Source organism: Periplaneta americana, chromosome 15 (genome assembly GCF_040183065.1).
Source record: "Periplaneta americana isolate PAMFEO1 chromosome 15, P.americana_PAMFEO1_priV1, whole genome shotgun sequence".
NCBI lineage: Eukaryota > Metazoa > Arthropoda > Insecta > Blattodea > Blattidae > Periplaneta > Periplaneta americana.
Window position 1 is genome coordinate 25,846,510 of NC_091131.1, and position 144,179 is coordinate 25,990,688.

Consider the following 144,179-nt stretch of genomic DNA (forward strand, 5'->3'; position numbering starts at 1 on the left):
TACTGAGACTTATTTTTTATTTTAAGACTGGTTTATTTATTCGTTTATTGACTGATTTTATTTTTATTTACTACACTACTCACTTATTACTAAATTACTTTTTTACTCTATTGCCTACTAATTTATTAGTCTAGTATTCATTGACTTACTTTCCAACACTAGTGTAATACAATTAATGAGTCTATTTAGTTTAATTCGACATGGTCTCAAACTGTCCAAACTTTATTTGAAAGATACAATCAATGCAATACTCGTAAATTTGATCATATAACACCTTCCCTCCAGTTACTTTCATGGGCGCGTCTGAAGGAACGAAGAACAATACATTCACTGTCTCCTCTGTTTAGAATCATGCATACTTCTACTCCGAATTATCTGTTATCGCGCTTTGAATTACTTACAACTCTTCGAAACCGACATCAAGCAATTCTTTCTATCCCTCATCATAGAACGTCTTCATACTCATTTTCCTATATACTGAAGAAATACCTCGCCTCTGGAATTCGTTACCTAATGATGTCAGGGACTGCCGGACTTTACCACAATTCAAAATTAAATTGGAAAATTTTGTCTTAGTTAATGTTTTTTAGGTATTGCTAGAAGTATTTATTTGTGTTTTTTTTTCGTTTTATTTTTTAATCTAGATTAAAATTGCAATTTTCTTGTTTATGTTAGTTAATTAGTTAGGATAGAATTAATTATGATACTTAATCACTCATTTAAAGTTTGTGTGACTGCAACCTGTGTATATTTTTGTGTGGCTTTACTTTGTTTATAGTGTTTCTCTCTCTCTCTCTCTCTCTCTCTCTCTCTCTCTCTCTATTTCTTGTGTAGCTTTACTTTGTATATAGTGTATTTTTTCTGTTTATTTCTATTATTGCATTTGTATACATACAAATATAAATAAATAAATAAATAAATAAATAAACAAACAAATAAATGCTGTTACCGTTAATACTGCAGAAATGTCAAATGTAGATTTTTATGTATTATAATTAAATTGTCTGCTACTATTCAATTCTGTGGTTTGAGTTGACAAAAGCTTTCTCAAAATCGTTTAAGATTTACCAGCTACTTCTAGAAACATAATTGTCGACTTTCTTAGAACAGGAAAGTCACTATTTTTTTGTACATGAAACATTAAACTATTTCATTTCTAGCCAAACTTCTAGACAAGCAGGGTAAAAGAAACTCCTATTTCTCTCGAAGAGCAGGGAATTCTTTCCCCTGGCAGTAATATCAAGGGACGGTGACGACTACTATTTCATGCTAAAAATTATGTATACAGGCTATGTATCTAAGTTTTTGATTTAGCAATAAAGTCACTATCCCTCGTGCTTCCCAATATTTTGATACAACATCATGGTGTGTTTGAAGAGCTTCACAGGTCTCTATGTGGCTCATAACCATCTCTACATCTTGGTAATATATAAAACAATTCGGTGTGGTAGAGATTATAAAAATTATAAAAATATTAAACTTTGCTTTATCAGCCCACATGTATTAGACACGAGGCATATTAATCACCAAATCTTTTAGATAATTACACCACGCGAAAAAAACACACTTAACATTTTCAATATCTCAGCTAGATAAGCCATCGGATCACGTTCTGTTCTCCGAAATGGTTCTATCGTTCAAATTTCCTGGTGCCCGCGGGTGCGATCCCAGTGCATGACTCTCGATTGTAGTAATGCATAGCAAAGAGTCAACTGTATGTATATATAATCTCTGTAATGTCACAGTAAGGTAATGAGTGCATAGACAGAGGTGGGGACAAAAACAAGGGAAATTCTCGAGTGGACGATATGACCTTTCGCAACTCTGCTATAATGCAGTTCTCGAATCCCCACAAGCGATTCAGCAACTTTGCCATTTTTAAGGTGACTGTGCATAATGATAACCTGATTATACTATCCTCTGAAGAACATACACGGAAAAATGAGATCGTAATAATAATAATAATAATAATAATAATAATAATAATAATAATAAAACTTACTAGCTTTTAAGGAACCCGGAGGTTCATTGCCGCCCTCACATAAGCCCGCCATTGGTCCCTATCCTGAGCAAGATTAATCCAGTCTCTACCATCATATCCCACCTCCCTCAAATCCATTTTAATATTATCTTCCCATCTACGTCTCGGACTCCCCAAAGGTCTTTTCCACTCTGGCCTCCCAACTAACACTCTATATGAATTTCTGAATTCGCCCATACGTGCTACATGTCCTGCCCATCTCAAACGTCTGGATTTTATGTTCCTAATTATGTCAGGTGAAGTATACAATGCGTGCAGCCCTGCGTTGTGTAACTTTCTCCATTCTCCTGTAACTTCATCCCTCTTAGCCTCAAATATTTTCCTAAGAACCTTATTCTCAAACACCCTTAACCTATGTTCCTCTCTCAAAGTGAGAGTCCAAGTTTCACAACCATAAAGAACAACCGGTAATATAACTGTTTTATAAATTCTAACTTTCAGATTTTTTGACAGCAGACTGGATGATAAAAGCTTTTCAACCGAATAATAACAGGCATTTCCCATATTTATTCTGTGTTTAATTTCCTCCCGAGTATCATTTATATTTGTTACTGTTGCTCCAAGATATTTGAACTTCTCCACCTCTTCAAAAGATAAATTTCCAATTTTTATATTTCCATTTCGTACAATATTCTGGTCACGAGACAATCATATATTTTGTCTTTTCGGGATTTACTTCCAACTCTATCGCTTTACCTGCTTCAACTAGAATTTCCGCGTTTTCTCTAATTGTTTGTGGATTTTCTCCTAACATATTCATGTCATCCGCATAGACGAGAAGCTGATGTAACCCGTTCAATTCCAAACCCTCTGTGTTATCCTGAACTTTCCTAATGGCATATTCTAGAGCGAAGTTAAAAAGTAAAGGTGATAGTGCATCGCCCTGAATAATAATAATAATAATAATAATAATAATAATAATAATAATAATAACATCAATAACAATAATAATAATAATAATAATAATTTTTATTTATCTTATTTGATATCCATTTGCATAGGCACAAAGTATCTAAGACAACGAATTTAATACAACAACATGGGGATGACCGAAGTGCTCTTAAAAACCGCCCAACTGTGTTTTCTCGTAACGTAATATATGACTATTTTGATCACGTGTACCAACTTGTCAATAGAGTGTAAGAATGAGCTATATTTCATATATTCAAAATCATCTATCACACTATTTTAGATTACTAGGGCTGAAAAAAGTATTGGTTATAGACCAAGCTGCATCATACGTAGAACTCTGTGTTTACAAATGCTTGCGTGCACGATCGACTAGTTACGGTAGCGGCTGTTTGTACAGTCCGCTCCGTATGAATGAACTCATAATAGAATTTAGTGTGCACTCGATGTTGGTTGCTTGACGGTTGTCAGCTCACTTTGAGGTCTATGGATATAGAGGGAAAAATTGGATCGGTGTCGGGTAGAGTTCCCGGGTAGCTCAGTCAGTTGGTAGAGTGTTGGTACGTTTAACCAAAGGTCCCGAATTAGATGCCCGGCCCAGGAACAATTTTTCCCTTGAAATTATTCAAATCAACTTTACAGGGAGTTATACCTGAAAGCTTGATTTGCAGGTGCCAAGTCCATTTAGCTACTTTTGAGATAATCGCAAAAAACTGTTTGTTCTGACATATCGAGAGGCTAATTTTAAGCTGAAATGGATATGCAATGAATAAGAATTATATAATTTTTCATGAAAACAATGTTATTTTCCCTGTGATTAGTTTCCTAGACTGAACATCTTTTCCCAATCAACTGTTTTTTTTTTTTTTTTTTAACTTTCTAACGATTGAGTATATTCCATATTAAATAACAATATTTAATCAGTTTTTTGGCATAATTCAATGTTTTACATTACTGTATGTAAGATTTAATTCACGCAATAAAGGATGCTAGGTCCGGTGCTCAGTGAAGGAACCTTTTTGTCTTGAATTCCACCAGACGTGACACAAATCTCTGCACGGAGCTTGACACTGTCCATCACTCTCTGCAGGATGTGCCGTGGGATTTCTTGAATTTCAGTTAGAATTTTGTCCATCAGATCTTGGTTCGTGTGAGGCCCTTCTTATACAATTTTTCTCTCGAGTTAACCCCACAGAAAAAAATCAGCTGCTGATAGATCAGGCGACCGTTCAGGAGAATATATGTCGCCAAAACGAGAATTTCTGAATACTTCATCCATGCATGATAACCATGAGAATTTAATTTTTGCACAATTTTCAACTTAAATGGCTGCAACTGTAAATCATAATTTAAGATGCACCTTAACACTTCTGTCCGAAATACCCAAGGCTTGTGAATGCTGAGGAGCAGACCGGCGAGGACTCTGGTGGAACGCCGTTTTCTCTCTCTCTCTCTCTCTCTCTCTCTCTCTCTCTCTCTCTCTCCACATTTTCCGGACTATGTACGGTTCCAAGGCGACAGGGAGGTTCTTGTCGGTGCATAAACCCAATTCAGGATGGTCTAACGAGTTGGAACGTTCCCATTCCTACCGATATGAAAGTGACGCCTAAAAAGACGCGTTTCTACAGGCGAGTCATTGGCCTTAAAAACGTGCTTCTACCGCAAAAGCCCTATGTTCATTCAACCAACGATCTATCATTACTAAATGATACTAATTACTAGACAAATTGTTGTGTACAACAATATTCTTATTACTAGTATATTCCACCGCTGTGGGGGTAATAGTTAGCATGCCTGACAGTGTAACGAGCGGGCACGGGTTCAAATTTTGGTTGGGACAAGTTACCTGGCTGAGCTTTTTCCGAGGTTTTTCCTTAAACCATTAAGAGCAAATGCTGCGTAACCTTCTGCGCTGGACCCTGCCCTCACTTCGGTGGCATTATCACCTTCATCTCATTCAGATAACAATAAAGCGTCGTAAAATAACTAATTAAAAATTACGACTACGTAGCACAAAGAAATGCTACCAATTTTAAATCGTCATTGTTTCTGTCATACCTTATATAATCATGTATCCGAAAAGTCTAGGCTACTTCCTTACAAATATGAAGGATTTGTATTCTGGCAAGGTTCAGGGTTCGTCTATGAGGGCGACTATCGCAACAAAAAAGAGTTTTTACCGATTCTAAGATTACCGTACGTCCCTTGACCGTTCTTCCCTCAATGAAGGTGAATTTTTAGAGCATGGTAGACGCCTCCGTGGTGCCTGCGGCGTACCTAATCCTTCCGATATTTGCGCAGTCATAACCATGTATGGACATATCGTAACGTGTAATCAATTCCCCGGCTGCCATTAATTCGGTCTGGGTCGTTAAGCTCAATGCGAGGCTTTCACGGCCCGAAGCAAGTGTCTTCAGGACAAGCATTCATGGCATGGTGCATGCGGGGGCACCCGGAAGAAGTTCCCGATACACGATTGTGTATTCAAGATGTGCCACAATGACATCATTATTTGTGGTTCAGTATATTCAGACATTGAACTCAACTTCGATCATTTACAGCAATAATAATAATAATAATAATAATAATAATAATAATAATCATCATCATCATCATCATGCTTCTCTCTCTGTAATGCATTTTCCTATATAATTTGAATAGTCTACATGAGAAGTTTCGGAGTAGTGAAATAAACACAACTGATTTCTGAAAATTTATGGCTGGTTCAGAGTTTCAACGCTTTATGAAGTGCAGAAACATGTCACAATTTAATATTTCATACCATTTCAATATATTCACACTTCATATAAGAAAATCACCCAGCAAAAACATTAAAAACCTAGAACGATGCCTGATGCCTATATTAAAAACGTCGATTCATGTGCTGCTCTGTCCGCTCTATGTCTAATAAATGAAACTCACGGTCCCGTGATGAATTTAGAAGGACTCTCCAAATTAAAATCTCTGAACTAAGTAAGTCCACAATCATACTTCTTTTCAAAGGAGAATTATAGAATATAATAGCCCTATATTGAAATATGTACAGTAGTAATAAAAAAAACCGGACCGACCGTTGTAGCTGATTTCAGAGCCTTGTTCACTCCAGAGCACGATAGACTGGTAACTAAGACTTTAGTGGTTTGAATCCTGCCTGGGAAGGAAACTTTTTTTTTTTGTTCCTTATTCAAATTTATTTCCAATACTTTTCGATTGTAGCGATATTTTACTACTTAATTAACTTATTATTCCCAGAACATGAATTTCAACTGCAATCGAAAGGTATTGGGAATAAATTTGAATAAGGAACAAAAAAAAAATTCCTTCCCAGGTAGGATTCGAACCACTAAAGTCTTAGTTACCAGTCTATCGTGCTCTGGAGTGAACAAGGCTCTGAAATCAGCTACAAGGGTCGGTCCGGTTTTTTTTTTTTTTGCCACTACTGTACATAGAATGAGATGATGGGCTTGCTATTTTTGTCTCTACTCTTTTCGGCAAAAAGTATAACTAAATTCCTTGTAGGTATTGAAATCTCCGCTAGGGGGTAGCTATGTTCCGACTCCGAAACTATGGAGCTAAATTAATTAATTAATGATTGGATTGTAATTGTAACCGGTAAGGCTTCATTCCCAGTAGATGTCCCTGAGAATTCTGTCGATTACATTCTGGGTCTTCACTGTCGGATGCTTATTCTTCTTTGCATTATAACGGATCCCATAGTATTCCTCAATTCCTTATACAGATCTTAATTGTATTGGCTGTGGGACCTACAAACATGTCTTCGGTCTCCAGTGTTGCCAGATTTTTCTAGACGGAAATCCCTACAGATGTTAAAAAAAATCCCCACAATCAGTAAAAAAATCCTTTGGCCAAATCAAAGTTCAACGCTTTCATTTGGTATCCACGTATTAAATAGGTCTATACATTATAATCATAAATTAGAAAGAAAGTTTGTACTTACAGTTATAACTGAAATTGGGGTTTCTCGTTATTTCCCACCTATTTCTCTTTTTTTACCTACTGTAAGTTCATAATTTCGTCCATGTTTTTGTCCTGTTTGCACATGCTTTCAAACATTTCTTGTGTTATAGGATAGACCTATAGCATACATTTTTCATGTTGCAGGTGTCTAGTTTTATACGCATAAGTGATTAAAGAGTGTCTATCAATAATTAATTTATGTATTTATTGTTTTAATACCAGGCACTATAGAAAATACGAATTCCACAGAAGCATTACAGTCCGGCAGAGGAGGATAAATTTTGGCAATTTCCGCTTTACTTTCAAACACGAATTGGAAGTTAAAATTTTTTCATTCTTCAATATGTTTTCAAAATTCCAGAATTGGCTTCTTTATGCCGATTTTTTTCCGACGGAGAAAAAATTAGGCCACAGCGTAATAAGACTCATCAAATATCAAGCATTTCACTTGAGCCCTAATTAACAAGAATTCTGAAATGGTACAAAATGACTGTAGTCTGTAACCGACTCTGTAAATAGAGAAGCAGAGAGGCTCTTGTGTGATTGTATAGATGTGTTATCATTAAGAGCGGCGGAGAGTGATATATAAGGTTGGTGAATCCACGAATGCATAATTTCATCACTCTTGAACGTAAAAATGAAGGCGATTGTGATCACAGAATAATAGAACCTTAGCTATTTCGGATCATGGGGCTTGAAGTGTCTCAGTATGTTAGGCTCCTTGCTACATTTTAAGAGTAAATAATTTTCCATGAGTAATAAGCAAGCAAAAAAATAAACACACACATACTGCATATCTCTACATACTAAGGTTGGATAAAAAGTAATGGCAACAGTCGATATTTCTGACATGGCTTTATTCACAGGGGTAGAACATTTTCGTACCTTCCATATAGTCTCCCCCCTTATTTATTACCTTTTGCCTAATGTTTGGAAGGCGTCGTACACCATCAGCGCGTTCATCTTTGTTGATGTTCCGTATTGACCGCCCAATAGCAGGGATAAGTTCATCTCTGGTATTGTACCGGGTCCCTCACAGTGGTTCTTTCACTTTGATGAAAAGATCGTAAACGCATGGACTCATATCGGGTGAGTACGGTGGATGTTCCAGAATCTCCCATTGCCAGCGGCGCAAGAGGTCCTTGACAGCAGCAGCTGTGTGACTCATTGCATTCTCTTGAAGAATGATGGGATTCTGTACCACAAAGTGTCGTCGTTTTCTCCTGAGGGCTGGACGAAGGTGGTGCTGCAGAAACCTGGGGTAGTGCCGTCTGCCTTAGAGGTACAGCGTGGTGCAGTATTACCCCATCAATATCATACACCACAATGAACATCACCTTCACAGCACTTTGTGTAGGGCGCACTTTCTTCGAACGAGAAGAACCTGGATGCTTCCATTCATTTGATTGACGTTTCACATTTGGTTGGTTCGTATGAGCGAGCCCAGGTTACGTCCATAGCGACGATTCGTCCAAGAAAGTCGTCATCTTTCCTTTGGTACCGGTCTAACAAGGCCTGTGCGACCGCATGGCGGTGCCATTGTTAAACCTCGGAAATTTTATGGGGATATCCAACGCCCTGTAATTTTGCGGTAACCCAGAATGTCGTGCAGAATGTGGAGCACAGTTTTGTGACATACTCCGACTTCCGCTGCTAACTCACGCGCAGTCCATCGGCGATCAGCATCCAACAGGGAAGCAAGGAGTTGAACTATGTTGTCCTCCCCGCGAGGTTGTCCTGAACGGCATCCCTGCCTTCCCGGAACGCTTTAATCCATCGTTCCACTGTGCGATTTGGCAACGCTGCATGCTTCACGCAATCTCTGAAAACATTCTTGTGCACTACGACCTCGTGTCACTTCAGTTTTGATCCAGGGATGTTGCTCTAGTTTTGTAAACGTGGTCTTAGAGCGCTCGCACTATCCCTATGAAAGTCAACGTTCTACACACTGCAGTAGATTGACAGAGTACTGTCGCCGCTGGTTGCACTAACTCATCTAACAGTCCTTGTTCATATTCACACAGCTGGCAGCTCTTGAACGTACCATCGTCACGTGACAGTAGTGTTGCCATAACTTTTTATCCAGCCTATGTATTTGCAATTATTTTTAAAAAATCCCTACAACCCTTTTTTGTTGTGAAAAATTCCTATGCCGAGGGATAAATGCCTACATATGGCAACACTGTTAGTCTCCTTCATAGAAAAATTCCACAATAGCCAACAATGCATTGTTTACCTGAAAGCTGCACCATATTTTCCATTAAGCAATAATACTTCAACGACTAATTATTTACTCGATATAGAATATTATAGAAACGGAAACCTTCACTAGAGCGCGATGGAGTAACGTTGAGAGTGTAACCAACATCTCATTGTAATTAAATCTTATCCATGAAGTTCTGGCAGTGTTGCCAACATGTCATTATGTTAGAACCTGTCTACGAAGCACATATATTACCATGTATGAACAGTGCCAGTTTTAAATGGGACACGGGTGGCAAGAGAGGAAATAATGAGAAAACTGTTTGAATTAAAGAAGTCTGTGAATGTATTTACAAATTCGTAGTTTTCAACTGATTGACATAATTGATTTTTTCTCCAGTTTCTTAGAATATTGTTTATTGTCGAGAAAAGATGTAATTATAAAAATGACGGGTAATGGGTATTTTTAGCATTTTAAAGATAGAAATGGATACTTTCATATTTTAACTATAAGAACATATGAAGAGTCCACTACAAGAATGATGGATGTCACTTTCTTGTCGAAAATGAACCAAGACTGTCAATGCATACCATAAGACATATAGGTTGTACATGAGTTATATGGCATTAACACTGATAGTCACTGTCCAGTAATGATCGGAAAATCACAGTTAAGCTTTGAGCGCTAAGCATTTCAAACTTTCAATTGCTTCTCCTGCAAAATGTATTCCAAATGACATCCATCATTCTTGCAGTGGACTCTTCTTATCCTATTATCGCCTTTCCTTTTTATGTCTGACAAATTTGCAATAATTATACTAATCATATGATACATGAAATGATTGTAGGTATTATTTTACTCGACAAAATCGATTCTTCTTGTCTGTACCATAAGCCAACAGGAAGACATAATTTAGAACGTCTTGAGAATAAGATTGGATTTTTTTACCCGTTTTTCTTCAGTCATTCGTTGTAAACGAAACGACTTTTTTTTTTAGTTTTATTTAAACACGTTTCAACATCTCGTGATAATATCGCGTGTTAGAATCTATGGGTATACCACTATCTTGTAACTAATTCTGTTTTAATTAAAAGATTCGCTACATTTGATTCCGAGCTATTTTAATTTCTGTACACGCTCTTTTATTTTTCGAAGATTATAAAAATAAACAAAAAAATAAAGATGGATGTTAAATAAAGATAGACATTCTTTGTTATATTCAGACGAACAAAGTAACAATCGCTAACTACACATTTCGTAAAAAATACTAAATGTATTGTTAATCATATTAGGCCTACCTCAGTTCGCTCAAATTTTGAAACTAGCTCGATAAATGTCTAGACTGCAGCCGCAAAATTTGCATGTCTGTTACGCTCTGAACATACTACAGAATTTCATTTCGTGAATTACAACTAGTCTTCATAAAACTGAACTGCATGTTTATTGATGTAATAAAATGCATTAGGGAAATAAAATACTCATTCAGTCATTAAAGAGAGACAGTGCTAAGCACCTGTTTTACATTAAGGACTAACTCCCCAGTCGGCATCATACTCTTAGTTCTCAATATGTATCAAGCATATCAATCTCTGATACACATGCAGTGACTTGCAGTTAATTCTCTGCGTGTTTAACCCTAGGATGCATGGCGGGGGTCTTTGAGGCCTTTCATCAATTTCATTACTCTCTTAAAAGTGTTAAAATATTATGAAATTGCACCAAACTTCATGTAATCTTCCAAAATATATCTAAGAACATGTTGTATGATCATTTAAGGAGATACATTAAAATAAACTGTTTAAAATTAATGCTTGTTAATTCTACACGTGTAATGCACAGCGGGGGCCTCTCAGGCCTGACCCGCTTTATTCATTATACAGCCATACAATTTTATGTTTTACTGCTAATATGTGAATGTTGCACTTCTGACATTTGTATCCTAGTGGCATTGTTGCAACATTTTAATTTTATAACCAATTTTGGATTTAACATTGGCAGAGTAAGCTGCTGTTCTCAGTGCTGTGAAATGCCAGTATTTTTATTATTCTAATTGTGTTTTTTGTGTCTTACTAATAGAAATAATATCCACCGCTGTAGTCTCGTGGTAATGTGTTTGCTCCCGAACCCATCGGGCCGGGGTTCGATTCCCCCCCTTGAGACGAGTTGCCTGTGTGAGGTTTTTCGGGGGTTTTCCCTCACTCCTATGGATGAATATCAGGTAACTTTATCAGGTGTATGGAACTCCACTCATTCTCGCCACTTTCTTTCCCCCTCCTCATCATCCTTTCCTTATCATTCCGGTTGTCTTTCTTGGCCTTCAGATCATGCCTGCGGCGGCCCTTCGATACTCCTGACACTCCCGGCCGGCCTCCATGGATATCTCAAAGGGCGGTATTTGGTGACCCAGCAAAGGAACCCACTCCCCTCCCGACGGGACGGGTGGCATACACTTCAGACCGTTTGAAGGGGGGAATGTGGTGGAGGCTGTTGTGGTGAAATGGTACACGGACTTCGAGGGATGACGAGACTGGTCGTTAGGGTGTTAGGGCTTAGGTCGGTTCGGCGTGGGTGTGGTCGTTGGGCTGCAACTCATTCCAGGGGCGCACCTTCTAACCGGGTGCTACTCATAATATTACAAACATTTCTCCAGGTGTCGTAAGAGGAATATTCGTCAATACCGAAGCATAGATGGAGTTACTTCATCACAACTAATATTGGAGCCTATTGTATTGTTGTATTGTTAAGATTATTTTTCGAAAGAGAAACAGAAGCTAATTCTATCAAGTACGTTGGCCAGTTCTATAGTGAGGATCACATAAGAACAGTTCCTGAACAGCAAATATTGCTGTCTTGTCAGTGTTGCCAACTGTTACCAGATATCACAAGATCCTACGTAATAATTGACTTATTTACTCACTGTACTTTATGTTGCAAGGTTATTCTAAATAATTCAATAAAATTTGTAACATATTTTCGTACGCAACCTTTACGGAAAAGGGATCAACATGTCAAGTATCTTGTCTGGCAATACGAAATTCATTGGTTTGACTAAACAATTGACTCACGAGACCTAACCTAAAAATGTATTTTGTTTGACCACGTGAAATTATTAGTACTAACTCCGAAAACTTACCTGACTATAGTCTTGAATTATAACCACAACGCAACACATAAAATAACTAATATGTAGTAATATTAATACTGATATTAATTAATTACCTACTAGTACGTTCAAATTTCACTAGTTTCCAGTAACCGGCTCAGAAATCTAGTACAATTTTAATTTCATGAAACTCCAGTGCCGACAAATATTGTCGATATTTGTCTCAGCTGCCAACGTACCAGTTACAAAATCACTACCATTTGTAGTATTTGTCAGCATCGAAATTCGAAACGAAGTTGGCAAAAGAAAATTCAATCTGCAAACTAGAAAATCACCACAATCCACTAGCATATGTAGTAATAGGGGAAAAATGGTTAGGTTTCACCCTTAGGGTATGAAGTAAGCTGACACTGACTATAGTTGCCTAAACCAATTCTAGGGGTTTTCACCAGGTACTTCACTGTATTTATGTCATTTTCTCGTATGAACTCCCAGAATATATTTCTTCTGCTACACAGATAATCTGAGTGAGGCTCTGGCCGATATGAACATCTATTAGCCTACCAGACAGTACTTCTCACTTGACGATATATGACAGAGGAGGAACAATTGAAGGACTCTCTGCAAAAAGGAAGTGGCTCCACTTTTTGGTCATGCTTGTTTCATACGTTGAAAAATATGCGTGATTTTTTATTGCAAGAACGGTGTGATTCCAAGCATTAGGAAATCATAATATGTTCTATGGATTTGAATAACCCACAACACAAAATGAGGCTAGGTTTTCATCACATATGTTGACATAACATTCTAACATCTGAAGATGATGCAATAAGAGTATCGAAAACGTTCATGTAAACTAATAACATTAAGATAGGCAAAGGTGGAAAATAAAATTGCTATAGTTAAATTTGGTAGTAAGTTACAGTGGAACTGAAGCTGAGTTACCAATCGCTTCGTTGCAAAAAAGGAGACAGTTATTGGAGTTATATACAGAATTCACCGAAAGTAATATCATTAATTTCAGGGAGTTATTCTTTGAGATATTTCAAACACAAAAATTGTAATACAATTTTGGTCGTTTGTGCTTCCTTTTCGAGATAAAAATCGTTTTATATGAAACATTTAGGAAATGATGATAAAGAATATGCTACTGGAGCTAAATGACAGCTGTGAAGTATGGGATGAAGATAAATGCAAACACGACGAAGAGCATAGTCATAGGAAGAAAAATAAAGAAGATAAACTTGCGAATTATAAATCAGGCAATAGAGCAAGTGGACAGCTTCAAATACTTGGGGTATACTATACCTTCAGGAAGTCATAAGGAGGATAGCAATGGCCAAGGAGCATCTTCTGCGGACCTCTGGAAAAAGAACTAAGGAAGAGACTAGTGAAGTGCATTGTGTGGAGTGTGGCATTGTATGGGACAAACATGGACATTACGACGAAGTGAAGAGAAGCGAATAGAAGCATTTGAAATGTGGATATGGAGAAGAATGGAACGTGTGAAGTGGACAGACAATAAGAAATGAAGCTACGCCGGAAAGAGTGGGTGAAGAAAGAATGATGCTGAAACTGATCAGAAAGAAAAAAAGGAAATGTTTGGATCACTGGCTGAGAAGAAACTGCCTACTGAAGGATGCACTGGAAGGAATGGTGAGCGGGAGAAGAGTTTGGGGCAGAAGAAGATACGAGATGATAGACGACATTAAGATATATGGATCATATGAGGAAACAAAGAGGAAGACAGAAAATAGGAAAGATTGGAGAAAGCCGAGTTTGTAGTGAAAGACCTGCCTTGGGCAGAACACTAAATGAATTGTAATCAGTGGCGTAGCGCCAATGTAAGCTAAAAAGTTTAGCTTCCCCAGTTAATAATAATTTCATAATAAACCTGCAGTTTAGGGAGAAAATTATTTATTAATTTTAATAGAATTTATATTTACGCGTTAAATATTGTGATACAGCAGCTCAGGATGATTTGTGATGCAGCAGTAAACAAGAAGCCTGCACACACCAGCTTCCAAGCAGACTGGTTTCTTCTGTGTAATCCACCCCGCAGATTTTCCATCCCTTCTAACTAAGCTACCCTAGTCGCAAGGCTCGCAAGAAGCTAGCTTTAACATTTAAAATAAGTAGTTTCCGAGTCATCCCTATTCGTCAGTTGTGTTCAGTTGAAGTGTTAGTGTGCATTGTGGCTGATATAATAAATAATGAGTGAAATAACAGTTCCTGACACTAATTTACTTGAATTTTTTTTAGGACAATTGTATTATCAAGACTGACTTACGAACAAAAGCGTGATTTAAAAAACAAATGACCGACTTCCTTGTTGTCAATGAAGGACACAACCAAAAGACAGACGCATACTTACGTAATGATACTAATATTGTGATTTCTCTAAGTATGACAGGGAGTGAGCTAATGTTATACGTAGACTATACGTGTCTATTTGTTAAGAGATATGTGTAAACCGTGAAATCATATTTTACTACGTATCATTTGAGGTCATGCCTTATTGGTGTTACGATGTTCCAACCAATCTTCGACTGCTGACATGAAATTGACTACTATTTATTTTAAGACTGTATTTTTGTAATATGTTTTCTCATATTGCATGAAAGACAACTTGAGTTAGTTTCCCCTGCTCAAAATTTCATGCTACGCCACTGATTGTAATTATTATTATTATTATTATTATTATTATTATTATTATTATTATTTATAGCACATCCCAATGGAGATGCACAAAGGCGGGAGTGCCGCAGGGCTCCGTATTAGGACCACTACTTTTCTCTATCTACATTAATGACGTATCAAAGAACTTACAGTATTGCCGATATCACCTCTATGCCGACGACCTACAACTTTACATACATTCCAGACCCAATACGATCAATGAATCGATTGACAAGTTAAATTGTGACCTAGCCACTGTCTCCACTTGGGCGGCCAATTTCGGACTCGCACTTAATCCAAGTAAGACTCAAGCCATAATTATTGGACATAAGCGTTTAGTTAACTCCCTTAATAACAGTAATCTTTCAGTTGTTACCCTTAACAACACGCTAATCCCTTATTCATCTGTCGTAAAAAATCTTGGCTTCTTTTTTGATAATAATCTAAGTTGGAATTTTCAAGTTAAAGAAACGATAAAAAAATCTGTTCCTCCATTCACTGTTTGAGTCGCTTGAGAAACTTCTTGCCCCAGCAACTAAAACTTACCCTAGTGCAAACCCTAGTAACGACGCACTTCGATTATTGTGACGTTTTGTTAAGTGACCTAAGTTGTGAATTGTCAGTCAAGTTACAGCGAGCTCAGAATATGTGCGTCAAATACGTGTGCAACATCCGACGGTATGATCACATATCACCGTCCTTCGCAAGTCTCTCGTGGCTCCGACTTAAAGAACGTAGAACTTTACACTCTTTGTCTTTACTCTTTCGAATTCTGCACACTTCAACACCAAATTACCTTTCGTCTCGTTTCTCTTATCTATACTCTAACCACGACGTAAATACCAGATCACTTATCTGTGGCACGCTAAGTATACCTCTTCATAGAACATCTTGTTATTCATCATCTTTTACAATATCCACCTCGCGTCAATGGAATTCCTTGTCACAAAGTATTAGGGGCTGCAAGACAATAAACACCTTTAAGAACAGCTTAAAAGATAACCTTATTAGCATTTCACTCCAATCATACTGATTTAAACTATCACTGACTACATTGTTACTTTTTTCTTTAGACATCATCCTGATTGTGCTGTATTTTAATTGTCTCGTAATAATCTCTTTCTATTATCTAATATTATTTGAAATATATTAACATTCTATGTATTTTCGTTTAATTCTGCTACACAGTTTATTTCAGTGTTTAATTAATAGTTCATAGTATTTTGTTGTTTAATTTGTAAATAACTTTTGTATACATGTAACTCTCATCTAAATCAAATTGTTGGATTCTTTGTAAGTTCATGCATATGTATATACATTTTTGCTGGTTGAGTGGAAGAGAAGGCCTTACGGCCTTAACTCTGCCAGCTAAAATAAATCATTATTATTATTATTATTATTATTATTATTAAAGGTAATACTCTCTACAACAATTCATTGATGAATATAGTGCTTATCTATCTGGAGACTTTCCTTTTCAGATCTACATCAATGTATCACTGAAGGATGTGATCCAGAGCTTACAAAATGAACAGCCATGCACTTAGTGTGAAAGAAACTATACGAATTCATAGGATCACTGAGAAAATTTCAGTGTGCCTCAGCTGTCTTGTTTTACTTTTATTACGGAATTCCAAAAGTAGGTCACACGAAAAGAAGATGTGGTCATTGAAAGACCAGTGCTGCGACCTACAACAAAATGTAGGAACCACTCCTGCTCCACATCGTTGAGGACAGTGCCGTGTTATGACTTACTATGGGAACTTCTGTTGTATTTATAAATCTCAAACTCTTCACCAAGCTACCGTTATATAACACGAAAACAAACGTTTGCGAAATGGGCAGTGGAGGAGAAGAACATGTGGGATAGTGGAAAACGCTGTTAGAACCCACCAAGATACGGAAGCAACAATTTGTTTCATGCTTGTGTGTACTTGGCATATCAGACAATAAAAATTATAACATAGGAAGTTGTATTGCAACGAGAGTTGTTTTGGTTTCCTTTCATTCCACGCATTAACAGATTACTGGCATCAAGACAATCCCAACATCAGTTGCACGTGTATTTTCTCTTCTCCTCATATCATTCACTTTACAGTACTTCCATCGGCTCACTTAGATTATGTTTATGATATAATAGCGTACAATTGCCTACAGGAAGTGCGGAAGAATGTTTGCCGTACTGAATGAAAGAGAGGAAACTTCCTTCAAAATTTTATCTCGAACGCAATAGTTCATTCCGTTTGCACATAGACCTACACCTCAAGTTCCGCAACAAAAATGTTGAATTGCTTATCTTGAGTCTATTAACGATTTTTTTTAGCTTATAACACTTGGACTGGTTATGTGGTCGTTCTTTTTAATTAATTACAATGGGAAAACAAGAAGAAAAATAACACTGGGAAATCATGGAGAAAAATTGGCAGGGGGGAAAACAAGAAAAAGAAATCGACAATGGGAAAATAAGAAGAAATAAACTGAAAATGGGAAAATAAGAAGAATAATTTACAGTGTGAAACAAGAAGAAAAATTGGCAGTTGAAAAACAAGAAAGGAAATTGACAGTGGGAAAACAAGAAGAAAAATTTACAGTGGGGAAAACAAGGAGGAAAACTGTCTCAAAGTTGATAAACCAATAATAATTTTTTTAAATCATATTCAAATATACCTAATTAATTTTATATCTTAGTAGGAGAGGACCAGATATTTAAAATAATCTTCGTTTTATGATTATTATTAATTGGTTAACATGGTAGATAACTGCAGTGGATTTAAGTCCCATATATAAAGTATATTATTAAGTTTTATTAAAAAAATAAATAATTACACTATGAGCTGTGCGAAAACAAAAAGAAAGATTGACAATAGAAAAACAAGAAGAAGAAGAAAATTGACAATGTGAAAAGGAGACGAAAATTGACAATAGAAAAATAAAAATAAAAATTGACAATGGAAAAACAAAAAGAAAAATTGACAATGAGGAAACAGGAAGAAGAAGTGATAATTCTATTCGGATAAACGGGAAAAGAGCGGAGAAAACTAGAGAAAAAAGGACAGTGAAAACAAGAAAATGGGAAAACATAAGGAGAGGAAAGGACAATGAAAAAACAAGCAGAGAAAAAGGAATAACGGAAAAACAATCAGGAAAGGACAACGAAAAAACAAGAATAAAAAGGACGAAGATGAAAAGGAGAGAGAAAATAACAATTAAGAAATGAGAAGAAAAAGAACAATGAGAAAATAAGCAGAAAAGGATAACAAGAAAACAAAGAGAGAAAAAGGTGCAATTATATGACAAAACAGTACTGATGTCCTGGTTCAACTGGCCCAATGGATAGCGCCTATGTTATCCTGTTGCAGATTTTGTTAAAAAGGTAGAAGGATTATGTGTGATGTAGGGAAAGATCTTTTTAAAGCAGAAAAATTATTATAGAAATGTCCTAAATGTCAGGTTTACCAGTCACAGGAGGTAAGAAATTTTGTTTCACGAGTAACTACTAAAATAATGAAATAAACAGATTGTTAGTCTGAAATAAAAATTAGAATTATTTAAAACTACTGAAATTGCTGTGAAAATTTTAATATACTAAGCTCTGTTATCACAAGGAATAGATTTGCACAAGCATAGGGAGAGGATGAAATTACACAGTGTTGAGATGAGTGTGTGACAAACTTTAAGGTGTGATAGTTGATGTCAAATGGAACAACTTTTATTTATAAACCCATATCCTGCGACGCTTCAGTACAAAGCTATATAACCTTGAAAACAGTTTCACCCATGACTATTATTCAATTAGTTTTCTCCCGTTTCCAGAATGGGATACGTGGAACGAGGAAATGAATACCGTTTTGTTAGGGCGACTCTTTTCATTTCTCCTTTATTTAGAACTTAAGTACAAATTTTCACATAACAAATTACAAATAATTACATGTCAGTAATGTACGTACATATATGGTTTGTGGTTTAAAGGCGGTTTTCAACATGGCGCCCACTGATTGATCAGTCAGACAAGATAGCTGTTTGTAACGATCCCCAACAGTAGGCTTTCACCCGAAGACGAAGAGAGATCCACTCTTCGAAACGTTGTGTTATAAAAAGGAAAAAGTCCAAACAGCTCAATCATAATTGACTGTCGAACACGTTCAAGAACCCCTTAGTATTCCGCAACCGAAGATTGAGATATGTTCAATAGGTTGCTGTAATTCCAAGCATTTAATACAGAAAAGGGATGAGTCACAACTGTCATTGGAGAAACTCACTGCTTTCAACGTTTTGTAGCTTCGTACTGGATCGTCGCCGGATATGGGTCCATTTGACACCACCTATCACATCTCAAAGTTTGTCACGCACTCACCCGAACACCCTGTACAATTACCCCTTGAGATGCAAGATTACCGGTTAAATTACGACAACACAAGGAGTATTGTATAAAACGAATTCTACAGTTAAAATTAAAACATTTTTTGTGATCGAAAGTATGAACTGACTAACTTACATCTCTTCTGAAAGCAGATTTCTCGTTCTACAATTTCATAGAGAAACAAAAAGTATTAACTGGATGCATTCTGCTCCCCTCATGTCTCGCATTTCTGGTGCCGGAGCGTATCGATTCCTGGCGCCTCCAAATACGACTGTGAAAACTTTCCTTTCATAGTTGCAGAACATAAATGGATTTCAGTGTCTCCGCCATTATTGCAGTATAAATGAAGTACAAGATTTGTAAGAAAGCAATGTAATGGAGAAAAATAATAATGACTCATAATAAAATAATAGGATAATAAAGATGTAGTCAAAGAAAGTGAAAAGGTAAGGAATGCAGACAAAGAGGAGATAATAGAAAAGAGAGTGAGATAAATAAAGAAGGAGAGAAAACGAGACGTAGAACAAAAGAAAATATAAAAAGGTAGAAATGGGAAGTATGATTATAGAAAGAACAAAAAGAAGCCCAAGAAGAAAAAGACGATGAGAAAAAAGTGAGAAGAAAGCAAAGTAAAAAGAGGGGAAGAAAGCAGAACAAGAAAGGAAAGGAGGTAGAGCAGGGTAAAATAGAAGGAGATGAAGGAAAAGGACAACGAAAGAAGAAAAAGGAAGACAGACATAATGGACATCAAACAGAAAAAGCAGTAAATTTACGAAAGAGAGTAAAGGAAGGACAAAAGCAAAAATAGAAAATAAAACTGAAGAAATTAAGAAACGAAAGAAATTACAAATAAATTTTAGAAAATTTAAAAGGAATGAATGAAAGAAGGAAAGAAATTAGAAAAAATATGTAGGCCTATCAATAGGTATACAAAATCAATTTTTATTATTTACAATAATTCTGATAGTAAAATATTTACTCGAAATGACAATTTTCTCAGTTTGGCTTTTCATTCTTATTCATGTCCTGTATTATTGAGTGATATCAAGCACATGTATTGCAACATTCACAAGGATGGACGTAATTCGGAACAGTTATGGTACAATGGCACTTTCTCTGGCAATAAATAAGGAATAAATTCGTTCATTTATCTCATCAATTACAATCATTGTGCCCCTGTGCTCCGGGGCGTCATTCTGCAGGAGAATTAAATTGATTAGGGGTCGCCGACCTCTCTCAGGTCCCGTCATGATTTATAGCATTGGAATAGACCCAAAGGCAATGCCCATCATTTAATTAATGAGAGAATAAATACATATAATGCAATTCAGGCTTGCAGGGAAGTTGTAGTGTGAGAATCAATGTAGAATCTCAAAATATTAGCGATTGTTTCATCTCCTAGTTTGGATCCTTAACTATCAATTCGTTAATTTTTGGTGGAGGGGGTTAGTTATACCTGAACTAGCAATGATTCGGGGCTATATTTTTTGGGTATAGTTATAGACGCAATATTTTTCACAATTACTTTCATTATTACATTTACCTTTATGAAAACCTAGATATCGCATAAAATACCGTATTTAAGCAAAACGAACTCGCGAAATTTGGATTATTGTGCGAAATATATCAATAGTCAAGCAAAAGCTACGGAATATAGAAAAAATGTATTTAATGTTGTTAAAAATATGTTTGTGACTTTAGAAAAAAAAATAAATTATTATTAATATTAATATTAATATTATTATTATTATTATTATTATTATTATTATTATTATTATTATATTACTATGTTTTAGGGTGTATTTTCATATGAATTACAATATTTTTAAATATTTTAAAGAAACTTAAGTCTATTTGAGAGGGCCCTAAAGTTCGTGGACATATGTTATTTTCCAAATATCTGAAATCTTTACAGTAAAAAATTATAATAGTTCGTCTATAATTTGCATGTAAGCTAATGAGAACAAAAGCTACTGACGTACGAATTTAGTACATGAAGTATTTTGTCCTTTATACTACAAAATGAAAAGAAAAAGTAAACAAAGTTTTAAAGTGGAAACACTGATATCTTATTGAAGCCACACACTACAGCTACTCAGGTGCGCCATCTCTGCTACGGATAGACCAGAAAAATAATATCGTCCTAAATATTTTGATGTCATCGTCTTCAGGGAATACTGTCGTGCTGTCATCACTTAAATTAAGATGGACGTGTCTACTTTGGTACAGAGATGAAAATATATGTAATAAAGTCGTAAACACAATAATCTCATTTTGGCTAAAATGGACTTGTGTTGTTTCTCAAATAACCGATTAATCTATTTATTTTTATCTATAGGTATTGTGTACAGTAACTTCTACAGGGACATCATTTTATTTTTACTAACATTTTTAATATTAACCTGGCTATACGTTTAGAGAACCGGAAACACAGTTTGCTATCTCCTTCCACGACTGGAGTTCGATGATACTAGCGTAAAACACAAACAAATCACTTTACTAGGTATAGGAGGGAAGAAAAGTAGTTCATTCATTTACGTAAACTAGGAAATATCACGATTTTGAGTTTGATAATTTTCATTAGGTTTTTGTTTAATCAAGATACAGTAGTGTATTAACACTTAGTGTTTTTACTCACGAACTGAGTTATCCATGCGAACGTATTCATTATGCAGTGTATATTATACTGTCTAAAGCACATTAGCGTACACTATAGATAATGAAGTTAAATTGAAAAATAATCATAATATGAATATTTAAACACATTTTTGAAAATGGTGGCCATTCATTTCGATACTGGCTTCAGTTCTTTTGTGCATATTATCGCACTATAGACTATTGCATCTAATTCCAATTGCCAGTTTCGTCCTTCGTACTAGTAACTGATGTTGAAATAATTCTGAACTTACTCTATAAAAGAGTATCTTACATACTGTAAATTCAATCTTCACTTCTGCCCGACCCGCACAGATAAAATTACTCAGACATGCTATCTACTGTCCGTCCAAGTGGTTATGCCATAGGATCGTAGAAAGGGGGGAAATCACGTGACAGTTAATTACTTAACGAGCCCTTTTATTTAAGTTATTTTAAACAGTTGTGTAATATTACGTAAACGTCAATTCCTAACAGAAATTAATGTTTTCAGAAAAGAGCTAAGACAACCCAGCTTTTACAGAGGGGCGAACAGAAGCAGGTGGGGGAAATCGGGATGCGACGTAGGCAAACGGACAGTACCTGTGCGAAAATATGATTCACTATTGAAAGCTCTTTCGTCACTGGAAAACGCGAACATATTTCTGGAAAGTAGTATACTCACTAACTCAGTGCTGTTTACTATATGCGGTCTTGGTTCTGTGTGAAGGACAGTTGGAACTTTATTAGTAGAAGGGATGGGAGTGAAGTACATTAAAAAACTCAGGTACAATAAAAATTGAAGTAAAAATAAAATGATGTCCCTGTATTATCTCTATTTTGTTAAGTTTATTTATAAACGCTTTAACATCTGTGGTCATATCGCGTGTTTAGGATCTGTGGGTGTTTCATTTTTTTCATTTCACTTATTGTATTCCATACATTAGCACTGAAGCTTTAAGATGTGGGACAAGTCAAAATTTTACAAGATTAAAATTAAAATTTTTACAATTTCAATTTCAATTTCTTTTTCATTTATTGAATTTCTATTTTTACAATTTTTCTCAATTTTTTTTTTCAATTTTTTATACTAGTATACCAGTAGGCCGCTTTTACTATTGCTGAGTTTCTGTTTCTATTGTGTGTTGTAGATGGCTTATGTTCATGTAACTGATTTTAGATGTTTATGATACTGGTGACAGACTGTGATGAATCGTGGTATGTAAATTCCCAATCCGGCATTTGCCTTTGTGACTGAGGGAAATCATGAAAAACACCAGTCAGATTGGTCGGCAACGGGATTTGACCCGGGACCTCCCGAATACGAGTCTCAAACGCTACCTTCTGTGAACCAACTCGCTCGGTTCTACTATCTTTATGACCACCGAAGAAAGAGCGATTTCTGTAAACAATTGCAGTTTGTTATGCGCCGGTGGTGATGTGAAGAAGTTTAGAAGGGACTAGTAAAGGACCGCAATGAATTTGGTGTGAATTGTTTGCAGGAATTGTGGTTTCTTACATCTTATGTGGATAATGAGAAGAGTTTTTCTGCGTATATCAAAATATTCACCAACTGTCGCACAAGTCTTTGTGCGGATAATGTAGAAACCATGCTTATTTCATATTGATGTGATAGACTATGTAAGCAAACAAAAAAAGTAACAAGTTTTACATTAAGCATAATATTTAATATGTACTAATGGCTTGTGCAGCAAATGCTGCAAACTAAGTTCATTACAAGTTCAAATAATTTTTTTTTTTTTCAGATTTATTTCCAATGAAGAATACCAGACATTTTGAAAGTTATTTGCCTCCATAATAATGAAACATACTACCTCTTAATGGTTTTTATGCCAAATACTTTTTCTTGAACCTATTTATCCTATGTATCTTGAGTTTCAACGCGAAAACGCAAGTAACAATGTCAGGGCGATCAGTGGGTTTTTCATGTGGGAGTAAAGCAATAGCTATTTCAGGTCATTGTGGATTGTAAAAGTCAGGTTTGCTATGCTTTTGAACAATAGACATAGCATCTTGGTACAGTTTCTGTGTGTAGAGCTTGAAATGTAGAGGTAAAATCATTTTATCCTGCTAAGAGATCTTGCTGAAATGATCGAGAGACTACAAAATTTTGTAGGCTTCTTATTTTATCAGCAAGTAATGCCTTTTGGTCTTTCCTTAGGAACTGTATTTTTGCGCTCTCTCGTGCTAGTACCGCAGAGAATGACGCATGTAAGTATCTACACCACACCGCCATTAAGTATATGAAAAAGATCCAATCCCACTTGATTAATAACTATAAAATATTTGATTTTTAATAACAATATTATCTTACGTAAGTTATATATATAAAATAATTATATAAATATAAATATAAATATATATATATATAAAATAGCCGCCACTCAGTAAATTATAGAAATGAAGATCTACTTTAACACATTCTCTATATCTACTTATATAACCCCAAACCGTTTCACTTTCATATCATCGGTATAGCATTAATATGTATAATTAATGAAAAATAGTCACATTATGGCATTAACTGTAATGAAACTTCATTTCTAATGGTAATAATGTCATCAAACCTCCTCAAGTTTTGTAGATTTCAATATCCAATACACAGCTGTACTCAGAAAATTACACACCTCAGAATCAGACCTGTAAATTACTTTTAGTAAGTCTTGAAATTTTTAATGACCAATTGAATTTGAACTCTAAATATGTCAGCAATCCTGCAGGTCATGGCCTTCGTGTAATAGCTATTGTTTATTGTAGTGTGTGTTTTGTTTTATTCTGAAATCACGGCCGTGCTGAAAAGCAATTATTCTCAAAACTGAAGAAAGATTGATTTTGAAAAAATAGGAAAATAATGTAGGAAAATTGATATTTCACTGAAAACTACTGTTTTTCTGAAAAACTTTGGGTTCCAAGCTTCAAAATGAAGGGTCATTTATTAAAATCCGTTCAGCCGTTTTCCCGTAATTTCCATTACCAGTTCAAATTATATAATTGGCAACTTACTTGACGAAATATCCACCGAAATAGTGGCAGGTTCAACACCAAAATTACCCATTCTATTTCACCAAAAAATACAATCCCCAGCAATGATAGGTGTGAGAGCCAATCTTTTCGTGAATTTATATACCACAATTTTGTGCTTTGAAATGGTGTCAATTGGTGCACCACTAGTTGTGCGGCTAGCTCTTAGTTCCTCGCGTCGGAAACACAGCTTTAATTCTCAGTATTAGAAAAAAATATGTGGGCAAATTTTCTCGGGGAACTACCGTTTCACCTTCCAGTAGCTCAATTATTTTCTTCGTAAACGTATTCACTGAATAGTAGCCATAGTTTCCACCAGCCAGAGAAAAAGTAGGGCAACTACAGTAAGTCAGTGGCTAAAGTGAAAAGTACTTATAAAAAATAAATGGCACTAATTGATCCAATGTGTGTTTTAACCGTTGCTTACAGAACTGCCAAAAGCTATAAGATTCCTCAATTAGGAGTAGACTGCAAATTTAAACAAGAAACACGAGATGACATTCAAGGATGATTTACTGCTCAATTGGACGTTGATCACGATCGGATGTCGAGATCCTGTGATCATTCATCACGTCTCTAATATCCCCTTTCGCTAATTAAGGTATAATTAAATTCTTCCACTTTTTTCCTAATAGTATTCATTTCTTTTACGGCACATCCTTCACCTCCACCTTCTAATTTGTTTATTCCACTGCGAGGTTAGTTAATTATCACAGCAGTGAGTTGAGTGTGGAAACATTATACGCCATTTCAAAAGAATGTAGACCCATCTGCGAGCAGAAGAAGACCAGTCTTTCTCAAACACTAAATGACCCCCTTCTATCTGAACCCGCTGACCTCTGAAGCGTCTCATGGTTGGTGAAACATATATAACATTCCGCATACTCAAGTCACTCGTGTTTACCAACTGCTCCACGGAATTACTGGTTGGTTAATTCTACACGTACGAGACATTCACTTTTATTGGAAGCTCCTCTTCATTTGTTTATTTCTCTGACCAAAGTTGTTCTCTTTTAGAATGTGAAAACGGTCGCTAAATTATTTCCATAGAAACTGCAGAGATTGTCTTAATGAAAGTAAAAGCGAATCACTATGTTCCTTTTTAATTTCGATTTGCGGTGTACAGTAGCTTTTGGCTTCTTCAAATATGGGATGAAAAAGAAAGTATATAAACTAATTCTGTGGCCGGGAGGAAAAAGGTTTTAAGTCTTTTTTTTTTTTTAATGAGAATTTTATATATTCTGAAAGCGGAAACAATTCTCTACAATCTGGTAAAACGGTTAAAGTCAAATAAGACTCCTGACTGGATTTATAAAGCGTTACCTAATGTGTAAGTACTTTTTGAATCGAATAAAGGACTTAATAATATTTATTTTAATACTTTATTCCTTTTTATGTTATAAAAATCTCATTTTCACAAAAAAAAAATGACTTAAAACCTTTTTCCTCCCGGCCACAGAATTATACCTGTAAATAACATATAAAGTAAAAAGTATGTTGAATTATAATTTCATTATATGAATTACATATGCATAATTGTAATTAGTTGTCATAATATTATACTTAACGAATAGTAATTTTAAACTTTCATGAAACCTATGGCCAAATGCCTTTTAGAATATGTTTGTTCATGAATACTTACTTACAAATGTCTTTTAAGGAATCCGAAGATCCATTGTCGCCCTCACATAAGCCCGCCATCGATCCCTATCCTGAGCAAGATTAATCCAGTTCCTACCATCATATCCCACCCCCACCCTCAAATCAATTTTTATCTTAACTTCCTATCTACAACTAGGTCTCTCCAAAGGTCTTCTTTCCTCCAGCCTCCCAACTAACACTCTATATGCGTTTCTGGATTCGCCCATACTTTCTACATGCCCGTCCATCTCAAACGTCTGAATTTAATATTCCTTATTATGTCTGATGAAGAATACAATGCATACAGTTCTGCGTTACGTAATTTTCTCCATTCTCCTGTAACTTCATCCCTCTTAGTCTCAAATATTTTCCTAAGCACCTTATTCTCGAACACTCTTAGCCTCTGCTCCTCTCTCAAAGTGAGAGTCCAAGTTTCACAACCATAGTGAACAACCAGTAATATAACTGTTTTATAAATAAAATTCTAACTTTCAGATTTTTTGAGAGCAAACTGGATGACAAAAGCTTCTCAACCTAATAATAACAGACACTTCCGATATTCTTATGTTATGGTTTCGTAACAAGCTGTTGTTTTTACGGTAATGGGTTGTTAGCCCTTCGCCCAACCCCCAAACTGGAGGACCACCTCTTATCGGCTGTCTGCGACTGCTTATTCAACATATTCGCAGATACCGTCCATAACTGGAGGCCGGCTCCTCTATCGGCAACCTGAGGACGCGTCATGCCGTGGTGATAGGGAAATTCGTTATGATAATATGATGTCAAATGATACAATAGGTACAGGCCAGGTGTCATGTCATAAGATTACTATGAAAAAATCCAAGATATGAATTTGTATACAGGGTAGAAGTGAAATAATCCTGCAGATTGAAAGGAACGACAGGTTACACTTAAATGAATATAAAACCTATCATACGTTTTGTGATTAATTGCACGGATAATTAGGAAATTAAGTTGGAAATTCCAACAGTACGGCAACATCGCACGCTAAAACACCCCTTCTCTCATAATGCAAGAGGTCAACGAACTCACGCTGTCTAACTGCCTCCACCTGCCTCTCTGGCAGGCAATCTTGTCGCGTTGTTCAGTGGCTTCAAATGAAGTGATTTATAAATTAAATTTACACGAAAACAGACCACGGTATTGAAACACGCAAAAGGGATGAATGATTCTTTATTAGATTTTCTATCGATAAGAACAAAAATGACGATCCCACTCGCAACAGTTACCGAATAAGAGGGTCTTAATTATTTGGGAAAGAAACATTTTTTTTTCTGAGAAAACTATGAACTCACACCTTAGATACAACATGAGTTATTTGCTCCAAAAATCTGCAGGGTTATTTCACCTCCAATCTGTATATCAGATAATAGTAGCACCGGGTGAGCAAAACTTTTCTATACCATCACGCGGTATAGTTGCTGTCTAGTATCGCGAACGTGAAGATAAACTGTACTACAACCAAAGCACATAGTAGTAGTGCGTATGGAGTGAGGAACGAGCACATGCTGTCTACTATCGTGTTGAATGTCTGTCGAGTTAGCTCTGTGGTAGCGCCGACCCGGGTTCGATTCCCGGCGGAGTCAGAAATTTTCATGTAAAATTTCTACCTCGGGACTAGGAGAAATGGCGGTGCACAACTTCTAATCGCTAGATTGTGCACCAATATGCCTGGGTTAAATTCCAAATCTCCCCGCAGTGCATATGAAGAGAAGGCTTATGTTACTGTTGATAGTGGTTCGTCCGTCGGATGGGGACTTTAAGCATGGCCCGCTTGCTATTCGACGGGAGTAGGCTACGTGTCGACACCGGATTTCACCTTCTCCCTTCCTCACTTCCATCATCATTCTCACCCATTCCATACTCTACACTCACACATACACTCACCCTAGTACACGACATAACTCTTCACAGATACAAATCATGTATAACGTGGCCCGCCGGAGAGATGTGCAACTTGAAAATGGGTCACATCTTGTCATCTGTTCGCAGTATACGGAACCTGAATCACGTAAGTGAAGTGGGTAGGCATTAGACACACACACACACACACACACACACACACACACACACACACACACACACACACACACACACACACACACACTATTGTGTTGATGGTTCCACGAACCAAAGTTCTGTCCATTATGTAAGGATACATATCATACCAGGGAGAGTCAATAAGTTACAAATTTTATTGAAGGTTTTTTTTGAAGTAGGTTATTTTACGATGCTTTATCAACAGCTTAGGTTATTTAGCGTCTGAATGAGGTGAAGGTGATAATGCCGGTGAAATGAATCCGGGGTCCAGCACCGAAAGTTACCCAGCATTTGCTCATATTGGGTTGAGGGAAAACCTCGGAAAAAACCTCAATTAGGTAACCTGCCCCGACCGGGAATCGAACCCGGGCCACCTGGTTTCACGGCCAGACGCGCTAACCGTTACTCCACAGGTGTGGACTTTATTGAAGTAGAGACTCACATTTTAATGAGGCTCATTAAGCTATTGCGGTTGAGAGATCTTTTTACACGCAAGTTGCAAAAGTTTGGAGGTTACTTTGTGTGCGCATTTTGATCGTAGTTTTTGAACTAACTAATATTTTGCTGTTTATTAGACAACAATGTGGATATCGAACGACTTACAGTTAGAGGAGGTTGGAAAGTTTCCAGTATTCTATGCCCAGACCAATGGAAATTACAGCAATGCAGAGTACAAGGCCAGGGTTTTGAGGAAAATTGCGGAGATCTTTGAAGCAAGAGAGAAGCCGGAACACGGCCGGAAGACCGATGGATTCCGGCTTCTTCAAGAAGATAGATTTATCTTTTTCTTAATTTCATTTGCTTAGAAAGTTTTCCTCAGATTTAAAGTTAACTATTAAGTTTCTTAGCTTCCAATTGCTAAATGGAAGACTGATTAATTTTTCGTATTGAATAATAGCATTCTTTTCTAATTATTGAAACTTAAGACTTGTGAACAGCGTTTCTTCTTGTTCATATTGTACGGCAGCCGTGGCGAGAATGCGACTCGCGAGACATTGTGGCTCGCAGTGACAGCTGTGCATTTCTCTTGCTTCTAACTTCCCCCAACCCCCACCCTCTCACTCACTGGAGTCAAACTCCGATCTATTTGTATTTTTCTCTGACCTGCGAGTGGAATATGTCTCTCTCGAAACCATGTACCTCTACAAAAACGAAAGTTTCAAATAGGATGGGAGGACGCATTTTTTGCTGTCAATATGATGACAATATTAAATGTATGATTTGTTCACGAGTATTACGAGGAAAACAGTTGTATAACATAAAACGGCATTATATTACATGTTACTCATGAAACTTTAAAAGTTATGTGTTAATAATAATAATAATAATAATAATAATAATAATAATAATAATAATAATAATAACAACAATAATAATATCATCATCATCATCTCTGTACGTCGAACCTTTTTCAGGAGATGTACGAATAATGCGGTTAGCTCTTCAATTTGAACTCACTGATTTACTATGTGATGTCAAATGAAAGCTAGATATAAGGACTTGACAAATGTTGAACTTTCAAATCTTTGCCAAAAAATAAATATCCGAAGCTTCGTTCTTTCGCTTGCTCTGTTGAAGTCATGTTCGCTACAACTTACGTTTATGAAAAATTATTTTCAACAATTAAAATAGTAAAAAACAAATTTAGATCACGACTGACAGAGAAATACCTTCGTGATCAATTACGACTGGCAGTAAGTGACATAATTCCTGATTTTGAAACTTTGTCGCAGAGACATTCTGGAGACAGTTAATTTTAGGTTGTGATACTGTTCATTTCTTTCTTCGTTACACGTACTAAACATTAGTTTGTAACCTTGTACTGTATAAAATTATATTTAAGTACTTGACGTAAGGAAAATGAAAATCCGTTAATAAGTCAGACAGTTGCTTCACTTCCCCTTCGGATGTCCGCCTCCCTCCATAGGTGCCATGCACGTTGCAGGTTACACAGTGGCTCGGCGCACGATTTCATTTTCGCCACCGCTGTTGTACGGTAACACATTTTTCCGCACTTTCTGCAGGCAATTGTACGGTATTATATCACAAACATCAAATAAGTAACCTGATGGAAGTAAAGGGAATGATATTAGGGAATGAAGAGAAGTGTTGTTTCTAGATGAACGGATTTCATCTCTGGTACGGCCCGGTAATTTGTATCTTGACCTAAAAATCTGTGACATCCGGCTCACACCGCTGTTGCTTCATAATGAAAATTAAAAAATTTCTGTACAACAGACAGCCTGTCTGATGTGGCCTCCCACTAGACATCCATTCCAACAGAAAAAGAATGCGGCCTCCGCCTAGCTGAATTCGCTGCACCTGCAGCGCAAATTACTTTATCACTCTGTCATTGAGCATTTGTTATTCTTGATGTGCACCATAATAACAGGCATGCTCGGAATAAATCCAGGTGTCGCACTTTCTTCCTCGCCCCTGACCGCAGGATCTGCACCAGTTGACGCACGCTTGTGTATTCATAAATTCAATTTCTCATCGTCCTCCATGTTAAGAAATAACAGGCTTCGCTGCCGACAGTGACTCGCGTGAGGTCCGACTAGGGAAGTGCAACCAACGAACAGAGTATTCATATCTGGCAACATAAATATTCCACACCGTCGTGTGTACAAACAATGATGTGAAATAGCCTGGGCCCATTTAATAAGAGTTCTGTGTACACACCTACACCAATTTGAAGCTTTAAGACAAAATGCCTAGTGTAATTGCTATCAACCGTGTCTTTTGATTGAAATTTGTAAATAAAGCAAGAGGATGGTATGTAATGGATGACTGGTAGAGGTTGGAAGAAGCTTATGTGAGGCCATTTACAGATGAGGAAATGCTCGCATCTACAGTGACTCTCAGGCAGCAATCCATGCAGTAGACAATAATAGTAATATGCGTTACAAGAGCGGTATTTTGAAGTTTTCATGTTCGAGGAAAAGTTTGAAAAAGCGAAACGTAGTTGAGCTTTTTTAATTTCCGAGAATTGAAAGAAAACATACCGCTCGTGTATCGATACATTATTTTGTGCGAAGATCGTTTATTACATTCCTGAAAGAGGAATTTCTAATTAGTTGCAATGAAATCTCCATCTTGGTTTCTGTTCAATGACGGCAAATTTGCAAAACAAAAATATCTATCTTCAACATTGTTGCTTTAAAATGTTTTCTGTGTTTACTACACTCCAGCAGGCCGTGATATACGTCTGTCTTTTTTTTCCCCCAGTCTATGATGAGTCTGGAATCTTGTTGATTTCTTCACGGCTTCCTTAATGTTACTTGCATCACGAATGCAGTAACTTTAGTGGAGTTGTAGAGTTTACTTAATTTTTGCAAATATTTAAAAACAATAATTAACAGTGCAATTTAGGTAAAATTGCAGTGGTAAGTTTCCAATTTATAATTATTAGACCTACTATATTCAACGTCTCTAAAAATAATATGTTAAAAGCCTAAAGCAGTAAAATCAATATGTCACTTAAGCGGTAAGAAGAGGGAAATTGTTACGTGTGTTAGGTTGGGAATACTGAATGTGGAATTTTAGACTTTCCGCGGATTGGTTTTGTGCGGAAACCAAGCAAAGAAGACGCACGATCTCGCACAAATATATCTTGGATCCCCTCACAATTGAAATAAGAAATAACATCAGGAATACAACGCATGTCTTTATATGTTGGGTTCGTGGACACGCTGGAACAACTGGAAACGAGCGTGCTGATGTGTTGGCGAAAAAGGCTGCCGCTTCGCATCTGGAATATATGTACACAAAATGCCCTATGTCTTATGTGAAGAAGCGTTTAAAAGAACGTGTAATTAATGAATGGAATGATTACTGGGTTCGCAGCACAAAGGGGGCTTTAACTAGGGAATTATACTTCCCTGCGATTTACGATAGAGTAAATTCTAAGTTAATGCAACCAAACTTTGTTCTTACTCAGTTCTTATCTGGACATGGCAAGTTTAGTAGTTATTTCGAAAGGTTCAAGATAGAAACAGAAGGTGGAAATATTTGTGCATGTGACGACTCCCTGCAAACAGTACAACATTTGTTATTTGAGTGTCACAAATTTGAACTGCAGCGTCTTCAACTAGTTTATCGATTAGACAGGTGCGATACCAAGTACTCCCCACCAATACAAGTGTTCCGAGATAAATGCTATTATCAAAATTTTATGAGACATGTAAATTACGTTCACAAAAGTTGTAATCTGAACACATGATAAAATTTGTATATATCCACTGAATTATTATTTTTTTCTATAGTTTTTTTTATATTTTGCTATAAATATTTAAATTAACAGTTGATAGAAATAAATTAGGATAATAATCTAAAATAGATTCACGATAAATGTGGTGTATAAAATTTAGAAACTGCTTGTAACAACATTGTTTAACGGAAAACTGTTTAACGTCTTCAGAGATTTCAACCCACAGAAATTTAAACTATATTCTAGAGAATATTAGGATTAGTTATTTGCTTAGATTGATCTTGCGCCTTCAAATTACCATCTGTTTCCATCACTTCCTGCGTAGAAGAAATTTCCGAAACTTGGAAGCCGTTAGAATTGGTATCAAAGAATTCTCGGTATCAAAAAGCAGAAACTGGTACCGTCGCAGGATAACAAACCTCGCTGAAAGGTGGCTCAGTAATCTAATGGCCTTTACTTTGAAGATTTCAATTAATTTCTTATCACAATACACTCCAACTGAAGTTTAGCTTCAAAACAGACATTACTTACTAGACAGTGTCTTTACATTGTGAGTAAGTATTCTGTATAACTTTTAGTAGAATTTCTTGAGGATGTTATTTGATATACAAGAAATTTGTTTCTTAATAATGTGACTAACTGTAGTAACTTTCGAGGAATATCACTTTTGTTGACGTCTTACAAAATTTTGTCGAATATCCTTTTGAGAAGATTAACTCCATATGTAGACGAAATTATTGGGGATCATCAGTGTGGTTTCAGGCGTAATAGATCGACTATTGATCAGATTTTTTTGTATTCGACAGATATTGGAGAAAAAATGGGAGTATATGGGCACAGTACATCAGTTATTCATAGATTTCAAAAAGGCGTATGACTCGGTTAAGAGAGAAGTTTATATGATATTCTCATTGAATTTGGTATTCCCAAGAAACTACTAGTTCGATTAATTAAAATGTGTCTTAGTGAAACTTACAGCAGTGTCCGTATAGGCCAGTTTCTATCTTATGCTTCTCCAATTCACTGCGGGCTAAAGCAGGGAGATGCACTATCACCTTTACTTTTTAACTTCGCTCTAGAATATGCCATTAGTAAAGTTCAGGATAACAGAGAGGGTTCGGAATTGAACGGGTTACATCAACTTCTTATCTATGCAGATGACGTGAATATGTTAGGAGAAAATCCACAAACGATTAGGGAAAACACGGAAATTCTACTTGAAGCAAGTAAAGAGATAGGGTTGGAAGTGAATCCCGAAAAGACTAAGTATATGATTATGTCTCGTGATCAGAATATTGTACGAAATGGAACTATAAAAGTTGGAGATTTATACTTCGAAGAGGTGGAAAAATTCAAATATCTTGGAGCAACAGTAACAAAGCTAAATGACACTTGGGAGGAAATTAAACCCAGAATAAATATGGGAAAAGCCTGTTATTATTCGGTTGAGAAGCTTTTGTCATCTAGTCTGCTGTCAAAAAATCTGAAAGTTAGAATTTATAAAACAGTTATATTACCGGTTGTTCTGTATGGCTGTGAAACTTGGACTCTCACTTTGAGAGAGGAACAGAGATTGAGGGTTTTTGAGAATAAGGTTCTTAGGAAAATATTTGGGGCTAAAAGGGATGAAGTTACAGGAGAATGGAGAAAGTTACACAACGCAGAGTTGCACGCATTGTATCCTTCACCTAACATAATTAGGAACATTAAATCCAGACATTTGAGATGGGCAGGGCATGTAGCACGCATGGGCGAATCCAAAAATGCATATAGAGTGTTAGTTGGGAGGCCAGAGTGGAAAAGACCTTTGGGGAGGCCGAGACGTAGATTGGAAGATAATATTAAAATGGATTTGAGGGAGGTGGGATATGATGATAGAGACTGGATTAATCTTGCTCAGGATAGGGACCAATGGCGGGCTTATGTGAGGGCGGCAATGAACCTCCGGGTTCCTTAAAAGCCATTAAGTAAGTAATAATGTGTCTATGCGGCAGTTTAATTCCATAGCAACAAATTTGGGCAGTGTTCTTTAGTTCACGTCTTTCTCGCAATAGATCAATCACGAGATGAAATTCGTGAAACAGTACCCCAGTTTCCCGTGCTAATGCGAATTACTTTCACATCCAAGCTGACGTCCTGGCCCACGCAAATCGCATCATCGCTTTGTCATTAGGGAACTGTTGAGACCGTCACTACGACGTGAGAAGGATCGGGGATGAAATGCGGAGGTTAAGAAACGCACTTAACCTAGAAACATGCACTTGCTGACTATAGTAGTAAACAAGGTGTGTAAGGCCTTGAAGCTGAGTGCCTCACTTCTCCAGCAGTGGTGAATAGAAGAATGCGAATCGAGACAGCAAATTTGTTCTTCTAGAAGAAAATCGTACATAAAATTGTAATAAAATTCAATTATAGTTTTTCAACTTTCTAAAAGTGCATCGTTATTCGAACGGACAGCACTCAGAAGAGTCAATATAAAATTTGTGACGTACTTACGTGTTTGCAGCATAATATAGCCTATACCACGGGGTAGTACCGCACTCTCGTTTGTCAGCATTCCACCATTTTTTCTGTAAATAATAATAATAATAATAATAATAATAATAATAATAATAATAATAATAATAACAATAACAATAATAACAACAATAATAATATTATTATTATTTATTTTATTTGGTTATTTAACGACGCTGTATCAACTAGGAGGTTATTTAGCGTCGATGGGATTGATATTTGGCGAGATGAGGCCGAGGATTCGCCATGGATTACCTGACATTTGCCTTATGGTTGGGGAAAACCTCGGAAAAAACCCAACCAGTTAATCAGCCCAGCGGAAATCGAACCCGCACCCGAACGCAACTCCGGATCGGCAGGCAAGCGCCTTAGCCGACTGAGCTACGCCGGTGGCTTAATAATAATAATAATAATAATAATAATAATAATAATAATAATAATAATAATAATAATAATAATAATAACAATAACAACAACAATAATAATAACAACAATAATAATAACAACAATTATCCTAGTCTAATATAGATCTGACTAATACTCCGAGGTTGCAATCTGCCATAGGTTCGAATCCAGTTTGGAATAATTACCTAATTGTTTCTCTCAGAGGTTTTCCTCAACTGCAAAGGAAACAATCCTCGGGCTCAATTTCTCGAAATATCATTCCTCTAACATTCATTCCATCGACTTAGAATAATTAATTTAATTTCAGTTACTGTAGTCCATAGATTTTACATCAGACACACCGGCGTAATTCAGTCGGCTGAGGCGCTTGCCTGCCGATCCGGAGTTGCGCTCGGGCGTGGGTTCGATTCCCGTTTAGGCTGATTTTACCTGGTTGGTTTTTTCGTGGTTTTTTTACAACAATAAGGTGAATGTCAAGTAATATATTTCGAATCCTCGGCCTCATTTCGCCAAATAGACTTACCATCTCGCTAGATAACCTTGTTGATAAAGAGTCGTTAAATAACCAAATAAAAAAAATTAAACAAATCTAGCTTTTCAGGTAAAGCTAGGTAACCTAGTTGAGCTAGCCAGGAACTTCACCCGACACCGTCTGAACTTGTCCCTTTATGTCAACATAACTCGAGTGGGCTTGCAAGACGCCAGAAACCCACATCGAGTGCACACAAACTCTGACTTGAAATTGTGGTTTTCTGTCAACGCAACTGCAGTAACGAATATATTACACAAATCTAGTTTTTTTCAGGTAAAGCTCTCTGTGAAGCAGACTTGATTAATCCCTGGGTAGCTAAGTTGGTAAGAGCGTTGGTGCGTTCAACCAAAGGCCCCGAGATCGATACCCGGCCCGGAATAATTTTTCCCTTGAAATTATTGAAACAAAATCTTACATCAGCATTATAAACTTTGAGATGTGGGAAAAGTGAAAAGTATGCAAAAATATACAATACACAGCAAGCAGATTAATTCAATTTACAAGCATAAACAATTCATAAGTTCAGGACAAGGTATGAGTACGCAGAAATGTTGTTAATTCTATTCTGAACTTTTTCTCTTGGCCCTTCACAGCTTTAAGAAAATTAGGAAGCGTATTGAGGATCATAATACATCAATAGTGAACTCCTTTTCATAACAGCTGAGACTAACAATAGGTAGATGGAGACCTGGTTTGTCTTCTATCGAAATTGTGAATGATTTTATTAGCAGGCCTATTAAATTTATCTTAATTTTTAACGTGAGGTTAATCTGCGATGCTTACATATTCTCACTGAAATAGGGATGAATGGGGTCAAAATGGTGGAAGGAAGATGAAAGTAAACTGAAGCTGTAAAGTAGTCAAATATAAATATTATAGAAAATGAACAATAATAATTCTACTGCCCATCCAGTTACTTACTAACCTGTACAACGAGAGTTACATTTTTCCGAAACATATCCTGCTAGATCCCCTCCTTTTTATTACCTGTAGTAATGTCATGAGAGGTCTGAGATCTGCCGATAAATCTCAGACCTCGAGTGACATTTATTAGGACTATTTCGTGAATAAAATAAAAATTTAAATAATACATCCCTAAAATTCGATCACAAAATGTTAATAATTGTATATTAACGAATACTTAACCTATTCAGATATTGTGAAGTTGAAATATTCGTAGATGAATATCGATTATTGCAATAAAGAAATTCGATGTTATTATTCAGTAATGCCAATAGCGAAAAGCCAAATACAGGTTTAACATTGTTAATTACATGTACTGCACTTTTCTCTTATTATTATAACAAATTCATTTTCAATATTTGCTGAAATCATAATTTAATTTAACAGTAAGATTGGGGACAGCTATATACCAATGCTTAGGTATTCACAGAGAGACATGTTGCTACACAGTGAAGCCATCTCTGTATAGATAATTAAAACACGAATTTTATTACGCCATACGAAAGGCAGTTTGATCGAAGACATTATTACTATGCAAGGTCTTTGAGTTTGATATGCGATGATGTTACATAAATTTGAACGTCTATTAATTGTTTAATTTCAATGCAAATGTTATAGGCTACAATTTTATAGGTTACGTTAGGCCTACATGTGGAAGCAGGACCAATGTCAGCTATGCCTTGTTTCGACCGTTACTTACAATGAGTGCTAAACGAAAGCATTTTTTATAGCTCGACAAACGCATTCTCGCTGTAGTGTGTAACGGAACTAAAGCTGCATCTACACAGTTCAATATTCCAATCGCGTATGCGTGCAATCTGGGAAGAATATTGAAAGAATCAAGTTTAAAACGTACGTTAAATTAAGATGCATGAAGATTTTGTGTCTATATTGTGCGTTGTTTTGAATGTCGTCTTCACTGCGTAAATATATTAATTTATATTAAATATCAATCTTGCATTCATTGCTTTAAGGTTGAAAGAAAAGTTTAACCGTGTAGTTGCATCTTAATGTATTCATGATCATCAATTTACGGGGAAACAGTTGGCGACAACGACTAAACAAAAGAACAACCATGCGATAAATTGATAGCGATAAATCTAGCTGCAGAAATTATCGCAAAGTCTGACTGTGATTGGTTGGAATTCAAAATTTCATTACACTTCATTGGTCGAAAATGGAATGACGTCATATAAACGAAATAGTCAAACTAAATTAGGCAATTATAAACTACACACCTGCAATATAAGTTCAGCACGCCTTTGATATCCAACTAAGTCTACAAAAAGAAATTCATACACTTCGTATTTTCGAACTTAAGACCGTCCATGCCATACAACGTCAAAGCTGAGCCTTTGACATTGCGTAGGCGCTACATCATGGCCCGCAGTAATAAATACTTCAAGAGAAAACTGGAACATAATTACTGAGAGAAATGCCTGTTGTGAAATGTCTTCTCGTTTTGTGGCGTTTAGCTTTATGATTTATATAGCTTATAACTATTATTTTACTAACTATTAAAGGAGATAATTTTCCAGAGCTTCGTTGTGTCCAAATGAGACACATGACAAAATGTCTTTGTGATCCTGATCGGCGAGGTAACTTCCCGATGTGACAAAGGAATGTTAACTGCAGTACCGAAACTTGGGTCCATGATCAGAATTTGGGGCGGAAGCAACTTCCTTTACAGAATTCCTCAAGGTGTTCCGCTCCCCCGCCCAGAAAGCGGTCACCCAGGGATCACGCCACTGTCGCCTCTAGTGACGGGAAGAGTGACCACGTCCGCCGTGGGAAAATTCTAGCTGTCCACTGAAGGAAGAAACTGTCACAACTTACGCAAGATCATTTCACGCCTATAATCATTTCATGCAGCTAAGAAAATCTTTATTCGCAGCATATAGAATATTCTCAACTTTCGTCCATATCAAGATTGCGTTATCCTAAATTTATTTTCCTTTTTCTTCAACTCCAAGATTACATCCGATATATTTTTTCTCAATGAAAATGCTCTAGCTATTTTTTTGCTTTAGATCATAATTCAAAATTGTTTTTAAAAATTTAATCTTAATCTTCATCCCCATCATTATTGAACCAACCCTGCCCCTCCACCAACTTGTTAAGCCTAACTTAAAATTCTAAGATCTTTCGCAATAGACCACTGACTTTTCTTTGTCACTGCAGAATATAATCCGTTATTATTTCTGTTTGCTCATTGTCTATGTTATAAATTTTACCTAAGATCTTATCTTATGCCGTAACGTATCAGACTGTTTTCCAAGTAATTCATACCAGTTTTGTAGGTCAAAGATCCATCAATACAGGTGGTAAAAAATTTAACTTAGGTTTTTCTTTAACGTATACCTAGAGTTGTAAAAATACCGTATAATACCAACAAGTATTGTATAATAATGCATTAATAGTATAATACGTATAAAATAAATAAATGAATATATATATATATATATAAATGGGACACTGGAAATTTATCTAATAGCTAGACGAAAAGCTTTAAAATTAAAATCAGTAAAGGACATTCAATACACTTCTTTATAAACTCTCAAACTAGAATCTACATTATAATGAAGATGCTGAATCTGAATTTTGTTGTAGAGGTGGTGGTGGTGGTGGTGGTGGTGGTGGTGGTGGTGGTGGTGGTGGTGGTGGTGGTAATGATAATAAATTCTCGAATTTGTCCAAGTCGGTTCAAGTAGACTTCACCTAATACAGGGTAGTCGAACTACTGACATGTTACTCCATGGTATTCCAATTCCATTTAATATTACAATTTTATATCGCATTCAAACAGCTTTAATTTACGTCTCTATTCTGATGAAAGGTTACGTAATATATTACATCCACAAATTGCAAGTACATAAAAGTAATCGTCATCAATAATTGTTTCAGGTGAAAGTACTTTCACGTAACTAAACGTCTATTACTTCATAATTTCTCAAAGTATGAATACATTCGCAAGCCCAATGAATGTCTCCATTCAAATTGACATAACATAATTTGACCGGAAAACAAGCTGTATCATTTACTCTTCAGCGGGAAGAGATACCAGACTTCGTACGGAGATGTTACGACATACTAAACTTAAAGGGTGCTATGCAGACATTTTGCTAGCCCGCGCTACGAGCGTGCTAAACTAGCCCCGGCTATCGACTGATTACTTGTACAGGATTCATATCATATCATATATCATATCATATCATATCATATATCATATCATATATCATATCATATCATATATCATATCATATCATATCATATCATATCATATCATATCATATCATATCATATCATATCATATCGCTAACACTGGTTTATGAATACCAAAAACGTTAGTTCGCTGATCATCCACCGGAAGCCCGCGCTAAGAATGTCTATGAATATGGCCCAAAGGTTCTTAATTCAACGGTTTCGATTAACATGTAAAATGTACGCCTATATGTATCTCAACAGTTTTTAACCCTCAAATTCACAATGTATCCTATAGGATATAACAGATTAATAGGCTATATGCCATAATTTCAATAGAATAGAAAAAAATTGGTAGGAAAATTAAATTTAACCAAAATTTCACAATACTATAATACTGTACAACATATAAAATATGAACATTGCGATAGTTGTTTTCTTTATAGCCCGACACGGTTTAATAAACTAGTAAGAGAAATTAAGTTTTGCCAATTTAAGGGTAAACCAACGGTCCTACTTTTCAAAATCTCCTACTTTCAGTACATCCTGGCATAGATAAATAAATCGCCTCATAAAGAAAGGGGATCAGTCACTTTTTTTTTTTTAAATTGAGTTAACATTGAATTTCCCATCTTGAATGTTCAACACATCATTTTATTAAGAAAAGAAACCAGTCCAACATTTCTTTCATCGTGATACTGTGTTCGGAACGTAAGCGTTTTATAAAGGAAGAGGCATCGGTCCGGACAGTTTTTCTTCATTTCCCACAACTTAGCTAAACTGGACTGATGCCCTTTCTTTATGAAGCGATTCAAACAGAAAGTTAACGGAATTTCAAATCATATATGGTACCATTCACAATGCGAAAAGTGAAACAAAGGAAAAAAGAGGAGGTACTTTAATGAAAAATTTATTATATCACTATCATTATATTCATATACAAATTTTTTAAAGACGTATCCCTTTGATCTAATCGATCGTATTGAATGTGAGAGTGATATGCATGTTAAATTACATATATATTACACTTTTCTTAGGGTCATTCAGGAATAACAAGTGTTTATGACTAGGAATGCTAAGCCTATAACAATCAGGCACTTTTCACTAAAGAGTGACTACTTCTCTTTATCTGGTGCCTACTGAACTCCATACATACAAACATACACATACATACACACATTACATACATAGAGTGAACCTTAAATAATGTCATTAATTTCAGGAGATTATTTTTTTTAGATATTTCAAACAAAAAAGTTTAATACAATTTTGCTTCATTTTCGAGATCAAAATTGAGTAGCTTAATATCAAAGGCAGACATCTGACCTCAGATCGAAATTTAGATAATGTGGATTCTTATACATTTTTCATGCTCTTTTCAGTTATGGTGAACTATATGCAAACTCTAACACTACATCTATAAAAATAAATTGTGTTAAAATATTACAAAGAACACTGTGAAACAAAAAGTGCCTCTACATCAAAACTATGGAGACAACAGATGTCCGTCTTTGATATTAAACTACTCAATTGTTTTATATTCCATAGCGTATTTTGGGAAAGTCATTGGGTTAATTTCCAATATCCTCAGTCAATTTAAGAGAGCAGTGTATTATGATAAGATATTATTGAAAGAATTTTAGTTTTGTCCTTTAAATGTGCAGAAATCTGATCCGAACAAATGTAACTCTTCGTTCTGCAAATGCATTTTATTACGTTACATTTGTTCGGATCAAATTTCTGCACATGACAAAACTAAAATTCTTTCAATCATTTATTATCATAATACACTGCTCTCTTAAACTGACTGAGCATAGTGGGAATTAAATCAATGACTTTCCAAAAACACGCTGGGTAGCGTTTTATATAAAACAATTTTATCTCGAAAAAGAGGCAAAAATGAGCAAAACTGTATTAAAGTAGTAATGGGGTGTATTGAGGGCACTTTTCCCCTCTCTAGAACATATATTACGTTGTGTAACTTTCTCCATTCTCCTGTAACTTCATCCCTCTTAGTCCCAAATATTTTCCTAAGCACTTTATTCTCAAACACCCTTAACTTCTGTTTTTTCCTCAATGTAAGACGCCAAGTTTCGCAATCATACAGAACAACCAGTAAAATAACTATTATTATTATATTTTATTTTATTATTATCTACTATTGTTACTGTCAATAATAGACATGTAAACCGAAACCGATTTATAGTGCTGTTCACGTAAAATCAGCTTCTAAAAGCTAATATGGCAGTCTTTTCAATATTGCCAACTATTAGATATCACCAAAGCAGTCAAAATCACAATGCTTTGTACTGAAACAATATTTACTTATTTAAACATTTATTAATTTATTTATTTTTCATTGGTTGCCGTGTAAATCTATTCCTTTTACAGCAAATAACTTTAATCGTAATAAATTATTGAAAACAGGATTTCAAGGTTTGCATATATTACATAATAATTTTTCAAGGAATTTTTTTACAAAAGTTTTCACGGTGACCTTTTGTTACTTCAATTAACAGACGAAAATGTAATACAGCGTGGTGTTTATGTACAATCTTAGAAATAATTTATGGTACACAGATATTTTCAGTCTCAGAAAGGAGCCACCACACATGATCAGAGGAGAGGGACCAGGCTCATAAGGGAACCACTAGTTGAGGTAATAACATTCGTTCTGTTTCGTTTTATTTCGTCCGTATATAGGCTAGCTAGAATAAGTATCGGGGAAAATAATTTAGCATAAATAAGCAGTGCGGCAAAAACTTTTTCACCACCAGGAGTCGTGTCATCAATATTGTTCCTAAGACTGTACGTAAGACAAAACTTTAGTTCTCTCATCGGTTAACTTAAATCATACTTTAATTTCATAATTCACATCAAGTTACATTTCTGTATGTTGCTGAAGCTACAACACTGAGATATCAAATACAAAATCAATAAAAAAAAAAAAACAAATTGTGTACAATTATTTTACACCAGTTAATTAATGTTACAACTCTTGAAAATGTGGTGCAATACAATTAATTATATTTAAATTGTATTATATCTCTGAAACGAAATCTTTATTCACAATAAAACTTTCTTTACGATCGTCGAAGTCTCTGGTAATAAACATGAAATCAGGTTTCTGAAATTGAAACAGGCCAGTTTTTTTTATACTCGAGTGCAATTCTAGAAAGCTGAGCTTCAAGATGACTTCAAAAGAGAGGAAGTCCTACAGCACGTTCCTCAATTTTATAGGACCACCCATGATTATTTTCCTGTCTACTAATTAAGTTTAAACTTGCTCCTTTGACGCCTGGCTGGTGTAGTTTTCCTGCATAAACAAATATGTACGCAATTCCTTTCCTTTGTTTCATTAAACGTTATATTTATATAGCCTTGACTTCTTTGGCTTTATGTTACACGGTGTTCACAAAAGAATTGTGGGATTTCAAACCATTGTATTTTCTGTATTTTTTAAATTTATGAGTTAATGACAAGCTTCAATCGGAAGAACTGTCCACGTTTAATGTACATCACCCACAATCCCTCAAAGTGTGCATCTCACTTCTGGTTACCCGATACACATCTAAGCGATAGTCATATTCCTGCTATACCCGATCGAGCATGTCTGATGTAATGGCTTCCACAATACGAGTAATCTATCCCTGGAGATCCCGTACAGAACGAGGAATTTGGCGTAGGTAAACTCTGCCTTTCACATACTCTCACAAGAAGAAATCTCAGTGCGTTAAGTCTGGGGACAGTGGCGGTCATCGTAGAAGATAATTGTATCCGTAGCACGTCCAATCCAGCACAGTGGAAGAACGAAGAACTGCACGCATTGTATTCTTCACCTGACATAATTAGAAACATTACATCCAGACGTTTGAGATGGGCAGGGCATGTATCAAGTAGGCGAATCCAGAAATGCATATTGTTTGTTAATTGGGTGGCCGGAGGAAAAAGACCTTCGGAGAGGCCGAGACGTAGATGGGAAGATAGTATTAAAAGGATTTTAGGGAGGTGGGATATGATGGTAGCGACTGGATTAATCTTGCTCAGGATAGAGATCACTGGCGGGCTTAGGTGAGGGCGGCAATGAACCTCCGAGTTCCTTAAAAGCCGTAAGTAGTAGTAGTAGTAGTAGTAGTAGTAGTAGTAGTAGTAGTAGTAGTAGTAGTAGTAGTAGTAGTAGTAGTAGTAGTAGTAGTAGTAGCCTCTTATATATCGTAATATAGCCTATTAATTTATGGATTGTTACTAATAGGCCCTACTGATGGACTGGGTGCGTTTTGCACTTCAGACTCCTCACTGGCACGTTTTGGGCATGTTTTGTATGCCCTTGATACACAAGTTGTTAGAGTGGACGAATATTGTGCCAAGAAGCTACATGATCAACTTGAACTGAAGCAACATATGTAGGTCACACGTTCACTGCGAAGATGAGCACAGCCCGCGTATGACAACAGAATGGTAAGTGCTGTTTACCTTGATTATGTCATGGATATTTCGTCAATTATCATTAATTTATGGTTCTGGGAAAACAAGCAATTCCTTTTACTTTTCACAAAGGAAGCGCAATACAACTGATCATGATTGCCTGTGTAAATGCGAGTAAAAAACACACTATCTCTTGAACGAGTTCTTTTTCTTCTTCTCCTTCTAGTTTTTCACCCCTGTCGATTCACATCCTAGGTCCAGGTTTTTGGACTTCACTTGGTGGAACTCGTTTAACGCGAGGTCATCATAACGATAGGCCTTCATTTAAAACAAGCAACACCACATTGACAAGTGACAAAAACACATGACCAAGACAGAACTAAACTCTCGACTGCGGCTCCCATATAGCAAGGCTGCACTTTATCTGTTACATAAACTACGATCAAACATCAAACTAATACCTTTTTACAAGTAGTTTAAGTTGCAGTTATTGTAGTAGTTGTTGTAGTAGTTGTAGTTGTTGTAGTAGTTGCTGTAGTAGTTGTAGTAGCAGTTGTAGTTGTTATAGTTGTAGTAGTAGTTGTTGTTATAGTTGTAGTAGTAGTTGTTGCAGTAGTAGTTGTTGTAGTAGTTGTAGTAGTAGTAGTAGTAGTTGTAGTTGTTGTAGTTGTTGTTGTAGTAGTTGTAGTTGTTGTAGTAGTAGTTGTAGTTGTTGTAGTAGTAGTTGTTGTAGTTGTTGTAGTAGTAGTTGTTGTGGTTGTTGCAGTAGTAGTTGTTGTGGTTGTTGCAGTAGTAGTTGTTGTGGTTGTTGCAGTAGTAGTTGTTGTGGTTGTTGCAGTAGTAGTAGTAGTAGTAGTAGTAGTAGTAGTAGTAGTGGTGGTGGTGGTGGTGGTGGTGGTGGTAGTGGTGGTGGTGGTGGTAGTGGTGGTGGGAGTGGTGGTGGTAGTGGTGGTGGTAGTAGTTGTATTTATTTATTTAACCTGGTAGAGATAAGGCCGTCAGGCCTTCTCTGCCCCTCTACCAGGAGATTCCAACTATAGTATGAACAATAAAATTACAATTAATATTAAATTTACAATTACAATTACAAATAAAATTACAATTAGTATTAAATTTACAATTACAATTACAATAAAAATCAAAGTACCAAAAGATTACCTCACTAATTAAAGCTAGATAATTTATCGACAGTAATCTCACTAGACGTTTTGATTTATCTAGAGAAAATCAAAACTCGAGTGGGATTTAATCGACTATTTCACGATTAGAAGAAAGTATATACAGATTAGAAGTAACGAAGTACTCAAATACAATAAAATATTAATTGACTTACGAAAATACAACTGTCTTCAAATGTATTATTGTACTATCTCAACATTACAAATATTACGCTAGATGTATGCCAGATGGCAGTAGTGAGCAATGCCTTCTCGTCGAGAAGTTCTCGATCTATAGCCTACACGATGGCAATGTTACTAGTCAAGAAGGCTTTGTTGATTCAGTTTCATTTTTATTAAAATGCAGCATTCCACTTCAATTATCCGAATCCCAGTAATCAACGTCACTTGACAGATGATTTTCAATAAATCTTAATATTAAACAATCTCTGATACGTGACTATCCATAATATCATATAGCAGAAGCATTAACATAACCCAACTAATATACACAAGTGTTAGAAAAGTTTTAATTAACGACGATGACATAAAAAATAAACATGAATAATTTTAAAAGGAATAATTATTGAATGTACAATTTTCAAATTTGAATGTGGTTGGTGGTTCAATTGATGTTATATTCGACGTGTGCGTAATAGAAGTGAACTCGTTGATTTGGGCCTACATGGTGTATTCAACTTATTCAGGATTTCCGAATGAATAATTTTAAAAATAATAATTATTGAATGTACAATTTTCAAATTTGAATGTGGTTGGTGGTTCAATTGATGTTATATTGGATGTGTGCATAATAAAAGTGGAACTCGTTGATTTAGGCCTACATGGTGTATTCAACTTATTCAGGATTTCCGAATGGTGCTTTTCATTTATTTGTAAATCGGATTTCAGAAGATGCATAGGTATGATCAGTGATTTTTATTAATTCTTGTTCTTGAATGCCAATGCGAGTCGTATTTGAAGTTGCTGTGCATCGACTGGAGTGGTTTGTAATTTTTTTTTTCACGTCCAGACCAGCGCAGTTTCAAATGTTGGCAAACAAAGAAACAAATGCTAGGGACGCGATAAAATTAAACAAATGCTAGGGACGCGATAAAATTAAAGAAATGCTAGGGACGCGATAAAATTGTGCGATAAGCAGCCATGATTAGTTCAAAATACGTCCTTTCGTACCGTTTTATTGGTCAAAAGTAGTATGACGTAGTAAGAGTGTAATAGTCATAGAAAAACAAATAATATTTTATATTTACTGAATTACTAATTAAACCTAGAATAACAAAATTGTATAGTGATGAAAGTACTGGATATTGAATTATTTTGTGATAGATTAAGGAAACTATTTACAAGAAATCAATTACTGACCAAGTGCCTAGTAAGTTTGCGTTTGAATTCAATTTTATTTCGACAGTCCCTGATGCTAGCAGGTAGCGAATTCCAGAGTCTTGGCTGGGCTATTGTGAAAGAGGATGAGTATGAGGAAGTGCGATGGGATGGTATTGTTAGTATTGTTTCATGACGAGAGCGTGTGTTCAGTTTGTGGTGGGAAGAAAGGTAAGTGAAGCGAGATGACAGGTACGAAGGAATAGAAGAGTTCAAGAGTTCAAGATTCTGCTGTAGATCATTTGGCCTTACAACTTCCAGAAGTATAATGAAATTAATGAAATAATAACCCCGGAGATACAAGATAATATGTCTCAGGAAGGTTCCTAACGGTCACTAAGTAAAGCAGAAACTCTTCGAACAGCAAGACGTCCCAACAAACAAGATATACCTCAGATAGTTCGTAAACGCTAATCTTAAACCATTTTGCTTGCTGACTTGAAATTACGTGGAATCAAAAGATGAGGAAAACAACATGGAGAGTATTAGCGGAATGACACATTTATGTCGAAGTACTTCGGGAACACCCAGATTCTCTCATCTTGTTCAGAAAAAGTAGCACTACAATTGCCAACGAACGAATGAGAAATGAAACAGCGACAAAGGCCTCCAAACCGGATTTAGCTCGAGAAACAAGAGTTGTTAAATGCAACAAATTCCATATTTGTAACATTACAACTAGTGTTTTCTTGACGTCCAGAATTGCGCCATACAGTTTTCTATAATAGTCCAGAATTATTACAGCTTTAACAACCATTTTTCATCTCTTCGGATATTGTATCAACAGGAATAGTATTTTTGGAAATTTTCACAATACTACTTCCTTTGTTACTTTACCCTTCTAGATACCTACAATACCATATTTAAGAAAAAAAAACTCACGAAATAACGCGAAATTTGAATTACTGTATTATGCGAAATATACCCCAACCGCAAAAATTACGAAATATGCATCAAAATTTCATTTAATATTGTTAAATAGATGTTTATCACTTTTGTTTCAGTTAATTTGACAATCACATGGTAACGCCAATATTTCTGTATTTTCTGTATGAATATTGTGTACACTCACTTTCACTATCTCTACGGCTATCGAAAAAAAAGACTTATTTCTGTAGTCGACTGCAGTAGGCTACGTTGTGCAACGAAGATTGTATGTTGATTTTTTGCAGGGCTTGGTTTGGACATTTTAACCTCAAAGTAACATATTAAAATACAAGAAATGAACTCAATTTATTCGAGTATTAAAATTGACATAAAATAGTACATTATGCAACGAGCCTATAATGATAGTAATTAAAAAGCGAATATGGATGTTTATGAAACGAGCGCAAGCGAGTTTCATAATTTTCATACGAGCTTCTTAATTACTATTATAGGCGAGTTTCATACGACTTTTTATGCTCGACCATATTTCTAACTTGAAAGTATTGAAAATTAGGTCTTTTTATGGTTATGTGCGATCTGACCTGAATTGTGAGATGTGCGCAGACGCGAAAGTATTCATTTTTTTCGAGGCCGAATGTCATTGACCTTGGCACCGAATAAGAATGAACATTAGTCTGATATAACCTGGAAATTGATTCAGAATTGAAAAACGAGATGACAAATTGAATTTATTTGAATTTTATTTATAATTAACGCTAATTATTATAGTAACAGAACATAACCTTTTGCGACAGTATTGGATTTCCAGCCTCTGTGACTTTTCGCTAATTGTCTGTCGATTGCATATCCGAGAATAATCGATATAACGTACAAAGCTGACTTGTGATTGGCTGAAGACCTGTACTTTAATGAGTAGGTGTACTTTAATGACATGCATTAAAGGACTGCTACCAGGTGTATAATTACTACATTTCGGCATGGTCGAGCATAAAATAGTTTAAAATATCAATTATAAACGGTAATATTCGCAAATTATGGATCTGAATTGTTTCTAATCGCGTAAAAGTTATAACGAGAAAGAATGTGCCGATATCAATTTTGTGACACCCATTTCTCCTTGTTTTCCACTACTTTCTGAATTTAGACATACGCTCATATTCTAAAGGGTGATTCAGCAGGAATAGCAAACATTTTAGAGGTGGTATTAAGGACTATTCTGAGTAAAAAATATCATATAAACATGTGCCCAATTTTCAGTGAGTATGGATATAAGCTGTTTAAATGTTACAGAGTTTGTGTGCACTCAGTGTTGGATGTTTGACGGTTTGTCAACCCACTTTGAGGTATGTGGATATAAAAGGAAAAAATGGAGTCGGTGTCTAGTAGAGTGCTTGGGTAACTCAGTCGGTAGAGAGTTGGTCCACTTAGCCATAAGTCCCGGGATCAATACCCGGACCGGAACAATTTTTCCCTTGAAATTATTCAAATCAGCTTCACAGGGAGCTATACCTGAAAGTTAGATTTGCAACTCGATTTATCACAATCAATTTATCGCCTGGTCATTCTTTTGTTTAGCCAGTGTCGCCAACTGTTTCACTGTAAATCGATAAGCATGAATCCATTAATGTAACGATGATGTACCTAATAAAGTGCGAAATCCTACTTCTACATCTACATCTTCATCTTCAAATTCCATTTCCATTATATCTAAAGAAAATGACACTCCTTCATTCAGATTTGATAACTGCATTTTCAATAATTGTTCATATAATTAATGTATTAATCAGGTTATTTGTAATTATAACATAAAATGTTTAAATTAAATTATGATTTCAGCAGATAATGAAAATGTATTTGTGTTGTAATAAGAAGAGAAACGCTCAGTACATGTAATTAACATTATTAAGCCTATATTTCGCTTTCCTCAATTGGTATTACTGAATAACTTCCAATTTTTTATTGCAGTAATCGATATTCATCTACTTCAACTTCACAATATCTGGATAGGTAATTATTAAAAAAAAATATAGACTTCGTTAACATTTTGTGAGCGAATTTTAGGAATATATTATTTACAGTTTTATTTTATTCACGAAATAGTCCTAATACAGACGTGGACAAATTATTAGACTAAATCAATTATATGTGCAACAAAGCTGTATTTATCGGTAGAAATAATGAACAAAAATGTATTTTGCACAGAAATAATAAACAAAAATGTAATTTGCACAGAAATAATGAACAGAAAATTGAATCTGGAGGTTACTAATATTTTGTGAACATTCCCTTATTCTTTATTAACACGTTGATTTTATCAGGGATGCTGGAAACCAAAGTTTGACACTTTCTTTGAATATTAGCATTATTTTAGCCAGATATCAGACAGTGCTTCAATGAGTCCATGTTTTGTTGTAAAACACTTTTTGTTCACTTTCTTCTTTAATACAGATAATAGATTTTCAAATGTAATCTTCATCTGACGATGTTTGGTGACGTATATACGTCCGTTGATGTGACATATTAATGAATTTAAATACTATTATAGTCACAATCATGCCATGGTATGAAAGAAAAATTTCACAACCTCGAGCGGGAATCGAACCTGCGACTACCTGTTCTCCGGTCAGGTTCGATTTCCGCTCGAGGTTGTGAAATTTTTCTTTCATACCATGGCATGATTGTGACTATAATAGTACTTAAATTCATCAATAGATTTTCAATTTCGTTCATATCCGGTCTTCTTGCTGGCCATGGGAGAACAGACTGTTGAATATCTTGAATATAATAAAAACACCAGTAGTACTAACACAGCCAGGAAAAATATACTTAACCATTGGAAAAATATACCACAAGATGTAAACAATCACATTTACAACAATAGAGACTCTGTGAATTATACTGATAGTTGATATGACGAATTTATTATGTTTCCAAGAAAAACGTTTTAGTTTAATAATTTGTCCACGTCTGTAAATGTCACTCGAGGTCTGAAATTGGTAGAGACAAATTAACATTGCGTCTAGTATTGTAAATATAAGAAAAGAGTAAATAATCGTTAATGATTTTGTGATAACACTTCAATAATATATATTTATATAATTATTATTCAATTTTATAGGTTTTAACTTCAGAAAATATGAGTTTAGAAGGGTAATTTATATGTTTTCTAAATAGATTTTAATCATTCTTTTTTGTGAAAAATTTAGAGAATTTAAAGAATGTTTTTAAGTTCCATCCCACGCAATAATGCCATATTAGATGGCGGACTGTAAAATAGCTACATAAACTGTACGTGAAATACTGATGGGTAAAATGCGACTAAGAATGACGAATTTATAAATTGTGTTACTTAATCTGCTGCAAAGGTAAGAAATATGAGAATACCATTTCAGATGATGATCAATAATGATTCCCAGATATTTCACACCTGCAGCTTTTTTCAAAGGAAAAGACATTTGCAATTAAAACAGAAGAAAATTTTTCCACTTTCCAGACATGAATCGAACTCGAGTCCGTTGAATTTGTAGCCAGAAGCAATAATAGAGACACAGAAGAGAACGTTATAATTAACATTTCCCTTGAAAAATGCCAAGAAATCCAGGACACACATCCATGATCTCCTCGAAACCTCCATAAAATGAAACAATAACATCACAGAATGACAAAATCTCTCGCATTTTTTTCCTTTCCTTTAGAACACACAATTCCATCGCAAAATTCGGAAATGCTATTCGATACTTTAACTCCCTGCATTGCATGCTGAACACAAAATTATCCACGAAGAAGAGTGTTGTAACTTGAATCACAGTCTAGTGCACTCGTTATGTGAACTTATGGCCGGAATCGAGAATCGCACTAGAAAAAGTGAAAGAGGCGTCCTCACACTTCGTACCGATGCACGAGTCAAATCCTTTCATCTATAATATGTCGCAATCAATGAGATAACAAGATAAATCCATGATGAGCACTTTATTCCTAACATGGGATAAGAACAGAGCGGAGGAGAGGGGGGCGCCGCTTCCCCTCTCGTGTGGTCTGGATCTTCAAAAGTCTTGCACTCTCACTCATGTCCCGGTCATCATGTATTTGCCCCAGGAATGAGGGCTAGACCCCCACGAGGGAGGGAGGGGAGTTTCCCCACTAGAGGTACTCTCTCTGATAGAATGGTGTAATAGTGTCTCCATATATAAAGGAGAGCACCGGAGAAAGGTATACGCATTCGTGGACAAGTGCAACAACAATCCAAGTGCTTCAACATTTAAATTAGGGTATAGTGGTGCTCCTCCAAACGAAGCCATGAGAGTGTTCGTGGTAAGTTGCGTGACTCTGCCAAGACTCACGAATTTTGTGTACAAATGTGCTAGAAAGATTATCTGTGGTAATTGCACGAGTGCTGTTTTATCTTATTGATAATTTCATGAGCCCGAAGGACGAGCGAAATTATGCTAATAGGACGAAACCACGAGTGCAATTTAATAAGATTATTCAACGAATAACTTGCAAAACCGAATTACGTACGTAAATAATAATAATTATTATAAAATACAGCAATAAGAGATTATGTTTCCTTGTAATGAAGCCCAAAATAAACTGGTATCAATTGCATACTAAATAATATTGCCAACTACTCAGAGAGGAAATTCGAAACAACAATACTTAACCTCAAAAGTAAGATAAGCTGAAATTTTACATTAACAGAATAAAAACACGAAAGATTTTTACAGACACATTTTACTTGAAGTTACAGTTACTGAAAACGCGATTTTCAAAATTAAATTTTGTTGGCATTCCTTGATTTTCTGTGATTGACACTGGAGTATTGCACGAAGTGTCTTAATACAACTCTGATTGATTTCAAGGCGATTCTGAAACGTTATTGGCCAATATCGCAAAATATTAATTGGCTTACTAAAATTCTATTTCACTAATGTTAGCTTCAGCAAAATGTTTGAACGGAGCAGCCATTTTCAGTTGATTATCTATGCGATGAACAGATGACGATCGCAAAGCATGTTTTATAGTACCGTAAAGAATTTACAGTTTGAAATGTTGGCAAACAAAGAAACAAATGGTAGAGAGGTGATAAAAACAGAAGAAAGTATAAAACATTATAAGAAATAAGTATTTTAATACAGTAAAATAGGTATTAATTGAATTACTAAAATTCTATTTTACTAATATTAGCTTCATCAAAACGTTTGAATGGAGCCGCCATTTTCAGTTGACTATCTATGCGGGAAACAAATGACGATCGCAAAGCACGTTTTATAGTACCATAAAGAATTTTCAGTTTGAAATGTTGGCAAACAAAGAAACAAATGCTAGGGAAATGATAAAATTGTAGCGATAAACAGCCATGATTGGTTGGAACACGTCCTTTTGTACCATTTTAATGACGTAGTAAAAGTGTAATAATCAAAATAAAATAGCATTTCATTTGAAAAATAATGGAATCTAATGTTACAATTGTATTTTCAATTATCTATGCGATGGTGTTTGAGTAAAGGGAGACAAGTTATAAAAATTAGTCTTGAGTTAAATGAAAATTAAACATAAGATCCTTACTGCAAATAATTTTATACACAAATAAAACATATCAAATATTAATATTCCTATTTTTTTTTGCTCACCCACTTGTAGAATTTAACTTGTGTATTGCCCTGGGGAACTAAACTTCATTTGCACAAAAAATGACAACCCCCTTTACCAAACACCATCGTAATTATATTTCTTCTGCAAAATGTTGACTCAAAACATGACAGACCAAGACGATTCAAGCTTATTTTTAAATCGTTAATGTGCTTCTTTTTATTCCCAAATTTTTAACTCGAAATATTTACTTTGTCTTTGAAAACGTATTATTATGAATACAACACACACAGAGGATTTATAATTTGAAGCAGGCCCTGTGATCTGTTTTCATTCTCTAGCCTTAGCAAAAGAAAAAAAAGTCTCATATTTGAATTTTATATGAATCACTTCTTACACATTATGTGAATCATATAATTTTCTTAATGTTTTTGAACTAGTTTCAAAGACTGATTTATTACAACCCCATATGAAATAATAGAACAATAGAACGAGTAGAATTAAAATATTTACTAAGGCCCATAATATACCTTGAGATATGTCTCCAACGGCGAAAGATGAAACACACTACACAACTTAGATTACCTCGCAAAACACAGAAGCTTCCACTGACATAAAAATGTCAGTAATGCTTAGATGACTAGGTCAGCGGTAAGTTGAAGCTCACGGCCAGAATGAAAACGCTTGCGAGTAAAAGTTCTATGCAAATATTTGAGTTGTATGCATTGCAGTGAGGTAAAAAAAAATGAAATAATCCTACGCATTTATTTAATTTAAACATTTAATAAAGTAGCACAGTAACCAATTTTCTAACGATTGGTTTCTAATGCAATTCACGTTAACATTTGTAGAAAAATTAAATTACTAAGAATATGAATTCTTTCGGTTCATGTCATTATGAGTTTCTATTCCATATAAATAATAATAATAATAATAATAATAATAATAATAATAATAATAATAATGATAATAATAATAATAACAATAATAATAATAATAATAATAATAATAATAATAATAATAATATGCACCATTATATGCCCATATATTTTGCAACAGATTCACACACTATACAAAAAATTTGCAAAAACAGACTTCAATGTCAATTTGTGGCTAAAACCACAAGTTTCTTTCCTAGAGCATTTAACGGGAAGAATTTTGTTAGATTTCACCTGTGGTAACTGTGAAAACTAGGCTATGTCCTCTTCTCGTGTATGTTCTGCTGGGTTAGACCGTTATCTCCTTTCTGGCCTTTCTCCTTCAAAAATCCTCTTAAGGTCCATTAGTATAAAGATTAATTTTGGAGTAAAGTGATCTACTGGTATGAAATTCAGAGAACCAGATCAAAATGTCTACTGACAAGGCCACCCGAATCACACTGTATCATTCATTTGCTCGTATTTCCCTATTAACTTCTCGGTCGATCACTAATAATTGAAACGAAATGACAAGATTAATGAGACGGTGAAAGAAATATCATGATTAATGAGTCGCCCTGGTTGGCAAGTTGGTATAGCGCTGGCCTTCTATGCCCAAGGTTGCGGGTTCGATCCCGAGCCAGGTCGATGGCATTTAAGTGTGCTCATGTCAGTAGATTTACTGGCATGTAAAAGAACTCCTGCGGGACAAAATTCCGGCACATCCGGCGATGCTGATATAACCTCTGCAGTTGCGAGCGTTGTTAAATAAAACATAATATTTATTTATTTAATGATTAATGAGACTGTGAACGAAATTCCAGGATTAATGAGACTGTAAACGAAATTTCATGATTAATATGACTGTAAATGGAATTCCAGAATTAATGAAAAGGTTAACGAAATTACTGGATTAATGAGATGGATGTAAGTCCTTAGCGACTCCTAGTGATTCCACAAGGGGATTCATAATGAATTTTTGATAGGGTGCACCAGTCTCTTCCTGATAATTGTATCTCAGATAAATCAAACAGGCAGTCCATACATATCAAGAAACTATTCCTAATCAAGGAAAAGTCCCTTAGTAGAGTCGAGAATCGAAGCTGAAACTTCCTAATTAGGAGCCAGCATCGCTAACCAATAGACGAAAATGCTGGTCCAAGATTAATCAGACAGCGAACGAAATTACAAGATCAAAGAGACAATTAACAAAGTTCCACGATTAATGAGACTGTTGACAAAGTTCCCAGATTAATGAGACAGTTAACAACGTTGACGATTAATGAGACAATTGACAAAATTTCAGAATTGAGTAGAATTTCAGGATTAATAAAATGACTGCAATTCTAGATTAATTATATTATGATTAATGCAATTCTAGAATTAACGAGATAGGCAAAATTCTACACTAATCACAAAATATAATTCTGGAATTAACGACACGATGAGGAAAATTAGGCCTACTGGTAAATGAAATTATTAATTAATTGCAGAATTAATGAGACATATCTAATTCCACAATTAGTGAGATGAATGCAATTCCACGACCAAGTTAAAGTGTTTGGACGAACTACAATTGAAATTAAATTATTTTTATTTAATCATCTTCAAAGAGAACCTATCCCACAGTTCTTTGCCTAATAATAAACTCAAAATATATGCTTGGAATTCGAAGTCAATCATCATCAACGAGACGTTGTAACCTGATTAAGCTACGTCTGAATTATTTTATGCGTAAGAAGATATACAAACTGTCGCTGTAGGGCATATTTTGGACATTCCCCCTCATGATTTTTATATACGTAAATTATCACCGTTTCAAATCTCTGCGGTACAATGTCATGGTCTCACAATTCGTAAATTTCCCTGCTACGCTCTTATATCAAACGTGAAATAACTAAAAACTCACTTTCGCGGCTATTCGTTCTCGTTTCTCCGCGAAGACAATGAGCAGTGAGTGTAAGAAGATGCACGTTCTTGTCATCTCACGTGACGACAGTATGTGGAGTCGAACTGTGGGCCGTGGCAATGTAATTAAACTGCACGGTATGTTTAGCACGGTGCAAGCATGGCCGCTCGAGCGAGGCTCGCAAGTAGATACATTTCTCTCATTTGTTTATATTAATTGTTAGGGACATCACCAGCGGTCACTTCTGCAGTTCCCACAAACTTAAAAAAAACACATAAAATATCATTCATGGAATAAATTGTTATTCAGTATTTCATATTATCCTGTATCTAAAATAGTTACGCTAGGACTAGACTGGTTTTTTTATATATATTTCCATTTCGTATAATATTCTCGTCACGAGACATAATCATATACTTTGTCTTTTCGGGATTTACTTCCAAACCTATCTCTTTACTTGCTTCCAGTAAAATTCCCGTGTTTTCCATAATTTATCTTTTGAAGAGGTGGAGAAGTTCAAATATATGGGAGCAACAGTAACAAATATAAATGATACTCGGGAGGAAATTAAACACACAATAAATATGGGAAATGCGTGTTATTATTCGGTTGAGAAACTTTTATCATCCAGTCTGCTGTCAAAAAATTTGAAAGTTAGAATTTATAAAACAGTTATATTACCGGTTGTTCTTTATGGTTGTGAAACTTCGACTCTCACTTTGAGAGAGGAACACAGGTTAAGAGTGTTTGAGAATAAGGTTCTTAGGGAAATATTTGGGGCTAAAAGGGATGAAGTTACAGGAGAATGGAGAAAGTTACACAACACAGAACTGCACGCATTGTATTCTTCACCTGACATTATTAGGAACATTAAATCCAGAAGTTTGAGATGGGCAGGGCATGTAGCACGTATGGGCGAATCCAGAAATTCATATACAGTGTTAGTTGGGAGGCCGGAGGGAAAAAGACCTTTAGGGAGACCGAGACGTAGATGGGAGGATAATATTAAAATGGTTTTGAGGGAGGTGGGATATGATGATAGAGAATGGATTAATCTTGCTCAGGATAGGGACCAATGGCAGGCTTATGTGAGGGCGGCATTGAACCGCCGGGTTCCTTAAAAGCAAGTAACTAAGTAAGGACTAGACTGTTAAAAATTACATTTTATTTTATGAGTAGAGATGTTAGCGATCGAGAGAGTCCCAGTCAAGCGCTGGAGACTCCTCATTTTTTTTATAATGGCATTCAATTATTAATTTTTTCATGTAGTTATCAATAAAATAGTTGTTGAAGCAAATTTATTTAATTTGTGTACATTTCTTAACTAAAAACAGCCATTTTTTAGGTCTGTCATTGTTTGTACCGCTTAATTGAGCATATGGGGCTATTCCATCAAATGACCAGTTGCTATAGAAACGCCTACCTACCACACAGCTTGTACAATGTATTAGGCAAGGCCCATAAAACCAATGCTTTTTGTGCGAGATCGTGCGTATTTGTTTGCTTTCCGCACACAACCAATACGCGGTAAGTGTGAAATACCACATTCAGTATTCCCAACGTAACACACACACAACAATTTCCCTATTCTTACCGCTTGAGCGTCATATTCATTTTACTGTTTTAGGCTTTTAACATATTATTTTTAAAGACGTTCAATATAGTAATAATTATATATTGGAAACTTACCACTGCAATTTCACCTAAATTGCACCGTTAATTATTGTTTTTAAATATTTGCAAAAATTAAGTAAACTCTGCAACACCACAAAAGTTACTGCATTTGTAATGCAAGTAACATTAAGGAAGCCGTGAAAAAATCAACAAGATTCCAGACTCAACATAGACTGGGGGAAAAAAAAGACAGACGTATATCACAGCCTGCTGGAGTATAGTAAACACAGAAAACATTTTATAGGAACAATGTTGAAGATAGATATATTTATTTTCCAAAGTTGCCGTCATTGAACAGAAACCAAGATGGAGATTTCATTGCAACTAATTAGAAATTCCTCTTTCAGGTATGTAATAAACGATCTTCGCACAAAATAATGTACGATACACGAGCGGTATGTTTTCTTTCAATTCTCGGAAATTAAAAAAGCTCAACTACGTTTCGCTTTTTCAAACTTTTCCTCGAATATGAAAATTTCAACATACCGCTCTTGTAACGCATATTACTATTTCGCACGCTACCGTTTAATCGTTCATTTTTAACACGCTTGTCCAGCGTTAAAAGATCAAAAAATATATTTTCAATTATTATATAAATGAATGGCTAAAAATCGAAGCTTTAACTTCATGACTAGTCGTCAATTCAGTTCTCTTCTATCATTTCATTACCTAATCAATCTTTTTCTTTCATTCTGTCTTCCTTTCTTTCATTTTTTATTTCTTTCTTTCGTTCTTTCTTTCTTCCCTTTTTTCCCCTCCTTTCCCATTTTTCCTTCTCACTCTTTCTTTCATTGTCTTATCTGCTACATTGACACCAAATACCGATACGAGTTAGAGGTAGGGGAGGGTATAGGCTTATAGATATCTCTGGACCAGCATTAGACATATGCACATTGAGGGTCTCTCTGAACATGTGGTAAGAAGGCAACACATAACAGCACACAAATGACAAGTTAAAATGTAATTAAAGCAAGAAAAGCCAAAAAATATAGGTAGCCTCCTAATAAAAGAAATCTTCACTCTGAGTGGGTTATTGGAACTATTCCGATATCGGCACCTTGGACTTTAAGAGACAACTGCTGAATTATTTAAATAAGCCACAACAATATTCCTGTATGCCCAGCAAGAAGACGGAGATATAATCTTCAACAAAACATTATGCTTTTCCTTCTTATTTTTGGCAATTTACTTTATTCTAGAACTTCTAAGCTTTCCCTTAAAAATCTCAAATTCCACGTAACTAAGACTGGCGATTTCGAATCAAAACATAGCTTTCAGGTTAGACATACTCGTAGTCGATGTGCTGTTTAGACAACACACACAAGCAGAATCAGGTAAGTTGGTATGGAATGAGATGGGATTCTTATTGGATCATAGTTCACATGGTCGTACCCTGGTTGAGTGGTCAGACCTTCAGCTTGTCACGGGTTCGAGTCCCGGTCAGTCCTGGGATTTTTACGTTGTGGACAAGGTCGCAGTTAAATTTTTTCTCGGGATTCTCTCGTTTCTCCATATTAGGCATCTGCATAATTTTGTCAATATTTCTCCATCTCGTCATCATTCCATAGCATTTCCCGAACGCTGACTGGCGACGTACGGAGGGGGCTGGCCTAGTTATCTGCAGGAGGTTTGCCTGCTCGAAACCTGGGTACGCAGCGAATCTTTGCGTTTTTTTCCTTAGTTAGTTAACGACGCTGTATCAACTACTAGGTTATTTAGCGTCGATGAGACTGGTGATAGCGAGATGGTATTTGGCGAGATGAGGCCGAGGATTCGCCATAGATTACCTGACATTCGCCTTACGGTTGGGGAAGACCTCAGAAAAAACCCAACCAGGTAATCAGCCCAAGCGGGAATCGAACCCGCGCCCGAGCGCAACTCCGAATCGGCAAGCAAGCGCCTTAGCCGACTGAGCTACGTCGGTGGCGTAACCTTAGTGTAGTCAATCGGTGTGGGTTTGAGAATGCTCCTGCTTGAGGGTTAGCACAATAGATCGTAGAAGGTCACAGTGCCCCTCTCCCGAAAACTCCATTTCGTTGCACATGGTTGTGTTGTCTGACATTGTCTACTATGATTACTCTGTTTGGGCAGAGTACTCTTAAATTGTATTGTTTATTTTCCTTCCCCTCAATAATAGTAAATGTAATAGTCAATTTCTAGGTTCAGGGTCGTAAACCGCCAGTCCTATAGCTATATAACTTTTTCATCTGGTGTTACTTAAACCAGTTTAATTTTGATCTCGAATTTCAGCTTCTCTCTTTCAAACTCTGTTCTTTTTTAAGTTATCTCAACCGCCTCTAGGTGTAAAGAAAGCAAAAGCTGTTTAATTGGCTGGAAAAATCATGGCGTCCGTGTTCTGGGATTCTAAGGGGATAATCATGATTGACTATCTAGCGAAGAGGAGAACAATAACCGGAGAATATTATTCAAATCTTCTGCAGGAAGTGAAAGGGAAATTTTGCGACAAGATTCCGGGTATGGCCAAGAAGAGAATTTTGTTTCATCACGACAATGCACCCGCTCACACATCTGCAATCGCGGTTGCTAAACTATACGAACTACAGTTCGAATTCTAACAGCACCCTCCTCCTCCATACTCACCAGATCTCGCATCCTCATATTTTTTTTTTTTTTTTTGCCGAAGCTCGAAAATTACTTGGCTGGGAAGAAATTTCCGTCAAATGAAGAGATTATCGCAGTAGCAGAATGATTTTCTGCAGAGCTCGAGGAATCTTTGTACAAGGAGGGCATATCAGCATTGTAACACCGGTGGACAAAGTGTGTGAATCTCAGGAGGAATTATGTTTAGAAATAAAGATTGTTTCAGAATAATCCTAGTTTACAGTAATTTATATTTGTGGCTATGAACTTTTCAAAAAAATCTTGTAGTAATAAAATTAATTACTATGGCAAATAAAATGGAGATTTTATTTTAAAATGTTACCAAGTATTTGCTTACAATAAATTGGTATAGATTTTGCCCAGAACACAACGTTCTGTGACCAACATTAGCGATAAAATTTGCACTACGTATCTTAACTCAGAACGGCAAAATTTCTTGTCCGAGTGTAGGCCTATATTTGATCGACTGACTGTTAAAATGTTTCACTTGCAAAATATTTATATAGAACCCAAATGTAAAATAGTGATTGCATACTAACGCATTGTTTCTTCATTATTTGGTGTATTAAAGTTAAAAGTTAGCCTCTTCGTATTACAAAGCTATAGAACCCCACAGAGAAGCGGAATGTTAAAGCTTCTGAAAACCAAGCGAAGTGGCTCATGCGTTAAGCACGAGACTCGTAATCGGCAGGTCTGCGGTTCAAATCCCCGGACCGACCAACCCGATTGTAGTTTTTCCGTGGTTTTCCACAGTTACTTATGCAAATATAGGGTTAGAAATTTTATTGCCACGGTCTATTTTCCTTCCTCTTCCCTGTAAAAAAAAAATAATTTAGTATTCATCATCTCATTCCATAGGCATATTCAGGTCATGACGCATGTCTTCGTCCGCTTGCAGGAGGAGCGTCCTACCGAGGGCGCTTCGACACCACCTTAGAAGGGCTATGCTGCTTGGTCACCTTGGCGGTATGAACTTTGGGCGGAGAGAGATCTAATGTGGCCGATGGGCTGGTACACCTCATTCTCATTCATCCCGAAATTCGAGTTGCACAACAGGCCACTGTCGAGCTTCTATATTTCCAGATAATTGACAATTGTAGCAGTAGGGATGTCTATCTTAAGTGCTTGCTACCTTTAGCCGAAAGAAAATGCCCTGGTACTCATTTCTGTAAAACCTCGTGTATTCCTCGACAGTTTTATCTCTGCCGCATCAGTTCTTTTCCGTTGGCTGGTGGATGATGATGATGATGATGATGATGATGATGATGATAATAATAATAATAATAATAATAATAATAATAATAATAATAATGCAGGTAGTAATAATAACTATGATATGAAAACGTAACTTTAAACACTAAAGTTATGCGATCACCTCTAAATCCAGGGATTATCATACCAATGCGGTAAAGCGAAAGTTGCGAGCTAATTGCGGATGATTCGCGCATTATGCATGAAAGTTGGTAGGTCTCTATGTAATTTAACCACTAACTGACGACAAGAAACTTACAGCAGCGACCTGCTTCCGATACGGCTCGTCTCTTTGCTCTCTTTCGTGAACAAACATTAGACTCTCTCACAAGGCGAACCTTCCTGACCTTGTGGTCATTACGATGCAGGACAACCGAGGAGACGTCACAGGACAAGTACGAGACAAGAATCGAACACCTAGTCCCGTGGAATGGTGATAAATATCCGTCTACACAGGGAATCTAACCACGGACCGCTTAGTTGAATCTACCAAGTGGCTTGTAAACACAAATAATCGAAAAATCGAAAGAGAATTGGGAGGAAAAATTTTAAAAGGTACGTTGTCCTTGCAAGGGGTTGGGGGCTGTACAAAAGTAAATATGTGAGCTCCAAGCCTGTTGGCCACTAGTCTCACTCCGGATTACGCTGCTCCACTGAAGGAACTCTAGAAAATTTTGAAGGGGAAGCCGAAATTGGACGTAACCTCTTAGGTACCACATACGCGAGGGGGACTGAGATTTGATCAAGTGATCACGGAACGGGAAGAGGAAGAGCTGGCTGATGTTTGCCGTTAGGATGGCAAGACGCTGTCATCTGTTGTTCGATGACAAAGCATGTGAAGGCCGTCGGATGAAGCGCCGTGAAATCTAAATCTGCAATTTGAGAGGTCCCTGTCCTTTCGATTTGCGCCTAATTGAGTGACCTCGTATATTTAATAGACAATTTATATGTTCTGAACTAGGGCATACGTCCATACTGCTATAAAATCGTTTTATATCCATTTACGACAAATACACGTCATACCGAGTTGATAAGATGACAGCATTTATTTTCCTTATTAGATTTCAATTTCGTACATTAGTTTAATAAAAGCGATATCCTTACTATGATTAATTCCTCAGTGCTACAGCAGTTACAAATATGATCACAAACTGTGACTTCCTTTAAAATAAATAAGATTAAACAGGATACAGATTTTCAAATACTAGGTTATTTAATAATTTACAAACAGTTACACCAATATTTCGTGAAGTTTATACAGTGAAATTCTTAAAAACATTATACAAATGCCATCCGGTTATCTTTGTTTGGAAGGAATCCAAGTTCCATGCATATCGGATATCGTGGTTTCAAGTTACAAGGAGAACGTACGAAGGTTCGGGATTATATTCCACAGATGGTCACTTCGACATCTGGAACAGAAACTAGAACAACTTATGGACAGGTCTTAATAACATCAAAGGTGAAAGTTCTTTCAAATGCTACTACCTACTAGTTGTCACAATCCATTATTTGTGACATATTGTTCATTTTTATGATTACATGAACTATCGAAATTTGAACAACACTCAAACCTTAATTTGACAAAATATTCTTTTTACAAATTAATTCCGATATTTTACATTATACTTTCTGGTTTCCTATTCTTGCATTTAAGTCACCTATTAAAATAAAATAATCATTGCGGTTGAATTTGTTGATAAAGGAAAAGACTCATTGGAGACCGTAACTGTCACTATGCTACTACTTGAAATGACGATGATGATGATTATTATTATTATTATTATTATTATTATTATTATTATTATTATTATTTTACTTTAGTCAATATACTGTATTCTAGTATGGAAAATATATTGTTTCATACAATATGAAAATACATAAAAAGAAAGTAAAAAATGATCTAATGAAGTATATATCTAATTTGAATAGCATACCTAGATAGAGGTACGCGAATTTTATGAAAATTAAATTTATAACAAATTCAGAAGGTTCAGATTTTAAGGCATGAATGTTTCCTTGCTTTTTGATGTTTACGTAAATTATTGAAGATATTCTTTGCTTGGAGTCTCTCACAGACAGAAAGAAACGAAACTAATTTATCACGTAAACAGAATTGCCCTAGGTCAGCACAACTACCCGAACATTATTGCTTCAGAATTGTGCAACAAATGGAATCCGGTATCGACAGCTATACGGTAGCACCGTGTAGAAGTAATTGAGGAAGGATGTCTGAGTAAATGTGCTTGCCTTAATTCAATCTGGTATGACTGCATCGAGCACTAAGTGATAGTAGTTACAAAGAAATCAATTTAAGATTCGATTTTGTCAGCTCGTTATGCAACTGCTACCAGATTACAGGACTTCATTTCTTCAAAATTGCTGCGCTATCAACCACTTAACTGAAACCACTAATTTTGAAATTGAAAAAATTAACACTGTAGATATAGTAAACTTTAATGAAATTAATATTCAAGTACAGTTTCAAGATTAAATTATTATAGATTCCCAATGCATAAATATAAAAAAAGAAATCCTAACCTGTATCTTCACTGTTCAAGAATATTCGTAAAGTGACAGGGAATCCGTGGAATTCCTATAATTGCGTGAAACGTTTATACTATTCGTGATTGTTGTTACGAGCATGGTTAAGGTTGTAATAACGTTTTTTTTTAATTTGTTTATTTCGCGGCACTCGTCAACTGCGATGGTTATATAGCGTCTGAGTGTAATGAAATTAATAACGCCAGCGAAATTAGCCCAGCTCCGAAAGTTACCCAGATTAATATTAATATTTATTAATTATGTTCAAATTTCAAGTAACACTCGCTGTGATAGCAGTAACAATAATTATGTGTTTATTTCTAATCACAAAAATTATATGAAAAATCAATCCCAGTCATATCAACAGATGATAAGCTTGAAAGTACAGATTTCACGATAATAAATTTCTATTTTAGACATAATCAAAATTATGTTGTCATTGATAAAAGCGTTTAAATGAAATAATATTCAGTTAACATTTATTAATTTATTTTAATTTAAATTCACAAAACTCACAAAATTTTTATTTAGAATTGAATAGTCTTGAAATGTTTTGCATATTGATTAAGATTTAATTTGGGCGTAGAATTTCAAGTTGTTTAGGTCTGTTCGACCTTTAAAATCTTAAAAGCACAAAAGATAATAAAATTTAATGCTAATCTAACCTCATAAGAAATTGTTTGAGCAACAAATTAAGGTTTATGCCGACTGAATGGTTATGCTTGGTTGTTTTTTTCTGCAAAGAATATCTGTGCCGGTTAAACATGAATATCATGCTCCAAATCGTATGAATGGGATTCTAAATGTAAGGTATTTGATATAAGAGAATGTTTTGTGAGGAGACATAGATTAGAAGAATGATTACTCCATTACCCCATAACGTCTTTCGACGGATTTTATTTTCATCCCTCAATTAAGAATATTTTAACTTCTAAAATACGAGTTTTTTCCATCAAAGTATGTAACCATTTGCATGGTAGTTCCATAGACATTGGTGAAGTAAGCACCGCCCGTTCCTTTCTCAGACAAAACATTTGAAGAGTTCGCGGGAAAAACGATGAATGTCACAGTTTTGTTAAGATTGATGTCATTATCTAATTCAATGGATCACTGCGAAATTTAATGTTGTTCGTATGAAAAATGGTAAAAAGGAGAATTCACCACGAATACAGTAATCCTTTCCTTTATTTTCTATAGAAACAGCACTACATCTTGCAGTTATAGACTCAATTAGATCATTATCTAATCCTTAACAGAAATGTGACATTCGTTGTTTTTCCCGCGAACTCTTCATTTATTCTCTTCAGCACTATTCAAGTTTCAAACAACACCCGCTAGCAACTTTCGTTTCATGATCGTTGCCAACTTCATCAAAGGAAAAAGATACTGTCAATATAAATGTTAGAAAGTAACTGCCAGTTATATTTCAGTACCGTACCAAAATTCGAAACAAAGCTGGCAAAAGAAAATTCAACCTGGCACCTAGAAAATCAGTACAATCCGCTATTGTATATGAAGAGTGCACTGCAAGAATGATGGATTTCATTTGGAATACATTTTGCAGGAGAAGCGATTGAAAGTTTGAAATGCTTAGCGCTCAAAGCTTAAGTGTGATTTTCCGATCATTACTGGAAAATGACTATCAGTGTTAATGCTATATAACTCTCTATGTACATTCTATGTATCTTAAGCTATGCATTGATAGTCTTGGTTCATTTTCGACAAGAAAGTGACATCCATCATTCTTGCAGTGGACTCTTCATATATTATGGTAATAGAAGGAAAATAGTTAAGGTTCACGCTTGAGGTAGGCTAAATGTACAAAGTAACTACATCCGGGCTATACCCAATACAGGGCTTGTAGTTATTCCTACTGTAATAAATTTCAGAGTTAAACTATGAAATGAGTATAAAAATAAATAATTCTATATTTAATGAACATTCATCATCACTTTCACCACCCCGGTACCATCACTGTTACCGCACAATTTAATATGGAAAAGATGAAATAATAAGAGTTTAAGTATTGTTATTGTGATTCAATATTATTGTGTTTGAATATGTTTTAGAAAGCAGTTCCATCGTAGCATAAGTTAGCTCAATTTGACGTACTCGAACGAATCAAAGAAAGGGGTACATCCGGTCCACGCTTTTGGACACGCTACTCCAAATAAAACTGACACAACAAAGAGTGAAAGCAGCAGTTGCAGACATATAAGAAACAATGACGTATCGGTAGTATAATAAGGAACAGACTCCCGGTCACGGGCAAGGCCGACCGCTTGCACACGCTTTCATTCTTCAATTGTTATTTTTTTTGTATACAATTTCCCAGCATTCCCTGGTGTTAGAACATTACAGCATATCTAATGTTAGACAGGAGCCATGAGCGCGCACTCAACCATTATTACACGATAATGAAGATTCAGGTTCTCTACGAAAAAGAGAGAAAAAGATGTTTGGAAAGGCTACAACAGCAGCAGCAGCAGGAAGTATCAAGGCCGCTTGCACTGCTTTCTCCAATTATAGTCTGCAGCAAGGCCTCTAATCACGGTATTCATGTAAATCTACACCCCAGTCTTTTATTAATTACATTAAATCATCCCTGAGAATACGCATAAAATTCTCACAAGATTAAAGTTGTTAACATTGTTATGAGTTTTACGACGCTGTTATTATCCCGGAAAAAGTTCTTCAATATAATTGTTCTGCCGGAGGAAATAGAGGAACAATGAAAAAAAATGTTCAGGCGTCTCAAGCTTTAAGATCTCACCAAGGATAAACTATTATTTCGAAACTACTTTTATTTAATTTCTTCTGTTACTCGCGTCTGGATTGTATTCAATATAATGCTGAATAATTGTGCTTGACAGCGGGACGTCAACAACAGAGATTCCCTGGCAACTAACCATGTAAACACAATTTTATTATTCATATACCGCTGACCTTACCTCTGATTGAGGTTCTGGCTCATAATTATGTACAGTACATATATTATCAGGCAGTACATCTCACTTGACGATATGTGTCAGAGAAAGAACAATTGTTATATACATCTGAAGTCTGATTAGTGTAATATGTAGCTAAACGTATGGAATGAAGGGGGGGAAAGGAACTGGCCACTCTGCCCCATTATCTCTTGGCCTAGTTGCCTCATAAGTAATGTTCGTATCACTTGTGAGGTTCAGACCTGTCTTCGGTCAATTGGCTAAACTACTGCTGATCTATTTTGTAATGCTGTTTAATTTAATTAAGAAATAGTACATTATGCAACGAGCCTATGAGAGTAATTAAGACGCAAGTATGTTTGTCTATGAAACGAGCGCAAGCGAGTTTCATAATGCAAACCAAGATTTCAGGTATAACTCCCTGTAAAGTTGATTTGAATAATTTCGAGGGAAAAATTGTTCCGGAGCCGAGTATCGAACCCGGGACCTTTGGTTTAACGTACCAACGCTCTACCACTGAGCTACTCGGGAACTCTAACCGACACCGATCCAGTGGTAGGTACGTTAAACCAAAGGTCCCGGGTTCGATACCCGGCTCCGGAACAATTTTTCCCTCGAAATTATTCAAATCAACTTTACAGGGAGTTATACCTGAAATCTTGGTTTGCATAATACACGTCACTGTTCGTTAACAGAAAAACCACAATTTAAGTCACAAGGAGTTAGTGTGCACTCGAAGTTGGTTGCTTGACGGTTGTCAGCCCACTTTGAGGTCTGTGGATATAGAGGAAAAAATTGGATCGGTGTCGGTTAGAGTTCCCGAGTAGCTCAGTGGTAGAGCGTTGGTACGTTAAACCAAAGGTCCCGGGTTCGAAACCCGGCTCCGGAACAATTTTTCCCTCGAAATTATTCGAGTTTCATAATTTTCATACGAGCGTCTTAATTACCATTATAGGCAAGTTTCATACGACTTTTTATGCTCGACCATATTTCTAACTTGAAATTATTCATAAGTATCATTTTATTTTTATCTGACTCAAGATGGGAAGTGACCTTGTGCATAGCTCGTGTGAGATGTGCGCAGACGCGAAAGTATTGATTTTTTTTTAGGAACAACAATATCATTGACCTTGGTGTAGAGAATAACATGAACTAATCTTGGATAACCTGGAAATTGATTTAGAATTGAAAAACGAGATGACAAATTGAATTTATTTGAATATTATTTACAATTAACGCTAATTATTATAGTAACAGAACATAACCTTCTGTGACAGTATTGGATTTCCAGCCTCCGTGACGTTTCCCTCGTTATCTTTCGATTGCATATCCGAGAATAATCGAAAACCTGAACTTTAATGAATAGGTGTACTTTAATGACATGCATTAAAGTACTGTTACCAGGTGTATAATTACTACATTTCGGCATGGTCGAGAATAAAGTACTTTACAAAATCAGGCTGATGGGCGAAATAAGCTGTTACTATTTGAAGAAATAAAATAAAATAAAATAATGGCAGGGGATTCATCGAATTCCTATAATTGCGTGAAATGTTAATGCTGTTCGTGATTGTTATTGTAATTGTTGGAATTGCAAGGATGTATGAAATTTGAAATAAAATTTTTTATATTTCTTTTCATTTGTCTTTATACACCGCGCACTTAAATTTAATAAAGCGGAGCCTTCTCTTTAGTGAAGTTATTTCATAATTGCTTCCTTATGTCTTGAGGCCTAGTCTCGAAATAATTCAATTCATAGTCGTAAAGATTCACACATCAACATCACGCCAATGAGTTGTTTGAAACTGTAATAAATAGTATTTGATTACAGAGAATTTGATTCATTTGGAAATTAATACCACAGTTAAGCTATGTTAAATTAACTATTTCTGTCTTTATTCTCCCCTCATTTATTAATCACCCCTAGTTGTCTACGAATAATAATGAATTCTTAATGATATCACATTCATCGATACACCTATGCTGGGTTGCAAGAAGAAAAAACAGCAAATAGCATTCTATCGTTATGTAACGAATCGTTTAAAGTTAGTGGGTTATTAAATTATAAAGTGCTGTTTAAGTAACACTTAACGGACTGTTAATTACCAATCCATTGGCCATTTAACTCTGCATTTCAAGCGAGTCACTATCGTCGGCTGTAGACACTTAACACAACTTTCACGAGAGATGGCACCAGGATAAAATGTCCAATTGAATATAAGGTGCCAATAAACAAACCCTTCAGCAGCTAACCCGTCAAAGCCGGCACAATAAATCAATATCATATATTTCTACCAGATTATGCCTAAGTAATTTTGCAGTTTAGCCCTGAAAATAATTATTGACCTATGCACCAAGAAGCGAGTAAATGACCTTACATCTTTTAATAAAATGTAATTTCCGTATGAATCTATAAAGACGATTCAATGTAATCAATTTAATCACTTAAGCTCAAATGACAATTTTATTTGCTTCCATAGCAACCTTGAATGTAAGGAATCCAAGTTAATTAGCTCATTGTCTACTAGCCTACTTGCAATATTTAATGACTGAATAAACAAATATGCTAAACTGTATGAAAAACAATCCGAGTGGTACGAAAAATCGCTTTGAAATTTGGCCGTCAGGGAGAAAAATGCTACATGTCCACGTAATAATGGGGATTATCTCTACACCACACACGTGACACGAACCGCTCTTCCCGCTTTGCCTTCACTTCTTTAGCTTATTAAGAACGTGTTAATTTCTTATAGGACATAAATCAGACCTATAAATTAGAGGACTCTTTACATTAGGCGACGTTCTTGCAAGTCTATACTATTATGTACTTAAAGGACCGTGATGCTATTCGCCGACGATCAAATTGTTATGGTTGCTTCGGAAGATAGTCACCAAAGATTAATATATGAACTACAAAATACCACCGGCGTGGCTCAGTCGGTTAAAGCGCTTGCTTGTCGGTCTGAAGTTGCGTTCGGACGCGGATTCGAACCCCGCTTGGACTCATTACCTGGTTGGGTTTTTTCCGAGGTTTTCCCCAACCGTAATGTGAATGCAAGGTAATCTATGGCGAATCCTCGGCCTCATCTCGCTATCACTAATCTCATCGACGCTAAATAACCTAGTAGTTGATATAGCGTCGTTAAATAACCAACTAGAAATAAAAATAAAAATAAAAAAATAAACTGCAAAAGACAGCTTTAAGATTATCATTTGACAATTTTGCCAGAAAAGTCCAAGATTTTGGCATTCTAAGAAAAAGAACGTTTAAAAGCCAAAATAAAAATTGGCAATAAAAATATTGAACAGATCAAGGATTTTAAATATCTAAGCTGTGAAGTAGACATTACAAAAGAATTGGACCAAGAAAATAGAATACAAAATTTTAATTCTTATATGTGGGACTATAAAGACGGCCATTTAAACAAAACCCGGATAGAACAATCTTCAAGTTGTGTGAAGTATTGGCGGCTCCAGCTCTTCTTTACTGGTGTGAGTGTTTTTTGTGGTTTATTTAAGACCCTTTATCAACTGCTATAGCTACCTAGCGTCTGAGTGAGATGAAGGTGATAATGCTAGCGAGATGAGTCTGAGGTCTAGGGCGAAAGTTACCCAGCATTTGGTCTTAATGAATTAAATGAAAACCCCGGAAGAAACAACCAGGTAACTTGTCCAAACCAGGATTTGAATCATGTCCCGCTAGTTTTACGATCAGACATGCTAACTCTTACTCCACAGTTGTGGACTGGTCTGGGTGTTCGTCAGAAACAGAAACAAAAAATTTAAGTAGAAAAGCAGTGCAGATATTAGAGAACAATTAAATATATCCTCTGAATAACTTTATGATATCTTTACTGTGTTAACTTTTGAAATTTATCTGGCTGACTAGTTTCGAAGTGGTATCCTTCATTGTCCGAAGCCGAAGGATACTACTTCGAAACTAGTCAGCCAGGTAAACTGAAAAAGTTACGATAGTAAAGATATCGAAGTTGTTCAGTGATTATAAGTGTTAAAAGAGTGTATCGAACAATGAATAATAAATATATCCAACTTAACATCCCCAAGCAGATTTTAATTTTATAGACCGCAAGACAGAAGAGATAGAGGAAGGCCAACAGAAAAGATGGAGAAACCAGTTTCTATAAGAGGCCGGGATAGGTCTAAAGACCTAATCCGTGTGGCTGATGATGATGATGATGATGATGATGATGATGATGATGATGATGATGATGATGATGATGATGATGATGATGATGAAAAGACTATTAAAAGAATTAAAGAACTAATAAATTCGTTCATGCGACCCAGCGTCAATCTGATAATCACTTTGTTTTAATCATATGTCACGAGAGTCGAATCGAGACTGAAGGCTGGTTAACAATAAACCGGGAACGAGAACCAGGATGAAAACGAGAAACAGAGGACGTGAATATGAAAAATTTTGATTCACAATAAACCGAGAATGTAGACGACTATGCATATCGATATGCATGTCAATAACGATATGTAAAGTCGATATTACGCATTCTGATGTTATTTGTGTATAATGGACCAATGGCATTCTCTGATGTTATTTGTCTATGTTCTCTCATGAGTACAAGGCAGCCAACATAAACACAGATTAACCAACTTCGAAATTTCAACTGAAACATTTCATTAGGTACGATACTATAAATATGCCCTTGCATCTTTATTATCACAACCTATTTTAAGTCTACCATAACGTAAAATAATTAGAGAAGAAACATTTGTAATAGAACAAAAATGAACACAACAGTAGTTATTGAATTGAAGCATGAATATGTAGGGTGTAATACAACCAATACAGTAATAAAATATGATTCACTTACGATCGGTGTTCAAAGATGCAGCTATTGAAAGCCACGTATTCTCCTTCATTTTCTCTTCTTTATCAACGTGAGGATTTTCCTCAACACTCAATATTAGAATCTCATCAAATAAAACTTGCTCCATGATGCACAGCACAGAAAAAATAATGCATAGGTTATGTCACGGTCTTCTTGCTACAATATATATGACGACAAAATAGCTTTTAAATGGCAATAGAATGAATCTAGTGGGCTGTGATCGGAAACGTGAACGCCAAAGTTGAAACTTGGCCAACTCTCCGTTCCCGATCCCGGGCTCCGGCAAGCTTTTCGTTAATTGTGAATGCTCACATATAAATGTACACATTTTAACAATTTTACCGTTTTCGTTTTCGTTCCGATTCTCGTTTCCGGTTTATTGTGAACCAGCCTTAAACTTCTTCGCTGTCCTGTACAATGCACCTGTACAATGATGGTAATGTATTACTTAATATCATTGAGTAACATAACAGAAATGTACAGTAATCACATGTAATTAACTTCACTTCCATCAACGGGTTCTAATAGCAAGTAAAAGTATCAGGAATGAAAGTGGTTGCATGCGCGTGGACAAGTTTTCATAGTGCACTGTAATCACGGCCGTCGATTACAGGATTCCAATGCAATTGCTCTTACAAAAAGACGCTAAACTCTTGTTCATCGTGAAAGCTGTCTTGCGCAACCGTGATTATATCGGCGAGCCACCCCGAGTCACGTAGCCTTCAAGGCAATATGACATTGGTCTTGAACTTAAACTTTACGCTGACTTGTTACACCTCAGAATGTCAGCATGGCTTCTGTACTTCACAAACATCTTCTCTTACATATTTTTTCACTTGATTGTTACTACTTTTTGGTCTAGTTCCGTTGTACGTACACTGGCGTTCAGAGATACCTGAACCCTACTAATCGATAATAGTGATCGATAATTTGTTCGTGTAAGTGTGGCTACTTTAGTTATTACTTCTATGAACAGATGGCGAAGGTAATAGTCAGTTTCGCCAATAGTACATAAATATAGGCCTAATCCCATTATAAAGTAAAAAATTCTATCCCCATCTAATGATTGTAAAAAACACTAGATATAGCGGGAAACTGTTGGTATCGTCAATTATGAGAATAATCTAGTCAAATTATCTTATGTTGTATGTTCCAAAACTTTTACAAGGCGGGACCCACTTTTGGGCAAGACATTAATTGCTTGCGACCTCCCACTACTGTATTCATCACCATTTCAAATATATAAATCCCTATAAAATTGAAAACAACGATAACTTCACTCAAAACCAGTATACACTTAGGTCCTACTACCCAGCTTCTAACGTACCGGTACCTGCAAGACTATAAATCGGAATATGCAAAACAATTTTGCAATTCTCTTTGATTTCTTACACTAGTCTACCTTGCTGATAGATTTTTCGAACACTTAAACACATTAAATATTAACACTTAATATAATGGCAGTTGGCATTGGATACATGTCAACATATACATTACTAACTTGGAGTCAGGCCACAAAGGGAAACATCGAAGAAGGAAAGTTCGATGCGGTGCTGTGGATTGAATTCGGCGTAGCTCAATGGTCAGAGCGCTTGGTACGTAGAACTAAGGACCCGGGTTCGATCCCCGGCGCCGGAGTGAATTTTTCTCCTAAAATATCAAGTGTCAATATTACAGATAAATTCTGTAAGACAAATTAATGTATCTATAATATACTTTAAATATTAGTTTGCAAGACCAAGATGTTAACACAGCGAGAGATAAAATTGACGGATTTATAAGGAAACTTGATTTCTGGTCGACATCCTTGACAAAAAGAAGCTCGATTCATTCCAGTGTATTAAAAAACTTAGCTAGTGTCGTATGATACGACAAATACTGAGCTTGTTTTGTGGATATGCAATACATTTCGACAATTTTAAACAATAACGTTTTGAGTACGGTAATTATTTTCTGGAAGAAACGCAAAACAATTACGACAGTCGCAATTGGGTAATGAATCTGTTTTTAGACAGTTACGCTCAATTGGCTGCAATTTAAAAAAATATAGACTCACTGAAATATGTATGTACCGATGAAATGTTGAAACTATACTTTTTTTTTTCGCAGAGCATAGAGCAGTATTGGATCAAAAGAGTGCAAGAATATATCTAGCTTACAAAAGAAGAACTTAAATTGTTTAAGTATTTGCAAATTCATATTTATGCAAAATAAGCCTCTAGTCTATCATTGCCATCAAAACAAAAGTGAAAAATTAGAAATATCTATAACAATTTGTAAAGGTACAGTTCAAATTTGTGAATTCCATAACTAATTACTAAGATGCGGATAAAGTAGCTGTATCAGAATAGGGGCTTCACTTGCTTCAGACTAAGTAAGCACTACCCCCTTCCACTAGCTAAAACTCTACCTGCTGGAAAGAGCACTCCCCACTCTCTAGCTAAAACATCAATGTACAGCCGATAGGAACTGAATATACGTCATCACTACTGTCGGCTGGGGGACACGTGACAACTATTTAATGTTTGTAAACAAAACGCACGGATGCCTATCCTGATACAGCTACTTTATCCGAACCTTATTAGTTACTAAAACAGTGTATCACTATTTATTTATTTATTTATTTATTTATTTATTTATTTATTTATTTATTTATTTATTTATTTATTTATTTATTTATTTTTGTACGGGGCGGCCGGGTAGCTCAGCTGGTAGAGCAGCTGGCTACGGACTGGAAGGTCCGGGGTTCGATCCCAGGTGGTGACAGGATTTTTTCTCGTTGCCAAACTTTCAGAACGGCCCCGAGGTTCACTCAGCCACTCACTGAGTACCGGGTCTTTCCCGGGGGTGAAAGGCGGTCAGAGCGTGGTGCCGACCACACCACCTCATTCTAGTGCCGAGGTCATGGAAAGCATGAGGCTCTACCTCCATGCCCCCCAAATGCCTCCATGGCATTTTACGGGGATACCTTTTTTATTTTTATATTCAATTCTGTTTATTATCTCCGACTGAGATTGTTGTATACATCTGAAATCTGATTAGTGTAATATGTAACTAGTCAGCGATGTATGCAATGGATGGAGAATGCGATTGCCACCCTACCTCATCATTTTCTGGCTTAGTGCTTCATAAGTGATGCCTTATTGGTGTCACTTATTAGGTTGAAACCTGTCTTTGGACAGTAGACTAAAAAAAAAACAACAACCGTGTTTATGTTTCTAAATGTAACATAAACTGATGCTAACAAATAGTTTGCTTTTGTTTTATTTTGTAAATGTATTCGCGACTCCCTTCAACTCTTTACACGACGCCCACTTTGTGAACCACTGCTCTAACAGGAATATTACAACTAATTACACTTAACATGGCGTGCGAACATAGACTGCTTTGACTGGCAACCTAAGAGTGCAACATGTCGTAGGAAATACGGGCGGAAGCTCCGGTAAGCATTACATCAAAACTCAACGAGTCTTTTTCTATCCCGCAGTTAGTCGCTTCACTCGCGGCTATAGCCACTGCCCGGCCTGGTAACATCGGCGGCGGCGGCGGCGGTGGCGGATTTGGCGGCGGATTCGGAGGTTCCGGATTCGGAGGAAGCGGCGGAGGTATCGACACGTATTCGGCACCTCCAAGCGGGGGCGGAGCCCCATCCGGAGGCTACGGCGCACCGGCGCCTCAGTATGGAGCCCCGGCACAGGCTCCTGTGATCCACAAGCACGTATACGTACACGTACCGCCCCCGGAACCGACTTATTACCAACCCAAGAAGCCACTGCCACCGCCCCCACCACCACAGAAACACTACAAGATCGTGTTCATCAAGGCCCCTACGCCACCACCTCCAACCGTGCCCGACATCCCGGCTCTGCCGCCACCCGACGAACAGAAGACTCTGATCTACGTCTTGGTCAAGAAGCCAGAGGAAGCGCCCGAGATCACCATCCCCACGCCAGCACCTACGAAGCCGTCCAAACCAGAGGTCTACTTCATCAGATACAAGACGCAGGTAAGATAAGACTTTGGTAAGAGGTTTTAAACAATTTTGGCATGAAAATTGTGAATCTTATCACCAGGCTTCGAGACTTTGGACCCAATACAATAAGTTTACTGTACATGCACTATAGGTTGTTGACTCGCTACAGGTAGATAGAGATGTGTTGAGTAACAACGTTGCTATTTAGAGTAGAGTACGGTAGTATGGAGAAACACACGTATGTACATTCTGAAAGTAAATATAGGCTACATTACACAATGATGTCAAAAGAATGTGAAAAGCATTTATTCTCCTGTCTTTTATAAGCATTCCTGTTTAAATATACACAGTGTTAATGGTGGAAATAACCATGTAGCATTTATCCTATTGGTCGTCTTTAGGAAGTGCAGTTACAGTACCGAAATACAATGTACTACAAGATACATTCTCAGTGTCTCAAACGCAAATCTTTTTCGTTTATCTGCCAAAGTTTGTACTGTAGAAAGTTGCGCTCTACGTCGCATGACGTGATAGGAGCAAAACGAAAAAACCTAATATCATTGCAGTCTCTAAGAGACAGTCCTTTATTCTCGGGTGACTATGTCCACTAATTTGCTGTTTATGTTACACAATGTTCCATATCCGTTATTTTTACATAAAATTGATTTCCACTTCTGTTTTACACGTTCAGTAACCGGTGTACTTGATGTCTCATTAATTCTCTGCATCATTTTCTAAATTAATTTGAGGGCTTCCGGCATCTCTTGCTCTGACTTTTCTAACCGTGTAATAGTTTCAGACACAGTTTGTATGAAAACCAAATTATTCGTCAGAACTTTCAAATCCGACCGTTTTCCTTTGCGTATTTGTTGGCATTCATTCTACAGTACCCCCACCCACTGTACGCTTTACCACTATACTCAGTACGCAGTTATGCGGATTTCCCACTGAACTGCTCTATTGGGTCCGAAGTCTCGAAGCCTGCTTATCACCAGAGCTAGGAAGTTGATACCAAAACTGTTAAGTTGTGTGAGCTTGGACTATATCTCTACCAAATGAAAAGTAATAGCGCATTTCTCAATGTCAATGAATCAAAACAACAAACATGTACAGCCGAGTGGTAACCAAACATGTGCTCCAATCGTTCTCGGCCTTAGAACAAGAAAATAATAAACGTATAACAACTTATAAAACATAATTTTTAATTATAAACTTCATAACTCCCAATCTAAAATAATTTATCCATACATATAAAAATAACATAAAAAGTACACAATTATGATTAGAGCCTTATTATAACAAATCTGCAGTGCTCGGGCAAAGTGACACAAGTCAGTTTCCACAAATCTTTTTTGATAATTTATTGACAACTTACGGAACATCTGCTCGCTTGGAAAAAAAATACACAAGTATTTCTCCCATTACAATAATCCATACAGAAAAAATCAAATCGACATAAACCAGTATAAGGTGTCAATAAATTATCGAAAAAGGTTTGTGGAAACTGACTTCTGTCACTTTTCCCAAGCACTGCAGAAATAACAATGAACATTTTCATTTTCTCAAAAGAAATACTCCTTTCATATTGAGAAAAAAAAACAATATTTGTACTCTGAAAATATTCGTTCTACGTCACAAGACGTTATTGGTACAAATCTGAAATATGATACAGTATATCTTACTATCACCAGGTGAACAACTACTTTGGGAATCTAATAGTGTATCTCATATGTGGCACATAATATTAAACCCATAATTGTTTTCAAGAAAATTTTTAATTTCTATTGTAATGACAGCTAAGAAGTTCGTATCATAATTCCGATGTTGAACTTGGACTGTATCTCAACCGAATGCATAGGAGCAAGAGACAACATTTAACGAAGAACAATCCGGGAGAAAATAAACGTGTTACACACTCCTGTTTGCATAATTATTTAATAACAGATGAGTTTACATTTTCGGAATCATGCATAATATTAACATTACGTAAATAATACAATAACAACAGAATAGCTCACTTTGTCCAGAGCCTAAAATATTAATGTAAATTAACAATATTCTTAAAACTATTCACGACTCTACTCAGCTCCACAGAATGTCACTGTGCGTTGTTTATGTGAACATACTGTGTGTCATCTGTAGCGAGCGGCAGCAGGGCGAGACGCGGGGATATCTTCAGTATACTCCTCGCTGTACTCAACTGAAATCTACTGTTTTGGTACGAACTTCCTACCTATGCTCATCACTTCTCTGTGATACTCTCGGTTAAACGAGAGAGGATCTGAAGAAGATGGAAGTGAAACAATGGACATTACGTGTTGAAATGTATGTCATCGTAGTCACCAAAATAATTAGCACATTCTTTTATCCACCAATGGAGTTTTCTTGGTAATATTCATCGTCACTATCATTTTCCTCATGTTTTCAGGTATTCTAATCGCCTACGTGTCATTTATTACAATTACTATTTTATTGGTCAATTTTCGAAGGATAAAATGTAAACTGAGATAATATCATAAAACACAAAAGAAGCGTTATATCACAGTTTTTCGATCCAAACACCCGGATAAAATATTTATCGGCGTTGGTGAAAACTGCCCTATCTAAGATATGTAATAATACAGCTGAATCAATATTCTTTCTGGCTTGAATAAATTTAGGGAAAATACGTATCACGACATAATGAAATTATTAATCGATACATTATATTTTCTATTTATACTACCTCCTGCCCAAAATTACACCCTAAGTCACGTTCGGACTGAAATATGATATGGGAGAGAAGTCCCATTATCAGATTCGTACAGTTAACGTATTGAAATGCGTGGAATGAACTCCGAAAATATTAGGCCTATACTATAGATCGGTATTAAAATATTGTACATGTTATCAGTAATTTAGTATAGAACAGAAGCATTTATCTATTCCTTGTATAATTGCCGCTAATGGACAACATTCTAATGTTGAGATGACAAAAATGTGATATTCTTTTCGTGTGGAGATAAATTCTATGTGCAACTATAGCTACAAACAAAGTTATATGCATGTAAGACGTTTACGAAGTGACTATAAAAATCCAACCAATCAAGATCCTGAATCTTCCTGGTAACCATAAAACCAAGCTATTATGAGTAGTTGCTGTTGCAGCACTATAAACCAAGCTTAACGGACGCAATAAAAGAAAGTTATAATTCTTATCATAGGAATGACTTCATAAAAATGCCAATTTCTTCATCTCCAATATATCTTATATGCTATAAATATGCCTTAGAATATTGTATTTACATCTGAAATGATTAATATTTTATGCTTTCTATTCAATGTTGTGAGATTGAAAGTAATTCTAAAAATCTTCCTGTAGATGATGGCAAGAGGCTACTAAAGCTAAAAATGAGATAGGCAGGATCTTATTTTTTATTCATTCATTCATTTATTTTATTCCATAGATCTTACATGAGCAATGAAGCTTTAAGATGTGGAACATGTCAACATTTTACAGTATTACAATTACAATTTTTACAAATTTTTATAGTTTTACAATTTAGTAATGTTCTACAATTTTTACAATTTTGTACTTTTTTTTTTACAAAATTAAACAAAATATATATCACTTATATAGACCAGTGATTCTCAAGTGGGGGGCTGCGGCCCTCTAGGGGATAGCGAACAAAATAAATAATAATAACAATAATAATAATAATAATAATAATAACAATAACAATAATTTTAAAAGCGATTCTATGAATATTTAAACATACGACTATTTTACATTAAATAATGATATAATTTGTTTTCTTTTTAAATTGATACAGAATTTGAAATTACTCTGTTCTACGCCCTGGTTAACGAATCTGTCGGAAAACTGGTCTACACAGCTGGCTTCATATGGATGAATGACGAAAATTCAAGTATCCACCATTAGTTTCAAAAAAAATATCTGCACCAATGTTGATGAGCCCATTCCCTCCCTTTTCTTCACATTATTTTAGTGCGGTCCCCTGGCCTTAGGTGTAGAATATAGGACATAATATTGTGAAATTTGGTTTATTTTGAAAACATTATAGCGAACTAAATTGATTAGAACTGATTCATACGGATATTGTTAATAAATGTAGGCCTGATGTAACTTGTAGGTCTAATTTATTTTAAATTATTATTGTTAATCATGTGAATACTTCAAATTACATTATATTAAAAAATTGCAATAATGTTTTGTTCGCGACCCCACATTCAAGGAGGAGATAGGTGAAAATTTGGTCTGTTTTAAGAAAAAGCACATTTTCGATTTTTGCGGAAAAATAGGCTAATTATTGACCTTTCACTTATATGTTGGCCAACATAATTGTCCTCAAAATTTACGCTTTAGTTTTATTTCAAATTAGAAACAGATTTCGTGACGGAAGATCGACATTTTAAAGTAATTTTTCCACACTTATATTTGCTGCATTTACTCACATTCAAATATGTATTATAAGTCTCGCAACAAATTTCATGCTGAGAAGTTGAAATTTTTACTGTATATTCTGAAAAGTATAGTTAACAAAACTACAGACTTTTGAAAAGTAAAAAACTAAACAATAAATTGATAGTAATGAAGGTTGAAGCCATTAGTACCAATAATAAGAGGCTGTTGTATAAACAAAAAGCCACTAGCTTAAAAAATTTAGGAAACGGAAATTTTACCCTTTTCAACACTTTACTGCTTTTCGGCCCCACAAAGGGTCGCGGCACTCCGGTTAAGAATCACTGTTCTACCCTACATCGTAGGCCAGAGGGCCGCACTAAAGTGGGGAAAAGGGGACCTCATCATCAAAAATGTTGAGAAACACTGACGTAGATCAAAAGTGCTACATTCCAGATAACTTCCAATTTACGTACCTCAGATCAGATTCAGAGTCTACAACAGTCAGAGTATTGTTAAGACACACTAGGACTGAGTTAAAAAAAAAAGCCAACATATCATTTTTAGTTTTTTTTTATGTACGAAAATACTTATTGGGAACTTAGGAAGGTGGTAGTAAACAGTTTTGTGCTTCTATTTTTTTTTCGTTTGAGATTCAGGATCTATTTTTATATAGGCATGCTCCATATCGTTGGTGTTCGTGCAAAATGGCATATGTCAAAAAATTCAAGCAATTTTTTCCCCTCTGGATATGCATTATTTTGGTGCTCAGATATAATTGCGAAATATCACAAGATGTGTTTTTATGAAAACATTTAAAGTTTCAAAGTAATTTATCTGAAACCAACAAAAATATTCAGTTTTTTCCTTTTCCTCAAAAACGGGTAATTTTACCATACGACATTTTCACGAACATCAACGATATGTAACTATTGTATCTCTTTTCAAAAATTTACCCTTTTCTCGAAACTAAATTTTTTATGTTCAAAATCTCCATGCACATGCAGTTTTCACCAAACTCAATCAAAATATTCGTACGAGTCCATGCACATATTATCCGAGAGCTAACGTTGAGACATTTAAGTATATTGAAAATTATTGTGAGCTAAAAAATATAAATAAAAAATATGAATAAATCTATGCTTCATTTTCATAAATGTATTGTGCCTAAACAAGCTTAGATATAATGAATTTCGCAACGTTAAAATATTGCCTGTGAATCTGGATCCATATGAAAGATATGAAATTGCTGTATTTGAAAGTAATGCGCATGGGACATTTTGAGTAGCCTACATCACTAATTTGCAGACTAATTAAAGTAAAATTAACTTCGAAACTAGCACTCCGGTTGAGCTTAAAATTTGCAGACCCCATGTTCTTAATGCATCTAACAAAGAGCTAAAAATTGAAATAAATAAATCGGATTATAATAATTGTAAACATTTCGAAACTCAGTCCAATTGTCCCTTAAATGTGCGCGACTCAGTGTTTCTAATTAAACATGTACGTGCTTAGAACTACAGGAAAAGTCATTATTGACTACAGTTCGAGGCAATTTCCTTGCACGTGTTAACTGGTGCAATGTTGCATGTAGAGCGTTGCACATTCAAGGCCCGCGGCACTTCAAAAGTTCTTTTTTATTTAGGATTAAAGAAAGTTACGTTTCATTTCAGAAACAGGAAGGCTACGGACCATCGCAGCCCAGTTCCGGGTATGGAGCGCCGGCCCCCGGCCCCTCAGCCCCTGGGGACAGCTACGGAGCACCAGCGCCTGCACCTTCAGGGCAGTACGGAGCGCCGTCTGGCGGGGGTCCCTATTAAACCCTGCGCAGCAGATTCAACTACAGGCTGTTAACCGCTCGTTCACCCGGACGAGCTTTTGTTCTGTACGGCGTCAGCTAATGACATTGTTCGGTCTTTGGATGTTACTGTTATTGCGGGATAAACGAAGTATTAGTCGTAGTGGACATTGTTACGGATGATGGCCGAGATAAAGCAATACTGAGTGAAAAATTCGTGATTTTAGGCCTTCAAACTAGACTCTCGATTATGTAGAAGAAAATATATGCAGTTCAAAAAAAAAAAAAAAAACGTAATTCGATCTTAGGATCTATTGCATCAAGGCTTTCTTATGTTGGTCACAGAGTAAAATAGTATTTTAAAAACTTACCTTATTCAGTTATTCAAAATTTTATAGAATCTTGCCTCAGGTTTCTAATTATGAATTACATTCAACCAAATTAGTTCCACACTTTTAGCATTGTCACTTTTATCATAAAGGAGAACGAAACAACAATGATAAAAAAAGAAACATCTTTTCTACTATCATTTGTCTTGTGACCATGATTGCCAATGCTTGCAAAACCAAGAATGTAAATTTAGTGCCAACTGACGTAATAAAATAACAGTGTACTCATACGCAATAATGTAATGAAAAATATTTCAAGATAATGCGACTCTGAAGCTTTCTCGGGTTAAGTATGTCACGTTCTTGGAGATTTTTTCACAGCCTTCGGAAAACTTACTAGAATTTATTTTTACAATCCAGAGCAAGAATGCAGCTGCATATCCGCATATATTTTCTTATTATTTACGACAAAGTGTACTTATCTAGGCTTGATTATCACGATTTTTACTAGTTCTCTTTTGAAGTTAATTCATGATCTAAATATGTAGACCTCGCATTCACTCAGGAACATGTCTCCGTTTCTGACCCTTCGACTGGATTTCGCCCTCGGTGGCGACGAAATCCACGTCATTAGCGTAATGAAGCGTTACATGAAGCGATGAAACGAGTATCTCGGTGAAATCAACGTTAGTTTCTTCAGTGTAAGATTTAAAAAGTCAAAATTTCAATGTCCAGTACACTAATAGTTGTAGATTTTTATTGTTCCCATTCAAACGATCTGAGTTCATTTGAGTTATAACAGAAATAACAGTTCGTGTTTATTTCTATTATAAAAAAAATTATAGGAAAATCAAACCCAGCCATATCAATCGATAAGCTTGAAAGTAATGATTTCACAATAGTAAATTGTAATTTTATACATAATCAAAATTAGTTATTACTGATAAAAGCGTTTAACTGAAATAATACTCGGTTAATATTCATTTATTTTATTTCAAATTCACAAAACTGACAAAATGTTATTTAGAAATGAAACGTCTAAAAATTGTTTGAGTAATATTAAGCTCTACTTCGATTGAATGATTGTGCTTGGTTTTTTCGTGATTTTTTTTACTATTCTTTGCTTTCTGCAAAGAATATCTGTGCCAGTTAAACATGAATATCGTGGGCCAAGTCGAATGAATGGGATTCTGTTAGGTATTTGATATAGGAGAATGTTCTGTGAGGAGAGACAGATTAGAAGAATGATTGCACCAGTACGCCATAACGTCTCTCGACGGGTTTTATTTCTATCCGGAAGTTCGGAATATTTTAATATCTAAAATACGATTTTTTTTTCATCAAAGTACAGTATGTAACTACATGGTAGTTTCATAGGTATTGCTGATGTATGCACCGTCTGTTCTTTCCTCAGACAAAATGTTTATTCTCTTCAGCACTATTGTCGTAGTTCACTGCAGTTAAATGTCGTCGTAAGTCGTCAAGTCATGATCGCTAGCCATCGTAGACCCAGTGGTGAAGGTCATGAACTGTTTTACTTTACAAACGTGTTGAGATTATGCGGTATACGAGCTTCTCGAGCAAGTAAATATATTATACTATTCCCAAGAGGGTAACATTTCATCTCATCTCTTGATATGGAGGCTTCTAGTTCATAAAGAAGAGATCTTGTGATTCCATGAGGTATTTTTGTACGACCATTTTTACACTTGTATTATAGTTAATTTGTAACTTTTTGTAATAATAATAATTAAAAATACAATAAAAATATGAACTTTTATACAAACTCGAGTATAGTGAAATGATTTAACCTCTGAGTGATGAATAATTTCGAGAGATTATACTGGCATATATTCTATTACAAAAATTAAATCCGTGGTGCGATACCCCATGAAGGGCCATGAGCGTCCAGCCTACTGCTGTTCTCACGTCCTCATGCCTCATTGGTAGGACCAGGAATTTCATACATTTGCATATACGGTAGGCGGCAAAACAAACGACACTATAGTAATATACGTTACAAGAGCGGTATGTTGAAGTTTTCATGTTCGAGGAAAAGTTTGAAAAAGCGAAGCGTAGTTGAGCTTTTTTAATTTCCGAGAATTGAAAGAAAACATGCCGCTCGTGTATCGTACATTATTTTGTGCGAAGATCGTTTATTACATACCCTACCTGAAAGAGGAATTTCTAATTAGTTGCAATGAAATCTCCATCTTGGTTTCTGTTCAATGACGGCAAATTTGCAAAACAAAAATATCTATCTTCAACATTGTTGCCTTAATTTTTTTTCTGTGTTTACTATACTCCAGCAGGCCGTGATATACGTCTGTCTTTTTTCCCCCCTCAGTCTATGATGAGTCTGGAATCTTGTTGATTTTTTCACGGCTTCCTTAATGTTACTTGCATCACGAATACAGTAACTTTAGTGGAGTTGTAGAGTTTACTTAATTTTTGCAAATATTTAAAAACAATAGTTAACAGTGCAATTTAGGTGAAATTGCAGTGGTAAGTTTTCAATTTATAGTTATTACTATATTGAACGTCTCTAAAAATAATATGTTAAAAGCCTAAAGCAGTAAAATCAATATGTCACTTAAGCGGTAAGAAGAGGGAAATTGTTATGTGTGTTAGGTTGGGAATACTGAATGTGGAATTTTATACTTTCCGCGGATTGGTTTTGTGCGGAAACCAAGCAAATACGCACGATCTCGCACAAAAATTATTGTTCATCTACTGTCCACGTTTCCCTAGCAACGAAGTGTTTATTTATTGCATATAATAGTTTGACATATTGTGAATTCAGTGTTGTGATGATTTCTGCAATTTGTGGTTTTCACAACAGAGGAGAAGGTGTTTACAGTCTAGCACTATTTCCGGTCATACGGAGTAGGAGGTCAGAATGGGCCAAGTTTGCTTCATGTTAAAGAACAGTACGAGGAGCAATTTAACATTGGGGCACCAAATAACACAACAGTGTCAGCTGCCGTCGAGAAATTCCGTCGTACGGGAACAGTCTTATCTCGTCTTGCATGTCATAATGACTTATCTCGATTTTCAGAGTATGTTTGTCATTTCAGTACTCCGTATGACCTAGAGGGTCTATAAAGGATGACTCGTCTGTCAGCGTTGGATTCACGAGTGCCTTATACAGGGTCTAAACGGCGTAAGTGTAAGAATCCATTCCGGATATAGCCCTCTAATATCAATCAAATCAAGAAGTGGACCATCATCACTAGACTTCGTGGAATTGCCACGAGAATCGCAAGGTTTGCTACGCACGCGATATAGACTCCATGAGAAGGGGGCGTGCAAAGGATGGAGTATGCCTCTAATGTAAACACTGAGCAGTATACTGCGGTTACAATAAAACCTGTATCCTGCATTCAAGAAATATAATGAATGATCATTGAAGTAGGAAATGTCTAAACATGTAAATACACAATTATTTTATAGTGAGATAAATTAACTCTTAAAATTTAATGTAAGATAATCACATCATCCTTGAATATGTGCATTGCAGTGAAGAGTTACATACATTTTGAGCGACTGCAAAGTAACCTCCTCCGATTATCACTTAAACAATTTTTGTATTGGAAAAATGTACATTCGACATCACACGATGTTATAGCTGTATATTTGAAGAACGGAAAGTCACTACTTTTTAGTACACCAACTTCAGACGTCTTGTCGTGACCTGATAGTACATAATTTATAATACGAAGTTGTGAATAGGCAGAATTTTTAGGAATAATTCTTCTCAACTTACATTTCACTTTTTCTGAAATTAGTGAATTGTTATTTTGGATAACGGTTTGTGATACTTTATCCACTATATTAAGGGCTTCTGAGAGTTGTAGTTTAGACGATTCTAACAGGGTGATGCTTTTGGACACGATTTTATAATCAGAATCAATGAACAGAATATCTTCCAATTGTTCAGAAGGCAATGATTTTACAGCTGCAACAGCGGAACTGTCTGTGCTATCCAGTGCATCAATTACCTCCATTATTTTGCCGCAATATTCTGCATAATAATTAACAGCATCGAACCACGTTTTCCAATGGGTCAAGACTGGCTTTCGGGGTAAGGGTATTCCAGGGGGAATTGTTTGGAACAGCAACACTCTCATTGTAGCATGTTTGATTGAATTCTTGTCTGCACTGAACAAATGTTAAGCTTTGACTATTCCAACCACAGTAACGCAAAAAACAAGTGCTTACATAGGTATACATTAGCTGAAGTTGCTCTATATATTTGGACCGTTCACATCTCTTAAGGGAAGAGGATGGTATTTTTTGGTGAAAAATGAGTAAATTTTCAAAAAAAACTTTTTTTCCTTAAAATACTCTGTGATATGTGTAGAATACATTGTATAATATTTTCTGGGTATTTGTGCCCTTATCGGTTGTTGAGACGCCAGGTTTAAAGTTCCTGCGCTCTGGATTTTTAAATCACACCGCCCTTTGTTTGTTGTTTCCGGAACTTCATTTTTTTTTTTCAAAACCAAATTTTTCTTTAAAATACTCTGTGATGTGTGTGGAATACATTGTATAACATTTTGTGGGTATCTGTGCCCTTATTGGATGTTGAGATGCCATTTTTAAAGTTCCTGCGCTCTGGATTATTAAATCACACCCCCTTTCATTGCCGTTTCTGGAACTTTATTTTTTTTTTGCTACATTGCCAGACAAAAATCGATATAATTTTTTAACTATTAAAGATATATGAATGAAATTTAGAATACACATTCTCTAGACTACTAGGAGACTTTTCTCTGTAACGGAATTTCCGTAATTGATTTCATTTTAAAAATAAGTCTCTCTGTTTGCAAGAAAGAAAATAAAAAAATGTTATTAAATTTTAATTATTTATTTTACAAATCTAGGAACTAATATCAAAATTCTGTTACAGACAGTTTGTAGAGCGTGCTTTTACAAATAAATTGTAACAAACGGTTTGAATGTATCTTTAAAAATGGCTTAGATATATCGAGTTTAGTAAAATCCTGCATTGGGTACATTTTTTTTTCAAATCTGGCTCCCAAATATTTTTTCAAAATATTTATATTTGGTTGAGTTGCTATAGCCATGAGCTCTCTACATACAAAAAATTAATATTTGACACCAAATAGGAAAAAAGTTTTAAAAATTACTATCCTCTCCCCTTAACATGAACTGCTTATACTACGAGACCGGGAGGTCACCCACCTCCTCTATACTACCGTACATCGGCAACCTGATTGCATGGTGCGTGTGGCAATTCAACGAAGTCTAATCATCACTATACTTGGTGGACACCGGCTTATATATTTACCGAAATTTCATGAGAAAATTTCTTCCTCCATGAAGACTAGAACCAGCACTCTTTCGCTGTCGTTAGTCCAAGGCATGACGCGTATACTCTATCTACTACCTAAATTACAGCACAATATAAGCCAACGTGACGAACAAATAAACTTGTAGAAGTAAACTTAATATTGAGATAAACTTGCGACTTAAGAATATATATAACTGAGTCATATTTCAACATCAATCATCCCACTGATGACCTTATGGTAAGTATGAAAATTGGTTTTATTCCTCACACCAAAGGCATCAACTAGTCAGCTAAGTTAGCTCTGTGGTAACGTGTCTGCCTCCCAAAACTAGCCGGCCCGGGTTCGATTCCCGGGGGGGTCAGAAATTTTCATGTCAAATTTCTAACTCGGGACGAGAAGAGATGGCGGTGCACAACTTCTAATCACTAAATTGTGTACCAATATGCCTGACTTAAATCCCAAATCTCTCCCCAGTGCATATGAAGAGAAGGCGTAATGTCATAATGTCACTGCTGATAACGATTCGTCCATCGGATGGGGACGTTAAGCGTGGGAGCCTCCTTGGTGCTACGTGCCAGCACTGGGTTTCCCCTACTCCCTTCATCATCCTCACCCATTCCCTGCACTACACTTACACATACACTCACTCACGGACACAACATAACTCACCACAGATACACATCATGCATAGCGTGGTTCGCCGAAGTGGTGTGCAATTTGGAAACGGGTCACAGTCCTGCCATCTATCCGCAATATGCAGAACCCGAATCACGCAAGTGAAGTGGGTAGGCATTGGATACATACACATATATAGACATCAACCATCCCACTGATAATTTTATAGTAGGCATAAAAAAAGGTTTCATTTTCTCACAAGAAAGACATGGTATAACGTGAATTAATTTTGCATTTATGTATTTTCAGATTATATTCACATGCTAAAAAAATATTAGCGAGACGCGACACTTATTTTACCTTCAAATTTCTCTTAATTTCCTTCAAACAGAACGGTGAAAAATGGAGCGAGACAAGTGATCAACATGCTTGGAGCTCACATAGATATTTCGTCATGGTCCTAAATTCCTTTGCAAGGGCGCACGATCGCGTACCTTTTAATTGTTTCTTCTCCTTTCATTTCAATTAATTTTTTTATATTTTTTGTGTTTTTAAAGTCTACTGTCTTTGGTTTGTGGTGGCCAAAATCTAATAGAACATACCTTTTAATCCACAATTAAAATATAGCTGATATATTATTTTTGTTGTGTAATCATTTTAGTAGTCCGCCACTATGGTCCAGTGGATAAAGAGTGGATTTTCCAAACAGCCAGTCCGCGATTCGATTCCAGGCGTCAGAGGAGATTATTTTTTTCACGGGACTGGATGTTTATCCCTTTGTCTTGCACTTGTCTTTTCTTCGAAACTGTTTGTAAACATTTCCATATGGAATTTTTTTATATTCGGTTATTTAACAACGCTGTATCAATTACTGGGTTATTCAGCGTCGATGAAATGATAACGAAATGATATTTGGCGAAATTATGCCACAGATTACCCGACATTCTCTTTACGGATTAGGGAAAACCTCGGAAAAACCAACTAGGTAATCAGCCCATGCGGGAGTCGAACACACGCTCGAGCGCAACTCCGGATCAGCACGCAAACGCGCTACAGCCTGAGCTATGCCGATAGCTCTGTGGACTTCTTGGTAAGTTTAAATTCATAGGCGTTTTTAACGTTTCAAAGAATCTTCTTGTAAGGTTGGCTAAAATTTGCGTTAATTTTCCTTCCCACGTTCGCATTAATCGAAATTTCGGATTAATGGAGTTCGAATTGCTGAGGGTTTACCAGAATAAAACCTACACCTTGGCGAATAGCACGGAAAACTTTAGAACCTGTAAAATCAAATGTTCAAGTAAGCGTGTTTCTTCTTTACTTTGTCCCGATGCCGAGAGTATCGTGGTCACAACTTATTTGTACAAGGAAAGTAATTACGGCTAATTGTTCACCCGCCCAGCTGTCTGTAATCAGAACAGGCACTTCATTTGTACGCTGTACACTCTTCCTTGGGAGGATTTCTCATCACGTTCAACATGTTTGACTTCGGAGCGGCAAGACATTCATTACATTCCGACTGAACAAGAGAAACGGTTTCTTTGAAATGAAACTCATTTTGCTAGGTTAGTTAACTCCCTTATCAGCGAAAGACACCCACAGAAAAATAAAGAAATGCATTAGTATTTGTGGAACTGGAAAAGACTTTTGACAGAGTGGATTGCAATGAACTGATGGGGATCCTGAAGAAAATTGATGTGGATTTGAAAGAGAAAAGGCTGTTCTGTAACCTTTATATGAAACAACGATACTAAGTGAAAAGGTCCACAGGAAAATGTCCACGTAAAAAAGGTACACTTTAGTAAAAGTCCATAGTCATAAGTGTCCGTATTAATAAAAGTCCAGTACACTACACATTAGAAATTGAAAACAACAAATCCATAAATTTTCTAGATATCACAATAACAAAAGTAGACAACAAACACACATTCAAAGTACACAGAAAACCCACAAAACAACAACACTTACACAACACATCCAACACAAACAAGCTGCATCCCGAACAATGATACCCAGACTACTCAACATACCAATGAAACAACAGGATTACAACGAAAAGTTAAACACAATCAAATACATAGCACAAGAAAACCGATACAACCCTAACATAATAGACAACATAATACGTAAGACAAAATCACAAAAAACATAAGAATACAACACAAACACAAGAACACAAAAAAATACATCACACTAACATACGAAAACAAAAACACACAAAACTGCAACCTCATTCAAGAAATTAAATTACAACATCGCATACAGAACAAATAACACTCTACAAAAACGTCTCAACACACAAATAACACAAACAAACAAACAAACAAACAAACAAACAAACAAACAAACAAACAAACAAACAAACAAACAAACAAACAAACAAATACAACCACACAGGCGTATACAAACTCAAATGTAACATCTGCAACAAGTCCTACATAGGACAGACGGGCAGATCATTTCAAACACGTTACAAAGAACACATCACAGCCATAACAAAATTACAAAACACCTCCACATATGTAGAACACATCACAAATGCTAACCACGCCCACAGAGACATCAACACAGATATGGAAATACTAAACATCCAACCAAAAAGCCAGAAACTAAACACACTAGAACAATATGAAATATACAGATACACGAAAATACACCCCAACGATATTCTCAACACACAACTCAATTTTAGAAAACACACACACACTTTGACTCTATATTACACCACACGAACACACCTTCACAGGAAACAAAACAAGAGGCGCCAAGACCAACAACGACCAGTTCTGAAGATGACCCATAAATAGGTCGAAACATGTAAACAAGGTACGTTAGAATTTAACACAAGAAAGTCTTATCACACATATTCCGAAGTGATACAGTGTTAAAAGTTGTGTAATCAAGATGTATTTAAAATATGGCTTACATTTTAAATGTCCAATGTTGGTAAATGTCCACAGTTATGATATAGAGAAATGTTTGTTACTTTATTAGATTTTTAATTCGCTTCACCTTCGTTTTTGGGGTTCACTGAATCTTTTTAGATGATACGAGATTTCTGTAAGATGGAGACTAATACTGTTTGGCTCGCTTTTCCTTTCCAACCGAGACATTACATTATTTAAATGAGACATCACTTCAGTAACATTTGGAATACTGTCTTTCTCTTCTACAACATTTTCATCATCGCCATCTTCATCGTCGTTTTCTTCATTTTCACCACTATTTTCATTCCATATAACATATGACATTTTCATCGGTTACGCACTCTGAAACCGGCTCTCTGCTGTCAATTTCAAAATGCATTCATGACTTGTTAAGTTAAAAATGTTCCCCGTTATGCCTGCAAAATCCCTTGGAATGCAATTTTACAACCCCGAAGAAAAGGTCATTGTCCACTAAGGGCATATACCTGCTGATGCAGCACGTTATATCGCAGAAACACTCTATGCAGTATTATTTTTACACTAATTTTTTAAGATTAATTTCGACTAAATATATTGCATATTTTATGTTTTTTACTAGGGATATACTTTCCCCGCGTTAAAACGAATTCGCTGTAAATCGGACAGCGCTATATCGGGCTTTTACTATATCATGTGATAGTCTTAATGCTGTAGTTATTGTAAAATATCTAAAAACATTTCTGATTTGTTCATTTTTATAAACGGATAAAAGTTAATTTTTTTGAACCATCAATATTCATTTCAGTTCCAATACAAAAACAATGGAAATAATAAAACCATGTTGTAGGCCTATGGTTTTGCTTTATTTTTTTATTTTATTTTAGTTGGTTATTTAACGACTCTGTATCAACTGCTAGGTTATTTAGCGTCAATGAGATTGGTGATAGCGAGATGATATTTGGCGAGATGAGGCCGAGGATTCGCCATAGATTACCTTGTACTCACATTACGGCTGGGAAAATCTCGGAAAAAACCCAACCAGGTAATCAGCCCGAGCGGGAATCGAACCCGCGCCCGAACGCAACTTCAGACCGGCAGGCAAGCGCCTTAACCGACTGAGTCACGCCGGTGGCTTTACTTTATTAGTGTTCTCTGATAATAAGTGTTTGAAATTTCATTACCAGAAGAACAATACAAAAGGAAAAAGCAATGTACAGTAATGTAATAATATTTTAAAAATTAATTTCTAGCCTACAATGTAGTAGATCATCATTGTAATAATAATAATAATAATAATAATAATAATAATAATAATAATAATAATATTGTTTTATTTTCGCTGGCAGAGTTGAGGCCATAAGGCCTTCTCTTCCACTGTAGGTTAATTCAACTGCCAAAAGTTCCTTTATTCAGCACACAAAAAATATAAAATATATATAAAAAACCTACGATCACTGGGAGCAAATCTATGGCAATGTAATTTCAGGCAATTTTTTATAATTTTTCATACGCCATAACAAACTTCTTACCCTGAATCCACGTGTAGTTTCGTTACGAAGTAAAGAGAGAACTAAAAAGTCTCCAGAAAAGTAAAGCACTAGATTGTTTTAAATACATCAGTGCACTGAATCCAGTCAGAGAAAGAAAATCACAAGACCTTAATAAATGATCCACCATTATATAAATAAATATTGATATCACTGACAAAATAACTCATCTCTAAGTTGAAGTGCGACCTCGAACTCTCCTTGTGATTGATTACATCGTTCAGATGCAACTCAATACAAAGCACTATCATCCCATTCTCAAGACAAAAGAACCGAGTACTTCTTATGTTTACACTTCAGATAAAAAAAAGAAAACTAAAATGAACGATCTTTTACGTCTAAAATATAGCAACGCCAACGTCAGATTCAAGCGCGGTTCACAGTACCGTACTGTCCATGAAAACTGTCCTGAGCAGGATACACACGATATGCAGTGGACTTTCCTCGGAGTGGGTGAATTCGCTGCGCAGTCTGAATGAATGTATATGCGCTCAGATCGCTGTACTAACGGAGTGAAAACATTCGCATTGTAAATATGCCAGCAACATAAACTAGAAGGAATAATGGTGCACAGCCAAACACGCGAAGTAATAGCGAACGTATTCTAGTCCATGAGCAGCTACGCCAAGATCATATATCAAGTCGGTTATGAAAAGAGAAGCGGGGGTAACTGGTTTTTTTTTATATAGTTCGGTCCGCCATATTAAAGATGGGATTCACAAATTCAGAATATGTAGCCAGGTGAGTCCGTGTCTTAAGAAGCTAGTGAGTCTAAGAAGCGTGGAAGGTCACTCAGACGATATTTGTTGTCCGGCGAACAGTAAACGATTCTCATGTAACCAGAAAGCAGAAGCCAATGTTAAAAAAAAACATTTGAAATTAAAGTCTTCAATTAATTTCTAGGGAATTATAAATACACTCCGGAAAATGTTCTATACTTCAGGACTCTCACGTTAAAAGACAGAAAATAACAGACCTTGTAGGAACATAATCATATCAGAGCTCAGGCAATTTCTGCACCGTAAATTTAACCCGGGCCAAGATATGAACGATGATATGTGAATTAATGATGAGAAATGAATCCGAGGTCCAACGCCAAAAGTTACCCAGCAATTCAGCTTCAAATAGTTGAGGGAAATTAGTCCCAACCAGGATTTGAACCAGGAACAGCTCGTTTCACTATAAGACTTGCTAACAGTTACTCAACAGCAGTAGATAAATGAACAATTACAGAAATAATTGTAAATTATATTTAGAAAGAATGAATAACACCAGACTACACTGTACTTTTGGAACTAGCATCCTAGATCATACTGTAGAGTTAATCGATACTGCTAAATATCGAACTTTGTCATAACAAGAGACTTCGTCCGTCAGTTTGTATGTTTTGTGTTAATATCTCGTGATTGAAACAGGCTTTAAGAACACTTAAAAATGTATATAAATTCTATAGTTATTCGGTAGTGCTAAATATCGACCTTTGTCTTAACATGAAACTTCGTCCATAAGTTTGTATGGTTTGTGCTCACATCATGTGGTTGAAACATGTATTAAGAACACGTAAAAATCCATATAATGTCAATAGTTAATCGATAGTGTTATATATCGACCTTTGTCATAACAAGAGACTTCGTCCGTCAGTTTGTATGTTTTGTGTTAATATCTCGTGATTGAAACAGGCTTTAAGAACACTTAAAAATGTATATAAATTCTATAGTTATTCGGTAGTGCTAAATATCGACCTTTGTCTTAACATGAAACTTCGTCCATAAGTTTGTATGGTTTATGCTCACATCATGTGGTTGAAACATGTATTAAGAACACGTAAAAATCCATATAATGTCAATAGTTAATCGATACTGCTAAATATCGAACTTTGTCATAACAAGAGACTTCGTCCGTCAGTATGTATGTTTTGTGTTAATATCTCGTGATTGAAACAGGCTTTAAGAACACTTAAAAATGTATATAAATTCTATAGTTATTCGGTAGTGCTAAATATCGACCTTTGTCGTAACATGAGACTTCGTCCATAAGTTTGTATGGTTTGTGTTAACATCGCGTGATTGAAACAGCAATTAAGAACAAGTAAAAATCTATATAAAGTCTATAGTTAATCGATAGTGCTAAATATCGGCCTTTGCCATAACACGATATTTCGTTCATAAGTATGTATGGTTTCTGCTAACATCACGTGATTGAAACAGGCATTAAGAACATTTATATATATATATATATATATATATATATATATATATATATAATGTCTATAGTTAATCGATAGTGCTAAATATTGTTTTTTGTCATAACAAGAGACTACGTCCATAAGATAAGATTTCTGTTAACATCACGTGATTGAAACAGACATTAAGAACACGTAAAAATCCATATAAATTCTATAGTTAATCGATAGTGCTAAATATCGACCTTAGTCATAATAAGAGGCTTCGTTCATAAGTTTGTATGGTTTGAGCTAAGATCACATGATTAAAACAGGCATTATGAACACGTAAATATCCATATAAAGTTTATATTTAAGCGATAGTGCTAAATATCGGCCTTTGTCATAAGATATTTCGTCCACAAGTTTACATGTTTTCTGCTAACATCAGTGATTGAAACAGGCATTAAGAACACAAAAATAAATGTGAAATATACAGTTAATCGATAGTGCTAAATATCGACGTTTGTCATAAGAAGAGACTTCGTCCTTAAATTTGTATGGTTTGTGATAAGGTCACGTGATTGAAACAGGCATTAAGAACACGTAAAAATCAATATGAAATCTACAGCTAATCGATAGTGCTAAATATCGACGTTTGTCATAACAAGAGACTTCGCCCATAAGTTTGTACGGTATGGTTTGTGCTAATATCACGTGATTGAAACAGGCATTAAGAACATGTAAATATCCACATAAAATCTATAGTTAATCGAAGTTCTAATTATCGACCTTTGTCGTAACAAGAGGCTTGGTCCATAAGTTTATATGGTTTCTGCTAATATCACGTGATTAAAACAGGAATTAAGAACACGTAAAAATCAATATGAATTCTACAGCTAATCGATAGTGCTAAATATCGACCTCTGTCATAGCAAGAGACTTCGTCCATGAGTTTGTATGTTTTGTGCTAACATCACGTGATTGACATAGGCATTAAGAATACGTAAAAATCCATATAGGCTAAAGTCTACATATAGCCTATATACCCAGATTACTCGGTCTTATAAGCATGAATTGAATTTTAATTTAAGGGAGAGGGTACTATGACCCATCAATGTATTGTGTTGACACTCAAACTAGACGTATTTCCAAACTCACACAGGCTGACTACACTAAGGTTTGGAGCAGGGAAAGCCCACTCGTTTCTAGGCCAGCCCCCTTTATGCGTCGGCAGCCGGCTGTTCAGGAAATGCTATGGAATGATGACGGAATGGAGATTGTTGACGGAATAATGTAAATGCCTAATACGGGGAAACGAAACGGGAGAACCCCGAGAAAAATCCCAACTGCGACCTGTTCCGCCACAAGTATCACTATGTACCAACCTTGAAAAATATAAGGTTTTACATGATATTATGAAAAAAATCTCCCTTAGAACCACTGGTTCAAGATATACGAATGTGCCGCGGGATTTTAAATTATAACTTTAGTTTGTCACATGTTAAAAAGGTTAAAAACTCTAAGCTAGAGGCTTGTTTTTCTGTACACATGCTGTTATTGATTGAGAGACTATCAATAATGATGTGTTTTTCATGTTTGTAAATTCAATAGTTTAAGAGTTATTTTTGTGCGAGATCGCGCGTATTTGCTTGGTTTCCGCACAAAACCAATCCGCGGTAAGTCTAAAATTCCACATTCAGTATTCCCAACCGAACACACATAACAATTTCCCTCTTCTTACCGCTTAAGTGACATATGCCTATTGATTTTACTGCTTTAGGCTTTTAACATATTATTTTTAGAGACGTTCAATATAGTAATAATTATAAATTGGAAACTTACCACTGCAATTTCACCTAAATTGCACTCTTAATTATTGTTTTTAAATATTTTCAAAAATTAAGTAAACTCTACAACTCCACTAAAGTTACTGCATTTCGTGATGCATGTAACATTAAGGAAGCAGTTTGTTTTAAGTTCTCATTTATAGACTGGGGGAAAAAAAAAGACAGACGTATATCACGGCCTGCTGGAGTATAGTAAACACAGAAAACATTTTAAAGCAACAATGTTGAAGATAGATATTTTTGTTTTCCAAAATTGCCGTCATTGAACAGAAACCAAGATGGAGATTTCATTGCAACTAATTAGAAATTCCTCTTTCAGGTAGGGTATGTAATAAACGATCTTCGCACAAAATAATGTACGATACACGAGCGGTATGTTTTCTTTCAATTCTCGGAAATTAAAAAAGCTCAACTACGTTTCGCTTTTTCAAGCTTTTCCTCGAACATGAAAACTTCAACATACCGCTCTTGTAACGCATATTACTATTGCAATCCTGGCGCAAACACTTTTGTTATGACGCTATAAATCGTGCACAATTGACCCAATTCTTTCATTGGTGCCAGAAAAGATTACCTAGCAATTAGCATTCCATGACGTCATCACGACTTCACAACACAATTTTATACAACGTGTCTGTAATATAGAGCTTCAAAACAACAAAATAACGTTGTCTTAGAAACGGTTACTTAGCAACCATGCAATATATTACGTCATATCCAGTACTCATGTCTCTACTATGTCATGACATTACATTTTGTAAATGTATAATAGTTTTCTTTTTACATATTTTAATGCTAGAAAAGGATAAAAAGTTTATGTAACAAGTGTATAAACTTCGTTATAAACATTCGTGAAAATTAGCCCGCACATTCACTCGTGCCATAATTACATAGTACATCAAGATTATACACTAGTTACATAAATTACTATTAAATTAAAATAATAATTTGCATATTTTAAAATTTTTTCATCTCCCCCAAATTTTAAGAATCATGTTTGAAGTTTTTTCTACAATGCCTTTGATTCCATTAGAAAGTTTCCATGTTCTCACGTCTTTTAAGTTTAACCTTGTAAACATAGAGGGGATAAAGTAAACCTATTCATATTCAAGTTTATAAATTTTAAAGAGTGCAAGCACAAATTCTATTTTTTTTTATTATTTTTTAAATGCCTACACAACTTTGTTAAGCATATCTTAAGGAAAATGCAATACAAATTTCAGCTTCCTAACAGAAAATGTGTGGAATCCTTAGCAATGTTCCATTTTCTACACCTGCTTTTGTTATAAAATTCACTGGACAATTTGAAAGTGAAACGCTTATGTAATTTCCGATGAGTCTGAAGAACTGAAAACTACTGCCAAAGAGTAACTCCATTGCTTTAGACTGCTTTACATGCTAAGCTTTTAACCTCGTTTTTTGAAGTAACAGGTAAACTGCACGCTTCAAGTGCGGCTCTTCCACGATTACATGCATTTACACAGGAAAGCCCGGCGAGACACTTTACAAACAAATTAAGCAAATTCGTCCATTATTTTTGCAACTGCCATGTTGAAACGCTCTTCAGTGGACTGCAAAGAAAGGTGTAAATTAAGTTGTATGTCACACTTAGTACATTAGAATGCTCATGTCTTTACGTAACACTGTTGCGTCTTCCAAAACAAATCACTTGGAACGTTGTGCATTTATTGACAGTAGAATGTCTTTATTTTCGCAATGCGATCAGAATATGAGAATAACCACACAATTATGTAGCCTGTGTATTCATACCTAACGTGTTGTTTTAAAATAAGAATAACTCTAGAACAAAAAACCATTAGGATGTTCATTAAATGTAATTTTCTAAGAAATATAATGTATAGAGCAGGTTATCGGCTACTTTTTTAAATAATCAGTTATTTCATTAGATTAATTACAGGTTTATTTTATTTATTTATTTATTTATTTATTTTTATTTTGCTAATAATTGTAACATAATAGTACATTATGCAACGAGCCTATAAGGATAGTAATTAAGACGCAAGTATGTTTGTTTATGAATCGAGCGCAAGCGAGTTTCATAATTTTCATACGAGCGTCTTAATTACCATTATAGGCAAGTTTCATACGACTTTTTATGCTCGACCATATTTCTAACTTTAAATTATTCAGAAGTATACATTTTATTTGTTTCTGACAAGATCGGAAGTGACCTTGTTCATAGCTCTTGAATTGTGAGATGTGCGCAGACGCGAAAGTATTGATTTTTTCCGAGGAACAATAATGTCATTGACCTTGATGTAATGCAGAGAATGTTAACCTGGAAATTGATTTAGAATTGAAAAACGAGACGACAAATTGAATTTATTTGAATGAATATTATTTACAATTAACGCTAATTATTATAGTAACAGAACATAACCTTCTGCGACAGTATTGGATTTCCAGCCTCCGTGACGTTTCCCTCGTCTTTCGATTGCATAGGCCCTATCCGAGAATAATCGAAAACCTTAACTTTAATGAATAGATGTACTTTAATGACATGCATTAAAGGACTGCTACCAGGTGTATAATTACTACATTTCGGCATAGTCGAGCATAAAATATAATATAGGCTATACAGAAAAACTTTAGCTCGCCCCTGAAAGAATAGAACTCGTGCTCAAGGGCGGATTCCTAAATTGAAATTAATAAGTATACAATACAATTTCTCTTATGTCTACTATGCAATTATAATATATAAATTTAAATTTACAATTTTTTAAATTTTTATAAAATCCATACATAACTGTTTAAATTTAATATACTAGAACTATTAGAATTGACAAGATTAGGATATTTAAATATAAATTTGTTATCTATTCTTGGGCCTAAATTACTACTATGATTAAATACTGTAACAGTGTTGCATTTTGATTCAAACAATCTTAAAGAATTCTTACTTTTTGTTTCATAACTATGAGAATACAATTCAAAATTATTTCGATTTTTATGTATGAATTTTATTAATACAATATAATAAATTTGTCTAATGTTAAGTACATTAAAGTCTAAAAACAATTTTTGAGATGGAAAATCAATAGGTTTATGAAGACATATTTTAATTATTTTCTTCTGTAACAAATAAAGTAGATTAAAATTGGATTTAAATGAGCTACCCTATTCTATAATTCCATACATAATTACCGACTGAAATAAAGTTAAATATATTGAGCGTAATAAACTTATTGACAAGTATTATTGCTCGCCAGTTTATCCTAACAACCGGTTATTTTCATCAATAACCGAAAGACAATTTTTTTTTAATATGTAGGTACTAAATCAAATATATTTTAAGTGAACATGAAATGTCTGTCAAATATAGTCTTTTTTTATTTGTAATCTTTGATCTATACAGCCTAATCAGTCTTGTAAATGCATGTAGAATGTTAGTTGAGAGACCGGAAGGAAAAATACCTTTGAGGAGGCAGAGACGTGGATGGGAGGATAATATTAAAACAATAGACTGTGCCGGTACTATTTCGCATTGTCTGTAATGGGGCGGTATTAGCGATCCTAGTGGTTAGCAACTATCTATGGAGTCCGCACCTGTGGACTAACGGTTAGCGCATCTAGCCGCGAAACCAGATGGCCCGGGTTCGATCCCCGTTCGGGCCAAGTTACCTGGTTGAGGTTTTTCCAGGGTTTTCCCTCAACCCAATACGAGCAAATGCTGGGTAACTTTCGGTGTTGGACCCCGGACTCATTTCACCGGCATTATCACCTTCATCTCATTCAGACGCTAAATAACCTAGATGTTGATAAAGCGTCGTAAAATAACGCACTAAAAAATAAAAACTATCTATGGATGCATATTTACTACGTATTGAGCTTTCTGACTGTATATACTAGACTGTGGTATGATCGTAGAGACTGGATTATTCTTGCTCTTGCCGACTACAGCGCGCCCCGTTTAGGAGAGAAACTATCTCCGAAAATGCAAACTGAAATTATGTAAAACAGATGGCTTAATTCTGAAGTGGTGTTGCTGCTACTGCTGATGATTATGATGGTGATCTGCAAAGTATTCTTCCTTTTAGAGAATAAAATACTGTCTGTTCCCTAGCATTGTGCCTCATCCGGATATGTCGGAACAATCACACAATTACCTTACAGGAAATTAATGATTATACTTCGCAGCGACGAGAAGGCTTCAATTATTCATTGTATGAATCGTTATTAGGATAGACTCGCATTTCTTATGCCTTTTTGTTTCATAACTCTCGTTCGCTTTCTACAAAGGCATTCGGAGAAATTGTGATGTGGCTTCTTTTTTATAGGACACTCAAACAATCATACCACTGCGAAATCATTGCCCAGTACTTTCTTTCTGTAATCATATGCTTAGGGTTCGGAGCGTTCCTAGGGCTATGTTGTGATGAAATGTCGAAACAAGAAGCTGGTGACGCTAATCGAGGAGGCAACGCTTGGCCGACATGTTGGAAACAGGAGGCCTTTGTTATTTAAACAGGCTGTATAAATCTGCAGTTAAAATATTTCACTATGACAACAACATGTAGACTTTTATACAGGGACATCATTTTATTTTTACTTCAATTTTTATTGTACCTGAGTTTTTGAATGTACTTCACTCCCACCCCTTCTACTAAGGAAGTTCCAACTCCACACAGAACCAAGACCGCAGATAGTAAGCAGTACTGAGTTACTGAGTATAGTACGTTCCAGAAATATGTTCGCGTTTTCCAGTGACGAAAGAGCTTTCAATATTGAATCATATTTTCGCACAGGTACTGTCCGTTTGCCTACGTCGCATCCCGATTTCCCCCACCTGCTTCTGCTCGCCCTTCTGTAAAAGCTGGGCTGTCTTAGCTCTTTTCTGAAAACATTAATTTCTCTTAGGAATTGGACGTTTACGTAATATTATACAGCTGTTTAATTTAACTTAAATAAAAGGGCCTCGTTAAGTAATTAACTGTCACGTGATTTCCTCCCTTTCTACAATCCTTTGGCATAACCACTTGGACGGACAGTAGATAGCATGTCTGAGTAATTTTATATTTTCGGGTCGGGCAGAAGTGAAGATTGAATTCACAGTACGTAGAGTAGGTACAGAATTATTTCAACATGAGTTACTAGTACGAAGGACGAAACTGGCAATTGGAATTAGATGCAATAGTCTATAGTGCGATAACATGCACAAAAGAACTGAAGCCTGTATCGAAATGAACGGCCACCATTTTCAAAATTGTGTTAAATATTCATATTATGATCATTTTTCAATTTAACTTCTCTCTCTATATTGTACGCTAATGTGCTGTAGACAGTATAATATACACTGCATAATGAATACGTTCGCATGAGTAACTCAGTTCGTGAGTAAAAACACTTATTCTTAATACAGTACTGTACTTTGATTAAAGAAAAACCTAATGAAAAGTATCAAACTCAAAATCGCGATATTTCCAGTTTACGTAAATGGATGAACTACTTTTCTTCCATCCTATACCTAGTAAAGTGATTTGTGTTTTACGCCAGTATCATCGAACTCTAGTCTTGGAGGGGGGGAGCAAGCGGTGTTTCCGGTTCTCTAAAGGTATAGACAGGTTAATATTAAAAATGTTAGTAAAAATAAAATGATGTCCCTGTATATATACTTGTTTTGTCTTTACTTGAGAGTGAGCATAGACTAAGTTTTGAAACTTTCAAAGCTTTTGATTAATTTCTTTCAAATTCGGCGGGTTTGTTGTGTCTGTACGTTTAAATTACAGTACCAAACTTAATCAAGTTTCATTCATTAGTTTATTAGATATTAATTGTCACGTATTTTAATGATACTAAATTATGAATAAATTCAAAACATCCCTTAATGCTTCAGAATTGTTTTTGCCTTTAAAAATCTTCTGTGAAGGACTTACATTTCATTATAAAGAAAACTGCGTAAGGATTTTTTAAGTTTGAGGATTGTTTCATGAGATAAAACATTTCTTACAAATCCTAATTTTTGTTTGATAATTTTCTTTAATTTTTAGAAGTTAAAAATTCATATCATAAAAAGTTTTCAATGAAGAGCTGATTCCATGTACAGCTTTTTGTATTGCAATATGCTGAGTATTCTTGCAAAGTTTCCATGTAAATCGGAGTAAATCAAAGCCACTAGCAACTTTATTATTGACCAAAAACGAAGTTTTGAGAAAACACAATTTTTAGTGGGTGTGTCGCCAGACATTTAAAAGTAGTAGGCAGCGACTAAATATAGGACAGGATGTTAAACAAATGCATAAGGTAATTATTTATGTAAACAAGTAATAATGCAAATCTGGCTTTCAGGTAGTAGTTCCCTGTAAAGCAGGTTTGAATAATTTCAAGGAAAAATTTTTCCGGGGCCCTTCGCTTAGCGCGCGAACGCTCTACCGACTGAGCTGTCCCAGGAACTATACACGACACCGTCACAATTTTTCCTTTTCTCCTTGAAATTATTTAAACAAGTAATTGTTTGTATAAAGGTACAAAAATATGCGTTTTTACCATTTTGAACAAAAATTCAGTCCTAGTGTCCCTTAAATAATTATGGGCTCATTTTCTGTTGCAACTGTTTATTTCATTTAGAAGCCGTTGGGTAGGAGTTCGATTCACAGTATGAAAATTAATATTTACTTAATGGACAGTAGGACTGATATTTTGATAAATACAATTTATGAAATACGTAACATTTATATTGCTTTTAAGTAGGCCTACTAGCCACCGGCGTAGCTCAGTCGGCTAAGGAGCTAGCCTGCCAATCCAAAGTTGCGCTCGGGCGCGAGACTGACTTACTACCTGGTTGGGTTTTTTCCGAGATTTTCCCCAACCATAAAGCGAATGTCAGGTAATCTATGGCGAATTCTCGGCGCCATCTATCGCCAATCTTATCGACGCTAAATAACTAGTAGTTGACACAGCGTCGTTAAATAACCAAGTAAAAAAGAGGTCTACTACATCGATTCGCGTTAACCATCAATATATTATAGAAACTTCAGCTTTATGTCATTGTTTCCTTAATTATACGTTAATTACAACTTAGTTTCCAGGTCTGTATAATGTTTTACAAACCATGTCCGAGACGGAATTAGATTGCACGAACGTACAGTTAACTAACACATTGTCAAATAGGGATGCGCTATAAATATCCGTACAAGTTACTGCTTACGCCATCTATGAGAGAGGAACGAAAGTTCGAAGTCTGCGCGATAATCTTCTTATTTTGCGAAATGAGAGGGTCAGCGCAACAGTGGTCTAACCCCCCTCAATGCGAAAAATTAAATATTGAGCCTTCTGTTGATTTTGACGTAAACTGTCGTCCTACGCAGTGGAATAGACCAATCCACCATTATATAGCTTGTTAGCAAGCATGTAATTTTGCCCCTAAAAATATCACTTATAAATAAACTTTAACTTCCTTTTTTTTTTACATTAGAAAAAAGTGACTTAGACCACTGTTACGCTGACTCCCTCAAATATATATATAGTAGTATTGGGATCCTGAAATCGAAAAGTCCTTATCCGCATGCCGATTGCCTCTGAGCATAGACTGCTAAATTCGTCGACAGATCATGTTCTTATTCAGCATCTAAGAGTCAAGTCCACCGGGAATTGACATATGAAATATAATCATTTAAGCAAATTATATATATGTAATTAATTTATTCATAGTTTTCTGCCCAAGCGCAGGTTTTTCACTGAAAATCCAGCTTTCGCCAGTATTTCCTATTTTCTGCCTTCCTCTTTGTCTCCGCATTAGATCTTTACTTACTTACAAATGGCTTTTAAGGGGTTAGGTACAGCTTACAGCAGTAGATTTTTTTAAAATATTCAACATTTTTTCCTCTCCATTACTGTATGTTGCACAATAATGAAAATTGGTATGTATATAACACTGTCCTTCTGCTATATGAAAAAAATATGTTTCTGTTTTAAAAAAATATTTATATATATATATATATATATATATATATATCTATTTTTTTTTTCAAAATTGCATGGACTAATTGTGGCAGTTTACTGTACAGTGATGAAGCGTTTCCCTCATACCTCATTAATGTGTTAACTTTCCATGTTCTCTCTCTTTTATTTTATTGCTGAAACTCATGTTTAAAATACCATGCTCTTTCAACTACATTCCTTAATAATTTTTTTTAAATTTTCTGTTAGAAGAAAAAACTGATATTTGACCATTTTTTAAAATGAATTTATTTTTTATCAGACAATATGTTAAAGGTAGAGAAGTGATCTTTTATCATATTGTAGATATGACATGTATAAATACACACAAGAAATTTCATCACAGAATGTTGGATAATTTTTTTATTTATGTGGGAAACGCTTCATCACTGCACAGTGAATTGAATTTTGAAAAAAAAATGTAAATATTTTTTTAATCGTAATTTTTTTTTTCATATAGCAGAAAGACAATGTTTTACACATACTAATTTTCATTTTTGTACAAGATACAGTAAGGGAGGAAAAAAATTTGAAATTTTCAATATTTTACTACTGTAAGCTGTACCTAACACCTTAAGGAACCCGCTGGTTCATTGCCGCCCTCACATAAGCCCGCCATCCGTCCCTATCCTGTGCAAGATTAATCCAGTCTCTATCATCATATCCCACCTCCCTCAAATCCATTTTTATATTATCTTCCCATCTAAGACTCGGCCTCCCCAAAGGTCTTTTTCCCTCCGGCCTCCCAACTAACACTCTATATGCATTTCTTGATTCGCCCATACGTGCTACATGCCCTGCCCATCTCAAACGTCTGGATTTAATGTTCCTAATTATGTCAGGTGAAGAATACAATGCGTGCAGTTCTGCGTTGTGTAACTTTCTCCATTCTCCTGTAACTTCATCCCTCTTAGTCCCTTCCTAAGAACCTTATTCTCAAACACCCTTAATCTCTGTTCCTCTCTCGAAGTGAGAATCCAAGTTTCACAACCATACAGAACAACCGGTAATATAACTGTTTTATAAATTCTAACTTTCAGATTTTTTGACAGGAAACTAGATGACAAAAGTTTCTCAACTGAATAATAACAGGGACTTCCCATATTTATTCTGCGTTTCATTTCCTCCCGAGTGTCATTTATATCTGTTACTGTTGCTCCAAGGTATTTTAATTTTTCTACTTCTTCGACAACATATGATCCATATATCTTAATTTCTATCATCTGATATATTCTTCTGCCCCGAACTCTTCTCCTGTTCACCATTCCTTCCAGTGCATCCTTCAGAAGACAGTTTCTTCTCAGGTAATGACCCAACCAATTCCTTTTCCTCTTCCTGATCAGTTTCAGCATCATTCTACCTTCACCCAATCTTTCCAACACAACTTCATTTCTTATCCTGTCTGTCCATTTCACACGCTCCATTCTTCTCCATATCCACATTTCAAAGGCTTCTAGTCACTTCTCTTCACTTCGTCGTAATGACCAGGTTTCTGCCCCATACAATGCCACACTCCACACAAAGCACTTCACTAATATCTTCCTAAGTTTTTGCAGAGATCCTCAGAAGACGCTCCCTTTTCTATTAACAGCTTCCTTTACCACTACTATCCTCCTTTTAACTTCTTGACAGCAGCTCATGTTACTACTTATTGTTCACCCTCTTATGTGGGGTTGTCCATTTGTTCTACTGTCTCATTTAGAATTCGCACCTTTACGTCCTTTATTTTTCTTCAGACAACCATGCCTTCGTCTTTTTTGCATTTATCTTCGTCCCATATTGCTCACAGCTATCATTTAGTTCCAGCAGCATATACCTTAGTACAGTCACCTCTTCTGCTAACACAATTCATTTGGAAATCTTACATACTTTATTATTCTTCCTCCTACTATCACCCCACCCAATTTATAATCCGTTGTTTCAATGTTAATCATATCATCCGATAGCACATCTTCATTCTCTTCTGTTATTCCATTGTCTCTCCTTCAGATGGAGTTATAGTATTCATTTTCATTCATAGCGTTCTGTTCAAGGGCAGGTCTTTCACTGCAAACTCAGCATCCTCCAATCTTCTTTATTTTCTATCTTTCTCTTTGTCTCCGCATATGATCCATATATCTTAATGTTGTCTATCATCTGATATCTTCTTCTGTCTCGAACTCTTCTCCCGTTCACCATTCCTTTCAGTGCATCCTTCAGTAGGCGGTTTCTCCTCAGTCAGCGACCCAACCAATTCTTTTTTCTCTTCCTGATCAGTTTCAGTATCATTCTTTCTTCACCAACTCTTTCCAACACAGCTTCATTTCTTATTCCAGTTCTAGAATATCGCGCATTATACCATCCCTCCAAGTTGTTCTTGGTTTTCCTCTCTTGCATTTTCTCTGAGGTACCTATTCCAATATGCTTCTCTGTAGTTCTTGCTCTTTCATGAAAGTGGGGTTTAAACATATGAAGAAACGAAGTTTATAAAACAATTTTTGATGGTCGAAGGTATATCAAATTAAGACATCAAATTTAAGATGTAAGATTAAATGTGTAATCGCGCTGGGGGAATTTGGCCTCAAAATACTACTAAATGCCAATGAAGTCTCATGTCTTTTAAAAAGAGGCTCAGCTGTTCCCAGGTAGTGACGACACTTTCGAATGCTCTCATGGTTTTTATTAACCCAAACAGACAGAATGCTCTACATGCGTTAAATTGCCGAAGTATTCGAATTTCTTGCTACCAAGGTCAAGGTGAAAAACCGCTGGTTTTTTACTTCACATGTATGTATGTCATTTTCACGTGCGATGAATATTCAGTTGGAGGTTAGAGGCGAAACTGTGTCCGTAACAGCACAAAAACTATGCGACTTCTTAAAATTGCTATCGGGTTCTTATGAAGAAATGGTTGTGACATAACGAAGTAAACTACGTACGTAAATCATTTAAGAATTTCTACAGATGTTACTAATATTATATTTGACATAAGGCCTGTAATAAAATCCTATAAATAGAGCTCTCTGTAGTTGAGCCGATACAATAATAAAAATCAATTCAACAATATCTCAACTGCTTTATCTGAAAGTCATTGCAATGACATTGTCCAATCTGTCAGTATAACTTATTTTTCATAATCACGAACGGAATTTCGTTATTCTGATCTTCCAGTCCAATTTTGAAAAACGGTCATGTTTTACAGGGAATAAAATATTTTTAATTGCGTTAAAATAAAACAGCACGTAGGATATAAAGATTAGAACACTTTTCTGATTTGCTAACTAGAAAGAAACCTCTCTAAAGTACATTGGATTCCAATAATTCCGACTATTTTCTTAGTCTTAACGACAGCTAAAACTGTGTCTTCTAACTCCACGCCTACTGTACACGTCTGGTTGACTTTCCTGTATTTTTAATGCCGTTTTCTATGGTGTTCATGCTAGAGCAGGAGCCCTGATCACACAATCATGTCAGATTGGTCATTCCCATGTTATGTAATGGCAATATATAAAAGATAACCACTATTATTATTGTTATCCAAATATTGAAACCCTATTTTACCCTTTGGTATGTTAGGGTTGTAGTTTGTTACATGTGAAATACAACATGTAGAGATAATATATAATTTTAAAGTAGTAGTAGTAGTAGTAGTAGTAGTAGTAGTAGTAGTAGTAGTAGTAGTAGTAGTAGTAGTAGTAGTAGTAGTAGTAGTTACAATACAAATACATTAATTAATAGACATTAAACAATACGAATACATTATACAAAAATTACATTCAGTTAAAAAAATTAAATACATAAATTATAAACGAAGATGTAGCGATATTGCAAGAATATGAAAATTTGCGAATTTATGCATAATTTTAAACAGTAATAAAGAGATAATGCACAAAATTGACTTAGTTACAAATTAAATACCTAATATATAGGTAGTAACAATAAACAATAGGAAAGAATACGGAAATGTTATTCAGTTGCTTTTGGTTTTACAAAAATACATTAATTAGAAACATCGAAGCAATGAACAGTAGCAAAAAGATAACGGAAGAAATAACTTCGTTACAATTTTCGATGCATGGTTTGCGAGAACCGCTAGGATCTCCAATGTCGAAAATGAATTTTTTGGTAACGACCGCTAGATGGAAGTACTGCTGCAAGCTATTACTCGACGCAATTTCATCAAGGTTATAACACGACTTCTATTAGAGTCGCTAGATGGCAGCATAGTGAAATTGATAAAAGTTTTCTTGAAAGTGCATTAGTCTGAACAATCTACTGCATGTGATCAGGGTCGATGCGTAATACCCAAGTATCGCTAGCCGAAGACATGACGCATTATACCACGTAGTTGTCACGGGTCATGTATAAATATATATGGTATATGTGAATAAAGAAGTATAGTCTACATGTAAGTATATGCATGTGCACATTTTATGATTGTTCTGTTACCTTCATTTTACTTAGTTATTAAGGCGATTTAAATTTCATGTAAATTTAAAGTACCATACATTACTATAATCCTCTCATACGCCTACCTTGTGGCACAATAGAATTAATTTTCTAGAAAATAAATAAATAAATAAATAAATAAATAAATAAATAAATAAATAAATAAATAAATAAATAAATAAATAAATAAGTATGGCAGGCAGGCAGGCAGGCAGACAGACAATTGGTAATTTGCTAGGAGAGTCTTTGCACATAGGTCAGTTTTACACTAATCCTAAACATCTTATTAAATATTGAACAAGTTCTGAATTATAACCTAAATTAAGACACTTTCCCCGGCACTTATTCATAATAAGGTGAAACGAGCAACGCATCTTACATTTTTGGTCCAGGGAAAATACTTCGTTTAACCGTGGTTTATATGCAACGACGTCTCCTAGCAAATTACCAAATAATTAAAAAATTAGAAAATTAAAAAAATTTAAAAAATAAAAAAATAAATAAAAATTTAAAAAATAAACAATTAAAAAAATTAAAAAATTGAAAATTAAAAAAAATAAATGTAAATAAATAAATAAAAATAAATAAGTAAATTAAATAAATAAATAGAGTGAATGAGTAAATGTATTAAGTAAATAAGTGGAACCAATATCTAGACTACACACACAGAACTACAATACAATTTTGTGTATCTGACAATGTTAAAACTCTCAATCATATGAAATAAACCACATTTTCATATTGTACATACTAATTGCATATGTGATGCCATATTACATTAAAGTTACGGATAGATCAAGTTCCAAACACCGTACATATTTGAAAATCGAATATAATATCAAATTTAAGTTTTATTGTAAATTGAATTAATTAAAAATACCTGTGCAAACAAGTTGAATTACTATCCCCTCCTATCCGCTTTGTGAATATACTTCATTCCAAATACTTGAAAACTCACAAATTATCATATTTTAGACACACGACCACTTCAATTACGTACTGCAGTCATAAGTCAAATCAAAATGGTGTCCCGATCGAACGAATATATTATTATTAAACTTTCTTAAATTCTGGATAAAGAATTTAATTTTCATTAAGAATTAAACATGAATACCGAAGTACGAATGCACTATTGTTTTGTAAAAACTGAACACGAATTCCGCGATTACGTAAAATAAATAATTATCACACAAATTATTATTGAACTCTAGCATCCAACCGCAATCGAACCACGTACAAACTGAGAAAGAAGAAGGGGGAACAGCGTCCAGTTTCAAATTTCGAATAACACTGCTCATATGAAGTTAAATACCGTTAGGGATAAAATATACACTGTTTAATCACTTTTGAGTTGTTCTGCGGAGTTTTATATCTGTATTACAATTTCTAAAGCAATGAATTGATTTTTATATACTTGAATATTCTTAATATAAAGCAAAAAAGAAACTTTTTTATACTTGATTCGTGTAGTATGGCGATAGTGTTTTTATGCATTCAAGATTGTCATACCAACTGCATGCCTCTTGATACAAATGTTAGACAAGGAGGGAGATATAACTACTATACGGGTGTTTTCTATAACCTTTCAGGTAAATTTATGTAGGCCTATCATTCGCCCAATAACGTCATGTGCAGAGCAAAGCCCTACGCTGATATCTCGAAGGCATTCATTTGTCTGCTTAGGTAAGGTGCAGACGGGTTCATTTATCATCTCTTTCATTATTCAGCTCGTGTGTCTTTTAATGTAATTTACTGTTTGTAAAGTTATTTTTAATTGCCTCAAGTTACTGTTATAGTTGTGACTATGTAAATATATTGATTTTCTGGAATTTGACTAAACACACGTTAAAATTCAGATTCATGACTGAATATGACTTCTATAAATAAAGCAAGAAAAAAGAAGAAAAGAAATCTCGAAGGCAGACATATTAGACTAGAGTTCAAAGAGCAAGCGCAAGCGGCCTGGGTTCGAGTCCCGGTCAGATCTGGGATTTTTTATTGAAAAAACCATAGTGATACCTGTGGCGGACAAGGTTTTTTTTAGTTGGTTATTTAACGACGCTGCATCAACTGGGACTGAAGCCGGATGGTCTATGGCGAGTCCTTGGCATCAACCCCTTTGATTTGATTACCCCCTTTGATTTGATTACCTGGTTGGGTTTTTCTGAGGTTTTCCCCAACCAAAAGGCAAATGGCGGGTAATATTTTGGCGAATCCTCGGACCTCACCTCATCTCACTACATCTCGCCAAAATATTGTTAAAAATTGCACAAAATTGTAAAAATTGTAGAAAATTACTAAATTGTAAAACTATAAAATTTTGTAAAAATTGTAATTGTAATATTGTAAAATTTTGACTTGTTCCACATCTTAAAGCTTCATTGCTCATGTAAAATCTATGGAATAAAATGAATGAATGAACTACTGGATTATTTAGCGTTGATGAGATTGGTGATAGCAGATGATATTTGGCGTGATGAGGCCGAGGATTCGCCATAGATTACCATGCATTCACACTACGGTTAGGGAAAAGCTCGGAAAAAACCTAACCAATAATGAGTCCAAGCGCGGATCGAACCGGCCCCCGAACGCAACTTCAGACCGGCAGGCAAGCGCCTTAAACGACTGAGCCACGCCGGTGGCTGCGGACAAGGTCGCAGTTATGGTTTTTTCTCGGGGTTCTCCCGTTTTTCCCCATATTAGGTATTTACATAATTCCGTCACCATTTCTCCATTTCGTTAACATTCCGTAGCATTCCCCGATCGCCAGCTGGCGACGCACGGAGGATGCTGGCCTAGGGACGAGTGGGGTTGTCTGCTCGAAATCTGGTTACACAGAGGTAAAAGGTAAAAGGTAAAGGTATCCCCGTAACATGCCATGAAGGCACTTGGGGGGCATGGAGGTAGAGCCCCATGCTTTCCATGACCTCGGCACTAGAATGAGGTGGTGTGGTCGGCACCACGCTCTGACCGCCTTTTACCCCCGGGAAAGACCCGGTACTCAATTTTATAGGAGGCTGAGTGAACCTCGGGGGCCGTTCTGAAAGTTTGGCAACGAGAAAAAATCCTGTCACCACCTGGAATCGAACCCCGGACCTTCCAGTCCGTAACCAGCTGCTCTACCCGAGAACTTTTTTTTTTTCCACATTCAGCAATTTATTGGTAAAGTACCAAAACAAATATGTTTTCTGCCTTTTCATATTTAGTATAAATTTAAATAATAATACACAAGTATTGTTCACGTCCAGCTGTCAAAAAAATTGGGCACGGAGCCATTAATGTAGATGTTTGGAATTCGGAGGTTGTGGAAAAGTGCATGTTATTCACTTAAAAAAAAGATTTTGGTGTTCTGTGTTTCTTGTAGAAATTTGCGTTCTATTGACCAAGACGCTTGATGAATGGATTTTCACTTGAATTTGCACTGTTATAAAACTTCTTAACTTGTTCACGTAATGAGTCTTTCAGAAATGTCATGTCCAAATCAAAGTGTATTTGTGCATTAGTTGTGTACCAGTCTGAATTATGTATTAAAAGAGAACCTTAGTGTGGTCAACAGGTGTGGGTTTGGAAATGCTCTACTAGAGGGTTAGAGCAATAGACCTTAACAGGTCGCAGCGCTGGGTCATAATGCCATCCTCCGTAAATTCCATTCCATTCCATTCAAAGAGCCAGACGTAGTGTTGATAAGTTTATTCAGTTTTATCTTAATTTGCTACAATTGCGTCAGTTTAATATGAATAAGTAAATAATTTTAATTTGTGTTAAACCTTTTAAAACTTACTTACTTAAAAATGGCTGATATGAAACCCGCAGGTTCACTGCCGCCCTCACATAAGCCCGCCATCGGTCCCTATCCTGTGCAAGATTAATCCAGTCTCTATCATCATATCCCATGTCCCTCAAATAAATTTGAATATTATCCTTCCATCTACGTCTCGGCCTCCCCAAATGTCTTTTTCCCTCCGGTCTCCCAACTAACACTCTATATGCGTTTCTGGATTCGACCATACGTGCTACATGAACTGCCCATCTCAAACGTCTGGATTTAATGTTCCTAATTATGTTAGGTGAAGAATACAATGCGTGCAGTTCTGTGTTGTGTAACTTTCTCCATTCTCCTGCAACTTTATTCCTCTTAGCTCCAAATATTTTCCTAAGAACCTTATTCTCAAACACTCTTAATCTCTGTTTCCTCTCTCAAAGTGAGAGTCCAAGTTTCACAACCATACAGAGCAACCGGTAATATAACTATTTTATAAATTCTAACTTATAATAATAATAATAATAATAATAATAATAATAATAATAATAATAATAATAAGAAGAAGAAGAAGAACTGTCCTCCGCTGGGAAGTAACGGTTAGCATGTATGACTGTCAATGGAGCGATCCCGGGTTCAAATCCTAGTTGCAGTGTCTTCCGAGGTTTCCTCCCTCAACCAATTGAGACAGAATTGCTGTGTTGGACATCAGACTCATTTCGTTTCATTAATTAAACTTCATCTATAATTTTTCAATAGTTTCAGATCGACCAAGGATGCGGCAGAATGTAGTACCGTTATTTTATATACAGGTGACATTAATCTGAGGAGACTACAGAACTCTCAAGGCATCAAACAGTGAATCACAATACCTACAGTAACGGGATCTTCAGGTGAATATAGGACGCAACAAGACGTAGTAACGTAATTTTCATGCAAATAACATCGATCTGAGAAGGCTACAGAAATTTCATGAGGACGGAGGGGCGTCCATCACGGACTCCGTCGAATCGGGTGTCGTGTGGCTGAATCCATAAATGGCACGAAACAGTGAATCACAAAACTTAATAGGAATGCGATGCTGCAGACTTCAAACAATTGACTCGCCTAGAATCAAACTGCACTATCACAATAAGTCTCAGGCTGAGGTATAGACCTTCGGGCCCTCCGTCGTAAAAGGGGGGAAAAAAAAATATATATATATATATGTATATAATATAGGATATATTCCGAATATAAACGTCGATTTAATGTTCGCAGGAGAATATTTACTGACTACAAACAAATTACATTAATCAGACTTCAAACGTATACAACAAACAATTGGAATAAGGGTATAACCAACAAATCTATAATACACATTTTAGGATAAAGGAAAATAATTTCAGGAGCATATTTCATTAGACATATATTTACTGGCAGAATTATTTGATTAATCGAGATTGGATGCAATAATTTATTTTATAAAAGAAACTTTCGGAGTAATATCAGGAGTACTATAACTGTAGGAGTGTTATAGGAAGAATTATATGGAAAGAGGTAATAAAAATAGGAAATTTAGGAATGAAGTGAAGAGAAAGAGATAAATACGTAAATAAAAATAGAGAAAGGGAAATGTAAACAATTAATTCAGGAGAAAATAGCTGGAAAAAATGATTAAGAGTAGTTAGATTTGAGAGCAGAGAAGAAAATGAATGAAAAATGTGAATTATTAAGGAAAGGAATATGCAATATTTAATACGAAAGCGAGAAATGGGAGGGAAACAGTCTAGGTATGAGAGAGAATAGAAGAGGATAGATAGGGAAGGATATATAGCAATTCAGTGAAAACAGAAGAATAGGATGTAATCAAGAAATTCTTGACAAATGAATATATTAATAGAAGAGTGATATGTATTAAAGGGACGGTGGATCGAAAAGCAGATATTTGATGGTCCATCATAACTGTGAATTGTAAAGTTGACTGAAAAATATCATATATAATTTATTGTTATAAAAGAAACTTTCGAAATTACTTTTTCAACCTAAGCCACTTCATTAATTTGATGATACATCCTTTTTCCAGGGAGGACTTCAATTCTTCTTCTGACACATCGTCAAGTGAGATGTAATGCTTGATAATAATCAGCCAGAATCTCAATCAGAGGTAATAACAGATGACAGACAACATTAAGATTAATGGATCATAAGCGAAGATTAAGCGGACTCTTAGCCCTAGATTATTTTTGAAACCTCTACAATCTTCATCCAAAATTTACTAAATTTAAACTACATAAATATGCCTACAATAGAATGAACTCTACAAAATTTAGTGCCATTAAAGCTAATAGTTTTGAAACTATATTTTTTAAATATATATTATATAGAGGTCAATAAAAAAGGTCCTTGCGACAAAGTTTTTAAAATGTTTAGTTCATATATAGGCCTACTCAAAAACTTGAAAATAGTCAAGGGAATAAAATTGAATTAGCTTTTTAGCTCAATCTAAATCAGGGATGCAAAACTATGCTACAAATTGTGGCAGACGTCACAATCCGGAACACGTAACTCATCCCTTCCTTTCAACCCTCGCGTCATTGGATATGGTAGGGGTAAAAGAGAAGTGTATTCAGTGTGCTTGCGAAACGTCACAGATACGTCATTGAAGGCCGGATAATTGTGAACGGGAGGACAAACTCTTTCCTCATACTTTCACCTCTCTCTTCCCCAGTTCTGCATCCATGGTCTAATTTTTTTAAGTAGGTTATTTAACGACGCTGTATCAACTACAAAGTTATTTAGCGTTGATGAGATTGGTGATAGCGAGATAGTATTTGGCGAGATGAGGCCGAGGATATGCCATAGATTACCTGGCATCCACCTTACAGTTGGAGAAAACCTCGGAAAAAACCGAACCAGGTAATCAGCCCAAGAGGGGATCTAACCCGCGCCCGAGCTCAACTTCAGACCGGCAGGCAAGCGCCTTAACCGACTGAGCCACGCCGGTGGCTCCCTGGTCTATATAGAGGGTAAAAATAAATTTCTAAATTTCAGGAATTTACCATTACAGCAAATTTTATTCTAAACGCAATATGAATATGTCCTGAAGTAACTTAATATTAACATTTCACACAAACGCTAATTAAATTTTATTTGTCAACATTTAATTGACCTTTGGACATCAACATCTTAATTCGATTGACAAGTGGACTAAAATATGATACATTAAAATTAACAATACTAAGACATCCGCAATAGTTTTCACCATAGTATGTCGAGCAGCACCATTTCTTTTCCTCAGAAAATATGTTCAAATCCCTTATGTAGTGAAACAAAATATTTGGGAAATCTTCATTAGTCTACTTCAATGATATGTGATAATTGTCAAAATCTCCGGAAGATGTCGGCAAAGAACAACATTATTTCAGAGCCATCTGTGTGGGAGAGTTTTAGTTACAAAGACTGATCATGAAGAATAATTCAAGACCGAGACGTCAGAGTACAAGAGTTCCAAGACCAAGACTAGATACCCTGCTTTAGTGAAAGCTGTTTGACTCCTCGCTCTGTAGATGGAGCGACCATGTACTTAGACAAATCAATGTCTCTGTGATTTATTAGGACTGAAGAAAAGTATTGATATCAGGGTAGTAAATATTTCCTATATACATCGTTTACAAAATGAGTCGCGTTGTCGGGTGTCTCTACTGTCTGAAGGAGCAGAGAGAGTGAACATCCGACTCTCCTCAATAGTAGACCTGCTTTAAGTGACGTGAGGTTGTATCAGAATGCCGAAACAAAAATCCAACAAAGAATAGATAATAGGAGGATTGAATTCAGAAAACGGAGAAACTGTGTTTGACTTAATTGATAATGATGTTTTTTTTTTTTTTTTTTTTTTTTAATATCGGTAGTCATTATTTGATATAGGCCTTACTTAGGCCTACTTATGGTTTTTATGGAACCCTGAGCAAGATTAATCCACTAATATGTTTTCGCGGGATATCAGCCGAGTTAAGATTTTGGAATGCTCCAAGCTTTCGACTGCTATCTCTGCAGCCATCTTCAGGGAAGTGATGTCCGAACAGAAAGTCGAAAGTTTATATAGATGTTAGGCTGTCTCAGGTGAAACGGGATTGGTTGGCGGATCGGCCAATCCGGGGCCGGGAATTGTCATCGCTCGTAAGCTCCGTCCCTCCCGGGATTCCTGCGTGAAGTTTGGCGGGCGGCGAGCCCTGTTCCGCCGGTTGGAATCGGAAGATCACGGACCGAGGACGGCAACCGATTCCAACCGGCGGAACAGGGCTCGCCGCCCGCCAAACTTCACGCAGGAATCCCGGGAGGGACGGAGCTTACGAGCGATGACAATTCCCGGCCCCGGATTGGCCGATCCGCCAACCAATCCCGTTTCACCTGAGACAGCCTAACATCTATATAAACTTTCGACTTTCTGTTCGGACATCACTTCCCTGAAGATGGCTGCAGAGATAGCAGTCGAAAGCTTGGAGCATTCCAAAATCTTAACTCGGCTGATATCCCGCGAAAACATATTAGCGAACCAACGCCGAGAAAGCCTCAAATCATACAAAGATTAATCCAGTCTCTATCATCATATTCCACCTCTCTCAAATCCATTTTAATATTATCCTCCCATCTACTGTACGTCTCGACCTCCCCAAAGGTCTTTTTCCCTCCGGCCTCTCAACTAACACTCTATATGCATTTCTGAACTCGCTGATAAGTGCTATATGCTCTACCCATCCCAATCGTCTGGATTTAATGTTCCTAATTATGTCAGGTGAAGAATACAATACGTGCAGCTCTGCGTTAAGTAACTTTCTCCATCCTCCTTGTCATATGTATGTACTTCTTTTATTATTTAATATTATATTTTATTAGGTATACTTCGTCATTTTAGGTAGCCCGTTCTGATGACAAATTTTGTAAATTAAAAGTTAGCCCCATGCTGAATTATTTATATTGTCCATGTGAATTTTACAAGTCTAAACACATTCCAGGCTAAGGCAGTTAACCTCTAACTTTATCGAAGGGGTCCTCATTGTACTTAAGGTAGTATGAGAATTGCAACACGTTTCAGTAAACTCATTTTGTTACGCGTGAGTGAACAAACCAAAATCGATGTAGACCTAATTTAACATTACAGGGTAGGTCACTTTTAAGGGTACTTATGACTGAAATGTGAGGAATTTGTTTAAAAAAAAATAATCTTTTTATTTTTTATTCTAAAAAGTCCAATTATCTAGCCTATCATAAAATATTATCAATTTATATGTTCCATTTTTTTAAGTTCAAAACGATCATTTTGAAAAAGCATGCGCATTGTATTTAATGATCCGGTACATGCGTCCCTCGCTCTTTCCTTAGTTCATTTTTTCAGAATTTTGAATTTTTGTTGTGTATAAAATACTCGATGTGACACAGTTCTTGTTCGAATCAGCGGAAAGTTTCTAGGAGTGTTGTAGTAATTATAAAGAATAAAATTTCCTCTCGATTTTTCTGTCCATTGAATCTTCGCGTAAATTTTGACAGGTTCAATTAGAAAAACTATGCAGATTTCTTTAAATAATAGAAACTAAATATTAAAAATTTGTGAGGAGTAAAATGAGGCGTGTAGTTGCAAAATCAGATAGGCTTACATCACTTTTCTTTTTCGAAATGAGTTAATGTTATATTTCATATCTTCATATGATTCTACAACTGCTATAGCACTGTTATGCTCCAAAGCCAGATACATCACATGGATTTGTATGATGAAAGAATAGTATTGGTTGCAAAGCCTTGGTTCCTTGCAAACGTTTTTCCTTCATACTGAAAAATTATGTTTTAGTGATGTATCTGATTTTGCAACCAAACATCTCAAATATACATACGATTTTAGAACTACGGACCTGAAATAAATTACTAGCTACGGAAATAGAGTTTTGGGAGAGCTCAGCCAGGAAATGAGAGGCAGATAGTTAAAAATATTACAATAAGAGGAATTATAATGTAAAAACAAGTATTTTGGAAATAATTCAACAAAAGAGACCGGAATGTTATGGACATTCAAGAAGAATATCCGACAGCGGATTGCCAAGGCAATGGGAGGTAGAAGGCAGGATATGAAAGGGCAGACCATTAAGGGATGGATGGACGAGATGCTAGCAAGTATGCAGAAACATAGATTAGGGAAGAAAATATAGCAGACAGAAAACTTTGGAGAAAGAAGGTAAAAAAAAGTCTTAGCACAAGTTTCTTTCCAAATGTACAGTCTTAGACAAAAAAATGACCGGTTACCATACGCAAAGTCCCCTTCGGAAGACTTCGATTGATTCCGTGAAAGCTTGGGTTTACACGTGAAGAAATTTGTTTCGCACGACTCCGCTCTGTTTTCCTTTGTTTTGTTTGTTTGTTTCTTTTTCTGTCTGTTTATAGGTCAAATGTTATGAATAATATATAACGAAGATATATTCAAGGAGTAAATTAGGTGCAAAATAAACATCCTCTCCCTAGTCGTGTGAATTAAGCACTGCCCGAGGAGGACGTGGATAAGTTTTACGCTACAGGAGAGCGGTCTTTTTTTGTGTCTAAGACTGTACAATGTTTGCAATATTTTTGTGTGCAGTGAGGAAATTCCCAAACAAAAAGAAATAAAAAAAATTGTGTATCAAGACAAACTAATAGCTAATAATAATTTGGACTACATCATTGTATGTTTTTAATTTCAAATAAAGATATTAATTGTTTGTAAAATGTTCATGCTTCATATGGCTCATTCCAGGATAAATTCACTCCTAAGTACAGGGTTAAGGATAACGCCATGGTAGGGTAAACATTGGTAATTTCGTGATAATTTCATGAAAATTAATTTAAAATGCAATTATGTAAATATATCCTTATTCCGATTTTTTCATATAAAAGACGATAATTTGCTGTACAAATCTGGACACATAAAAGATTGGACACGTTCTTCAACAAGGGCCAAAAACCACTTTTACAGCTTTAGCTAAAAGGTTGGTTATTTCGTGATAACCTTGGTAATTTCGTGATATTACATTGATAATTTCGTGAGAGGTAGAAGAATTGTGGAAAAATTCATTAAAGTCAAATGAAATTCTCATTTATTGTTACAAGACTTCAAACATAGTAATTCCGTCTAATATTCATAGCAAGAAAACATAAAAATACATATCAACACATTATATGAATGAAATCAAAGTAAAAATTGAAATTGAAAAGGCATCTTCTTTGCCCTGAAAGGGTGAACACTTTTATTACGGACTTTACTATAGCCTATATTACTAGGGTAACTCCAAAAGTAATGCATAACATTTGTTTAAAAATTGTATTTTTATCCTAAAGCTTTGCTATTTTCACAGAATGTAGATACATCCTTTAGGAACAAAATATCACTTTTTCCACATAATACCCGCCCCTTTCAACTGCCTTACGTAACCTAGAAACGAGGGCCTGTAGACCAGCACGGTAAAAGTCTGGACCAACACGTCTGAGCCACTCTTTAGCAGCGTGCACAAGGGAGTCATCTTCTAACCTCGTTCCGCGAAGGGATCCTTCAGTTTACCAAAGAGATGTTAATCGCACGGTGCCAGTTCAGGACTGTAAGGTGGGTGTTTTAGTGTTGTCTATCCGAATTTTCTGATCTGGTCTGTGGTCTTGTGACTGACATATGGCTGTGCGTTGTCGTGCAATAGCAGAACATCCTGCTTCTCCCGATGTCGTCGAACACGACTCAGTCGAGCTTGAAGTTTCTTGAGAGTTGCCACATACGCGTCAGAATTAATGGTGGTTCCGTGTGGCATGATGTCCATAAGCAAGAGTCTTCTGAATCGAAAAACACAGTAGCCATAACTTTTCCTGCCGAAGGTGCACTTTTGAATTTCTATTTCTTTGGTGAATTTGCATGATGCCACTCCATTGTCTGCCTGTCTCTGGTCCAAGATGGTGGAGCCATGTTTCATCTTCTGTCATAATTCTTGCAAGTAAGTCATCTAGCACTTATCATTGACACTTAGCATGATAACAAATCAAACAGAAGCTACACTGAACCCATTGCGTCCCCCTTTTCTTTTTTGTTATCACATCTTATCTTGAGATTTCTAAAATTCGTATTGTAATACAATTTTTAAAATAGTATAAAATGTAACGCTTAATACTCAACAAAATTTCGCCTCAAACAGCTAAGATTTCTATCAGTAAAGCTAAGCCTATATGGCGACTACAGCTGTATCTAAAATTCTAAAAACATTTCCTAAAATTTCATTAAGATATAATAAATCTTTGTACCAAATATCATATGCTTACCTTTAGTAATAAGCCTATGATGTAATTACAAATATTCACAAAATTTGTACGCCTGAGAAGTCGACTCAAACTTGCTCTCTGCAAACATAAAAGCTCACTGAAGCAGCTACAATAGTCACACAAAGCTTAGCTGTATGTTTCTGGAAACTGGACAACATATGTAATCCCTTGGCGGAAATTTGAATCTCGTAACACCATTGGTTAGTTCACGAAAGAGCAAAAAAAAAAGTATCACGAAATAACCACTGCCACGAAATTACCAATGTTTACCCTATTAGATCCAACCATCCGCTTTGAATGAAACCTCTCACAAGCGGACGAGGTCAACAAGGAAAAACAAAAAATATATGAACCATGCCTACCTTTCCTCTCTTCTAAATATAACATACATGTTAATCAGTGGGTCGTCAAAGGTATGTTATTTGGAGCGAGAGGTTCCCTTCCACAGTCTACCCACCAACTACTATTAGTGAAATTAAAATTCCAAGTCTCTCAAATACAAAACATTTTATTACAAATTCTTAGGAACTCTTTACATATAATTCAATATCATCTATATTTTCAAGAACGGTAATTGTCAATATGACATTTTGGCATCAAGCGAATCCCAAATCTAAAATTTAATATATTTTTTTTAATTAATCGACTTAAAGAACATAACTGTTCTGTATTCTGGACCCTTGTGGTCACCCTCATTGGAGGACTGATGAGTTAATCAACTCCTTCCCCCTGAATAAGAATAAAATCCATTCAGTAGTTCAGAATGAACGGTTTTGCACAAAATGAAGGCAAACAGATGAACTATAAGCTCAAAACCATTTTTTTAGATGTCGTCCACTGCTGTAGTAGAATAATGGCTGGCATGTCTGACCGTGAAACGAGTGGGTTCAAATTCTGATTGAGGTTTTTCCCGAGGTTTTCTCTCAGCCAACTGAAACAAAATTGCTGGGTAACTTTCGACGTTGGATCTCGGACTCATTTTTCCATCATAATTACATGTTTCCTCTTTCAATATCATCTCCGTTTCTTCCCCATATTTCGGGCTTGTTCCTATGCAGTCTTGGCTGCAGGCCGTCACAGAACTTGGATCCTGTGGTATGTGGTCATTAGTTGCTAGTGATAGTGCTATCTATCGGAGGCTCTCCCTTCAGGCTCATAGTGCTCGTGGGACCTGAGGTTAAGTGACCACGGTGATGCCTACACGGAAAAATAAAGAGTTTCTGTAGGCTGTAGGGGAGTTCGGGAGCGGCCCGCGGTATAATATGTAGCGCAGGGAGCCTTAGAGCATGTCCGTCATTCCATTTCGGGTAGTGCAATTGGTCCATCTAAGCGGCCTACGTGCGAGGGTAGTCCCCAGCCTGTACCCCTCCACTTGAGGGTGACTAATAGGATACATTTTTTAAACGTCAGAGTTGCTGAAAACGCGTATTTCCGTGAAAATCTCAAAATCGATTTTTGGCCGCATCACACTACTTTATAATAATAATAATAATAATAATAATAATAATAATAATAATAATAATAATAATAATTGTTTATTTAACCTGGCAGAGTTAAGGCCATACGGCCTCTTCTAACACTCAACCAGGAGTAAAACTGCTATTAAAAAAAAACACTACAAATTTACAAAGTAAAGTACACTACAATTTTACACACAAAAGTGAAGTAGATAATCATAATATAATGCAAACAACAAGTCAGTAGAAATCAGACATAGTATATAACATATAGAAAGAAAAGAAAATGCATAATAAAATGTGAACTGTAGGTCAAATAAATGAGACATACAAAGTATAAAAATGTAAGACAATAATAATAATAATAATAATAATAATAATAATAATAATAATAATAATAATACTAAAATAGTAGTAGTAGTAATAAAATAGTGAAGTACAAAGCATACAATGAAAAGAATATTTTTAGGTACAGTACACACAGTAAGGAAAATTATGATTATATAGGCCTATACCTCAAGTTATTACATTACAGATATGCCATTGTCGGGAAATATGATGAAAACAAAAAGATAAAATAAGTTAAATACCACTAGAATATAAATATATATATATATATATATATATATATATATATATATATATATATATATAGTGAATACGTGGAAAAATGCAATACAACACTTCTCATAACAGTAAGTTAGTTTGGCAACTCGTCATAAGATAATTTTCTGACTTGGATTTGAAAGATTTCAATGTTCGGTAGCCCTTGACTTCAGGCGGCCGAGAGTTCCAGTGAAAAGAGGTAGCAACAGTGAAAGATGAGGAATACAGAGATGATGTGTGAAGTGGAATTTCTAGCTTGTTATCGCGTTATGATCGAGTATTAACATTATGATAGCGAGAGAGAGTATGAAAACGGGCGATTAAATAAGAGGGGGATGAAGTGTGCATAATTCGATATAAGAGAGAGAGTGAGTGCAGATTTCTTCTCTCATGTAACCTAAGCCATGATAACTTCTCGAAAGAAGGTGAGATATGATCATAGTATCGAACATTACAAATGAAGCGGACGGCATGCGTTATGAACACGCTGTAGTTTCGGAGAGGAATCAATCCTGAGTTCACTGTACAAAACGTCGCAATAATCGATACTGATATTGATATAATGAGAAAGTGGATCTAATGACATGCCTTTATAGCCTGTTGCCCGTCCCCATATTTCAAATGGCAAAGGGGCAACTCCAGTGCCCTAGAAATTTGAGGTCGAAACAGGTGAAATGTCTTAGTCCGTGTAGGTACGGCAAGACGAGACAAGACATACTCTTGAGATGAGAACATTGACGAAGAAATGCTGCTCAGATGAGAACATGGACATACTGGTCCTGTTCCACTTCACTTAAGTGCTCTGCTTGTAATACCTCCACCTAAAGTACTCGTTGACACATGAACTTCAATTTCTCGTGAGGAGAAACCGGTGGGTGAGAGAGGAATGAAATCTTCCCGCCCGAGGGTGGGGGCGTGCCCCAAGGTAGCAATTACTATAGATGCATCACTCTCCCCGCCCAATCGAAAGTATTCACAATTATCCGTAATTAAAGCGATTACCACGACTGTAGTGCACCCAGCCTGTTTCACTTAAACGGAGTCAGAGTGACGACTGAATGCCAGCATGCCTTGCTTCCGAGGTAGGGTTCTTATGTTCCACACTCTTCTTCATACAGGGACATCATTTTATTTTTACTCATATTTTTAATATTAACTTGCCTATACCTCTGGAACAACGCCCTTTGCTACCCCTTCCACGACTAGAGTTCGATGATACTGGCGTAATATGCAAACAAATCACTTTACTAGGTATAGGAGGGAAGAAAAGTAGTTCATCCATTTACGTAAACTAGGAAATATCGCGATTTTGAGTTTGATGATTTTCATTAAGTTTTTGTTTAATCAAAATACAGTACAGTATTAACAATGAGTGTTTTTACTCACTAACTGAGCTGTCCATGTGGACGTATTCATTATGCAGTGTATATTATACTGTCTACAACACATTAGCGTACAATATAGAGAATGGAGTTAAATTGAAAAATAATCATAATATGGATATTTAAACACATTTTTTTAAAATGGTGGCTCTTCATTTCGATACAGGCTTCAGTTCTAATGTGCATATTATCGCACTATAGACTATTAATTATTAGTTTCGTTCTTCGTACTAATAACTCATGTTGAAATAATTCTGTACCTTCTCTATAAAAGTGTACCTTAGGTACTGTAAATTCAATCTTCACTTCTGCCCGATCCGAAAAGATAAAATTACTCAGACATACTATCTACTGTCCGTCCAAGTGGTTATGTCGTAGAGTCATAGAAAGGGAGGAAATGACGTGACAGTTAATTACTTAACGAGGCCCTTTTATTTAAGTTATTTTAAACAGTTGTATAATATTACGTAGTCGTCCAATTCCTAACAGAAATTAATGTTCTGAGAAAGGAGCTAAGACAACCCAGCCACTAGCTGGCGAATAAAAGTTGGTGGTGGAAACCGGGATACGACGTAGGCAAATGGACGACAGTACCTGTGCGAAAATGACTCAATATTGAAAGCTCTTTCGTCACTGGAAAACGCGAACATATTTCTGGAACGTATTGTTTACTATGACAGTAAGGCTACTGTGACTGTATATGCTGTCTTAGTTCTGTATGGAGGACGGTTGAGCTTCATTAGTAGAAGGGGTGGGAGTGAAGTACATTCAAAAACTCAGGTACAATAAAAATTGAAGTAAAAATAAAATGATGTCCCTGTATTTGCTTTCAGGTACTGTTTTACTGTTGTTTTTAATTTATGATTTAATTTGTACTACAGTACTTGTCCACTGCTGTGGTGTAACGGTTATCATATCTGACTGTGAAGTGAGCGGGCCCGGGTTTAAATCCTAGTTGGAACAGATTGCCTGGTTGAGGTTTTTTCCGAGGTTTCCCTCAACAAATTGAAGTAGAATTGCTTAGTAACTTTCGGCGTTGGATCTCGGACTCATTTCGTCATCATAATTATTACACTTTCCCTCTCCATTGTTTGTTATGTTAATACTTAAATCTCTCTGTCTTTGAACTGTGATTCTTAATTAGATTTCAGTTTAACAGTTGACAAATTTCATACAATATTAAAAAGAATTGTATTTCCTTAGATATTTAAATGATGAAGAAGTGTATTACAGTGTTTTTACTCTAGTTTTTAAATAATTTTGCATCATTATATTGATATTTGGCACTATATTAACTGCAATACTATATTCTAGCATCTATTACCGTTATGTATTTTCTTCCTTTCGTTTGTGTTGTTTGTTTTGTTTTTTTTTCTTATTATGTATTTTGTGTATGTATCTGTGTAAGCCACCTGTAGTTGGAAGCCTGCTTCTGTTGGTGGTGGATTTAAATAAATAAATCTTTGTTTCTTTCCCATATTTCGTGCTTTCGTCCGATGTAGAGTCAACTGCGGGCCGCCACTGAACTTGGGCCCCGTGGTATGTGGTCATTAGTTGTTGGTGGTAGTGCTATGTAGAGTGGACTCTTCCGTGAGGCTCATGGTAGCTGGTAGGAGACCGCGGTGGAAAAGTCAAAGAAATTCTACAGACGTTAGAGAAGTTCGGAAGCGGCCCATAGTGGAATCTATAGAGCAGGAGGCCTTAGGCAGGCACATCATTGCATTCTGGGTAGTACAATAGGACCACCCAAGCTGCTTACGTTTGAGGGCAGTCCCCCAGATAGGGATTAAGAGATAATAGGCTACAGAGCTTATTAAGATTCCAATAGGATAATAAAAAAATAATATTTATTTATACTCCAATTTTACGAGGAACTTTTCTTTACCTGAGATAAGCCGTAAGCAATTTACAATTATGAATGAAATAATACACAATTTAGTCCATGTTACATTGTTATGTTTAAAGTTAAATTTTTTTGTGAAATAAGGTGTGAGAATAAGTTGGTGTGTTCGGCACTACGCTCCGGCCGTCTTTCACCCCGAAAAAAAAAAACAGTACTCAATTTTACAGGACACTGAGCGGACTCCGTGATCGATCTGGATGTTTCAGCAACGAGGAAAATTCTGAAATTACTCTGGATTGAACCCGGGATCTTCCAATCCGTAGCCAGTTCATGTGTGAACTGAAGTAACCGATATTGCTTTTAAACCCTCTTAACTTGTTTTATACAGGCTGGAAGTAATGTAGCTGTGCAGACTTTAACAGTTTATTACTTGTACAGAGTAGAAAATAGTAATTTTTGGCCGATTATGTTTTTTAACGACTTGGGTACCGATGTTCTTAGTAGGCCTTGTAAGTTAAACTTACAGCACACGTGCGTTAAATATAAATAACAAATGAATAACACCTATCAACAAATACGAATAAAAACAAATGAATGACACCTACCGACAAATAAGAAACTAAAATGATTAGTAATAATTTATTTTTTATTAAATCTGCCAAAAAATAGTGTGCAATATATGTGTGTTAAGAATTACAGAAACTCAGAAATTGAAAAGACGAGACAACCTCTGGCCCGTGGTTTAAACATGAAATTTTGCCAAAGGTTCGTACAGTATTTTGTGGCCACTAGTCCGTAATTGAATAAATTAAAACTTTTTATAAGAGTTTTAAGTTAGAAATTCGCTTTGTGTTTGTATGTCTTGTTTAGCGTGTTTTGTTTTGTGTATAGGCTGTGTATAGGCTACTAGAAAAAGAAAGAACACATAGAATAAAAATTATTCGTTGAGGGAGACCATGCATGATGCTATTATTTCTTTGTTGTTGTTACCAATTTATTTATTTATTTAAATTTATTTATTTATTTATTTAAATTTAAATATACAGAATAAAGAAGAATATAATTACAAAACAAACAAGAGAAATAGAAATAAAATAATACAAGCAATATAAAAAGAAGATACAGTAGTATTAACAAAATTTGAGACCGAATGAGCAGCGCTCGTGCTCGGTCGCAGTTCAGATATAATATTAAAATAAAAAAAAAAATAATAATAATAATAATAATAATAATAATAATAAATAACTAAAATAAAATAGGAACTAAAATATAATTACAGCGGCAATGGAATTATATAATATAATATTAACACTAGAGAAGAATAATATCGCACGTGAAAAGTAGGACTAATATATATTTCAAAATTATAGAATACAAATATAATATAGGGTGATTAATTCATACACATAGGCTATAAATTTATTTAATCAAATTGAAGATATTAACACGTTTCTAATTTTCTTGTTATATGTTAGTGGGTTACATGTTAGAAGCTCTGGGTGTAATTTAGTTAAAGCATTGTACAACCAAGGACCAAAATTTATGCTATGCTTTAGACCAGCAGATGTGAGACATTTAGGGCAGTATTCATAGACATTTTTAGCGCGGGCTTTCGGTGGATTATCAGCGTTTTTCGTATTCATAAACCAGTGTTAGCGATAGAATATGATTTGAATTCTGTACTAGTAACCAGTGGATAGCCGGGGCTAGCTTAGTACGCTCGTAGCGCGTGCTGCGAAATGTCTATGAATACGGCCCTTAGGTTCTACTAATGTCTCACAGTCACTAACCAGTCTCTGAATTTAATAAACAATGTTCCGTTATGTTGGAAATGATGTCGGGATCTGTTCAAATCGAAATTCCTTCTGAGTTGTTATTAAAGCCAAACAAGCTGAAGATAAGTTGTTGCCAATTAAATAAATATAAGTAGCCTATAAGTAAACAAATGACATATTTTTTGGCCCTAGGGCCTATATAAGTTTTTTAGGCCCGCAAAGGTATAATGGGCTGGATTACATATATATAATCCGTGGAGAAATTGAACAATCATGGACCAGTGCGTCACAAAAAAAACCTAGTACCATAATAATCCTAAATGAATGTTTTTCTCAGAAAAAAAAATTATTTTCTGCTTAATGTCAACGCTGTTTTATTCGAAAAGCTCTATCTGTACGGTTCTGATTTTTACTCCTATCATTACAGAAACAAATGAGGAATTGAAGAATGTGATCCTAAAAAGTCTTTATTTTTTTGTAAGGACTGGGCTAGTTTTTTTTTTACCCCTCGGTCTACGGACTGAGCGAGTTTTCAAGTTATATATACAATAACACAAACTTTTGGACAAAGATTTGCATTGTTTTGGAATAAAACATGCTTAGGCTAAAATGTAATGATAGAGGTCTAAAAAAATCATATATATATAAATCATAAAAATGGCGAAATGGATTGAGCGTGTTTTGGGATCTCACTATTCAATTGTTTATCTCTTTGCAGTTTTAAAATAAATTGGACGATATTCTTGCAAATTAAATAAGAATAACGCGTATCGATATTTCCTGTCATTAGAAAGTCTGACAAACCTACTGCAGTCTTTAAGGGACGGAATGCTACTATTCAGCTCGAGTTCGTCCGTATAGCCTATTCGTAGGAGATCCAGTGATCCGCTGTTGTCAAACTACAAAGACTTTTAGCTTAGCCTAATTTTCTAATTAACCATGCACTTAGTTACAAAATGCACAATAGGGTTTTTTTTTTTTTGTTTTAATGTATTCTATTGCTTTCTTCAGTATGCCCAGTTAATCACTTCCACCCTAAATTATTTTGTGCGAGATCGTGCGTATTTGCTTGTTTTCCGCACAGAACCAATACGCGGTAAGTGTGAAATACCACATTCAGTATTCCCAACGTAACACACATAACAATTTCCCTCTTCTTACCGCTTAAGCGCGACATTCATTTTACTGCTTTAGGCTTTTAACATATTATTTTTAGAGACGTTTAACATAGTAACAATTATAAATTGGAAACTTACCACTGCAATTTCACCTAAATTCCAATGTTAATTATTGTTTTTGAATATTTGCAAAAATTAAGTAAAGTCTACTACTCCACGAAACTTATTGCATTCCTGATACAAGTAACATTAAGGAAGCCGTGAAAAAATCAACAAAATTCCAGATGCGGATGTTATTACTGCAATATGTTATATAAATAATATTGTTAAAATATTAAAATGAAAAATAAATCATTACATAACCTTACCGTTTGTTTTAAGTTCGCATTTATACACTGGGGAGAAAAAAAGACAGACGTATATCACGGCCTGCTGGAGTATAGTAAACACAGAAAACATTTTATAGCAACAATGTTGAAGAAAGATATTTTGGTTTTTCGAAGTTGCCGTCATTAAACAGAAACCAACATGGAGATTTCATTGCAACAAATTAGAAATTCGTGTTTCAGGTATGTAATAAACGATCTTCGCACAAAATAATGTACGATACACGAGCGGTATGTTTGTTTTCATGTTCTCGGAAATTAAAAAAGCTCAACTACGTTTCGCTTTTTCAATCTTTTCCTCGACCATGAAAACGTCAACATACCGCTCTTGTAACGTATATTACTATTCTTAGTGGGTTATTTTACGACGCTGTATTAACATCTTGCGTTATTTAGCGTCTGAATGAAGTGAAGGTGATAATGCACTCCGAAAAACCTCAACTAGGTAACCCGAGTCACCTGGTTTCGCGGTCAGATGCGCTAACCTTTACTCCACAGGTGTGGACTTACTTACTTACTTATTGGCTTTTAAGGAACCCGGAGGTTCATTGCCGCCCTCACATAAGCCCATCATCGGTCCCTATCCTGAGCAAGATTAATCCATTCTCTATCATCATATCCCACCTCCCTCAAATCCATTTTAATATTATCCTCCCATCTACGTCTCGGCCTCCCTAAAGGTATTTTTCCCTCTGGCCTCCCAACTAACATTCTATATGCATTTCTGGATTCGCCCATACGTGCTACATGCCCTGCCCATCTCAAACGTCTGGATTTAATGTTCCTAATTATGTCAGGTGAAGAATACAATGCGTGCAGTTCTGTGTTATGTAACTTTCTCCATTTTCCTGTAACTTCATCCCTCTTAGACCCAAATATTTTCCTAAGCACCTTATTCTCAAACGCCCTTAACCTATGTTCCTCTCTCAAAGTGAGAGTCCAAGTTTCACAACCATAAAGAACAACCGGTAGTGGACTCCTGCATTAATTAATATATTGAAATATGTCAAAATAAAATAAAAATTGTAGCAGTAATCGAACAAATGACGAAAACTTCTAACACTATGATACCGCGTTTATGACACTAGATCTTAACATTTTGTTAGCAAAAAGCTTAATTAATTCCCGTTTAGGGAAAAATGAGATGTGAATGAGTCAGAATTTACGCGTTGAAGTGTTATGATTACACAACTTTGTGACTAAAAAAAATTCGCCAGTGCAGATCGAGTCAATCGGAAACAAAAACCAGCAAATAGCGCCGGAGGGTGGACGTAATTCCTGTCTGCAAACACCATTCACAACAGTTTGAAGTCATTCTCGAAATGAAATATTTGAGCGCCTAAGAGACAGAAGCTTTCCGCTGGAAAGTTTCCATCTTCCGTCTCCTAAGTGCATAATGAGGCGATGGCCCGCGGGCGACCCGCCCTCTTCCTCGGCTCAGACCTTGTTGCACTGCGAGCTAATGATTCTGCTTTCGCTCGGCGGCGCGGAGTGATTTACAGGTAGCACACGTCCAGGATGGAGCGTGCAAGCCAGCCTGCAGCTTCCAGATTATTTAGTAAATGCACTCTTAAGGGGAGAGGATGGTATTTTTGATGAAAAATGACTAAATTTAAAAAAAAAATTCTTTATAATACTCTGTGATATGTGTGGATCGCCATTTTTAAACTTCCTGCATTATGGATTTTTAAATCACTCGCCCACTTTTATTGTTGTTTCCGGTAAATTAAATTTTCAAAAAAAAAAAAAGAAAAACCTTTGATATGTGTGGAATGCATTGCATAACATTTTGTGGGTATTTGTGCCCTTATCGGATGTTGAGACGTCATTTTTAAACTTCCTGCGCTATGGATTTTTAAATCACACGCCCGCTTTTATCGGTTTCCAGTAACTTCATTTTTTTTTTTTTGCTACATTGCCAGACAAAATGGATATAATTTATGAACTGTTAAAGATACATGCATGAAATTTAGAACACACATTCTTTAGACTATTAGGAAATTTTTCTCTGTAACAGAATTTTATTAATTGATTTAATTTAAAAAATACGTCCGTTTGTTCGCAAGAAAGGAAATCAGAAAATTGTTACTAAATTTTAATTGTTTATTTTACAAACGTAGGGACAAATATCAAAATTCTGTTACAGAGAGTTTGTAGAACATACTTTTGCAAATACATTGCAAAAACTGTTTGAATCTATCTTTAAAAACGGTTTAGATATATCGGTTTTAGTACAATCCTGCATTGGGTACATTTTTTTTCAAAATTTGGCCCCCAAATAATTTTTTTTTTTTTCAAAATATTTTTATTTGGTTGAGTTGCCACAGTTATGAGCTCTCTAAATACAAAAATTAATAATTTACACCAAATAGGAAAAAAGTTTAAAAAAATACCATCCTTTCCCCTTAAAGTATAAGTCAACGAGTTTGCATATCGTATTCGTCAATACCATCGCACATGACTAACATTGGACAGAATGAACTGGAATAAACTTATGGGGATACTTACTTACCTACTAATGTCTGCAGCGTTTCTCAAAGTATGGTCCGCGGACCACCTGTGGCCCTCGAGGTCTGTCCTTGTGGTCCTTCAAAAAAGACAGAAGAAAAAATAAAATTCAAACGAATTGCGTATCACACTATAGCTGAAAATCTCAGAGTTTGGAAATGAAACATGGCAATCGTCTTTCACGTTTTCTCCCAGTACTGACATTTAATGAAATTTATTACCCTACTTGTCTACCGACTTCCCACTCTACTCTCAGCAACAAAAGAGGGATTTAAAGCATGATGAACGTGGTGTTTCTCGCCACCTCTTCCCTGCACATCTGGCGCCTGTAACCCAGCCAGGGACCATGCGAATTCATACAGAGGACCAAAGTACCGAATCTTTTCATGTAAAATAGCCACGTTCAATTAGTAGGTTAGCGGTGTCAAAGAGTACGGAAGCTTTGTAGTTTCAATAATTTTAATTATGTCGCGCTGTCCATTGTCGTCGTCAAGTCTTTTGAAGGCCGCTCCAATACTTCACGCGGAGTGTATAAACCAGAGTTGCAAATTTTGCAGTGTGTCTTGTTCTAGTTCACAGTGAAAATTAATGATATTACAGTTCAGTGTATAATAAAAATGTGGAGGCCGTGGGAAGCGAGTAAAGTGTCGGAACCGATACCCATGAACGTCAATAACGACGATGGTAATAATAATAATAATAATAATAATAATAATAATAATAATAATAATAATAATAATAATAATAATATATCAGAGTTAAATAACAATTCAAATTCAAAAGCTACACCAAAATTATGTAAGCAGTGTCAAACGTTTGTGTGCAATGCTCACACGTATGTTCTGAAAAACAATTTAGGTCAAGCAAAAATTTCGGAGACATCTAAAATTCTTAAATTAAATAGAAATACTGTAAGTAAAATTGTAAAAAAGGGACCTAAGACACCTAAAAAGCGTGGACACAAAGTCACAAAATTTAATAAAGTAGATGGTTTTATGTGTGATTACATTCGCCGTGAAATATATAGTTCTTACAATAAGGGCCAATCCTTAACAATAAAAGAATTATTACAAAAAGTCAAACTTTCCGGTTTTCCTTATGGAGAAACAACCTTAAGAGAATTGGTTAAAAAACTTGGGTTTCGTTTTCGTATCCTGAAAAGGAAACAAGCTATTATGGAATCCGCAAGAATTGTGGCATGGCGTTATAATTATTTACAACGCCTAAATAAACTGCGGTCTGAAGGATCCCAAATTGTATATCTTGATGAAACATGGTACGATACGCACGATGTTGTTCGGAAAGGATGGGATGATGGCACATGCAATTGTATTTTGAAATCTCAATCTTCAAGAGGGAAGCGTATCATGGTGCTTCATACTGGGGGAAGAGAGGGATGGGTTCCCAATTGTCTTTTTTTATCTGCAAGAAACATACAAGATTCTAAAGCGGATAGTCACGGTGAAATGACAGGTGAAGTTTTCGAAAATTGGTTCAAAACTAGATTACTCCAAAATTTACCAAGAGACAAAAAATGTGTTATTGTTATGGATAATGAGAGTTATCACTCCAGGCAAGCTATCAAATTTCCCACTCTTAGATCATCTGTAAAAGACATCATAAATTTTATGCAATATCACAAAATTCCAGTGCCTCATCCCATTCCTATTAAAACAGCCATGATGCAAACAATTAGGAAAGCCAATATTAATAAAACATACACAGTGGACGAATTAGCTACCTCTTATGGACATGAAGTTCTTCGTCTCCCCCTTTATCATTGTGTTCTTAACCCGATAGAGCTAGTATGGACTCGCCTTAAGTCCCATGTGAGGAAAAACAATACAACCCCAACCCTCAATGCTAGTGTGTGTGAGCATTTAAGAGAAGGAGTTGAAAACATAAATTCTAACCTCTGGTCGTCCTGTGTTGACGACACAATCAAGGTCGGAGAACGGTACTGGATACAAGACACAACAGGAGATGGGGAACGTTTCATTGTGGAGTTAAGAGAAAGTGACACGGATTATGAATAGATATTGAAAAGTAAGTACGGCTATTTTAATTAATTATTTACATTTAAAATAAAATTACATAATTTTTACTTATATTACTTTATTTTATTATTCATTTATTCTATTTAATTATTTCTTTAAATAATTAATTTAAAATAAATAATCTAAATAATATAAATAATCTTCAAATTAACTCATGCTTTGAGCAATTAAGCCTAGCCCATATCCATGTTATATTAATATATAGCAGCAACAAACAAGACGTGACAACGTCGCATTTTCATTTTATTATCTGTGCATGCAATAAAGACCTACACATCTTAAAAGGAATGCCGCTGCCTAATAATTAAACGAGGCAACTATATTTATGAGCGTATTCCGAATCTCACGGGTGAGCAATCCGATGGCATCACGGTGTTCCGAATTCCACGATGACGTCATTGATGCTCCACCGGTGTCGCACCGGTGCCATCAGCTTGCAGAGGTAATGGTTTATGAGCGAGCATGTCAACGGACCAGTTATTACTACCGGTTCCAGAAATAAGTTGTTTATGATCTCTTTTCTTTGAACGAGATGGCAGTACGGAAATTTCACAACATTTTGCTACAGTAGCACAGATAACAACTTACACAGTCGCCATGACAGCCATCGATCCTTCCAGCAGTTTTGTTCCTATTCCGCTGCAGCGTGACGTCATTGTTGTCCACCGGTCCGGTGAGATTCGGAATACGCTGTATGACTTTCTTAATAGTTTTGCCGACACCCAGCCTATACATTGAAATTGTCACCTACTGTACGTCGTACACCAATAATACAACTCTGATGTCACAATTTGAAACTTACTTTCCAAGTAAATATGACGAATTTTCATGAGTTGGTGGTCTCTTTCACTGCGATATTGAAACTAACAGACTTTCGTTGAGTGGAAGAGAACAGTTAATTGAACTCTCGAATGACACCGGACTTAAAATGAAATTCGAAGCGGAAGGTATGATTAATTTCTGGACCTCATTACAAGTGAAAAGAGAATATAGTGAACTGTACATGGTGCTTTAGAGATTATAATTCAGTTTGCTTCTACGTATCTGTGTGAGAAAGGGTTTTCATCACTAACTCTAATAAAAACAATGTACCAAAATCGACTTGATGTAGGCCTATGTGACGATCTTCAACTTAAGCTTGCCAGCATACATCCAAGTATAGAACAACTGTGCAAGAACCGGCAGGCTCATCCATCTCATTAATGCGAGTACCAATATTTATTTTTTTAAGTTAATTAGTTAAAGATTGTCCAAATTCTAATACCTTGAATTATTAAAAAACGAAAATAAATTTTCTTCTATTAACATTAACTTAATTAGTTAATGCTAATATAAAATTAATTGAATTAAATTAATTTTAATTAATTAATTATATTTTAAAATATAAGTATACTGGTGTTAAAATATGCTACAAAAATTATAAATTGCTTTCGAAGTGAACAAGAATAAGGTGGTCCGCGAAACTGTTCTGACTTAAAAAAGTGGTCCCCGCTTCAAAAAAATTTGAGAAACGCTGCTTTAAAGAACTCTGAGGTTCATTGTAGTTCTCACATAAACCCGTCATCGGTCCCTATCCTGAGCAAGATTAATCCAGACCCTATCATCATATGCCACCTCCCTCAAATCCATTTTAATATTATCCTCCCATCTACATTTTGGCCTCCGTAAAGGTCTTTTTCCCTCGGGTCTCCCAACTAACACTCTATATGTATTTCTGGATTCACCCATACATGCGACATGCCCTGTCCGTCTCAATCGTCTGGATTTAATGTTCCCAACTATGTTAGATGAAGAATACAATGAGTGCAGTTCTGCGTTGTGTAGCTTTCTCCATTCTCCTGTAACTTTATTCCTCTTAGCCCCAAATATTTCCCTAAGCACTCTAACATCTTTTCCTCTCTCAAAGTGAGAGTCCAAGTTCCACAAGCATACACAACAACCGGTAATATAACTATTTTATAAATTCTAACAACAGAGTTGACAGCAGACATCTAGTCTGGTGTCAAAAAATCTGAAAGTTAGAATTTATAAAACAGTTATATTACCGGTTGTTCTGTATGGTTCTGAAACTTGGACTCTCACTCTGAGAGAGGAACATAGAGGAACATAGGTTAAGAGTGTTTGAGAATAAGGTGCTTAGGATAATATTTGGGGTTAAGAGGAATGAAGTTACAGGAGAATGGAGAAAGTTACACAACACAGAACTGCACGCATTGTATTCTTCACCTGACATAATTAGGAACATTAAATCCAGACGTTTGAGATGGGCAGGGCATGTAGCACGTATGGGCGAATCCAGGAATGCATATAGAGTGTTAGTTGGGAGACCGGAGGGAAAAAGACCTTTAGGGAGGCCGAGACGTAGATGGGAGGATAATATTAAAATGGATTTGACGGAGGTGGGATGTGATGATAGGGACTGGATTAATCTTGCAAAGGATAGGGACCGATGGCGGGCTTATGTGAGGGCGGCAATGAACCTTCGGGTTCCTTAAAAGCCATTTGTATGTATGTATGTATGTATGTATGTATGTATGTATGTATGTATGTATGTATGTATGTATGTATGTATGTATGTATGTATGTATGTATGTATGTATGTAGACTACATGACAACCGAACAATAGCAGGCATTTCCCCAATCTATTCTGGATACAATTTCCCCTCGAGTGTCATGTTTTGTTACTGTTGCTCCAAAGTATTTGAATTTTTTCACCTTTTCAAAGGATAAATTTCCAATTTTTATATTTTTATTTTGCACTATGTTCTGGTCACGGGACAAACTTATGGTGATCAAGAAGGAAATTGATGGGAATCGTTAAGACAGAAGAGTGTTCAGAAAACTTTATATGAAACGAGTCAAAGTCAGGATAGGAGAAGAAATGTCTGAAGAAAGTCGAATAGCGAGAGGGGTACGACAAGGATATCCTTTATCACCTATTAGTCCTTTCCCTTCACTTCGTCGTAATGTCCATGTTTCTGCCTCCATGCAATGCCACACTGCATAAAACACTTCACTAATCTCTTTCTTAGTTATTTTTCCATAGGTCTCCAGAAGATGCTCCTTTTTCTATTAAAAAGCTTGCTTGGCCATTGCTATCCTCCTTTTGACTTCCTGGCAGCAGCTCATGTTACTGCTTATAGTACACCCCAAGTACCTATTTAAAGTGTCCACTTACTCTACTACCTCAATTAGAATCCGCACGTTTGGTTCATTATTTTTCTTCCGGTAACCATGGTCTTCGTATTGTTTGCATCCCATACTGGTCACAGCTGTCATTTAGCTCCAGTTCCATATCCCTTAGTATCTCTTTTTTATTTGGTTATTTTACGAACCTGTATCAACATCTCAGGTTATTTAGCATCTGTATGAAATGAAGGTGATAATGTGGCTGAAATGAGTCCGAGATCCAGCATCGAAATTTACCTAGTATTTACTCGTATTGGTTGAGGGAAAACCTCAACCAGGTAACTTGTCTCAACCGAGATTCGAACCCGGGCCACCTGGTTTCGCGGTCAGACGCGCTAACCGCCGTGTGGACTCCTTAGTATCATCTCCTCTTCTGCTAACATCGCCATATCATCAGCAAATATTATGCACGTTATTCTTCTTCCTCTTACTATCACCCCTCCCATGTTCTGAAAACAGTTTTTCACTGATTCTTCCGAATAGATGTTGAACAGGGTAGGTAGTTAGGTGTGACCAAATTAAGAACTATTAACTATTCCATTCATCTTGGCTTGAACCAGGGTGTTTGGGTGTTTACACTCCCTTCTCCGTGACTCTCATAACACTGTTTTTAGGTGACGTAAATATAAGATATTACTCTCGCGGCTTTACCTCCCTTTCAAAGGAAGCCATACTAAAGAATTCCGTCGCTAAAAAAAATCCATAGCTCTAGACAGGGTTTGTACATTAAGGAAAATTTTTTAATGTTATGATGAGGTAAAATATCTTGTTTTGACCCGTAAAGGCTGGTTCACAATAAACCTGGAACGAGAACCAGAATGAAAATGAGAAGCAGAGGACGTGAATATGAAAATTTTTTATTCACAATAAACCGAGAACGCATATCGATATGTATGTCAATAACGATATATAAAGTCGATATTACGCATTCTGATGTTATTTGTGTATAATTGACCAATGGCGTTCTCTTATGAGTACAAGGCAGCCAACATAAACACAGGTTAACCAACTTCGAAATTTCAACTGAAGCATTTCATTAGGTACGGTACTATAAATATGCCCATGCATCTTGATTATCACAACCTATTTTAAGTCTACCATAACGTAAAATAATTAGAGAAGAAACATTTGTAATAGAACAAGAATGAACACAACAGTAGTTATTGAATTGAAGCGTGAATATGTAGTGTGTAATACAACCAATGCAGTAATAAAATATGATTCGCTTCCGATCGGTGTTCAAAGATGCAGCTATTGAAAGCCACGCATTCTCCTTCATTTTCTCATCTTTATACGAGGCGCGCCGCTTATCGTAAATGTGAGGATTTCGATATTAGAATCTCATCAAATAAAACTTACTCCATGATGCAAAGCACAGAACAGAATAATGCATAGGTTATGTCACGGTCTTCTTTCTACAAAATATACGACGACAAAATAGCTTTTAGATGGCAATAGAATGAATCTAGTAGGCTGTGATCGGAAACGTGAACGCCAAAGTTGAAACTTGGCCAACTCTCCGTTCCCGATCTCTGGCTCCGGCAAGCTTTTCGTTAATTGTGAATGCTCACATTTAAAAGTATACATTTTAACAATTTTACCGTTTTCGTTTTCGTTCCGATTCTCGTTTCCGGTTTATTGTGAACCAGCCTTAACTGAGCACCCGTTCACAGGACCTTCTCTACGGCTGTACCGACGATATTAATTTAGCTCAACACTGTTCTTTGTCGCACTATAAAACTACGAGACTGCCCTCGCTGTAGCACTTCCCTTCAGAAGAAAGACTTGCTGAAGAACTTTATTATCCATTGCCACGAACCCCGGATCTTATGCCAAAGTAGACACAACCCAACTCTTCCATATTCACTTCCTTGCACCCCGGGGCGTATTTAAGTGTGATAGAAAGCGTACCCCAGGTCAGTAATGCTCCTCCGGTTGCAAGTAGGAAGCATAGAGCTTATCTCCCTGAGGATAGCTTTAATTGTCGTGGAAAAGTGTGTTATCTTTTATTGTGCAAGGATTTCACTTGATGGCGGCGGGCTCAAGGCATCGAGGGGCGTTGTTTTCGTTCGCTTGTTACAGTACGTTCTTCGCAATGCTGCCGGCCAACTATTTGCCAGATAAAAAATCTCGTGGATATAATGGGCTATATTTTAACGACTGTCAGAGTACTGGCTGCAGCGAACGAATTAAAACGAATTTATAATTTTTAATGCATAGTAATGATAGTGATTGTAAAAATAATTGTTATATATCATTAATCACAGCTAAATAAAACGTGCAATGTTTATAGGGATAATTCTGTTGGTTTATATAACAAACTAGTCACGCAAGCTGAATTTCTCCCAATATTCCTCAATATTCTTCTCTCTCCTCTGTCTGAACTCTCTTTTCCCTCTGCTATTTGTCTCTTATTCTTGTTGCCTATTCACTTTGGTTTTTGCTCTCCCATTTCATCTTCTTCCTGTGCCTTCCTCGTCCCATTCGCCACCGCCGTGGCTCAGTCAATTAAGGGAACGCACAGGTGAAATTACTAAATCTTACAGTTTTCATTTTTTTTTCTCAAAGACCAAGGACACTAGAATAAAATTATGTGAAACGTTTCCTTATTAAGATGCAATAAAGGGCAGGAATTTTTTTCAACGTGATTTTCTTTAATTTTCGACGTGTGGAACCATTTATATATAAATGAATTAAATTAATATATAAATGGTTCCACACGTCGAAAATTAAAGAAAATCACGTTAAAAAAAATTCCTGCCATTCATTTCATCTTAATAAGGAAACGTGTCACATAATTTTATTCTAGTGTCCTTGGTCTTTGAGGGAAAAAAATGAAAACTGTAAGATTTAGTAATTTCACCTGTGCGTTCCCTTAAGGCGCTTGCCTGCCGGTCTGAAATTGCGCTCGATCCCCGCTTGGGCTGATTACCTGGTTGGAGTTTTTCCGAGGTTTACCCCAACCGTGCGGTGAATGCCAGGTAATCTATGGCGAATCCTCGGCCTCATCTCGCCAAATACCATCTCGCTATCACCAATCTCATCGACGCTAAATAACCTAGTAGTTGATACAGCGTCGTTAAATAACCAACTAACTAACTCGTCTCATGCGATGTGTTCGGCAGAGAAATAGGTACAGAATGTCCAAAAATTAAGCGTCGATTTTATTGAAATAGTGATTGTACTGGTATGTGATCATTACAGATTACTTTCAACATGTGTATGGGTGAGCAACTCGTGCTCTCAAAGTGTCAACACAACGTCAATGGAGGTAGAACGGACTCTGTACTAGCTGTAGTATCTGTATGCAGTTCTTGCAAGACACAAGTTCGCTCGCGTCTGCAGTAAATAGCGGCTAGTTTTAAGTGAAAAACAATATAACCCCCAGATCATTTCCCTTCAGTAATGAGTCGAAAGAGAAAGAGTTTTTTTTTATTAAGAAGGGAGGTAAAGCTTGTATTATGTTCTATTACACTTTCTTACGCATGGCATTTTATGTTACAAATAAACACATTGAATGTTTTAGTAAAGAAATATTGTCTAGATCTGCTTTAGAACAGCTAAAGTAAAAATGGGATATCAACAAGGTGAGACTGATATCAAATAATCGTTAGCACGTTGTGTGTGCGAGCTACAGAATTGCACGACATATGATCGACTAGCTAAGCGCATTTATGGATAAATTTGAAATGTGGCAGTATCATATAGAACATAGACAACTTTGACTATAAACTATCTTGAAGAAAATCTTCTTATGAAATATAAGACCCTACTTCAAGACCTACAGCAGAATTCACTAGTAAGTTTGGAGAAACAGTGACAATTGACAAGGAATCGAGATTTTTCTGAAATCCTTCTGGCTTACAGCCGATAGAAGATTCTGAAAGTTTATAGCTTGAAGTGATAAATCTACAGAACAGCACACCACTTAGATTCCAGCGAAATCAGGAATCGAACTGTTCGCAATGCTCCCTAAGTCAGAATTTCCAAATATACTCTTTGCTTCCATATTGTACTGTAGTCCACGCCTGTGGAGTAACGGTTAGCACGTCTAGCCGCGAAACCAGGTGGCCCGGGTTCGATTCCCGGTCGGGACAAGTTACCTGGTTGAGGTTTTTTCCGGGGTTTTCCCTCAACCCAATATGAGCAAATGCTGGGTAATTTTCGGTGTTGGACCCCGGACTCATTTCACCGGCATTATCACCTTCATCTCATTCAGACGCTAAATAACCAAAGCTGTTGATAAAGCGTCGTAAAATAACCTACTAAAATAAAAAATAATTGTACTGAATGTGCTTGAAACAGAGTTCAATACAAGAAAGAAGTGTAAAAGCTCTCAATGTACAGAAAGAGCTCAGAAGTAAGTTTATTTCATCTGCCGTGACATGTAAAAATTACTTTCTTGAATTTGTGTTTGTTTGCGAAAACAGGCTATTACCTTTCTGAGAACAGAGGAATACTCTTTAAAGTATAAAGACTTGTAAATTCTCGCGATCTATGTTTCAAATAAGACATATAATAATAAATATTAACAAACAGTGTAATAATAAATAGCCTAAGTGTTGCAGCTATGTTTGTTGTATCTTGAAAAGTTTGTATTCAGTTTGTTTTTCCAGTACTAAACTAATTTACAAAGCTAGGAAATAATATAATTTTATTGTGTATGTTTTTCTACAGTCTGTCTAATATTACTATAATTATTGTATCATGCTTCATTTTGACATTCACATCATGGAGTAGATATCACGACCACCTGCATGAGCCGCCAGAGCGCACTGTGGCAGTGAACTGCTTATGCAGAGAAACTACAAACAACTTGTAACTGCTACGGCTGGCTCCGTCTGTCTTTCTCCCTTTCAAAGTTCTTTTTAGCATTTTGTGAACACGAGGTTGCTCATCCATGATCATATCTTCGTGTAAAGGGATTTTCTTCTTTAGTTCAAGTCAGTGGCGTAGCGTCAATGTAAGCTAAAAAGCTTAGCTTCCCCAGTTAATAATAATTTCATAATAAACCTGCAGTTTATGAAGAACATTATTTAACAATTTTAATAGAATTTATATTTACGCATTAAATATTGTGATGCGGCAGCTCAGGATGATTTGTGATGCAGCAGTAAACAAGAAGCCTGCACACACCAGCTTCCAAGCAGATCGGTTTCTTCTGTGTAATCCACCCCGCAGATTTTCCATCCCTTCCTAAGCTACCCTAGTCGCAAGGCTCGCAAAGAAGCTAGCTTTAACATTTAAAATAAGTAGTTTCCGCGTTATCCCTTTTCGTCTAGTTATGTTCAGTTGAAGTGTTAGTGTGCATTGTGGCTAATATAATAAATAATGAGCGAAATAACAGTTCCTGACACCAATTTACTTGAATTTTTTTTAGGACAATTGTATTATCAAAACTGACTTACGAACAAAAGTGTGATTTAAAAAACAAATGACCGACTCCCTTGCTGTCAATGAAGGACACAACCAAAAGACAGACGCATACTTACGTAATGATACTAATATTGTGATTTCTCTAAGTATGACAGGGAGTGAGCTAATGTTATACGTACACTTGTCTATTTGTTAGAGATATGTGTAAACCGTGAAATCATATTTTATTACGTATCATTTGAGATCATGCCTTATTGGTGTTACTTACGATGTTCCAACCAATCTTCGACTGCTAACTTGAAATTGACTACTATTTATTTTAAGACTGTATTTTTGTAATACGTTTTCTCATATTGCATGAAAGACAACTTGAGTTAGCTTCCCCTACTCAAAATTTCATGCTACGCCACTGGTTCAAGTAAAAAGTAAGTACAGAAATATACTTGATGCGCGTTATGATTCACGACTCAAGTT

The 144,179-nt window shown here is 35.8% G+C and overlaps 1 protein-coding gene across 1 annotated transcript; it reads left to right on the forward strand.

The window, feature by feature from the left end:
- The first annotated feature begins 7,854 nt into the window (after positions 1-7,854).
- TwdlE (TweedleE) lies at positions 7,855-84,960 on the forward strand. The gene is made up of 7 exons (XM_069848685.1): positions 7,855-7,944; positions 8,040-8,210; positions 29,227-29,321; positions 39,889-39,944; positions 52,540-52,658; positions 76,157-76,675; positions 82,718-84,960. Exons 1-7 carry the CDS (start codon positions 7,855-7,857, stop codon positions 82,862-82,864), a joined length of 1,197 nt encoding a protein of 398 aa, XP_069704786.1. The 3' UTR covers positions 82,865-84,960.
- The last annotated feature ends 59,219 nt before the right edge of the window (positions 84,961-144,179 follow it).

Coding starts and splice junctions, on each gene's coding strand:
- TwdlE (XM_069848685.1), top strand. CDS start 7,855: ATGTTTGGAAGGCGTCGTACACCATCAGCGCGTTCATCTTTGTTGATG. Junction 7,945..8,039: donor CAGGGATAAGTTCATCTCTG/GTATTGTACCGG, acceptor TGGATGTTCCAG/AATCTCCCATTGCCAGCGGC. Junction 76,676..82,717: donor TCATCAGATACAAGACGCAG/GTAAGATAAGAC, acceptor GTTTCATTTCAG/AAACAGGAAGGCTACGGACC.